This window comes from Carassius auratus, unplaced genomic scaffold, assembly GCF_003368295.1.
Source record: "Carassius auratus strain Wakin unplaced genomic scaffold, ASM336829v1 scaf_tig00009534, whole genome shotgun sequence".
Taxonomy (NCBI): domain Eukaryota; kingdom Metazoa; phylum Chordata; class Actinopteri; order Cypriniformes; family Cyprinidae; genus Carassius; species Carassius auratus.
In genome coordinates, this window is record NW_020524040.1 from 1 (window position 1) to 129,910 (window position 129,910).

The 129,910-nt window shown below is 36.4% G+C and overlaps 5 protein-coding genes and 2 pseudogenes across 9 annotated transcripts; 1 reads left to right on the plus strand and 6 right to left on the minus strand.

The window, feature by feature from the left end:
• Positions 1–153: 153 nt before the first annotated feature.
• LOC113072574 (BTB/POZ domain-containing protein 9-like) lies at positions 154–7,075 on the minus strand (annotated as a pseudogene).
• A 1,436-nt stretch (positions 7,076–8,511) lies between these two features.
• Positions 8,512–20,051, minus strand: LOC113072575 (lactoylglutathione lyase-like). 2 transcript variants are annotated; one of them, XM_026245560.1, is made up of 6 exons: positions 19,886–20,051; positions 19,012–19,094; positions 18,606–18,746; positions 17,249–17,316; positions 9,908–9,997; positions 8,512–8,871 (listed from the first exon to the last, which is right to left on the minus strand). In XM_026245560.1, the coding sequence occupies exons 1-6, from the start codon at positions 19,952–19,954 to the stop codon at positions 8,780–8,782; spliced, it is 543 nt and encodes a 180-aa protein (XP_026101345.1). In that variant the 5' UTR covers positions 19,955–20,051; the 3' UTR covers positions 8,512–8,779. The 2 variants fall into 2 exon arrangements, with proteins under 2 accessions (XP_026101345.1, XP_026101346.1); XM_026245561.1 differs by lacking the exon at positions 19,886–20,051 and adding an exon at positions 19,709–19,859.
• Positions 20,052–31,156: 11,105 nt separating this feature from the next.
• Positions 31,157–37,335, plus strand: LOC113072577 (protein archease). Of its 2 annotated transcripts, XM_026245565.1 has the most exons (7): positions 31,157–31,372; positions 31,902–31,926; positions 32,230–32,351; positions 33,469–33,551; positions 33,626–33,678; positions 35,450–35,486; positions 36,701–37,335. In XM_026245565.1, the coding sequence occupies exons 1-7, from the start codon at positions 31,291–31,293 to the stop codon at positions 36,785–36,787; spliced, it is 489 nt and encodes a 162-aa protein (XP_026101350.1). In that variant the 5' UTR covers positions 31,157–31,290; the 3' UTR covers positions 36,788–37,335. The 2 variants fall into 2 exon arrangements, with proteins under 2 accessions (XP_026101350.1, XP_026101351.1); XM_026245566.1 differs by lacking the exon at positions 31,902–31,926 and having other exon boundaries at positions 31,234–31,372.
• LOC113072576 (CD276 antigen-like) lies at positions 37,081–63,261 on the minus strand. Of its 2 annotated transcripts, none has more exons than XM_026245563.1 (4): positions 63,089–63,261; positions 53,714–54,061; positions 53,092–53,367; positions 37,081–37,988 (listed from the first exon to the last, which is right to left on the minus strand). In XM_026245563.1, the coding sequence occupies exons 1-4, from the start codon at positions 63,132–63,134 to the stop codon at positions 37,876–37,878; spliced, it is 783 nt and encodes a 260-aa protein (XP_026101348.1). In that variant the 5' UTR covers positions 63,135–63,261; the 3' UTR covers positions 37,081–37,875. The 2 variants fall into 2 exon arrangements, with proteins under 2 accessions (XP_026101348.1, XP_026101349.1); XM_026245564.1 differs by lacking the exon at positions 37,081–37,988 and adding an exon at positions 51,982–52,184.
• Positions 63,262–72,606: 9,345 nt separating this feature from the next.
• On the minus strand, positions 72,607–80,568 carry LOC113072578 (KH domain-containing, RNA-binding, signal transduction-associated protein 1-like). 2 transcript variants are annotated; one of them, XR_003280313.1, is made up of 11 exons: positions 80,288–80,568; positions 79,266–79,387; positions 79,064–79,180; positions 78,842–78,988; positions 78,531–78,661; positions 78,140–78,377; positions 77,076–77,149; positions 76,790–76,848; positions 75,776–75,944; positions 73,635–73,687; positions 72,607–72,766 (listed from the first exon to the last, which is right to left on the minus strand). XR_003280313.1 is itself a non-coding variant. In XM_026245567.1 (9 exons), the coding sequence occupies exons 1-9, from the start codon at positions 80,415–80,417 to the stop codon at positions 75,841–75,843; spliced, it is 1,122 nt and encodes a 373-aa protein (XP_026101352.1). In that variant the 5' UTR covers positions 80,418–80,568; the 3' UTR covers positions 75,049–75,840. The 2 variants fall into 2 exon arrangements, 1 of the variants encoding a protein (XP_026101352.1); XM_026245567.1 differs by lacking the exons at positions 72,607–72,766; positions 73,635–73,687 and having other exon boundaries at positions 75,049–75,944.
• Positions 80,569–85,661: 5,093 nt separating this feature from the next.
• On the minus strand, positions 85,662–97,538 carry LOC113072579 (calcineurin B homologous protein 1). Its single transcript, XM_026245568.1, has 7 exons — positions 97,217–97,538; positions 95,097–95,169; positions 92,308–92,388; positions 91,148–91,275; positions 90,292–90,353; positions 89,311–89,433; positions 85,662–88,572 (listed from the first exon to the last, which is right to left on the minus strand). The coding sequence occupies exons 1-7, from the start codon at positions 97,281–97,283 to the stop codon at positions 88,519–88,521; spliced, it is 588 nt and encodes a 195-aa protein (XP_026101353.1). The 5' UTR covers positions 97,284–97,538; the 3' UTR covers positions 85,662–88,518.
• Positions 97,539–115,379: 17,841 nt separating this feature from the next.
• On the minus strand, positions 115,380–128,764 carry LOC113072573 (runt-related transcription factor 3-like; annotated as a pseudogene).
• Positions 128,765–129,910: the final 1,146 nt, after the last annotated feature.

The window sequence follows — 129,910 nt, forward strand, 5'->3', positions numbered from 1 at the left end:
AGATGTCTAATAACTGAGAGTATTTAAAAAACACTAGGTCTGTAATACTTTTATTATAATGTTTTTTAAAGTTATCTGAACGTAATAAAATAAGTGCACGTGACAGTCATTCTTATATTCACCATCATCTTATAATCAGCTCAAGTTTTTCTCATTATAAATATAAAGAGTTCTTTTTTTAGCAGCACGTAACCTTGAGAACACAACTTTTCAAGATGAGTGTCTCAAGTGTGTCTTTTCATACTTCCATCCACAGTCTATATAGGCGGAGACATGGAGGGTTTTTGGGACATCAGGCTCTGTGAATTTGAGTTCTGGGAGCTGCATTCTGGTTTGAGCTGATCTGGTCCAGGTCTTCCTTCTTTAACAACCATGTCCACCTGTGCGGGGCACTCAAAGTGAACGCAGTGGAAGACCTAGCGGAGAAAGCATAGAGGAATATGTTCATCCGATTTTCCTTTTTGGGTGAAGTATTCCTTTGAAGTGAAGCTGGAAAGAGTCACAGAAAGTGTCCAGAGAGCACTCACCTCGTTAGCTGTGTTTTGAGTTCCCACAATACGAATAAAAGGATGCAGGCTGTCTGTCAAATGTTAGAGGTCTGCCACGACCTGTAGGAATTACATGCGAAAACAACCTTTACAATTATAACATAAACACTGGGAAGATATAACATAAAAATGATAAAACAGGGTGAATAATGAGATGATAAAAAAAGAATACACTGACCTACACGCCACCTTAGTGCAGTCTACCAACTCTCCACCCAATGCTGCTGGTCTGTGGACAGCTCCACGTAATAACTATAGCTCCTCTCATCACAGTCCCATAACAGCAACCTATAAACACACAGATTTCAAGACAGAGTCAAAACATCAGTTCTGAAAGGCATTCAAGGGTAAATATAACTTGAAGGAAGGAAAATTATTCCTTTGAACAAAAATGTGGATGTCTAGAAACTGTCCAAAGTAAAAATGTAATTACAAGCCAGACCACATTAAATACAGGTTAACCTGTAATGAGAAAAAAACTTGTTCATTCTCCCACCAATTATTCTTGTTTATAATCCCACCACAACATGTTAAGTCAATGAAAGTTCAAGAGAAGTTTAGAAACCACACCCAAAAGACCTAGCACACTTCTGCTGTTATGCATTTACAATGTCAGTTTTCCTATTACCGGTAAGTCTTGATGTTAATAATTTAGCATTACTCTGGGCCTCTACAATTCATGGTGATATTAATCAGGTTTTATTTTTATTTAAAGTTGAATCTGGGGTGATTTTAAAGAAGATTCTAATTTACTTTTGCTTACTCTTCCAGATGTTCTCCAAATCATAATTTTGTCAGTAGGATTGTCATTTTAGTCCTTGAGTCTGTTTAATGTTTTAGTCTTGCGGCTACGTTTTTGGCTACACTTACCTTTTTGATTTAGCATTTTAAAACTGAGAATTTTCTACTGTACTGTTTTTATAGTATTATTATGTATTGTCTTATTGAAATGTTTTATTGTTGTGTTTAATAGTGCTATGTAAATAAAATTGAAATTTTGAAACTGTGTGTATTGTATCATTTATTAAATTGCCTTGCTTTCTTTTTTTTCTATTTACTTCCACTGTAAGTGCTTTTGGTTCCACTGTAATTAGATTTGAGATCTGTGGCAGAGCAGGTTTTTTGACAAATAACGGATTCAATTTCTGTTTGTTCCATTCACTGTTCCATTACTTTTATGATACTTCTGTTTAATTTTATGAGCTGGACAGAGTCTGTGAATTTACTTTATTATCATCTAAGCATAATTTTTTATGTTCATGCCGCATTGACATGAGTGTGAATAAATCATGACAGAATTATAACCTTTAACTTCTACTGAACCCTGAACATAAGCTCTCGTACCGCATTGAGCTCAGCATGTAAGGCTGAGCGAGCTGGATAACGATGGCTCCAGAGCCCAGCTGGTGGCAGGTGTATCCCGAGTCCCAGTCATAGTGGCTTGTGTCCCCATTGAGCAGGGCGTTTCTGCTGCGACTCACACCCTCGATCACACTAGCACATCCCTGCACGGTCGCCACGTTCTCTCTGGGAACTGCAAGGAGACATGAGTTTCAGTAGCCAAGCTGATATGTAGGAGTAACTTCCTGAAAATAAAAAAAACTGCATTACCCAGAAGGCCTTTCTCCAAGGTAAAAGGTTGGTGTGTGTACATGCACTCCAGAGCCACTAAGTGAAACACTTTGTTGACAGTGTTATGTGTCCCTACAACACGAATAAACCTGAATAAAAAAGCAAACCAGAGATGTTAACGAACGCAGACAATAGTTAGCAATATAACATCTTAAAACACAGTAATTCTTTTATGTGTTATGCATGAGATTAATGCATTAAATTGAACAAAAGTAATAGTAAAGGTTTTTAAATTGTTATTTCAATGAAATGCTGCCGTTCTGAACTTGCTATTCATCAAAGAATCCATTACATTTATATTCTACATACAAATGTGCATACAAAAATCACACTTTGGGGATTTTTATATCACTGGGCAAGAAGTAAATCACCTGGAACAAAAATTTGATTTGTGAATGCAAAAGCTCTTTTTTGCCTTGCCTTCATTTCAATGTAATTGTCTTGATTTTTTCAAAAGAGGAAGTTGTACAACAATATAATGTTTTTCAAAGATGGTTTTGTGTAACATGTTGTACCTGCAGACTCGTGCTGGGAAATAAAGATGCTGCCAGGAGCGGCACAGGGACTTGGAGTGATCCACCACACGCACCCAGTCCAGCTCATCCATAGACACCTCGATATAGTACGAGTATGACCTGCAGATAAGAGAGAGAAATAATATGCCTGCATGGTACATATAACAAAAAGTATATTGCATATTTAAAATGAGCCAAGTTTAACAAGGATGATGATTAGTTATTGTGCCTTGTATCCAAAGCTATTATACAGGTGGAACTCATCAGCATCTATTCTCATTCCCTTTAAATTATATGAAAAAGAGAAGCATAAAAAATCTCTTTTGTGTTTAGAAAGACATAAAGGTAATTAATGTTGGAAGGATTTATTTCTTTAATATTGCATTACCTGCTGTCCTTGTCCCACAGCAGTAGACGTATGTGGTTGATGATGAAGGATTGACCCAAACGGACCTGGATGCCAGTGGCCCGTCCGTCTTCTTCTATGGGGTGTCTTGAGAAGCCATGGTCCAGATCATAGTTCTGCGTGTCTCCGTCCAGAAGAGTAGACTTCATCTCACCCTTCACCACCACAGCGCCGTGCTTCATAGTGGCAATGTTCTCCTCGGGGACTACAACACACAGCACAGCAGTGGAAACATTTGACATTTTTGATTAATGGCACAAATTTCCTTTTGGGGTGGAGTATCCCTTTAAAGAAAATAAAGTATTACCTCAAATTTAGCATAATAAATTGTTTATATTTTTCAGACTATAAGTCGCACTTCAGTATAAGTCGCATTTATTTAGAACCAAGCACCAAGAGAAAACATTACCATCTACAGCCGCGAGAGGGCGCTCTACGCTGCTCAGTGGTAGACTACAGGAGAAATGAGCAGCATAGAGCGCCCTCTGGCGGCTGGAGACAGTAATGAGACGGTTCAAGTCGCAGGACCAGCCAAACTATGAAAAAAAGTGTGATGTTATTACATTTTTACATAAATATGTCTATTATGGAACAACATTATTTCACCCATACTTTGACATTTTATTTTCATATATATAATTTGAAACATTAAAGCAGACACTCGATGTGTATAAAAATCATTTTTGTAATTGAATTTGATGCGGACGCCAAACTGTGACGTCTCCTTTTTGACCTATGTATCTACAGACTGATGAGCGGAGAGAAGTAAACGCACTGAGCATGCCGCGGTAGTTGAGGTCCATGTCTCTGCTCTCCGAGCGGGTCTGTATGGCATCTAGCAGGTCGTCCGGGCTGAGGAGGCCCGAGGGACGAACCACATTCAGCATTTCAGAGAGGGTCATCAGGGGCAGGCGCACTGCTGACATCACTTCCTTCGCTTCTGGGCCATTGCCGTTGTGGTGACACCAGCGACAGAGGGCCTGAAATATCTCCTTCTCACTTGCAGCGAAGGAATCTCTCCTCACAACAGTCAACAGGGCAGACTGCAGAGAGGAAGAAGAGGAAGAACAGCCATGTTATCAGTGTTTGGGAACTCTTTACTCTGAAAAGTAATGTATCACAATATTGCATTACTTCCTAAATAAAGTAACTAATTACTTAGTTACTTTCTATTGAAATTAATGCATTACGTTACTTTTGCGTTACTTTTTAAATCTGGGCTGTGCTTGCTTCTTTGCTTTTAATATAAAAAGTTATATTTTTGGCAAATGTAAAAGCCCTTTCCCACCAAAAGCCTCAGGATGAAGGAAATGTAAATTCCCATCTGTACAGTAGAGCACAGAAGAAGAAAGCTCAACTCTCTTCAGCAATTAAAAAAAGAAGAAATGTTAACTTAGATATTTTTTTGTAAATTAAAAAGTAATGTGTTACTTTACTAGTCACTTGAAAAAAGTAATCTGGTTACATAATTTGCGTTACTTGTAATGCGTTACCCCCAGCACTGCATATTATGTATTAATCATAACCGTTATGTTTTAAAATGATCTTATTTTCTATCACTCACCTTTGAAAGTGTGAGAAAGCCGTCTGACTTCAACACTTTGATGGCGTTACGATCCATGTAGGCCATGCAGGCCTCGGCCAAGCCGTTCAGACAGTACAGACTAGCCACGTCAAACACCAGACAGATGTTTTGTGTGCTCAATAAAGTGCGGAGAAACTCACATATGGAGCCCTCTAGTGGTTGGAGGCCATAGCGGTGCGCCAACCCCAGGAAATCTAACAGAGTCTCTTCCCTGGCTGCACTCAGGGTGGCTCGGCCCGTGTACAGGTACCGCAACAAGAGAGAAAAAGCCTCGGCACGTGTTTCCTCCAACCTAACCTCCGCCTGGTCCCGGGACTCTCTCAACCCTCCATACAGCAGAGCCCTGAGGAGTCAGAACGAAAGAGGTTGAAATGAAGGAAGAATTTCACCAAGGTTAGGTTACAAAGCCTGTTTTATTAACAAGAAATTAATATTCTACAAAAACTCTCTTTGCAACACTGACACTGTTATGTGGCTCAAAATGTGTCACTCATCAATATGTGTAACAAAATGATTCACAAAGAATAGCTGATGTTTTTATAATGTAAACAAAGCTCTTGTATTTTTATTTATTTATTTATTTATTTTTGATTTTATGATTTTGTGTAGAAAACAATTACATTTTTTTTAAATATAAGCATCAAATTCTCATTCTAAATCGATAATTCTATCCTGATGCATGTACAAATTTAGGGAATACTTTACAATAATTTGTAAACTTGTTAACTATATTAACGATTGAAAAACACATTTCTAAGCCATTTATTAATCTTAGTTCATTTAAAACACTTTCTCATACATTATTAATTTTAAAAGTTGTACATGTTGTGACCTGAAATAAGATGAACTAGCTATATTCATATTACTTAACATTAACAAGATTAATAAATACTGCAGACAAATTACTGTAATATTACTGTAAAGTGTTACCAAAATCTATTAATGTAGCTTCAGGTGACCCAATTCTATTTATAACAAATAACTGCATCACATTTGTCTCATTATTTCTCTCAATGTTAAAAATCACACAGAAATTTGAATTAAAAAATGGATAAAGCATGTGTTTTACAGAAGGACCCAGCTTCACTTTGGTACCATGTGGATTCTGTTCTTATCATAAGCAATTTTTTATTTCTCTCAAGAAATGTCTCAATAGACATGCAGCATCTCTCAAATGACCTGAAATACTGGCAGCGGGCCGCTAGAATGACTCTGTGTGCAGGAAAGCGCTTCTCCTCCACCACGAAGGTGACGTCGCTGTACTCTTCACCGGGAACTAAAGCGCCGAGCTGCTCTGAAAGGAGATGGAGGTGATCGATCTCAGACGCGGAGCTCAACGGACGAAGAGGATGACTGTCGCTCATGATCACTGTCGGAGAACAAATTTGACAATCTGACCATGGTACAATGAGAGATTCCTACTGGACAGGACATTTTTTTTGCTATTCATAGGTCTTAATATATCAGTTTCCCCCTTCATCGGTCACTTTCTATACTGTTGGTGTATTTATTTTAAAAATGGTTTAAGCTGGTTTGTTTTATTTTAAAACACTTAATCATAGTTAATACAATTTCACAAAAACGTAATTTATAGAGTTTGATAAATATTAGTTAACACTCTTAAAGCTTCAAATACGATATACATAAAAGAAGAAAAATGCATAAATGGTCTAATCACTATGATTAAACACCTCAGCACTAAAGATATTTGTCACTAAATCAACATACATCAGAACATCAATGAGATCATTCAATGTCAGTCACAAGATGAATGATATATTGCTCTGTTAGTTAGTTAAAAACTATTAAATAAAGCATGATTGCATTAGAAAAATGTGATGTTATCATAGTGTTATCATTACACACTTCTTATTATATTTCCTTGCATTTCTACATAACACACATGTACACACAAATATCATCTATTGTGTATTATATATATATATATATATATATATATATATATATATATATATATATATATATATATATATATATATATATATATTTCCTATTTACTTATTTAAATTTGTATTTGTTTTTATTATATGTGTCTTGTCACTGTCATTCTGTTGCACTCTGGAAGCTTCTGTCACCCAAACAAATTCTTCGTATAAGTAAACATAGCTAGAAATAAAGTTATTTCTGATTTCTGATTCTGAAAACTCAATCATAACGAGAATATGTCTGTAGGCCAACAACACTCACCCACACTAAGGCAGATTCAAACTGTCTCCGGCAGAATATACCTTGAAGAAACCTTTATTGATTCCAGTGAATATATGTCAAATATATACTTAAATTAAATATGTTAAATACACATTTATTTAGAGCTACGGCTCCATCTGTTCCACGGCATAAACACCTACCGGATGTTTTTAAGGTAGCCGGACGTTACGTGACGTGTTAATGACGCAGCGCCTCTAGTGGATGGAGGAGGAATAATGCTTTACATGCTCGTGAGAACCAGAAAGAAAAAAATAATAATTATATATATATAAAACTAATTTTAGCCAAACTTTGTATAAAGATGATTCTCCAGAATTCTTTTATGAAAGCTATAAAATAATGATTTGATAATACTATTTTTATGGAATATGTGCATAAAATGTCCATAAAAGGGTATTCCAATTCTATACAATGTATCTAATTTGAAAATTAATGCGTTAAAACCATAATGAAAAAAGAAATGTAATAATGGGAGTAATAACCTGGCAACATTTTCATGAGAATATCTCATATTTCATAGGAATATTTATCTATCATTTCTTTCCCAATTGAATTGTCTCCCCAACATGCCATTTGTCCTGGTTTCCTCTACGGAAGACATGGATGAAAATGATGCCCAGTTTCAAAACAAAAAAAAATAATATTCTGATTAGAAACCATCACATTTTCCTCATTGGTTTGTTTACCACAAACAATATGACAATTAGCCATATTTCAATGAGAATTAAAACATATTTTCATAAGATTGCTACAGCTGATCATTCTGTCGATATCAGTCATATTTGAAGACAAGGGAAAGGGAGTGTTTCCAATCAAACTTCTAAACATCTGATATCTCTGAACAGGACATCCAGACTTAAAACTGAGATTCACTAAAATACAATGTCCTCTACAGAGAACAGAAGTCAAGGCCTGTCCCAGGACGATATCTGTCATAATTACATGAATAAATATAATAGGACGAAGTTCTCTTACAATCACAAAGAAACTTGAATTTGCAGGAGTCTTTAAATAACTTAAAGTTAAAATATGCATTAAACAAAAACTTTTATAATTAAGATGTTATAAGCTATGAATCTCAGCTCAATGTTTCATTGTTCTTGCTGCATAAAATGTAGAAGGCTCAAAAAAAGGGGGCTTTACGACTAAAACCTGATCTGCTCTGGCAGACAGACATTAAACTAATTTTAATAGTTTTTTTGGAATAACTAAACTGATACCGCTTCTCAAGAGGAAGAATGCTTATGTTACCATCTGTCTTGTTTATCATGACACAAATTTAAGAACTGGTTGGATTGCTGTCCAGCAAGATTCCTAATTTTGCCAAACCCCATTTTGTAACCACACATGAGTGTTTCTCAGCTTTTCCTGACAGCCAACTCTGCTTGAATTTAACGTACATCAGCTGTTTGAGTACTGAATCTTCTTAAACCTGGTTCAGCGTAAACCACGTGTTCTGACATGTTTGCTGCTCCATTTCCTTTAAGATGAATTTTAAATGAGGTATACATACCTAGATTGTATCCTCCTGAAACAAACATACTACAGACTTCTTCAAATAGTCAACAACAACAACAACAAAAAAGAGACGGAAAATACTTGCTTTACTTTATTTTAACAAATAAAGACAGTTTTAAAGACTCTACGGAGGGGTCTGCATCACTTAAAAAAATATTGCATTTTAGTCATGTAAACATTTAGGGTTAGGGAATGTTTTTTTTTTTTTTTTTTTACAATGTAAATGTCAGATATCATCAGTCTTGATTGTGCAATGCTTTCCATGCTGTCCACAGAACAATCCCCCATCTGTCCTTGATTATCAAAACTAGTGTCTTCTGATCAGGTCACAGCCGGACAACAGTCTTTAAGAAGTGATGGACACCATGTTGTTGGGGCTGAGAATCTCAATCCAGTAACCATCAGGATCCTGAATAAAGGCCAGGCCCTTCATTTTACCTGGCAAGACAGACACAGTTAAACAAACATGAAATAAATAAAACAGCAAGTACTTCAGTAAGTTAACTGACACTGAATATCTGGAAATCAAACACGGTTATTTTGCATTTTTAATCCAAGTTTATTTATTAAACAAAATACTATTACATGTAGAAAATGTGCATACTGTGCACATTATATACAGTATATATATATATATATATATATATATATATATATATATATATATATATATATATATATATATATATATATATATATATATATATATAGATTCTTCAGTTCAGTTCTTCAGTTTTCCAGCATCTTTGCATATTTGAACCCTTTCCAGCAGTGACTTTATGATTTTGAACACAATGAAGATGGCCAAATTTGTCTTATTTTGTTGAAATATAATGTTTTTCCATTTAGTTCTGCCCTTCGTAAGCAACAGAAGATACTTGTATGTTTCCCGGTACACAAATTAAGTACAATTTACCTTGATCTTCAAATTCCAAAAGTTTTCACCCCCCAGCTCTTAATGCATCTTGTTTCCTTCTGGAGCATCAGTGAATGTTTGAATCTTTTTAAATAGTTGTGTTTGAGTCCCTCAAATGTCCTCAGTGTGATAAGGTGCATCTCAAAATCATAAATTCACTGCTGGAAAGGGTTTTTTTTGTCTTGTGGACTAAATGTTAATATCTTTTATGCACAATATCTTACTCAGGACAGTACTAAATAAAAAATAACATGCATTTAGTATGATCTCTCTTATTTTTTGAAAATTACTCATATTTTCACAGATTCTGCAAGGGGTGCCCAAACTTCCGATTCCCACTGTGTATATATATATATATATATATATATATATATATATATATATATATATATATATATATATATATATATTACATAATGCAGAAATAGTAAGAGTAGTATGTTAGTATGCTATTGAGAACACATGCAAATATAAAAATTCTAAATTAGCATCTGTGACACTAAAATAGTTTGTTGCAGTGTGATTCAAATAATCCCAGGATAATATAAAAGAAATTACCATCATCTGGCTTTTTTACAAAGGTCACTCCATTCTCTTCAAACAGCTTGCAGGCAGCATAGACATCCGGTACAGCAATTCCAATATGGCCTAAGACAAAAATTCATCTTTTTCATATTTTAGGTTTGATAATGTAATACAGAGATAATGCATTATACTTTTATCTAGGACTTTATTTTCACATATTTGCAATGATTTTGTTGGTGATATAAAATAATGCATGAAAAAATGTATAATGTAACATCATGAATGTCACAATGATTTCCAAATGACTTGGGTTTCACAATCCTTCCTTTGTTAGTATGGGGAGCGTTAACACGGATGATTTATTTGCATCTCTAATTTAAATTTCAGAAGCCAAAACTGAAGAGGAACTAAATGTGAATTTGAATAGTGTGCATTATTGATATTGAAATATTGAAAAGTCCACTGGAGTCCCGAGTGACATTTTTAGTGCAATAAAATGTTGTTGAAATATGTAAGTAAGTATTTAGCAGTTTAGCACTGTATACTGATATTGAAGTGAACTGAAATTTGGAAAACATGCCCTGAATATTATTTTAAGTAAGCTTTTGAATTTACTTACCTGCTGTTTAGCCAAAATTATGGTTTCTATAAATTAATAATAAGCATCCTTTTAGGCTGGTTCAGTGCACAAAGATCAAAATACATAAATATAAAGATATATCTTATTGGAATGTTATATACACTACCAGTCAAAAGTTTGGGATCAGTACATTTTTCCTTTTTGCAAAGAAATAAAAAATTGTATTCAGAAAAGGATGTGTAAAATTTATAAGCGGTGATAGCAAAGATTTATATTGTTAAAAATATATATATTTTAAATGAATGCTGCTCTTTTTAACTTTTTATTCATCAAAAATTCCTGAAAAAAATATTTAGCAGCACAACAGTTTCCAACACTGATAAGAAATCAGCATATTAGAATAATTTCTTAAGGATCAATTCCTTAAGGACACTTTATACTGGAGTAATGGCTGATGGAAATTCAGCTTTACATCACAGAAATAAATTATATTTGAAAGGATATTAAAATAGAAACTTTTATTTTATATTGTAATATACATTTTCCAAAATTACTTACTTTTTTCTGTATTTTTGATCAAATAAATGCAGCCTTGATGAGCATAAGAGACTTCTTTAAAAAACATTACAAGTCTTACTGATCTCAAACTTTCGAACAGTAGTGAAAGATTATTTGTTTTTAATTAACTTTGGTTGGATGTATTTGGAATCAACTGTAGGCAACTGTACTTTGTTCACAATAGTGTGAAACAACTGGCCCATATAATCAGCCTCTTAGGTCAACATCAAGTCATTGAATGGGCTCTCCATGGGAGAGATCCTTTCAAGTCACCAAAAGGTTACACTATCATTGTCTCTCCATGGGGTGTTATTGTATTGTTTATAGCACATTTGTTAACAGGTATAAAGGTCTGTTCTCACAGACAGTACTTTGGGTTAAGATTGTATGAAGGATGACATGCTAACATCACTGCTGAAGAACTGCTACACTGCTACCTTCAATAAATTCTTCTCCCCACAAGAACTTTGATCAAGCTTACTTATTTTATGTATTAGAGAAATCTAGTACATTGGCGAGCCACCCAAACTACTGCTCAGCCAAATACAGCAAAATCTAACAATTTGGCGGAGCCAGCCAGGAGAGACTGACAAGAAAAGAACTCACCAATTGCAACAAGAAGTGAACAAAAGAGTTTTGGAAATTCTACAGTTTTTGTGTTGAAGATCAACAGACCGCATCTGTGGACATAAGTTATTTGAATCAACTTGATCCTTTCTCAAAGATTCTAATTTGGTGAGTGAAACTATCAGCTCTCTAAAAGAACTTAAAAGAACACTTTTTCATAAGTAAGCAGATCATTTGATGTGTGTAGTGTAACCATAATAACCAGTGTAGCACTGTTTAAGAAATGTTTGGCTTAGGCCTTTCTCTTGAGTCTGTAGGAACCTTTTAAATGATTTAGTTAATTCTCCTGAGACTGTAGGAGCTATAGAAAAAGTGTTTATAGCTTGGTCCAGTCCTCTTGAGTCTATAAGAATCATTCAAGAAAGAGGTTTAGTCCGTTCTCGTGAGACTGTAGGAGCCATAGATGTGTAATTATAGGCTTAATCCTGTTCTCTGGAGTCTGTAGGAATTGTTTAAGAAACAATTTAGTCCGTTCATCAAGAGACTGTAGTAGCAGAGGCTTGGTCCTTTCTCTTTATGTCTGTAGGAATTGTTTAAGAAACAATTTAGTCCGTTCATAAAGAGATTGTAGAAGCAGAGGCTTGGTCCGTTCTCTTTTTGTCTGTAGGAATTGTGTGAAAGAAACAATTTAGACCAGTAATCAAGAGACTGTAGAAGCAAGGGCTTGGTACTTTCTGCTTGTATCTGTAGGAATTGTTTAAGAAACAGTTTAGTCCAGTAATCAAGAGATTGTAGAAGCAGAGGCTTAGTCCGTTCTCTTTTTGTTTGTAGGAATTGTGTAAAAAAACAATTTAGTCCATTTCTCCAGAGACTGTAGGAGTCATAGATAGAATTGGGACTGATGTTGCTGCAAGAATTGGGAATTCTTGACTGGGTGCTAATTCAGTAGACACTAATGTAGATTTAAATTAATGTTCAAACCGAATTAGAAAATGATGGCATAAAACCATGAAACTATAAGTTTGTTTGCCTTCCATAAAAATACAGAAAAAAAAAAAATATATAATGTAAATTGTCTAAGGGACAAATTTGAAAAAGGCATTCAGCCTTCTGAGCTAGAACTCAATTCAGACATTAAACAAGGAAAATTAGCCTGAATGTAAATGTTTCGTTTTAAATGGAAGATTGAAAACTAAGCTGAGCTTTTAAACTAATGATTTGTCTGTGTAACTGAAAATGGTCAGTCTAACAGACTGCTGTGAATTTAAATCTGAATAAGTACCTTTAACAGTTCTAACACCTTTTGTTCTGTTTTCACACCTCTGAGGGCACTTTTCCTGTATTCGCCATGGCTGAGTCTGCACAAAACAAAGGCAATAGTCATGCATTGAGGCCAACAACAGAAAGACATGGAACAGAACCTCCAAATGTTACCATTGATCAGATGTTGGAGAATCTGAATACATATCTGGACAAAAGGCTGGGACTGAGGAAGTGCCATGATGACATCTGCCAGAAGTACAGCATCAAGTACTCAGAGAGTGGACTATGGGCTTTGCCGGACATTAAAAGGGCTTATGGAAAGATGCAGCGCTTAAGGACATACACCAACAGAGATGGCTTGTCTGTAATTTTGCTCAAACAAATTCGACAGCATCTACAGAGATGTGAAACTGACAAATTACAACATGAGAAAAAAGCAGAGAAAGCAAAGGTTCGAGCACTGGCTGAACAATTACAGACTGTAAAGAAGGACAAAGAAAGACTGTTACATCAGAATGACAAGTTGTTAACTTTGCTCTCCAAACGACTGGAATCAAAAGCTTCAAGCAGCTCTGATAACAGTGATGCAGATATCAACACATATACTGAAATTACAAAGGACAAACTGAAGGTTAGACTTGCTCCTGTAATTATTAAGAACAGAAGAACTGAAACTGAAAATGAAGAGGAGTATGAGGAAGATGGTGAACGACGAACTCGCACAGTAAAAAAGGTAATAAAGAAATATGTTCCATACAGAACATACCAGCCAGCTACTCCAGAGCAAGTTGACAAATGGTCAAAAGAATTGCCAGATGTGTACAAGCAACCACGGAAAGTATGGCAATTTCTTCAACGCTTGCAGAAAATCTACAATTTACATCCACTGGACAGTGTGATGATTGTTAATGTGAACTTAAGAGACAATGACCAACAACGACTTACAGAACGTGTTGAAAGAAGGATTGGTGAATCTCAAGAAAACATTGAAGCTGGATGGGAAGCGGTTCAAACCTTCTTATTTGAACTGAAACCTGCAGAGGTTAATTGGGCTAAAATTACCTCTTGTGTGCAGAAGACAGGAGAAAGTGTTGCAGAATTTGAAGAACGCTTCAGACAAACTTGGATGGAACATGCTGGTTTGAACAACAACATTGAAGAACTCTGTGAAGACACTAGCATCCCTTTTAAAACCATATTTGTGAATGGACTGAAACCTGAGGTTTCTAAAACTCTTAAAATCAGGTATGATGACTGGGACAGCACTGGAACAACATTTATGCAGATTGTAGAATGGTCAGCAAAGATTGAAAGAACACAGGAAGTCGATCTCAGAGTTTTACAACCCAAAACCTTGTCATACAACAACAGGACAATGGGATACGAAAAAAGTGAATATCAGAGACACTCAAGAGAGAAAACTCAGGAAAGATTTAGACATTGCAACGAGGAAGGACACTGGATTCGTGATTGTAGGCTAAGTTTGAGACAAAGTGATGACGACCACCTGTTGAAGAGGTTTCAGCAGTTGACAGCCAAACAAAAACAGACTCTGCTAAATGCTGTGGAGCCACAGGGAAACTGAAGAACCTCTCTCTGCAGCACCAGCTAGTGACATCTTATCCAAAAGCTGATGGACTCCATGAAACCTCAACAACTGAAGCCACAGAGGATGTCCTAGTAGACAGTGCTGCTAAACAAGCCGTAAAGGAGAGAGGTAAACATGCAGCGGCATTAAGACAACTTCAGCAAAACTCACAAACTGTTCTACATAGTAAACAGATTCAAATTGAATTGGCCAGGAAACAATTATCATTGTTAATGGAAGATGTAAAAAAACATGATGACAACCGATGCCTTAAGGAAAACCACAAGGAAAATGGACTATGCCCTTTTGAACATGTCACAGGCCGGCCCATGTCCACTGAAAATTTAACATCTGACAGCCTTGTCCAAACTGATGAAAGACTCAGTCTGGCAGTACACAATGCCAAGAATCAAGTTTTGGCACCTCCAAAAGGGAGCCATGGTTTAGTGCCCAACAAATGGGTAAAGATTAAAAAAACTGATGTGTCGCAACAAGAATACAGATGGGAAAGACCAATTGAGGATCTTTTAGTAACTGACACAGCAGTTAAGGCACAGGGAAACAATGAGTGGATTGATGTGAATTTGCCTAGAGATGAGGGATAGATGGCAGTAGTGTTTTTCAGAGTCCAAATATGGTGGGACTAGAGTTTTTAGGCTCTAGCTTGTCGCCTGAGGACGAAGACATGAACATTTCACCACTGATAAACACTGTAGTGTCCTGCCAACATTAAATAGGGACAGTTATATTGGTAATTAGGCATATTTTGTTTAAACTATTTCTTTGGAAAGATTTGTTTCCCTTTTCTCTGGTGTGATTGTAGGTGTCCCAGCGTTTCAGAGGATGAGCAAAGATATCCAACGCTTGGACCAAACTGCACTGGCCACCTAGATAAACATGCCTTAACATCCACAGAACACAACAACATTCGTCACTTCCACAAGATCGCAACATTAAAATAAAAAAAAGAACTTAGGCATTAAAGATAATGCAAACCTCACCATGAACTCTTATTCTGTCATCTTAAGTAAGGGAGCCTGTATGCAGCATTCTGTATTCATGATTACTGAAAAGTATTGCAAGAAGGAACCTGTATACAGCATGTGTACATGACTACTAAAATTATAACTGTTTTGTATGTTCTTTCTATTATGTGTGATCAAAAATGATCAAAGGGGGGATTGAAAGATTATTTGTTTTTAATTAACTTTGGTTGGATGTATTTGGAATCAACTGTAGGCAACTGTACTTTGTTCACAATAGTGTGAAACAACTGGCCCATATAATCAGCCTCTTAGGTCAACATCAAGTCAATAGCCGTGTTTCCACTATCGAGCTAGGACCGGGCGTGCTAGTGCGTGCCAGGGCCAGTCGCGTTTCCACTGTCACTTCCGGGGCTTGATCGTGCCTCGCCGGGGCTTCCTCGGGGCCAACGGCCAGGTTTTTTCGGCCCGACGAAAACCTTGGGCCAAAGCGGGCCAGCTGCGGCTAGAGGAGGAGTTACGAACAAAGGCGGAGTTTCTCAGCGTCTGGAGAGCGTCAGCGCGGATCATTTCAGAAAGATAACAGCTTTAACACCAGCATTAAAGACGTTTTAAAATAAGTTGAGCTCAAAACTCTCTTTCAGTCAGCAGTGAGTGTTTGAAATAACTTGATCCAATGTGGATTATAATCACTAAACAAGGCAGAAATATTTATAAGTGATGAAAAAGATATGCACGCTAAACATGTTACCATAGTAAACATTTTAAAATATGACCGCTTGAAGAAATTAGACGTCAGCTTCTTATTCTCTATCACAATCGTGTATTTATTAAGTAACTTATATTATCTGTCACAAGCCTCGTCTCGTAAAAATAATATAAAAGAATATAGCCAAACAATGTTTTTTGTTCGGGAGCTTCATTCTAAATGTGACGGCTGTGGCTAATAAGCAGAAACAGACTCGACTGAATAAGCAGGCTATTTTCATGAGCGTTAAAAATAAATAAATAAAATAGAAATAAGTGTATTTATGTGTGAATTATTTTGAGTCCTGATAAATTAAAACAATATGATCAATGTATCACTTATTCTATAGTTAAAACATCATGCTTTTGAATTTGAATATATAACAAAGCATGCAAACAAACTGCCGCTTTTATCATCTTCGTTTTGTGATCGCGCATGTTCCAGTGACTTATTTCTTAGTTGTCTGATAACTTCTCTTTGTTGGTGAAATAATGAGGTTGCATGACGTTGTTCTGAGAGGCGTGTAAGGGCGTGTTTTAGTGACGTGCAGCGGTGCTTCAAGCTCCACTGTGGAAACCCTGCGCTATTCTGGCCTCGGTGCTACTGGCCCGGGGCTATGAGCCCCGCCCGGCCCGCTTTAAGCCCTGGCTCGCACTGGCCCGACAGTGGAAATGCGGCTATTGAATGGGCTCTCCATGGGAGAGATCCTTTCAAGTCACCAAAAGGTTACACTATCATTGTCTCTCCATGGGGTGTTATTGTATTGTTTATAGCACATTTGTTAACAGGTATAAAGGTCTGTTCTCACAGACAGTACTTTGGGTTAAGATTGTATGAAGGATGACATGCTAACATCACTGCTGAAGAACTGCTACACTGCTACCTTCAATAAATTCTTCTCCCCACAAGAACTTTGATCAAGCTTACTTATTTTATGTATTAGAGAAATCTAGTACATTGGCGAGCCACCCAAACTACTGCTCAGCCAAATACAGCAAAATCTAACAGTAGTGTATATATTACAGATATATAGTCCAGCGTGACTATAAAAAAAAGAGAGAAATGTTGTCATGCATGTTATCTTTACCAAAGCCTCTTGGGTCTGAGTTGCCGTTGTGGTAAGACTGGCTGTCATCTGTCTCCGCGCCCCAGTTACTGATGAAAGAAAACAGTCAAGTGAGAAATACAGAATGGCCCATAAATCAGCCTCGCACTTTAGACTTCTGTTAGAAGTTCAGTTTCACAGGATCTGCACCGACATCATTCAGCTCAACTTGTTCAGATGTTTACATGGCTGATGCTGATATCTAAAAACCAGGAAGGTTTTAATCTGTACCTTACAGCACACCAGTGTTGTAGTCGAGTCACCAACTGTCGAGTCCAAGTCAAGTCTCGAGTCTCAGTGTTCGAGTCCGAGTCCAAGTCCGAGTCACCAAAGAAGAGTCCGAGACGAGTCCAAGTCGAGTCACCATTACTAGAGATCGAGTCCGAGTCGAGTCTCGAGTCCCTTATTGGAAATTTTTTTTTTTTTTTTGAGGAAACAATAGCAACCAACTGAGTTGGTAGGCATTGAAGTCCATTATATGAAGAAAACATCATTAAATGTTTTCCTTAAAAAACTTAATTTAAGAAAAAACGGCATAGATATACTGGATGGCATTGGGAGGAGTAAATGATTAGGAAATTTTCATTTTTTGTGTGAACTAATCCTTTAACACTGTATTACAGAAATACACTAGGCGAAAAAAAGAAACGTGGATATTACAATGATTGTGTGTGTGTGTGTGTGTGTGAGAGAGAGAGAGAGAAAGAGAGAGCGCGTTTGTGTGTGAGTGATCACTCACACACAAACGCTCTCTCACGCTCATCGACGAGTGATTTAGCGTGAGTGCGTTTGTATGTGTTCAAGTGAATGTGTGTCTTTGTGTAACGCTCATGTTCGTTATTTCCAATGTAGGCGCGCGGTATGCGCGCTCATAATGGAAGCATCCAGGCGCGTTCGCAACGCGCAACGAGTTAAAAACATCTCAACTTTTCAGAATGCCACAAGCGCACCGCGGGTCATGTGACAAGAACTAACCAATCAGCTTCATCCTTTCCCGCAAGTGCCCGAGCGCTTTGGAAAAAAAGTAAAGTGAGTGACGTCAGTGAGTGTGTTGTCAAGCAAAGAGAGCGAGCAGTAGCAGTGTCTGATCCCGGCCGGTCTTGGGCACGAAACATTTTTTATAATATTTTTTGTCAAAAACAACGTGATGAATGCTCAAATCCGAGTCCGAGTCCAAGTACGAGTCATCAGTCCACGAGTCCAAGTCGAGTCACGAGTCCAGAGAATGGAGTCTCGAGTCGGACTCGAGTCCAAAGAATAGTGACTCGAGTCGGACTCGAGTCCGAGTCCAGGACTCGAGTACTCCATCACTGCAGCACACACACACACACACACTTACTGTGTGAGCTCTATAGTGGCTCGACGGGAGTACGTCCAGGCTGTCTTCTCCTTCACATCTGAAGGAATCTCTTTCTTATCCTCATAACCCAGAAAATACTGGGAGAATCGCATGGAGGGGAAGTCAAACTTCTGTAACAGCCTACAATCAAACATTCACATTACAAATACTTAAATGCAAGCTAGTGCATCCCATTTACATGCATTTTCAATGCTTTCTACTACAACATTTTACAATGTCTATTTTTTTGTGTGCATGATGAAAATAAGACTGAAATGTTTTGTCGAAACATTTTTACATGCACAGTACATACGGATATTACAAGTAAAACTTAAATCTAATAAAACCTCAAGCGAATCATATCAAGTCTGAATTCTAATTTTTAATAGGGAAAAAGCTCTCTTACGTCATTCCTAGTATGCGTGTGTAGAAATCAAGGGATTTGACCGGATCCTTGACCCGCAGCATCGTCTGCTGCATCATGAAGTCCTACAGCAGTGGAATGAATGACGTTCAGGAAGAACATAACGTAAAAGATGGATAAAGTGAGGAAAAGAAATGATAAACAGAGGCATCCGAAAGTCTGACAGTATAATGGGAGGAAAAGCATTTTGAAAATAATTTTTAATAATGGTCTCGACTTTTGAGAAACACTACATTATTAATAGAATTCCATTTATTCAAACAATGTCATTTTCTATTCTCTATGGATGTGATGTTACGAACTATGATTATAATTGACCTCTGATTTAGATGTACTTTCACAGCATCTCTTGGCTTAAAATTGCACAAATTTGGTTAAGATTACGACAAATGGAATGGAGAAAAACTGTTAAATATTCCTGATATTACTAAGTTTTCCATAATGAAAAATTTGTGGGTGTTCTTATTGGTAATATTTGTAAGTATGCACTGCTCTGTCTGTGACTGGACGAGCCACAGGTCAATATTTCATATGTGTGAAAAGTCAAAGGTCTTCCTTACTAACTAAATCAATCTGCAGTACAGACAGAATCAAGTCTATCTTGATTGTCACTTGCATATGACTCAGCAATACAGCACTTACAACATACAATCTTCACAAAATCAGCTGAGAAACTCACAGAGGCTGAGAGATGCGGGTAATCAGTGTAAAATAACTGATATCAGAGAGATGCTCTGAATCGCAGAGTTTGCCAGCAGTGGTCAGAGTTATAAAGTAGAACAGGGAAATGAGCGACGAGCTTCGTGTTTGATTGACAGGTCTCGCCCAAATTCTGGACTCAAGTTCAGCGTCTTACTTTAGTGATGGGGTTTCCTTCTTTACACGCAGCGGCAGCCGCTTCATTCGTCAGTCCGTGGTCGGTCATTTTCGGGTGCGTTTCGGCTTGATGGTCACTTGGCGGCTCACTGACACTTCGGCGGGCACAGGGGGCGTGGTCATTGCGTAAGGCGTCAGCGGTCTGACGTAACTGTGGGAGGGGCGGTAAAATAACTGAGCTGCTGTAATTTTACGTTCCTTCCTTTAGAGAGCGATAAAGTGTCTTATACAGTCAAACAAAAAAAATATAAAAAAAATATTCAGACACCAATTATCGATATTTTTTTTACTAGAGGGTGAAGGACACTGTAGTTCATATATTTAAGTGAGGATAGCAAAACAAAGTAAACTGTGACATATTATACCCAAAAATTCTTCATACAGTGGACTACCAGTAAAAGTGATCCAAATAAAATGTGGGACAACAATTTATTCAGACACTTTAACCTGACATGTTTTTGCTTAAGTGTTATTTGACATTATCTATGTTAATTTCTTCTAACACAGTTTAACGTCTTAATCTGTTCTTGTCATATGTTATACCACATTTTATAGGTTCTTGTATTTTATTTCCATTTTCTAAACTATAGTGAATAAATTGTGATAATGTGTGAAATGTTGAAGGTGTAATAATTAATAAATAAATAAATATCTAAATACATTTTGGTTTGAATTTACATACTAAAAAAAAAGAGCCAAAATGGTTAATGAACTAGGCCAAAAATATCATCCTTTAAGACATTCTATACAGATCCTTAAAACTAACACACGTGACCACATTGAAAATACAATATTGTGTGTGTGTAAACTGCTCAGGGTATGTGGAGAGTTAAGAATGAAGATAATAAAAAAGGAAAAAAAAGGAATTTGATTAAAAAAGATTATTTACAAGTCTGATAAAAATGTATTTGTATTGACGCAAGTGGAAGAACATGCAGGTAAATGTAAATATTGTGAAATGTATGTGTGTGCATCTATAAATATATTTTACAAATGTAATTTTGAAATAATTAAAATACAGAAACATTAAAAACTGCATCTTAACACAATAAACCTTAAATGGCAATAAATTAACTTAAATACTCAATAGGTGGCTTCTTTATTTTTTTTATTTTTGTTTTCCCTGACTCCCGTAGACTCCTTCAAGGCCTGTTAACCTTAAAAGCAGTTACTCTTGAAACATCACACATGGCTTGTATCATACGAGCACATTATTTCACTAATAAGTTCTCATGATGTCCTTGCTCTAACAGCAGCACGGAGGAGGATGAGAGTCAGAGGGTCAAAGTTCAAAGTAACTTAAATACAGCTAAGAGCTCTATTATCAAACTCTAAACAGCAATATTGGAGTTTGCTTAAATCCTCAGACTTTACTTGTTTGGGAACTCTAAAACTTTCTTAGCCATTAACTCTTCCATGTCTTGTAGGATCCAATCTTTCCTGTTGTAGGTCTGTATCTCATGCTTAGTAAGATGTCCTTCCTCTGTCACATACAAGGTTGCTGTTTTCTTCTAGCATTCTTCCTCTTCACATCTCCACTTGAGGTTGCAATACATTTACATTTACGCATTTATCAGACGCTTTTATCTGAAGCGACTTGTAGTGCATTCAGGCTGTACATTCTTTTACCAGTATGTGTGTTCCCTGGGAAATGAACCCACAAGCTTTGGCGCCACTAACACAATGCTCTACCACTGAGCCGCAGGAACTATACAGTCTAGCCACCCCACTTGTCAACCCTTTGTGGTTGATTACAAAGCATGACGCTCATCTAACTTCATAGACAGTAAAGCTTAAGAATACAAATGATTTAAAATGGAAATATACAATTATCAATTATAAAACGTTTGCAGCAGTATTTAAATGTAAACAGTACAAACAGAAAACAAGGTAATAAAACAATAAGAGTGAATTTAGTTTTCCATGTTCATTTGTACTGGGCTACTTTTTAGTTACAGCAGCTTTCACTGTGTTGCTGTGAAGTCAGTTGTGCAGACAATTTTGGAGGCAGAGACAGACTGTTGGGAAGAACTTAAACTGCTGGAATAAGGATTTTTAAAGGGTTTGTGAAGGAAAACTTGCAGGTCAAAGGGAATTAGTGTTTAAGTGCATGTATCGCCACAAGGATGCATATAATACTACCTGCCTGAAATCGGCAGGTGTTCTTCAGGTGTCAGAGTTGGGATGCTGGACAAGTTAAACCTACAAAACAAGCAACATTAATCAAACATGGTGGTGTCAATACTCAAGAAGTAACAACGCAAATCAGAAATAAAAACAAACAATTCCTTCAATAATTCTGAAATGTCAAACTTTTTCCACAATTGCTGAAAACACCTCAATGTGTAATATAAGGTTAAAAAATTCCGTCATGTCCAAATTTAACATGAAGAGGGGTGGTCCACTGAAATATATATATACATTTATATGGAAAACTTTTTTTTTTTTTTTTTGTTATTTGGCAGGTGCTGTTCCTGGCAACAACAGAGTTGGACTTGAGGAATGCAGTTCGGAAGCATTTAAACAAATAAATAAAACCAATAATGAATTTCCTTTAAGTTCACTGTTGGTTGTTTTATTTGTTGAAATAAATAAAACAATGTTATCATGTATCCATAATGTTTTAATGTTAAGTGTGATAAGATGCTCTTGATTTCTATTCGATTTTTTTCTTTAAAATATCTTAATATCTTTACAAAAATATTTACATATATATTTACATTTTTGTATTTTTATTATCTGAAACTGTTAAAAATTTCTGATTTTAATCATAATACTTATATTTAAGTGTATTGTATTTAATTGATTTTATTTTGTCATTAATTATTTTGTATTTGTATCAATATGTATTGTCTTACATTAGCCAAGTTGTTAAAATTATTATTTTTCTATATAAAAGCTGTATATTTCATTTGTTTGGATGGATTGCCATTTTGTTGAGGTATATATTTAGGCATTCATTAGCTGTATTTGATGACTGGTCTATTCATGGGCTATGGTTGGAAGTCTATTCAATTTTCACTGACAGCCCATATTCAGCCTTGTTTTAGCAGACATCTGGGCTGTGTTTAGACGGCTTATAGACAAATCATTTTGGAACGCATTTTGTAATCAGACTTTTAACAAGAGTTCAGGAAGTTGAATAATGTGTCATCATTAAAGTGATCAAAGCTGACCATGAAAACAGTCAAGATGCCAAATGCATGACAAAAACTTCACAAGGCTACAATTTCAGTGAATAACAGATAGCTTTGTGTAGGCTACTGCTGTAAACAGGAAGTCTATATTACTGCAGAGTACGAATTAGATTTTTCAATAAGCCCATCTACTATTTTTGCTATATATTTTTAAATGTGTCGATTGACAAAAATCAAATGCATAATACATATAAAAAAAAATTAAGACACTAGCCTACATGTTATTTGATATAAAAATTAATTGATAATAATTGTTTAAATTAATATAATAATTTATACTTTTGACTCATCCCTTTTATTAAAAATTGTTTAACACTAGAAATACCTAGAATGGCCATAACAGTCATTCTGTCCGTTCATACTAGACTGAACTGAATGCATTATATATATATGTATATATATATATATATATATATATATATATATATATATATATATATATATATATATATATATATACATACATATATATATATATATAAAATAGTTAAATTAGAAGCTTCTTTTGAGGTTTTACCTTATGGTACATTTTGGAATAAGAACTTGCATAATTAATTAGCATAACTGCACAAGTTCATAGTTAATAAAATCTTTAATTACAAATTACGTTAGTTATTCAATAGAAAGAAAATTCAGTAAAACAGTGTTAAAGGTGTATGGATTTGTATTCGTAATCTTGCTCCTTGGTATAAAGGATAAAATCTGTTGGTCCTCGTCACTATCAAAGTTGCTATTCCTTATATTATACAAGCAGAATGATTGCTATGAAAGGATCGAGGCAATAAGCGCTTGCAATCATTGTGTTCTTTTTAGCAATAGTTACCTCCAAAGAAAGAAGTGAAGCCATCTTCATTATTCAGGAATGGCAGCAGGTTGGTGTGTGAGAGCATCTGCACACACACTGAGGAGAAGACTTTTGGACAAATACCTGTTGTCAAGAAGGGCAGCAAAGAAGCCACTTCTCTCCAAGAAAAATAAAAACGTTAAACATTTACTGAATGTTGAACGTCAGAGGTTGTGGTGCCTTGAAAGTCCTCACATTAATCCATGTGACTACCCAGAGGAAGTGTGCTTTACGCAACAGATGCTAATAAGAGCGTGTCTGTGTCTCCTCTCCACCAGTTGCTTGTTATTTTGTCAGAGAGTTTGGGGAAATGAAATGTTTTTGTTTATCTTTGATGACAGAGATAACTTGATAAACAATGAAGCTGACAACTTTATTAATGGCTGTTTCTGAGAAATTCTTTGCAACGCATGTCAACAGGAAACATCAAAAAAAATTTCAGATCAAATCCACATTACATAACTCCTAATAACTGTATGTCCTCCAATGTATCAAGTAGCTATACTGGAATATCAAAGTGGAGCTGAACATTATTTAATATTACACAAAATTTAAACCCTCTGTCTGTATTGCAAGTGTACTATACTCTCATTTAGCTTGGAAGCAACTTAAAACAGGAAAATGACAGCTCAAGCGAATCAAATTCATGAATTAGATAGTGAAAGAGAAAGAAAGCAGGTTAGTAGACCAAAAGAGGAGTACAATGATTTATTTCTTAAAAATGGTAATGATTACATTAATTGCGGAATCGGCTCATGTGTTGAACCCAATTAAAATAACTAAAGCTCTTAAAAGAAGTGGTTGGCAAGACTGATAGTGCAAGTAAGATATGGCAGATTACTGTTGTTGTGTCATGATAAGAAGCAACAAAAAGCTGCAGTAGGACTGAAATCTCTGCTGGGAATAAAAGTATCATGTACAATGATGGAGGAAAGGAAACGGGTGAAAGGAGTGATAACAGGGATAAGATCTGAGGTTACATTTGAGTCTATCAAATAAAATCTTCTATCAGGGGCAGTAGTAGTAGATAAATTAAGTAGAAAAATTACCTGAGAAAGTGTATCTAGGATATTTGAGTACATTCCACGATCTATAAGATGCTTTAAGTGTCAGGAGTTTGGTCACGTAACTACAGTACAGTATGCAATGGAAAACAACGCTGTGCTAGATGTGGAGGAGAGCACGAGTCAGAAAGTGCATGCAGTGAACCCAAAATGTGTGATTGTGGAGAAAACCATAGTGTGGGTTATGGAGGATGTAAAGTTAGAAAGGATGCTGTGAAAGCACTAATTATATTAGTATCTGAAGGAGCATCATATGTGGAAGCTTTAAACCCGGGGTACTCAATAGGTGGACTCCGGTACGCATCCGGACCCAGGTGCGGTTAAATCTGGACCTATTTATCTTTGAGGCGTCTACTCGGTTTGGCTGCTTCATCTTTGTCCAATCACAGTAGCTGTAACAGCGTCGCTATAGCAACGTCGTCACTACGTCACTCGCTCGCTCACTCAAGGCAGCCAGAAGTATCAATCAATCAATCACCTTTATTTATATAGTGCTTTAAACAAAATACATTGCGCCAAAGCACTGAACAACATTCATTTGGAAAACAGTGTCTCAATAATGCAAAATGATAGTTAAAGGCAGTTCATCATTGAATTCAGTTATGTCATCTCTGTTCAGTTGAAATAGTGTCTGTTTTAATTTGCAATCAAGTCAATGATATCGCTGTAGATGAAGTGACCCCAACTAAGCAAGCCAGAGGCGACAGCAGCAAGGAACCGAAACTCCATCGGTGACAGAATGGAGAAAAAAAACCTTGGGAGAAACCAGGCTCAGTTGGGGGGCCAGTTCTCCTCTGACCAGACGAAACCAGTAGTTCAATTCCAGGCTGCAGCAAAGTCAGATTGTGCAGAAGAATCATCTGTTTCCTGTGGTCTTGTCCTGGTGCTCCTCTGAGACAAGGTCTTTACAGGGGATCTGTATCTGGGGCTCTAGTTGTCCTGGTCTCCGCTGTCTTTCAGGGCAGTAGAGGTCCTTTCTAGGTGCTGATCCACCATCTGGTCTGGATATGTACTGGATCCGGGTGACTGCAGTGACCCTCTGATCTGGACACAGACTGGATCTGGTGGCCACGGTGACCTCGGAACAAGAGAGAAACAGACAAATATTAGCGTAGATGCCATTCTTCTAATGATGTAGAAAGTACGGTGTTATGTGAAGTGTTCCGGTTCCAGTTTACCTAATTAATGCAGCCTAAAAATCCTTTAAAGGATTTGGATATTAAAAGCATATTAGTATGTTATGTGTATGCCAGGTTAAAGAGATGGGTCTTTAATCTAGATTTAAACTGTATCTACCGATCACATCATCTGGGCCAGGCGGGCAGGCATTCTCACCATTTGCTAGTAGTGCAAATATCGATAACCGACCCTTTTTTTTTTTTTTTTGCTGACTGAAAGTGAAAATGGCATGCTCAAAGTTGGCCGTTGATAAGAAAAGAAAAGTGGATTTTGAAAACCGCGAGTTTAAGAGTGAATGGACAGAAAAATATGCATTCGTGCTCCCCGCGGGAAGCAGAAAACCAATGTGTTTAATCTGCACCGAGACGGTAGCAATCATCGAAAGTGGTAACGTAAAACGCCATTATGAAACCAAGCATGCACATTTTGAACAAAATTACCCTCAGAACACAGAGGTAAGGACCATAAAAATAAACCAGCTGAAATCATCCTATGAAGCTACAAGCAGTGTATTAGTTAGATCAGCCACACAACAGGAGCGGGCAACGGAAGCCTCACTAAGAGTAGAATGGGTCCTAGGAAAACACAAGAAATCCTTCTTTGATGCTGAAATTTTCAAGGAGTGTATGAGTGAAGTGGTGACTGCTCTGTTTGAAGGCACTCAAAAGGAAGAAATAATCCAGAAAATGAGCTAAATACCCTGTTCTGATTCCACTGCTGCAAGACGAACTGAAATACTTGCTGATGACTTGCTTGAACAACTTAGCTTTGCTATTAAAAAAGCCAAATTCATTTGGCTGTGGATGAATCCACAGACAACACAGACAATGTACAACTCATGGTCTTTGTCAGATTTTTTGATGAAGAAAAGGGAGAATTTCATGAAGATGTTTTGGGTCTCACAAACCTCCAAGGACACACAAGGGGGGATGACATTTATGAAGCAGTGACACAGATGCTTAGAGATAGAGAGATAGACCTGAAGCATGTTGTTTCCATTGCTACTGATGGTGCACCATGTACAGTATTGTTCAAAATAATAGCAGTACAATGTGACTAACCAGAATAATCAAGGTTTTTAGTATATTTTTTATTGCTACATGGCAAACAAGTTACCAGTAGGTTCAGTAGATTGTCAGAAAACAAACAAGACCCAGCATTCATGATACGCACGCTCTTAAGGCTGTGCAATTGGGCAATTAGTTGAAAGGGGTGTGTTCAAAAAAATAGCAGTGTCTACCTTTGACTGTACAAACTCAAAACTATTTTGTACAAACATTTTTTTTTTCTGGGATTTAGCAATCCTGTGAATCACTAAACTAATATTTAGTTGTATGACCACAGTTTTTTTAAAACTGCTTGACATCTGTGTGGCATGGAGTCAACCAACTTGTGGCACCTCTCAGCTGTTATTCCACTCCATGATTCTTTAACAACATTCCACAATTCATTCACATTTCTTGGTTTTGCTTCAGAAACAGCATTTTTGATATCACCCCACAAGTTCTCAATTGGATTAAGGTCTGGAGATTGGGCTGGCCACTCCATAACATTAATTTTGTTGGTTTGGAACCAAGACTTTGCCCGTTTACTAGTGTGTTTTGGGTCATTGTCTTGTTGAAACAACCATTTCAAGGGCATGTCCTCTTCAGCATAGGGCAACATGACCTCTTCAAGTATTTTAACATATGCAAACTGATCCATGATCCCTGGTATGCGATAAATAGGCCCAACACCATAGTAGGAGAAACATGCCCATATCATGATGCTTGCACCTCCATGCTTCACTGTCTTCACTGTGTACTGTGGCTTGAATTCAGAGTTTGGGGGTCGTCTCACAAACTGCCTGTGGCCCTTGGACCCAAAAAGAACAATTTTACTCTCATCAATCCACAAAATGTTCCTCCATTTCTCTTTAGGCCAGTTGATGTGTTCTTTGGCAAATTGTAACCTCTTCTGCACATGCCTTTTTTTTAACAGAGGGACTGCGGGGGATTCTTGAAAATAGATTAGCTTCACACAGACGTCTTCTAACTGTCACAGTACTTACAGGTAACTCCAGACTGTCTTTGATCATCCTGGAGGTGATCATTGGCTGAGCCTTTGCCATTCTGGTTATTCTTCTATCCATTTTGATGGTTGTCTTCCGTTTTCTTCCACGTCTCTCTGGTTTTGCTCTCCATTTTAAGGCATTGGAGATCATTTTAGCTGAACAGCCTATCATTTTTTGCACCTCTTTATAGGTTTTCCCCTCTCTAATCAACTTTTTAATCAAAGTACACTGTTCTTCTGAACAATGTCTTGAACGACCCATTTTCCTCAGCTTTCAAATGCATGTTCAACAAGTGTTGGCTTCATCCTTAAATAGGGGCCACCTGATTCACACCTGTTTCTTCACAAAATTGATGACCTCAGTGATTGAATGCCACACTGCTATTTTTTTGAACACACCCCTTTCAACTAATTCAACTAATTGCCCAATTGCACAGCCTTAAGAGCGTGCATATCATGAATGCTGGGTCTCATTTGTTTTCTGAGAATCTACTGAACCTACTGGTAACTTGTTTGCCACGTAGCAATAAAAAAATATACGAAAAACCTTGATTATTCTGGTTAGTCACATTGTACTGCTATTATTTTGAACAATACTGTATGATTGGGAGAGAGAGGGGATTGGTGTCACGCTTGAGAGCTCACCACCCTGACCTCATGGCATACCACTGCATAATTCACCAGATGGTTTTGTGTGCCAGCCTTGGAGAAAAGTATTCAGAAGTAATGACAACTGTCATGAAACTTGTCAACTATCTAAGAGCATCTTCTGCCCTTCAACATCGTTTGTTGCGCTCATTTTTAATAGAGGTGAATGCAACATTTGATGATTTGCTCCTTCACAACAATGTCCGGTGGCTTAGTAAAGGCAAGGTACTGGAGCGATTTTGGGCACTGCGGAAAGAGCTGGAGACATTTCTATTGAATCAGAAGAGTGCAAAAGCCAAACCGTTTGTGGATTTCATGAAGAATGAAGAAGACATGGAAGTTGTTGCTTTTCTAACTGACATTACTTCCCATCTCAATGACCTTAATATAAAGCTCCAGGGCAAAAACACCACAGTGTGTGACCTCATGTCAGCTGTCCGTGCTTTCCAGAGGAAGCTGGAAGTCTTCAAATGTGTCTTACAGCAGGACCTGCTTCACTTTCCAAGACTTTTGGATCAGACTGCAGGAAAACATCACCATCACAAATATGCTGAATTCCTGGAAAAGCTGATTAAAAATTTCCAAACTCGCTCTGAAGATTTCCCTCCGGCAAAACACGTCTTGCTGTGCATTGAAAATCCATTTATTGTCAAAAATGTTGCAGAATTCTCAACTGAAGTCACAAAAGTCTTCCCATGGGCCAATGCTGCTTCTCTCCAAACAGAGCTAATTGAGCTCCAAGAAAACATAGCACTGCAGGAATCTCACTGTGACCCTGTCACCTTCTGGACGAAGATGGTTACCGCAGCAGGTGCTCCTCAGCTCCTCAGCTCCTCAGCTGTTGAAGACGGCCAGTTTTGGGGAATGCCTTTTTTGTTGTTGGAGTTCTGTGTTTGGAATTTGACGGTCACTTTTGTGGACCTCAGACTGAATGGAAAATTCGTAAGTGGACCTTTCAAATTTATATTTGAGTACCCCTGCTTTAAACAGTGTCCAAAAAAATCTGAAGAGGAGTGCAGGAAAAATAGAACTGGTGTAAAAATCCTCTACAGTGGATGAACAAGTAAGCAGTCGAAGAATAAATGACAATGCAGTGTTGATTGATAAGATGTCATTCAATACAGTTACGGCGGAAGTCGTCAGTTGCTCAGCACAAAAAGAAAGAATCAGAATAATCCTGAGGGGAGCTGGGAAATATTTGGATGTGGAAGGAGTAACGGTGGATCAAGTAAATGAGAAATTAAAGGTTCAGATCTCAAATACACAAACAGTATGTGGTGAATCATAATGATCTTATAAGTGATATCGATATTAGCACCACAGTGGCTCTGCCAGTATATAAACCTTGGCTTTTTTCTATGCCAACAGTTGATTTGCAAATATTTAATTTAATAAATGAAAACCAGAAATATGTTCCAAAAGAGACAATAGTGCAGCAGCATTTAGATTTAGTCATTACTTTCAGTTTTTACAAATGCATACAGATGGTTCTAAACACCCAGAAACTGCTGCCATGTATATTCCTCACTTTAAATATAAATCTGCTAACAAGAACTGCTAAAAATTGTATATGCAGAAAAGATGATCTCTATTCAGATAGCTTTACGGCAACTGAGAATTATAGCATAATTTTTTAATGGGTGCCTGCTCATGTTGGAGTGGAAGGAAATGAGGAGGTAGACAAGATAGTGAAACAGGCACACAAACACTACATGTACCCTTGAGTAAATCAGAAATGAAAGGTTTCATTAAAATAGCTGTCAGAAAGATATGGGAAGAGAGATGGGATAAAGCTAACAAATGGCGACATTTGTGTAATTATATATATATATATATATAATATATAAGTGATTTTAATACATATATATAAACAAGTAGGCCATGTAAGAACTGCTAATAGATATCTCGATTAAAAATTTTGGACATTCTGCACTTAATAAATCACTCCAGATGACAGAAAGACATGAATCTAGTTAATTTAATCATTGTGGGGACTTGTACTAGAAACTGTAGAGCATGTGCTGATAGGGCATATGAAAAGGCATTCATGATATTAAAAGACATTACAGAATGTGTTAAACAGTTGTCATAAAGGTTATAAAGCTCTTATTAATTTTTTAAAAAGAACAAATGTACAGTATATAATAAAATATTAGTAAAAGGATTAAATGCTTGATATGATCGCCTCCAAAAGCTGGTTTGCTAACCGCCATAAAACATAAAAAGAAGGGAAATTAGTAGTTTAACAACAAGGGAATGGGACTTTTACGATGAAAATGAAACCAGAAGCAAGTGCACTCTTATGTCTACAGTTTCTGCCTTCGCACTGCATGACTAGCATGTTATCACGGAAAGACCAGTTACAGAACATTAAAATCACTTACAGAAGAACCGCGGAACAATGAATGACCGCGAACTTGATCTCACAGAAGCGCAAAAAGCTACAAAGTCAAAGTATCCTCCCATCACCAGGAAATACGAGTGTAAGTGGATTCGAGTTCACTTTCTATTCCGCATGTCATGTAAATCGAGTAGAACACAAACAAAACCTTCTTAAACTAAATGTAAAAGCGCTGGAAATACAAACTTGTAACACATACTTGTCATACATAAGAATCATATGTAGGTTAAGTCATGAACGACACAGAAACGCACTTTAGTAGCAAAATGATTTGAAGGCTCATGAATATTAATTAGATCACGTGATACGACGGCGTATTTGACGTCAGCACACAAAATAGTATCATTGCAATTTATTTTTTATTATTTTAAAATAGTTTCATTACAACCATCAGATTAATAATGCGAAATGTGTATGACGTAGGAATGGAGATAACGAGGCTTTTCGAAAATGTTTGAGTCACTGAAACACGCCCACACATGTATCGTGATGTCGAAACATACAGTGTAGTAAAAAGTTTCATTCTGTGATTGTTCGGTGTTTTCACTTTCACGCTTATATTTATATGGGATAGCAGCATCATTAAATAAATATTCGGTTTTCTGTTCCAGATCTTGATCATACTGCAGATGTCCAGTAAGTATTTGCCTGTGACTAGTGCACTGTTACTTAAATCAAATGCAAAAATAACATGAAATGTCAGAAGATGCACTAATGGTAAACACAAAAACAAAGAGAGAGTCATTTTTAAGGATATGAGAGTCATTCCTGAATCACTTTTCCAGTGCCGCTAGAATCTTTTTCAATGCTTTCAACATGCCTTAACGCGTGACCAAAGTTTGGTCAATGTATTATGGTTGGTTACTCGGAATGAATGGAAGAATTAATGTGTGAGTGTTTGCAGCATACCTTTGAGGCATTCCCGGTTTTTTACTGTAGGATTCATTCATGGGGTGATTCTCTGGAAGAGGCGTTTGAACAGTGTGCAATGGGGATGTTTGGCTACATGACGGACACAGAAACTGTGGAACCCATTGACACTCTAGAAGTAGAATCAGAAGGTGAGTCAATTCTCAGTCATGTACACACAGAGTTCAGTCATTTATGGGAGTGATGACCATTTTTTTGCAAGAGATGTGTCTCTCTTCTCAGGAATATAAGCTTTCACTTACTTGTCAGAAAAAAAAGAAAAAAAAAATCACTAAACAGGCCAATTATAAAACTAAATAAATCCAAATGCTATAAATTGTCCAAAATATTGAATAATGCCAAAATACCTGCCCACATTAATAAAAACATAAACCTGATTTTTTTATAAACCTTTACCAATCAACAAGCCATAAGAACCTTCTAAGGCAAAGACATGGCAACACAAGAGCATGCTCTGAATCAGTCTTTTAAACAACAAACACAATGAGTCTTTTAACAGTGGTTTAGGTACCATTTAAAAAAAAAAAAAAAAAAACAACAAGTCTTAAATAGCTGAAAAAAAAAAAAAACATGATAGGCCAAGGTGTTAGTAATTGCAATTTTGGGAGTGAGTCATGTTTCATACACATGGAATTGTTTAGACCCGTATTTAAATTAATTGATCATTTCTACATCTTAAAAGCTTTGAGGTCTGACCTCATTTTAAAGGTTGCAAGTTGTCTACACAGTCTAGAAAAAATATAATTACATAAATGAAGTAGATTCTGTCATCAATTACGCATCTCCATGTTGTTGCAAAGTGGTATGACCTGCTTGGGAGTGGCAGACACTAAAATGAACATGTAAAGCTATAAACATGACTTCATATGACCAAAATATATTGCATGAATTATAAAAACCACATTTATAGAGCTTTATTACTCTGTTTGCCTTTTATTCAGCACGATATTGAAAAATGAAAGAACTGTTTTTGCTATTCAACAGTAAAATCATTTAAAATAGTTTTATTAACATAATTTAAATTTAAAAAGCAAAAAAAAAAAAAAATAGAATAGAATAGAATAGAAAAACCATAAAAGCTGACATCATATTTTTGAGTTTGTTATGCAAAGGAAGGGCTTGAGAACCACTTCTTGTCACAAGAATTAATAAATGTAATTTTGTTTTCATTATTTGACAAACCATTGTGCCAGTGCTGATACATTAATGACAGTAAAGGCGTGATGACCCTTTATCTTGTTGTTTCAGGCGAAGACATGGAGTCACTCCTTTTTCATTTCTTAGATGACTGGCTCTTTAAATTCAGCGCTGATATCTTCTTCATTCCCAGGGTATTGTGCACACATTGGCATTAGATTTCCATAGTCTTTTCCTTTTCCCAACAACCTGTTGTTTTGTATTGCAGGAAGTGAAGGTGTTGCACATTGACCGACTGCAGTACAGAATCCGCTCGATAGGGTGAGTCTTTCGTTGTACGACCACGGAGCTCCCACAGATGCTCAGCCAAACCACTGAACACTAGCCTTTTGTGTCTGAACACGAATGAACTTCTTGGATGTTGAGCAGGTGTTTTTTTTTCACAGCTTTCAGTCAGGCTTGGTATTCATAGCCAGACAGGAAACCTGGTAAAAAAAAAAAAAGATTAGCAAAAATATTGAACTGTAGCCTAGTGGAAATGGGCTGGATCTTGTTTTTTTTTTTTTTTTTTTTTTTTTTAATATATATAATGCCATTTATGTTTTTGTTAAAGGGATAGTTCACCCAAAAATACAATTTTGATATTTATCTGCTTACACCCAGGGCATCCAAGATGTATGTGACATTGTTTCTTCAGTAGAACACAAATGATGATTTTTAGCTTCAGTCTTTGCTTTCTCTCAGCTGTACAATGGAAGGCAAATGTTAACAGAATCTATGAGAGTGAAAAAAAACATACACAGACAAATCCAAATGAAACCCTGCGGCTCGTGATGATACACTGATGTGTAAGGACACAAAACGATCGCTCTCTGCAAGAAACTGAACCGTATTTATAAATGGGGTTTTAATTTTTTTTTTTTTTTAACCTCTGTTCGGTTCACGCAATGACCGAACTGTTAGAACTCTTGTGAATGCGCTTCACAGCAGCAAGTGCATGAGGCTTCTTCTTCTTCTTCTTGCATTATGGCAGATCGCAGACTTATAAGTGCATTGCTGTCACATCTCTCAAATGGATCTCTCATCAGTTTCAGTATATATATAAAAAAAAAAACAATTTCTAGATTTGCCATATAGTGTGTGTATTTCTTTACTTGAGTATACTAAACATAGGTTTGTTATATGCTCTTTTGCTATAGATTGGAGACCCTATTGGTTCAGATACTATGCAACATGTTATTATCAAGCTTTACGTATTCATGCATCTGAGAATGCAGCAAAAATAGAGACGTTGACTGAGAAATGGCAAAAATTAAATGACTGTCTTCACATTCATTGTTAACTTTTAGCTCTGTGCATATTGGGGGGAAAGCAGTGGGTGAGGAAAGAGCTTCATAGGAATTTCATTTTGACTGAATTTCCCGTTCATTTGACTCACATGGAAAAAAATCAGTAAACTTTCACTGCATGCTTTCCTCTTCTCAGAAGGAGGCCCCACATTCTCCACAAGGGTCTGACTTTTCCAGCTAACACCTTTTAGTAGTGTGTAAACAGTCTGGAATTTCAGTTCAGAGTCTGCCTTGCCTTCTGAGAACTACAAATATTAAATTATCTTTGCCTAAAATAAATGTTAAGGGGATAGTTCATCCAAAAGTGAAAAAAGATTATTTACTCCGCCTCTTGCCATTTCAAACCAGTATGAATTTCTTCTGGTAAATACTGAAAAATATATTTTGAAGAATGTGGTTAATCAAACAGTTTCTGGTACCCATTGACCTCCACAGTATTTTCTTTCCCTCATACATTTTTTTTTAGATTATTCAAATGTATGGTTCTTTTAAAAAAACGTTCTTTGGGGAACCAAAATGTTTTATTCTATAGCATCACTGTGAAAATCCCCCTTCTTTAAGAGTTACTTTGTAAGTCATTTTTGGGAACTGTACCTTTAAATAAATCTGCATTTAAATTCAACAGCAGCATTTTGAGAAATTCAGGATGGGGCCTTGATTCCCTCTTCAACTGATTCCGTATGTAGGATTCTTTCATGTTGTGTGACTGTTGCCAAGTTTAATTCATTTTTTTTTATTTATAGGTGGGGTGAAGAATTTAACCTGAGTAAGCATCCACAGGTATGTTCCCCATCGGTTTATGGCTGTCACTCTGTTAAATAAACCCATCTGTGCTTTATTTGCTTTACATTCAATTTCTGCTGAATCACATCTACTGTAGTTAAACAGTAGCACATTTATTTGCCAGCCACTTGGTAGTTCTAATCATAGGACAGTTAAGATTAGGAAATTGCTAATAAAGCACTGCTTACAAACTGCAAATCTGTGACCGTATCTGTCACAAGTCCAAGATGGACAAAAGGGAGCAATAAAAACCACATCCTGTAGTGTGATACAATTTAGTGGTGAATGACTTCAGCTGTTTTTATGCAAACTAGTCCTGAGCCAGATTCTCTATTAGAACTCTAGTATATCTGACCTGGGCAGGAAAGTTCACCCAAAAATTAAAATTTGATGAAAATGAACTCACCCTCAGACCATTCAAGATGTTATTGGAACAGATTTAGAGAAACCTTTTAAAGCTAATTTTATGATGCAGTTAATGCCAGATTTAATTCCATAAAGTCTTCACAGATTTCTGCCTTTCCCCATTCAAGTGGTTAAAAATAATCAGATTGGCTAGTGCATTATGTGACATAAATACTGTTATAAATTGTTTCCTTCAATTTATGATTCTGTGAATATTACCTTGAGCTATAGTAAAATACTTGTCTGGGGAACCCATTATCAGCAGATCCATTTAAATAGAGTAAGTAAACGAGTGATAGGATTCACAACCAATGTTTAGTCAAACAGTCATGCTCCAGATTCAAATAACTGGAATTTGGTTATGTTTAGCCTGGGCTTATTAAACCCAAAAATGGACTTCTACAGAACATTTACTTATCCCAGAGGGCATCCAAGATGTAGACGAGTTTATTTCTTCAGAACAGATCTGAAGAAATTTAACATTCCATCACTTTCTCACCAATGGATCTTCTGAAGTGAATGGGTGCCGTCACAATGAGTCCAAACGGCTGATTAAAAACATAATAATCCACAAAAAAATTGATCATTGTTATGGAGAAATGTAATCATATTTTAGCTGGAAACAACACTTTGATGTAAAAAAAAAACAACAACATTGATAATGGATTTATTATGGACTCGTGTAGCTGCACAAGATGTTAATTGATTCCATTTGGTGCATAAATTAAACATGCTTTTGTTTAAACCGACAACAGACTGGAAATATGTTAATGCTTTTATTTAGAATTGATTTTCCTGTTTTACAGGGAACAGAAGTGAAAGCAATCACCTACTCTGCAATGCAAGTACATGACATAGAGAAACCAGAGATCTTTGTCATCATCGATATTTAAACATCAAAAATATATTAAATACACTTTAATACCTCGTGTTAATTTACATGATTTTTAAAGATTGTACCTTCTAGTTGGAATGGACATGTGAGGTGAAGGTGTCATTTCTGTAAACTATCGAATGTTATGTGGATTGTGGATGGCTGAAATACCATTTTGTTTTTTGGTCCGATTTTCATTCTTAATAATAATATTAATGTTTGGAAATATGAAAAAACACGTAACCCAGAAACACTCATGATCTGAAAAATACTTGTTTAATTTGCTTTTGGTTTAAATTATTTTCTTTTTTTAAATCATATACAACACACTTGGTCAAGCTCATTGTTTATACTCAAGCTAAAAATGAAAAATATATATCTTGTTAATATTAATGCTACAATGAAAGTAAATTCGAGCAAGTCTGTGCATAGTGAAAATCTTCAAAACCAGCTGGCGTACAATGAGTGTTTTGTCTTGAATATTCTTTGTGATATGCATATTTCATAAACATTTGTATAGTCAATGTTTTAAAATATATCACTCTTCATTGAGCTGTCATTTTTAAAGCTGAAGTGTATAATTTCTTGAGTAAGAAAGATCGAGAGTCTTTTCTTAAATTCAAGCTAGGGGTGATTAGCGGGGTCACACTATTGTTTGATGTTGTCACTTTAGGTTTAGAATTACATTGTTTTCCATAAACTGACATTCAAAAGAAGCCATGAAAATATGATTTATGTAAACCATTCTAATTTCATTATAGTATAGCATTCTCACTCTTATTTTTAGGAATGCTCTAAATGGCCTGAAATTGACCTTTTTGTGTGTGTGTGGGGGGGGGGGGGGTTTCACTAAACAACTAAAGATACAGTCGCTATAGTGAATTTGAGGAATTTAGGACAGCAAAGTGAAACAAACAACGTAATGGCTACAAAAAAAAAAATCACTTCAACATTTTTTCTTGTGTTTCCATCCCAAATCTGTATTGCATAAAGTCTAGTAGAGCAGCAGTATTCATTTAAATACAAGGATAACAACTTATGTTGGAGGCACTATAGGAAGAGCAGTAGTAGTTACTTTTCAACAATCCTTCCTGTATGGATATGAGGTCATTTGTGCTTGTTATGACAGTATAACCATAAGAGCAGACCTGTCGTGCACAGGAGGACAAAACACAATGTAGACAGAACCACAACTGGGGTTCTGGAGCTCCAGTTCCCATCTAAAATAAAGACAGACAAGAGGAACATGTTAATGACAGGTGACTCCATATGTCTTCTGTAAGAACATTTTAAAAGGATATTCAATTGTGTTCAGATTTACATTTCTTTTCATTTTCATATGTTGACTTTGAATAGCATTTTATGTCTAATTTTATCCTTTCATACACCACTGTTCAAATGTATAACAAAACAGTAATATTGTGAAATATCATTACAACTCGAAATAAGTTTTATATTTGAATATATTTTAAAATCTAATTTATTCCTGTGATGCAAAGCTGAATTTTCAGCATCATTACTCCAGTCTTCAGTGTCACTTGATTCTTCATAAATCATTCTGATATGCTGATTTGTTGGCTTAAGAAACATTTCTGATTATCAGTGTTAAACAGCTGCTTAATATTTTAGTGGAATCTATTTTTCCAGGTTTCTTTGATGAATAATACGTTCAAAAGAACAAAGTTTTTAACAAACCTTTTTACAAAATGTTTTTACCGTCACTTTTGATAAAAATTTTATGCATCATTGCTGAACAAATATATACATCATATCCCAGCTTGATTTCTATTATGACCACAGATTATGCGTCTAGACTGAAATGTCTAAAAAAAATACCGTTCAGAAAGTTTTGCATCATAAAACACTTTCAATGGAAGAACTGAAGGAAGGAAATGATCTAAAATCTTATCAAAAAAATTTTTGCTGACAGATTCCTCAAACTTTATGCAATTTATAATTCTTGCAAAACACCCTGTAACTAAATCAGGAAAGAGAAATAATTAAAGCTGACATTGTCAAAGAGTCTGTACAACAGTGAATCCACTGCAATGCTCAAACTCCTGTTCCTCCTTTGTTCAAGACAGAAAAACAGGCTTTTGTGTTGTAGTCTTGCAGTGTCACCTTCCAAAAATGTTTGGCTTTTATTCTTTAAATGAATTCCAGTTTGGAAACACACGGTAGGATGATGCTTATTCAAAACTCTCAGAGGAAAAGAATGTACTGTCAAATATCTACGAATGTGGTAGCTTTCAGACAATGAAGGACTGACCCTGCACTCAAGAACTAACACAACAAACACAGAGATTCAATGCACTGGTCGTTTGAAGTTACAAATCAAATACACAACAAGTAAATTACAGACATTGTTCAAATGACAATATGACATTCTTATTTCAAGGAGCATCTCAGAACGTGCCAGAAAAATTACAGGAAGCATCAGGGCTGGTTGATCTCAGCTCAAGTCCTTCTCTCTAACGGAGATATTTTGAGACTCCTGTTAACTTTTCACCTCAGCTTTTGTTGCAGTTAAAAGAAAACAAACTAAAAACCAAAAAATTTTCTGAAATAGAAAAGGGAAGACGGCATAGTGCAAGAACAGAGGAGAAAAACAAGCAGCAAATAAATCAGCACTGTTGAAATGCCGCAGGACACCAGCAAAATCCCCCGGTTTCATCAAGCCTTGGCCCAAATCACTAAACTTTGTACACCATCACCATAACAACACAACTCAGGCCAACAAGACTCCCATCTGTGGGACTGATGCCGACAGAGCACTGAAGGATAATGGGATCTCCAGCCAGAGTCAATGTTTGCTATGTATCATTACAATCCAGACGTTAGTGTTACGGAGGTCTAATGCTATTCTGATTGACTGAAACTTTTAAAGAGTTAGATTCTGAATGGCCAGAGTTTCAAAACAGGAACCCTACAATAAGAACCCCCAGGGATCGTAACGTTATGGAAAAGTTTTGACCCTGTATGATATTTTAAAGAGTGGAATTCCTTATGTAGGCACATGTCCCAGAGGAGTTCATGCACATCAGAGCGAGAGATAGAGCAGCCCCTCGGCGTGCTCCCTTCGGGTCAAAGATGCAATTGTGAAGGATTCATCATTTTGTTTTTAGACCACAAAATCAACAGTCACCAAGGGAGTGTGGTTTCGGCTGAAAGATGAAGCCAGCATTATAAGGGAACAATGGATACAATGGATACATTGTTTCTTCCGGGGCAACAAATGTTTTATAAACTAATTAAAATTTAAGTCTCAGGTTTTTTTTTTTTTTTCGGTTTTATTCCTGTCGATGTCACACCACGGCACACATCCAGGAGCTCGGCTGTTTCCCTAGAGAAGCATAAAGCTGTAAAAAAAACATCAAGGGTTAAAAACTAAAGACTTTTAGGTGATATGAATGATGCAGTATCCCTCTAGGTACTCACGGTTAACATTAGATTGGTAGAAACGGTGTTATGCACCCTTTAAAGCACAATGGGACAAACAAAGCACTTCAGTTCAAAGTACTTTTGAATTTGAGTCATCTTCAAATTAGAAAACATGAATTTCATGTACGTTTTTTATTTATATTATTATCTGTAATGAAATTGAGATTTAGGTGTTAAAATGCTTTCTTCTACAGTACAACCCCATATCATGAGCTGACATCTTAATTCACTCAAATAAATGACATGTTTACCACTGGTCGACCCATCGAACTGCTTCATGAGATTAATAAAAAATGTTTCTGCTTGCAAGATTGATAAGATATTTACGTTTTTTTTTTTTTTCTGGATAAGAATAAGATCTTTATGTTTTTCTCTGTAGTGCCTTATAAGTTTGAACAGAGCTTTGAGTTTTATTGACATTGTTTGATAAGCTCGATGAGATCTTTACATTTTTTGTTTACTGCTTGATAAGATCTTCCCTTTATTGCGTATTCTCACTAAGATTGATAATATCTTACATTTTTTTTGTGTGATGCCTATGGACATTTTTAAAGTCAATAGGCACATTGAGTTCTTTTATGTAACTTGTGCACGCAACTGCTTTAGGTTGAAAAAATCATTTAAGGGCAAACTGTGTACCAGAGATGCGCAGTTTTGAGAGTAACTAGACATCTTCCATGTAATGTGTATGAGATATGCATGTGTTATGGGGTGATATGCATGTGTTATGGGGTGATGTGCACTGAGCAACATCATTGGCTCAAAGGTCCTAATCTGTCCTTCAATGTATCTTTTTACATTCTATAAATAGTGGGGTGTGAGTCTGTGTGTTATCTTTTCGCACACGGACTCAAGCTGTGTGTAAACCAAATCATTCTCTGCAGAGAATTAAAGCAATACAAAGACAAAACTCTGTTTGGTTTTTCATTCTCAGTCTTCACAGTTATGTTGTTATTACTTTATTAAGTTAGAATTTCTGCAACAAACTTTGCGACGAGTGACGGGATACCATTGATCGTCCAGGACCTGAGGGCGTTAGTTGGCTGATCACCGTAAACCCACAAACGGTTAAGCCCTAAACCCCAAAAGGATTCAGGGAAGGGGGGACTGAGGTCTGAGGGCTTGTGGAGTAAATTATTCTATGTTTAGCAGGTAAGTGAAAATAGGTCTGCGAGTAAGCAGGACCGTCTTGCAAGGATGCAAGATGAGGGCTGATAAGGCAAGACTTCGTGCGAGTAAGTGAGTTAAAGAGTGACGACAACGTGTGAGGTAAAGAGGACGCAAGGGGTGTTGGAATGTCAAATCTAAGATCTTGATGATTTGGACAGTCCAATTTACAATGACATGAAAAAGAAATATGGGAAAATATGAAAGTCATAACCTGGATTTAGAATCGAAAATGAAAAGGTACCTTTTAACTTAACAGTCCTGAACCATGTAAAAGAGAGCTTGGGAAAATGTGTGAAAAAATTAAGAGAATAAATAATTAAAGAGGAGAAAACAAAAACATAGAAATTTTTCTAATTTACTTTAAAACCACAGGTGTGAATCAGCAGAAAGCTGGAAAAAAAAAACATTTAAATGCCATTCAAAGTCTCTGGAGTAAGGTTTTCAAAAGATTTGGACGCGTTTTGTCAAGATTTCAGCCCCAACATGCAAACACTTAAACGTTTGGTTATGCTCAAATTGGGGGCAATAGACTGGCAGAAGATAAGACCACACTTCCCATTAAGGCAATCCTCAAAAGAAGAATGCAAACTGGAAACACGCTGACAATGAGGCATATCGTCCGGCAGTGAAAACACTGTGTCAACAGATCAAGACTGAGTTTCCAGTCAGAGTGAACACGACCAAAAACACACGGAAGAGGGAGAGTATAAAGACGGTCTCAGAATGATCCACATGTTTGCTTTTACTGAAGGGAGAGGGGACATAGGAAAATGTCACTGTCCACATTTGATTAACCAAACGGCGGCTGGACCAGAGAAAGCTGAGGCAGACTGACAACGGAGCCTTTCACAGCAGAAGCTGGGGAAGGAGGGGGGAGTCGGGAGCAAAATCCACAAAGGCCACACAGCACAAACACACAAGTCTGAAACACACTCACACATTTCCTCTAAAGCTCACTGCAATGAAGAAAGTATGCTTGCTCGTGTTTCTGCTCACTGCAACGAAGAAAAATGCTTGATTTAATACATGATGATCACATTGAAAGATTAGAAAAAGACAAATCTTCTCTCTACAAGAACATCTGAATGATTTATCTTAAAGAAAAGTGTTACGACACAAGCTACCTATGATAAACAAACCAAAAATATAATCGCTCTTACAGCCGGTTTAGTTTATCGGTCGTAACACCAATCAACTTTCCCTACATTATGCGAAATACCATGGGAGGCAGTGCTAACCCAGATGCAAGGATGTGTGTGTGTGTGTGTGTGTCAGCTAACAGCCACCCAGAGATTGGTCACACATCTGAATTTTGCCCCAGCCTCATTCTTGCCCCAGGTTCTCAGTCCAGCCCAAGCATGAATATGGTTTTTGTCCTTTTTCCTCTTTATATTAAATAACTAAAAAAAGCCACATATAAGATTATGTGTTAAAGGAGTTGAAAGGGCTGAAACTCAGTTATTAGAATTGATTAAATAGATCCAATTCCAAAATTAAGTGACATTTCTTTTGTCTACTTCTGCATCTGGTTATACTGTCAGAGAATATTTCACTGTACCATTGAAAGTGAAAAAAGTGAAAGTCATGACATTTGCCAAGTATTGTGACCCATACTCAGAATTGTTGTTCTGCATTTAACCCAGTCAAGTGAACACACACAGCAGTGAGAAGTGAACACCCGGAGCAGTGGGCAGCTATAGATCCAGCGCCCGGGGAGCAACTGAGGGTTCAGGGCCTTGCTCAACAGCTCTTCAGCCATGGGTATTGAGGATGGAAGAGAGCGCTGGTCATTAACTTCCTCCCACCTACAACTCCTGCCAGCACTGAGACTCAAACCGGCGACCTTCTGGTAACTTGTCCGGCTCTCCAACCATTAGGCCTGTCCCAATGATCGAGTCTCGAGATCCAAGTGCGAGGGCAAAAGTTTTTTATTTTGCATATCTCTGGAAAGCAGGCAATGAAAAACGTAGGAAGACGATGACATAACTCCAGATGAATACCTTCCAGGCCGCTCAAGCTGCAGTGACTCTAACCCAGCGCAGGAATCCCAGGTGGGCGAGGAATTAACGAACCAACAACACCAACAGGATTGCCAGCCAAACTTAAAGGCAGTTGCAGTTAACAGACGCACACAATCAGACAGAGATGCAAGATGAACGAACAGACCCATGAACCGTGAAGGCCACAGCTACATAGCTGCTTGAGACATGAAAATTATATCTGAAGATCTTTGCCCTGACCTGACGGTGAACTGAAGGCTTGCCTCTGGCAATTACGTTTTGGTTGCACCAGCAACTAAAGCAGAGTCTGAGGTGTTGGAAAGTTTTGACAATGTTTATAATGAGAATAACGAGCCAGTGTGTTATATTGCTGGACGCACCATCAGTGAGCGCAAGAACGTGCTGACGCCATCTACAGTGGATTCAATCATTTTCCTCCACAAAAACATGTAGGCCCAGCCTAATCTTGGGGAGTAATGGTTTTCAAATGATAACTATATATTAATTGAGTCTTAAATGCAAAATGCAGACGGAGTATATAGGCTTATTGGCATTATTCTTTTATTAAATTTCAGCTGCTAGTGGCAAAGTAAATTCAGCAGAGCCTTTATCTTAATTTCGTTTTGAAAAAATAACCATCTTAATTTAGAATTTATCTTAATTTAATTTAAGAAACACCTATTTTTTATTGATGTGTTGGCTATATGAGCCTATGCCTATTTAGAGTGCTGAGATGTTACAGAGGACTTATTTTATTTCTTTATTCCAACTTCCAAGTGGCCTATAGCCTACATTAGTCATGATTAAATTGTTAAAACGTATAAATGACTCATTCGTGACAAAAGGCAAAAGAGCTGTGTGCGTGCGAACATCTGAGTAATGTCAAGCGTAAACGGGTTCGGGCTTTTAAAAAGCTGTAAAATGTACTTGTCAGGCTTGGGCCGGAATCTGTCGGGCTCGGGTCCTGTCGGGCCTAACTTTTAAGGCCTGATTACATCTCGAGTGAGAATGGCATGAACTTTAAACATTGTTTTCTACTGTCAGAAAACTGCCTTCAAAATTTGTTAGAAAGAGATTTAATGTGCAAACTGGGAAGTGGTCCAGTGCCAAATTCACACTTTAGCCACAATCCAACAATCACAGTTACATATTTACCAGTGTAAACTGAAAGATGAATTATGTGAAATGCTGCAAAAAGAAATTATGCCATTCTCTGATTTACATTGCTCATCACATAAATTGTTTGGAAAGTATTACATCTTTGAACAAAAATGGTTTAATGTATAGACAGGATATACCTGAAAAGGTTCATCTAGACAGGATGTGCGGTTTCTGTTGATTTGAGAAATGTTTGAATTGATGTTGTTTGATTCTCTTACATGTTTCATTGAATTCATTTGAATTGGGTGGAGACAGCAGAAGAAAATGCTGAATACAATACATCACTGTCTGCATACCGAACGTGTTTGCATGGGCCTGCTGTTAAACTGTACGCACAGTCTGTGTGATTGTTGAAGCAGAGAAAGCATTTAAGAATGTATTACTGCTACAAACATCACCAACGCTGGGACTCCCAAACCCAGAGATCATTTTTTTACAAACTGTTGAGAGAATAGTTTCATGACTTCTGTTCCGTTACAGGATCATGGGGGAGACCTGTGGCCTATTTTTCAAGTAAGCTCCATCCGGTAGCAGCAGGCATGCCAAAATGTTAGAGAGCTGTTGCATCTGCAGAAAAAAGCTATTTTAGATCTTCTAAAGGGAAATTGTGGGGTACTCTGATGTGACTTTGCTCATGCCACGCATGGTCTCTGTGATCCTGTTAGAAAATAAAACATCCCATTTGTCAGCCGACAGATGGCTCAGGTACAATGCAATTCTGTTTGAAATGCCAAACATCTCAATTAAAAGATGCACAGTGTGAAGTCCTGCTACACTGCTCCCTACAAAGCAGGATGGGGAAGAACATGATTGTTATGCCTCATTTGAACAGGTCAGTGCACCAAGACCATATTTATGCTGACTTAATTTTATTCATTGATGGTTCAGCATCTAGAGACCCAAACAACTGGCAAAACAGAGCAAATTTAGCTGCAACCACTGCATATGCAACAATAACAACTGGAGCACTCCCCATACTTGCGGCTCCCCATCACAAGCGCCTGCATGACTAGCATTGACGGAAGCTTGCAAAATTGCTGAAGGACAAACAGTTACTATTTATTTAAATTCTCTTTGATCTTTTGGGGCTTGTCATGATTTTGGCTTGTCATGACTGTGTAAACACAGGAAATTGCTAAAGTCTGATAGTAACCCTGAGCTAAACCATGATAAAATAGCAGCATTGTTATAAGCAAGTTTCCTCCCAAAAGTCAGTTGCTATCTACAAATGTGTCACAAATTACAAAGTGATGATTTTGTGTTTTAGGTAACAAGCTGATACCACTGCGAACGATGCAGCTATGACAACAGAACCTTCTTTTACCTGTGTAACATTTAACAATAACTCATTCATACTCCCTTCTGAATCTCTGAACACTCATGCATGCTTTTGCCATAGCAGAGGAGAATAAACAATGGACGAAGGCCGAGAACAATCATTGGCAGAGTACACTGAAGACAAACCATGTCTGCCAAAACACTTTTTCCCACACAAAGCAAAACTTGTACATGGATTAGATCACTGGGGAATGTTCGATTCGCTAAATCAATATTTCACAATGGGATTCATTTCCTTTGGGGATAGGCATTGTCAATCATGTATGATCTGTGCCTCAAGCAAAGTGGACAGAGGGCAAATGATGCCTCAAGAAACACCTTTGCAAATGAAGCCATCAGTCAGGTGTGACATTAAAGAACAAATTAATGAAGTTTGGCAAAAGCACTCCGCATTGTGTTAATGTATGTGAGAATGAGAAAAAGAATAAAGTCTAACTTGAGTCCATTTGAAATTAGGTTTGAAAGGACAACTTCCAGTGGAGTAGGACCAGAACCACAACCACTGTCCTCTACAGCCTTGTGTGAAGATGACATGCTAAACTACTATCAATAGTAGTCTCTTGTTCCCTCTCAGATATCTCAGCAGTTCAAGGATCCTATGCCCAAGCCAGCAGAAGGAGTCTTGCATGATATCAGGTCTTGCTGATAACACATTGTGGTGAAAGCGGCAGAGAGAGCTACATGGGTGCACGCAAGTCACTGCAGGAAGGTTCCAGCGTCACCAGAGGACTACATACCAGTATAGTGATAGATCAGCTGCCCCGTGCCAAGGGGAATGTGTGGCTGACTTAGGTGAATAAACACACAGTGTTTTATGGGAGCTGTGTGAAACATGTGCATGAGCTGTCTGCTTAACATCACTTTCACACACAGAGGTCTAACACAATAGCTGCCAATGTGCCCGATAACGATGGTACCAGTGTGCTGGAAGACTGGTATTGGCTGTGTGGACACCTGACCACTTTTATAACAAAACCAAAAATCCTCTGAAAAGAGCCAAGAGAGAGATCGAAAAGAAAGTGTCCTCACTCAAAGATCGAGCAGACAAATCAAGTTGGGCAAGAAAATTCTGGCGCAGGGGGTTAGCCTTCTTCAAATTGAAGTCCAAATCACGAGTTATGAACTGAACACTACTAAGGTGAGGGAGGGCGTCAAGAAGGAAACACGAGTGCTGAGGCTCACTGGACTGCAAAACAGACTTATCCTGGACCAGCTCACCGCATCTCCTGGTTGGGGGGGGGGGGGGTATACTTGTTGGAACTGCATTTGCATGTATATTCCTGATAATGATGCTGATGGCCACGTGATAGATGTGGGTATTAAGAACATGACTAATGCAATTAACAGGCAGACAGCTAGTGAGGTTAATGCCGATGATGACTGGGGATGGAATTGGCTTAAGGGTTTTTGGCAGAAAGCAGAATACATTGGGTTAATTGCGATTTTAAGCCTGGCCATGATTTAATTTTTGCTGTGTATGTGGCCTTGTGTAGTGGGAATGATTAGAAGAGCTGTAAATTCAAACATTAAATCTTCAGTAGTTCATCAGAAGATAATGTACAATGTCTTGTGTGAAAGTAAGAATAATGTGAGTGCTTCTGATGAAAATGAAGATGACAATGAGATGCTAAAATCTGACACCTGCAGCAGCTCTACAGAAGAAGAGTAGTTAGCATCACATGCTGTAGAATAAATAGGGTCTAAAGCAGGTCATTGTCTGTATTATGAGATGATGCAACCGGAAGGAAAGTTAAGAAAGTTTCTTCGGTTTGAATATCACACTAAGATTTGTACATATAATCAAATATAAGAGTTATTGTTTTCTTTATTGCTTGCTTATATGTTAGGAATGACTATAATGTCTCTATTTGTTTCTCTGTTTTGACATGGGATTTACATCCCGTGGTAACTAGGATTTACACAAGCTTCAGTCTGGATCCAGAACACCTGAGAAGAGATGATACAAACCCCTTCAGAGGACCTCAGATGATGCCCTGAAACAACATACTGAACGACCAAATTTTGCTATACGTTTCATTGCATCATATAATAATTGTGAATAGTGTTCATCATCTGTTTGACTATGTCTTTAATTTATTTTTTGGTACATTTCTGCCATATATACATTTACTGACAGTCACCACTGATAAACTACTACTAAATATATTGTAGTACCGTAATTTTCTGTAAAGAGGCTTTGCAAAAATTTGTATCATAAAAAGCGCTATACAAATAAACCTGAACTAAACTGAATATAATAGTTTCCGACACCGCTGTATGCCGTAGATCAATCACAACAGACTAGGCATCTGACCAATCAGACCAGAGCAGGCTCACGGAAAGGAGGGGTTTAGAGAGACTGAATCTTGAAATGCTTCAAACAAATCGTTTGAGAATCACTGGAAAATGATTTGAGATTAAATGCATATTTTGAGAAAACGAAAGCATTTTTTGACCTTGCTTGCATGTAATCCTACTGTAAGAGACTTCCAAAACAATATTAGGAACCGTAAAAATGGCATAATAGGGCCACTTTAAATGTTTAGTCAAAGGGCAAATTTGACAGAAGTCTTTGAGAACCATAGGTTAGATGATATGGCATGACATGGCATATCTAGAAATTTATGCAACCCAAGATTTCAATTAGGGGTAAATAAAGGGTAAGTCACTTTCGCAGTATTTTGACATCATACAGAGATCAGGCTGCTTAAAGTCGAACACACAGCTGCTGCTGCCACCTTATGACAATAGGCAAGGTAAGGCGAAGGCAAGTTTATGTTAGGTTAGTTTTACTTGACTTGGGCTGGGTTTGTCAGTCTCTCAACAGTAGCAAAAAGAGTACGAATGTTGTTTAAGTTACTGTTTATAAGGTTTAAGAAGAAACTCTGTCTAGCTGTGGCTAGTTTCACATTAAAAGCATGAAGGCTGTCTTTATAGATGCTATAGTGAATTTCAAGTTTCGTCTTACACCACATCCGTTCTGCTTTTCTGCAATGTCTTCGCCAAACTGATTTCTGTCTGCTAATTTTCTTATAGACTATTACAGGAGCAACAAAAATCAATAACATTCTTAACTTTTGAGTTAAAAGAATCAAGGAGAATATCAACAGAGTCTGCATTAATGCTTGGTGTTAAAGATATAGCCTCCATAAACGGCACACTAGTGTTCTGGTTAATACAAGTTGACCTCTTCAACAAAGGCTGGAGAGGTTTTTGGAGGCCTGTAGATTATAATAAACCGAATGCATGGAGCACCTTTCAGCACCATCCCTAGATATTCAAAAGACAAGTATCGACCACATGCTTGCATTGATAAACATCTTTAAATAGAGCAGCTGCACCCCTCCTAACAGTCCTGCAAACACTCATGTAAGTAAAGTTAGGAGGGGCTGCTTCATTGAGGATTGTTGCACTGCAACGGTCTTCTAGCCTTGTTTCGTTTAGAAACATAAAATCCAGATTATTTGTGGTTAAGTCATTGATTAGAAATTATTTCTTTTTTAGTGAGTGAATGTTTAAAAATGCTAACTTGATAGCAGTGCTTTGTGTCTTTGTGGCAGCGTTCGGAGAGCTCTCACAGGAGCAGGGCCCACAGGCTTCGTCGGATGAGGGGCCCAGCATTTTTTAGTTGATATCTGGGGGCTTCCAGTGAATGAGTGGGAGAGTTTGGTCCCAGCATACACCAGTTCCTCCATTTTCTGTGAGAAGCACAGAAGTGGAGATGCTGGAGAGAGGGATAGTGTGTCTGGTGAGCGGGGCTGTGGCACTTGTGTTTCCAATGACTGTGATATGTTGTCCTGGCTTCCCTGGTTGTTTTCCAGAAAGTCGTCCTTGGGTGCTGAGTCTTGGAATGGTTTTGATACATCACAATCGGTCTGTGAGGAGCTCTGTTGGCAGGACTCAGGATAGTGACCATGAGCAGTGCTTGTTGTGGCTGCGCCTTTACGAAAGGAAAATATATTTACCAATATATTTCTTAAAATATATTGTGATATATTGTAATATATTATTTACCCTTTTTATTTTCTAATATTTTATATTTTTGAATACATTTAATAATATATTGATGATTCATATATTATATAATATATTGCAAAATATACAAATGATTGCCGCTTTCAATATATTGCAATATATCGGAAAAAAATAAATATATATAAGAATATATGCTAATATATTATATGATATTTTCCAATATACTGCAATATATTTTTGTTTCATAAGGGCGTGGTGTTTTCAGTGTCCTTGTGGGATGTGTCAACCACATGATGCCTCGGACCAGGTGTGTGTGTCCTGAATGAATTGACACTCTGCTGAAAGATGACAAAGGGAAAAGTAAATATTTTCCTTAAGCACTCATTCACCAATTTGTTTAAACCCTATCTGGTTTAAACAGTTGCCTATGGCCCCAGAAAAGATTAAAGTTATTGATGAAATTCACTTCTTTTATACTGCAAGTTCTTTGTAGCCAAGTGTTCAGCCCAAGCATCTGTAAAACATATTTGTTCCCCTTGCTGGGAGTGGTCCACTGATGAATGACTGAACTTTGAGTCTTCGAAGTGTTTCAAAGAGGTCACTGAAGCTCTGACTGCTCTTTTAGAATATCATTCTTTCCCACATGGATGAGGATTTGATTTGCAGTCTTGTGCTTCATCAGAATGTTCCGAAGTTGCTTGTTCACATCAGAGACCGTTGCTTGAGGAAGGCAGCATGTTGTTGTAGACCTGCTACTAATGTTTCTGATAATAGTCGAATCTGATTTTTCGTGTTCCTTTGGGTCTCAATCCCTGTTTGTGCCATTGATAAGTATGGCGATCAGTTTCAGATTCTTCCTCTACACTTGGTATAAACTGTTCAGTAGACAGATGAAACTCACCGGCTGTATGCTGAGAGGGTTCATGACTTTTGGGCTGCTGAGTGTTCCACCTGTTTTGGAAGTCCAGGATGTAACTTTGTTTCAAGAACCACAATTCTTTGTAGAAGTTTGCAGCAGTTCATGCAAAAAGTATATAAACAGGAGATATTTTCTCTCACTTCTGTTTGAATGTAGGCAGCTGTTTTCCCATCTCAGGAATGTAAGCTGCTGGCAGCGGAAGGCAAAGTCTTCTGTCTGTAGTATTATTTCAGTCCCATAGAGTTTTTAGTTTTAGTGTTTGTGCCAAAAAAAATCTCTTGTTTGAGCACTGTGCTAAATCTGCTAAAGTAAAAATATTAATAAGAAGCAAAGCACAGAGCAGTAAGCAAAAACATCTGAATGTTAGCGAAGCCGAAAGCCAGATAGATTTACATTTCGAATTAGGTAGTCTGTCATCGATGACAGTAGCTCTAATAATTTCTGCTGTCCGCCAGCTGCAATCACCAATAAAACTTAGTTTTTTCTATATAGTCATAGTATAGTATATATTAATTTAATGGCATGTCAGCATCAAAGGCTATTTTCAATGCAAAAACAATAATAAAAAATACAAGTATAACAGAAATATTAAAAACCAGCAATCAAACAAACACAAGTTATGTCACATATTTATATTATATCACATCTATGCGATAGAAAATCTAAAACTTTTACTAAACTCTTTAAGCGAGTTCACTTCATAAGAGTTTTCTCTGTACATGAAAAACTAGACAGTCCAATAAAATATGTTTAACAGAAAGGGGAACAGTACATTGTCTATATTGTCATAAATACCGTTATCGCAAATATTCTTGAAATATCTTGATATAATTTTGAGGCTATATTGCCCACCCCTATTTAAAAGTATTATGTATATGCTTACATTTTGTCACACCAGAGCTGTAGCTATCATTTAGAAGTGACAGAAATGTCAAATACAATAATTTTATGCATGCATGTATTTTTATCTCTTACACTATGAATTTGCTATGAGAAATCAAATACACTCCTGGACAATAATCAAACATTTGTAATCTAGCTGTTTTTTTTTCCAATTGCCAATTTTAGGATTGTTTTATATACTACAAACAATTATTTCAATTGTAAGCTGAGAATTAGGCAGAAAATATGCTTTATAATTTTTGTACTGTAATAAATGATGTCAATTAGCACTTAATCATTCATAAATTGTATATATTTATTGCGTTTATTGTCATTACGTTTCATCAGTTCATTCTGCTTTTTTCATCTTAGCTGCAGCGATAGATGGCTTTGTCCATATTAGGCATTTCCTGGCAAGTTCTTGGAGCATGAGATCACTTCTCTTTTAGTGATAAAATTTCTTCATCTCATTTTCATAAAATAAAACACTATAGAATTTAACTTTTGCTATCCATTGGCGAATGATGATCCTGAAAGAAAATGTGCATGATGTCAGTTTGCTATAGCAAAGAACGCTACTTACATGCATCTGATTATCAGATACACCTGGCACTCTTAGTTCAAGGTCATTGTTAATGATGTGGTTATTTTAACAGTTCCTTTCGTACATTCGGTTGAACGAAATTGTTAAAACACATTTATCATTCAATGGAACTATGCATATGCTTTAGACACTCACATTTTTGCTCCGTCAATGCAATAAATTAGCACCCTTGACTGCTCAGTTAACATCGTCGGTATGACCAAGAGCCATTAAAAAATGACAGAAAAGCAAAACTACTTAATTTAAGAATTACTGGCCACTAAAGAGAGATCCCATGTATTCATTTAGCTTGAACACTGTTCAAGGTCTCCATTAATTTGTGCTTGTAGTAATTTAATGTGCATATATTTTGAAAGCATTGAATCACTATAGAGATCACAATTTTTTATTCTCGGCTTTTTTAATCGATTACGGTCCGAAATTGATGATGCATAATTCAAAAATCCAAGATCGATGCATAGGCTTATGCATCGCCAGGGTTAGTAATCGATGCATTGAGAAAACGAGTGAATCATTACAGCCCTTAAATGTGATTCTTTTGAACTATCAATTCATCAAAGAACCCTGAAAAACTAATTTAATTGGCTTATACAAAAATATGAAGCATCTGAAATGTTTTCAACATTGAGGATAATTAGAAATGTTTCTTGAGGAGCAAACTATCTATTTTTACTTTTTACAATATTTTCAAATAGAAAACCATTCATTTAAATTATAATAATGTTTCACAACTAATCATTTAGCTATACAAAACTACTGAACACAATCAAATCAAAGTAAATCATTGATGAAATACAATCAAATACATTCTTATCCCAGAAAGAAATGCTTACCATAGCTGATGTTAACATGCCTCTGTAGCTTCTGATGCACAGCAGGGTTTTCAAGAGTAAATGTGACATTTAACACTGGACTCTGGGTTTTGTAGCTGCTTTTTAAGTAGAACACTCCTCCGTCTGATTCAGATGTAACCTCCACATCGCCAGTGAGGTTCTGACCTCCTGACCCCTGCCACATGACCTCTGGCCTCGGGTAAGCCTCCATCTCATACTGGACAGTCACATCGGGGGAATTGAGAACGATGCTTAACTTCGGCTCGGAATAGAAAGCTGAAGACCCAAAACACACACAATGATTTACCAGATCAGAATATGAATTCATATGACTTGGTATATGCATTTGTACAGAGTACAAGAAACTCATTTAATTGAATTTAAAAAGCAACCTTATTTCATTTAGTACTAGAATAACTAAAACTGACATAAAAATGATAAAACATACAGACCTTTAAACATAAAATGAAAACACAAACTACAATTAAAATGAAACAAATATACAAGAATATAAAATATAAATCTAAAATATAAGAAAGAAAAAAATATTTTAAAATAAAAGCTATTAATAAAAGCTACAATGGTATCTCAGTGATACTGTACTAAAATAACACTGGCGTACCTGCGTAGACCAAATGCACCACTCCTCTGTCAGTTCCCTTGGAGTTGCTCACTATGCACACATACTTCCCTGCATCCTTCAGTCCAAACCTGGCTATACTCAGGGATGCGTTTCCTTGAGGAATGTCCTGGTGATTTAACTTTGTCCGGTTTTGATAATCAAGGTTTTGTCTACCGAGCTGGTCTCTCCCGTAGTAGAAGCTGTGCACCACCTGTGCGTTTTCCTCCCGTTGCCATGTGATCACCAAATCAGAGAGGCCAGAGACTGGTTCATATGCACAGGGAAGATGTGCTGTGGCTCCACGCACCCCGAGAACAGGACTGGAGGGGACCGTGACGCTAAAGCAATCTGCAGAAAGCAAGATCAACTGAGAGGCTGTTTTGAGGAAGCACAAATTTGCATATTCAACAACATGTACAGAATCCCTTTTTCAGGACACTATACTCATTTTGAAATAATTTCGCAAATTCCAAATAAGCTTTACAGATCTTGAAGTGTTTTTCGTGCTTGTTCGATGAACTATAAACAATAAAAGCACATGCAACTGTGGAACAGTCTATAGGAAACGTACAGTTTACAATTGAGAAAAAATGAACATCACAGTTCCAATAATTTAGGACATTAAATAGAGCTTTCTACAGACTCTGAAAAACACCAGAAGAAAGATTAATAGCATTCCTGATCTGTGTGAACAAGTCCTGCTGCATGTGGACCGCAAATGTGAAATGTAAGCGACATAAACAGATTTACAGACAGACATCTCACAGCAAGACATGCATAATCTTTCTCAGTCCATTAAGATGAAATGCACTGCTGTAGGGATGAAATGATCACCAGGTTGATGATAAACCTTGATTAAAAATGTACGACAGTTAGTGTTAACATTTCATATTTGAATTATCAATAAAACTATAATAAAATTATCAGTATTTGACTATTTAGATTTCAAACACTTGTGGTAAATACTGCTCAGAGTCAAGCAAAGTTAGTAACAGTCTCACGTAAGGCACAGGTTTGGTTTTTTTCATGAAAGCATGAAGGAAGGCAGAATGCAGTGAGAAATTGCATGAAAGAATGTATGAATAAATAAACTTCTTTCCTGCTGTCAGACAGAGGATTCACATTTTGGCCTGTCTGCCATGTGTGTTTAAACCAATGTGAAAACTGGACGAAATGTTTGTTGTAAATCTTAATCGGTAAATGGAAAACAAAGCTAATGCGCTTTCTAAAAAAATCTCAACACTTTGAATAATAAGGTAGCCTATGTAGAACGGTTTATGAAGCAGATGAAATGCCTTTAAAGTTAACAGTTTGGCTCATCCTTTTCAAAAAAAAAAAAAATGATTTAAAGACTGAATTGTGAGGTTTATCATTTTAAAACTTCTCTTTTGTCAAAACTTTATTTGAACACATTAGTAGATAACATGTTAGAAGTCACTTAACCAATAGTTTTTTTGTTTAAAATTTGACAATTTTTTAATGTTATTATTTCATATGCAAACAAGTGCACAGGTCTGCTAATTTTAATTGTTGTTCGAATACGAGTACTTTTTGGACATTTCCAGCAAATTTTAACATCATTTTGATATACATGATCATTTTGTTCACTATAATTGTGAAATTTTCTTTTGATATTGACCCCCTCTTTGTTTAGGGAATCATTATTCCATTTCTGTTCATCAAAACCTTCCACAAAGGCAACACACATGCAGTTACAATAATCATTAAAATATTGACAGCTTCAAGGACAGCATGCAGCCCATAAGGCTCTCTGAAATTTTGAATGACTTTTGTATTGGTTGATGAATGCATATTGCATAGGGTTTCTTTTTTTTTTAGAATAGGCAAAAATATTTAATACAGTATCAAATATTTTCACCCATTAGAAATTCAAATCTTTTTCATTACCATGGGAATCCTGGCACTTTGAACAGCATGAAGGATGCAGCCAAATAGAACTACAGCGACGCCATTGTTTTAGTCACAAAGACTCTATAGTTTGAACTTGATCAGTCGCCTTGACTAAAAGCCACTTGCTATATTTTGAGATTTTAGTGTACTAAATTACATTTATGCATTAATTATAATCCATGTTTGCCCTGTTAGAGCACAGGCATACGTTTGGTCTCTTTTAATTGAAGACACTTGTTACATTTTTGTTTAAGTGAAAAACTTTTATGAAAAAAAAATACTTTAAATTTTCAATATATTTCAAACATATTTTACTCTTAAAACTGTGGTAAAATCAAAGCAATAAATATAAACAAGTTTTGTTCTAAATTTGATGTTGAGATCTAAAAAAAAATGCTTTCAGGAAGATTATGTTTAACAAACTATTCCACAAGGTGAAATTCAGAAGTAAATGCCTGGTGAGGGTCAAAAAATCTATCGGTCCAAAATTACTGTCTGAGATGTGATGACAATGTAAGTTTCATTGCATTATAATTTTCTTGTTAGCCAATCCAGATGCAGAGCTGCTGCAATGTTCTTCAAAAATATTGCGGAAAAAGAGAACATCAAAGTGGAGAAGATCTTGTTTACATCAAACTGAAACCAAGCTGTTCACACAGAACGCATATTTGGCATATTAAACTATGGCCATGTAATAAATGAGATGTACATCTAGCCGGTTGTTATTGCAAAATGAGACTAAACCACCCTGTTGAGGTTTATTCTGTGATAACAACTAGCTGGATATACTTCATCTCCTACATAACTTAGCAGCCAGAACTGTAATTGTACCTATTCTGGAGGATCTCTCAATCAGACCTTTGTCTATATCTGTCTGTTATAAAGATTTTTTTTGTGACAGAATAAAACTTAAGCTTTCAAAGCTTAGAAACAGCATATTTTAAAAGATTAATATCATCTGGAATTTATCCTCTTATGTAACCAACAGTGTTTTGATCATGACTCGGGGGCTCTGGCCAGTGGGAGTGGGCCTGTCTGTGGTATTTAACCATTAACAATCCAGTTTATATCATGCAACAAACTTCCGGTCAGCTGACTCCAAAAAGGAAGTCGGTCCCATAGACACCCAATGTTAAAATGCCCCAGTTGTTTACAGCCTCCTACAAAAAGTGGTTTTGATCTATATAACTAATTTTGCCCTTCATGACAAATGTAAGGGGGGTGAATTTTTGTATAACTCATCCATTTAAAATTATATTAAGCCATACATTTCTGCATAATTAAGAGCATGGCCACTTGAGTGACAGGTGGATTGCACTTCTGTCACCACCGTCAAGCTAGGTGGGTGTGGTTTCAGCAACCAGCTCCCGCCTCTTTGCTCATTTTCAATTATCGTGGTGATACACTGCCAAGATGGTGACGGCTGACTCCGTCCACTTTGAGCTTCAAAAACTCTCTTCAGAAACCTTAAAGTGACATCACAGACACTATATCCATGTTTTTATACAGTCTATGGTTTAAAGGGGGGGTGAAATGCTATTTCATGCATACTGAGTTTTTTACACTGTTAAAGAGTTGGATTCCCATGCTAAACATGGACAAAGTTTCAAAATTTAAGTTGTACGTTTGAATGAGTATTTTTGTTCCAAAAATACCTCTTCCGGTTTGTCACAAGTTTCGGAAAGTTTTTTTCGAGTATGGCTCTGTGTGACGTTAGATGGAGCGGAATTTCCTTATATGGGTCCTAAGGGCACTTCTCCCGGAAAAGCACGCGCTCCCGTATAGCAGAGCACTGAGAGCAGAGGCATTCACTGATCAGAGCGAGAGAGTGAAATGTCACAAAAGGAGTGTGTTTTTGGTTGCCAGGGCAAGACAACCCTGCACAGATTGCCAAAAAAAAAAACAGCCTTAAGGGACCAGTGGATGGAGTTTATTTTTACAGAGCATCAACGGAGTTGTGCAAGTGTTTTTGTTTGTTCCCTGCATTTCGAAGATGCTTGTTTTACAAACAAGGCCCAGTTTGACGCCGGATTTGCATATCGTTTATTTCTTAAGGATAATGCAGTCCCAACGAAAAAGGGTCACGATCGTGTGTTGGAACCGCAGGCGGTGAGTAAAACTGCTTCAAATATCTCTGTGTTGTTAACTTAGCTATCGGCGCGTAAGCACATCAAGTAAACAACATGCAATGTTGTCATCAAACTGCACTTTCCACATGCACACCTTAAAAAAAAAAAAAAAAAAAAAAAAAAAAAGACGACAAAGTGGAACTTAGTAATTTTCCAAAACCGCTAAGCAAATATATACAGTTTTAATACATACCACATAGAGACATCGTTGCTGCTGCTGCTGCTGCTCTTGTTAAATTTCAGCCTCTGGATCTGATTCTGGATCATAAATTTGCGGCTGAATCTAACTGTTAGCCATGGTTTGTTTTGGATGATGTTTTTTTCCTCACGTTAAATGTCACAACTTCCAAACGCTCTCAACGCAAAAGCCTACTCGCGCTCGTGATTCTTTAGCTCCGCCCACGCCTCCAGGCGCTAGTGTTTTTCGGGGAAAAAACGGTACAGACTATTGCCGAGTCCCAATTCGCATACTATCCGTCCTAAATAGTATGCGAAACTAGAATAAGTACGTCCCAAATCGTAGTATGTTGAAAAGAGTATTCGAAAGATACCCGGATGGTCTACTATTTCCGGTTAGAATTCGAAGTGCAGATCAATGCACACTCTAAGTGCTAATATTGCCCACAATCCATTGCGTGCGGGAGGGAGGAGCTTTGCGATGGCTTTGCGGTGATGTAAACATGGCAGCCGGATGCAGCAGCGGAGATGCGCCCTCATCTTTTAAGTGTAAGAATTCAAATGTTTAACCATAATTAAAGTTATATTTTATTGTCTCATAATATTATTGGGTTTATGTTGTGCTAAAAAAGTACCGTGTTTATCTTGTAGGGTCCGATGAAGATACGGAGCGCCTAATTAACTGGCGCATTGCCAATGATGCCCTTTTCACAGGAAAAAGAAACTCTTCCTCACAAAAAAAGTACATACTTTTAGGTCGTAGTATAAGTAGGCGAATTGGGACTCAGCGTATCTCTCTCTTATAAATATAATAAAATTAAAGACTTTTTGGAGTTATGAAGGATGCAGTATTACTCTATAGGTACTCAAGATTAACAGGATATTTAGTGAAAACGAGCATTTCACTCCCCCTTTAAACAAACTTCAGAAATGCACAATTGTTACCAGTCCAGGTGTTTGTCCAAAAAAAGAGAAAATTTTGAAAATAAAATAAAATAATAGATAATTAATAAATAAATGATAAAAAAGACAAAGATTTTGCTTTTGTCCAGGGCACATCAGGACACATTAAACATTTACATTTGCATTCCTCACCAGCTACAATAATTGGCTCTCCTGGGATGGATGTTATCTCCTCCAGTAAGTGCACCAGATCAAATCACAAAAATCCCATGTACATGTTTTTTATTAGTTGCTAGGCAGTTAGTTGAGGGATTTCTGACTGTACTTCAAAAACCTAACCTGAAATCACCAAGACGTTCTATTTTTACACTCTAGAGGTGTTTTCCAGGGATTCCATAGAAGGACCATTTTAGTTCTCCAAAGATCCATTCTCAAAAGAACTATTTTTTTTTAGTATGGAAAAAAATTCTTACAAAAAAATAAATACTATTTTAAGAATCGAAGGAACCTTTTTCCACTATAAAGAACCTTTTGTGCAATTAAGAAGGTTCCTTGGATGGTAAAGGTTCTTCGTGGAACCATCAACCCTTACGAAAGGAAAATATATTTACCAATATATTTCTTAAAATATATTGTGATATATTGTAATATATTATTTTCCCTTTTTATTTTCTAATATCTTATATATTTGAATACATTTAATAATATATTGACGATACATATATTATATATTGCAAAATATACAAATGATTGCCGCTTTCAATATATTGCAATATATTGGAAAAAATAAATATATATAAGAATATATGCCTAATATATTACATGATATTTTCCAATATACTGCAATATATTTTTGTTTCATAAGGGAATACAAACAACAACAAAATGTTTTGGCATGTAGATGCCCGAAGCCCCTCCAACAAAGTGTATGGGAGTTTTTTTAAGAATATTACCTTCAATAAGACACTAGACTGGTGTTATATTTCCTGTCTGTAGGGCATTCTGGAGTATCACTCTTTAGAAATGGCCTTGATCCAATCTATGTATTATTAGTATTTTCCAAAGATTGATACTGTACTTTAGAAATCCCCTCCAATACAATAGACAACGCCTGCACCGATACTCAAACCTGACATGGAAAGTATGAAATCACTGTTATCAAATGTCCGGCGGCCAGAGTTAAACACATGCAAACACTCTTTAAAGCTGCAGTAGGTAACTTTTGTAAAAATATATTTTTTACATATTTGTTAAACCTGTCATTATGTCCTGACAGTAGAATATGAGACAGATAATCTGTGAAAAAATCAAGCTCCTCTGGCTCCTCCCAGTGGTCCTATTGCCATTTGCAGAAATGCACCGCTCCCGGTAAGAAACAACCAATCAGAGCTGCGGTCTGTAACTTTGTTTGTGTTCAAAATGTAGAAAAATGTATATAATAAGCGAGTACACCATGAATCCATTTTCCAAACCGTGTTTTTAGCTTGTCCTGAATCACTAGGGTGTACCTATAATAAGTGTTTATATTCGGACTATTTTAGATTGCTTCGGGGGTACCGCGGCGGAGTAACCCAGTACCTTTGTGATTCTTCATAGACATAAACAGAGAGAAGTAGCTCCGGCTACAATGTTCTTCCGCAAGACGCAAGCAGTTCTGTTTATTAACCGCTAGAGCGTCAAAAGTTACCTACTGCAGCTTTAAATTCCTATCTATTGACAAACCTATCTACCTTTTCTACTCTACCAACTTGATGTTTGACGAACAACAAAATGGCAAAGAAAATCTAACAGGGATACACTAAAGGAGAATGTTCAGTTCAATACACATTCTAGAGAACTTAATATTACACAGGCCATGTAGACTTGAGCCAGTGAGTAACATCCTAAAAAAGCACAAAACACCCAACAACAGGCACAGCCTTCTAAGGCAATGAAAACACTCAAAACGCATTAGTAACTTAATATTTCAAAAATTCGGCCCTATTTGTAAGTACAAATTTATATGTGCATGTGTATATACATATATGATAAATGATTCAATGGAATAAGCATTTTTAAGAAGTTGTGACTGAAATTTAGTCCATTTCTGAACATTTACTCTTTCTGAAAAACTTGCTTACACACACACACACACACATTCGCCCTGCAGCTATAACTACTGATTTAGTTGCTTTCCCATAAACACAACGTCAAACTGTAATTCAAGGAAAACTATAATTTCGGAGAATCCTTGTTTACCTGTCTGCATCTTCAAGGCTTCCTTTATGTACGGTTGCCACACCTGCACAGCAAACCTACTTCATCATAAGCCCTATAACCAGAGATCTAATTACCACTCCTAGGACCAACTGGCTTTGGCATTAATTTAATTTAAGGTTTTGAATAAAGGCTCTCTGGAAAATCCTTGGTCCTTTCATAATGCTTCTGTGATATGTTTTAAAGGGATAATTTATCAAAAATAACAACTATGCCATCATTTACAGACACTCATGTTGTTCTATGACTTTTTTTCTTTTGCAGAACTCAAAAAAAAGTTATAGCGAAGTCAAACATATATTTATATTTACATATACTGGTATTTTTGAAAGTGAAATGCATATTTTAAGCAGATAATTACATATATTTATCATGACTATATTAAAAACTAGACAAAAACAGCATTTATAAAAGAGATTTCCTTTCCTTCTCTTAACTGGACTGGCATATGTGAAATGCCGTTCCCTCAGTAGACATTTTCCCATCTGCCTGTGACTACTGGATATAGATACATAATCAAAAAGTTTATCAAACCAAGTGCAAGTTATTAGAACAACATTAGAAAGCAGTATGGACTCATACTCACTCACTTGACCTTCTTTTGTTACCAGACATTTATTCAAAGATGAATGGAGAAAAACATGCTATGCATCTGAACTCTTGACTCAAATTCAACATTTAAAAAGTTGCACATCCATGCAATGTTTTTAGAATGGAATGAGATCATTACTTTAAATTGCAACATGAATGACTGCCTAAAGTTTAGCCTGGTGTGAAGTGTAGGGCAGGGAGGCAAGGAGACGATGAAAAAAAATTTCTAGCAGCTCCCTCTTCACAAAGAATGTTAACAGGCTACTGCAAAAAAAAAAAAAAAAAAAAACGTGTCCTTGAATAGAAAAAAGGTCAGTGCTCAATCAGTACTGAAACTGTATGTCTGCTCGTCCAACTTTTTTCCCCCTCAAATTTCAAACCATGATTTATGGATAGAAGTGTAGGGGGTTCTTGTCCTCTGAAATAATACATCCACTATCAATTCCACTTCCCAGACGGATTATGAAAGAGTTTGTTTAGAAGCCAAAGGTTATAGTTTTGTACTCACTCAACTAAATGTGAAAATGACAACAGAAATAGTTTTCCGTTTTATCATTTTGTGTATATGCGAAGACAGTGACCTTCTGTCGCATCTAAACACAAAGCAGGGTCTGTGCAGCCCACAACACAGAAAAAAGTGTGCGACATTGTGGTTAAGATAGAGTCTTCTGAATAATTAAGAATTTATCAAACAATATGGGTTTCATTAAATGGCTGCATAGCCAAGATTGTTTCTCCCAGTTAAGAGATAAGATTAAATGTTTCACATCTTTATCAAAAATAGCAACGTTCCAAAAATTATTTTGAAATCTCAGATGGTCTACAAATCCAGCTATTCAAAACGAAACACTTCAAACAGAATCATATATATAACCTGGAATATGTATAAATGTATTATTAAAATATACACATTACAACTATTAGCTACTACCATAAACATAAATAATGGAATTCCAAAAATGCAGCTCTTTTCTAAGTTGTAAAAGTTGTCTGGTTTAGTTTTGCCAGCAGATATTAATGAAAACACTGTAGTCAAGCGAATCGGACAGATTCCACCTGTTGTGAGCTCACAGTTCTCTGACCGTTTCGATCCATCCTGCGTGGTTCAGGAGCAGAACGAGAGAAATTGCGTGCCATACTACTCGAGTTCCCTGACAAAACTGTTCTTTAACTCACACAGGTTGCTTGATTAGACATATGCACACATGTTCACTTCGAGAAAGCGATGCGAAACGCATTTTCTACGAAGGAAATAGTTGCATAACCTAGAACGAGTCTAAGTTTAATAACCCTCATGGCAAAGCAAAGACTATTTCCAAATAATCAAATCATAGCATTAAGTGATCAAGTTTAGTGTTGCACACAGAAATACTAAGTTACAAAACGCCAATCAAATCTTTGTACCGACCTGCACAACGCAGTAAGATCCAGAACAGAAGAAAACGACACAGCATACTTTCAGATGAGGATTCTACACCTTGTGGAAGTTAAACCCGCTCTGGTTTAATTGTGATGCCACAAGTAGCTAGTATCGTATCATTGCATCACAGATGGGTTTAAACGGACGTCGGAGCCAGCTCCAAACTGGGTGGGACCTCCAGTCTGATTGGTTCGTTCACAATGGTGTTAATGCACGCTGCGTTTGATGTTTTAGTCTTGGCGTAGGCTAGTTAAATCATGATTACAAGCTCATTGCATTCAAAGTTTAAAAATCGGAGGAAATTCCTGTGCAGTTTTTACATTCAAAACTCATATTTACGATTAGTCCGAGAGCACGCGAAGGCAGCATTAGCAGCACAGAAAAATTACATCTTTATTGTGTCTTACCCTTTTGTGCTAAATATTTCTGTAATACATAGGTATGACATTGGTATTTTGACTAATGTTACGTAAAATATGTGTGCAGTATAACTGCACTTTAATTTAAACGATAAATTCAAACTTTTAATACACAGTAAGAATGAGACTTAGTTAAAACTCCTAACTGATTGTGCTTGACTGTAACAAAGCTGGTCATTGTTACAAAACCTGCTCTTATATTTTTAAAATGTTAACTATTTCTACGTGTAACGTTAATCCAAATAATGTAATGCAATTGAAACATTTGGTTTAATTACCATATTCATTTTCAATTTAATACTCATAACTAGGGTGACCATATTTTGATTACCAAAAACCAGGACACTGTGCCCAGCAATGAGATACTCAAATGATACTTGAAGATGCCTTATAATTTCAATACATTTATAGTATGCATCCTCTGTATGGAAAGAAAATTGTTATATTACAAAATATCTATAACCAAAGACACAATTTCAGATTGGCTTCTCAGAGGTTCAACATGTTTTATTATTTATTGTTATTAAGTTTTAAAAAAAAACGTATTAAATAATTATATAAAAATGTATCTTCTGGATTAGAAAAAGAAATAAATAATAAATAACAAAAAATAACAAAAATAGCTCTCACAAACTTACAAAAACTAAAATAAAAATGATATACATATATCTTTAGTTTTCTTCTTCATCTTCAATTTCCTCTTCATCCTGTTTTTCTTCCTCATCCTCCTTGTTTGCCCATCTTTATTTTGCTGTAGAGCTGATCTTTCCCAGCAGTTTTTTGTTGCTTAACAAAAAAGCATGAAAGTCTTTGCAAGAAGTGTCTTGAAGTTGTATAGCACAAACAGAATTCCTTTCAATGGCTCAACAGAGAGCTGGTTCCTCTCCTTTCCACTGGCTCTGCATCAGTGAGAAAACCCTCTCAACATCTGCATTGTGAGAGGGAAGTGCAAAGACAAACTGTGCAATCTTCAGTAGTTCTGAGAAGCAAGCTGCTTTTGGCCTTTTCTAAGTATTTGGTCCACTTCTGGTGCACCTGCAGGCCAACCTCATCACTGTTGCATCTTTCTATGAATTTCTTCAGATTGGCGACCAGGTCAAAACACTTGACATCATCAATTGGCACCCCCTGTTGCGCTTACATCCAAGAAGAATGTTGTGGATGCTGTTCAATATTTGTAAGTTGTTCTCTTTTTCCATTTGTTGAATGGAAAAGGGTGTGGAACACAGACACGAGTGAGTGCATGTGCCACACGTAGATCTCACTGAATTCATTTTCAAAAAACGTCTTGATCACTATGGGTGGCTTTTGATGTGTCGGAAAGAATGCCTTTAAAGCTGGAAACATCTGTAGCATGCTCTCAAAGCCTTGTAACAATGGGTGCTTCTCAATTCTTATTTGTGCATCCTTGTTTCCTTACCTGCTTCCTTTCCTTGTGTCTTTGCTCCACCTCCTCATGATGTGAGGGAAGGACACAAGGAAAAGACGCATGGATGGACTTGAATCAAGTGAAATTATTTATCCTCGCTCCCTTCAGCGTTACTTCAAAGTGTCATCAGCTGTGATTAAAGGGATCTGCCCTTATGTTGTTAAAGTTTGTTAATTATTCATAATAAATATTAATAAAGCAAGATACCCTGTTTTAAATATATGACATGCATGGTTTATTTGAAGTGAAAAGGTAAATTATCAATAAAAATTATTACAACAGATGTGAAGGGGGAGGAGAATTTATATGTCCGTCACGTTAAGTCGCATAGGATACACCTGTGTATCCACACTCATCGCTCCTCATGAAGCCTCCTCCCTCCTCGATCCTCGCCTCCTCGTGGTGCAATTAGAGAATTGAGATGTCCTTCAAGATGGCTATGCTCTATCGGTTTCTGGGTCATAGGATGGAGGAGTGAGGAGGGATATTGAGAAGCACCCAATCACAGCCACGTTGTCTTGCTGTGGGAAAGCATCCTCCTGTACTTCAATGTCAACAAAATCACAGTACTCCTTCAGATTCTCAGTGCGCACAGTGTAAATGTGGAAGTACTGGTAGATTATAATCATGATATTCTCAAGGTCAACATCTATTGTGTCTGCCCAATGATGAACACAATTATCCAATATGTGTGCTGGGCAACCCACACCACTCAGTCTTGTTCTGCAGAAAACCTCTTCAAATTTGCAAACACGTTGTTTCTCCCTTCATCATGTCAGATTCCACCAAAATTTTTGTTGCAATTGTCTCCAGTAAATGCAATGCATTTTTCAGACAAGTGTTTTAGTGAGATAATTTGCAATGGTTTCTGCTGTCTCATTAGGTGTGTCTTTCACCTCAATTAATTTTGTTTGCACACCGCCCTTCTTAGTTCTGGATTATGACTGGGAATATTTTTAGTGCTCTGTGGTTACTCCTGTCTGTACAAATACTGCACAATACTGGATTTTTTTCAGTTCTTCATGTGTGACTTCAAGAGAGTGGCGTGCTAAAACACCATTCACAATGGCTTCGGGCTTAGTGCGATCATCATTAAACAGATGATGCAAGACAAAGGTTGTCAAATAACTCTGGGAGATTTGTCTTTATGGCATGTAACATGTTACAAGTTAAATGATCAACATTTGTTATTTATTATTTGTTCAGAAATGCAGTAGAAACAGTCATATTGTAAATTGTAATAAATGTATAAATGTTGTATGAAATGTATAATTGTACTGCTGGAGTGAATGTCAATGTAGAATGTATGTTAAATTTTGTTGTAAACATAAATACTGTTATGCAAGAAAACTTTCAGACACAGTCTGACAATAAAGTATAAAGTAATGATTTTTTTACGACTCCTTTCTATTTGTATATTTAAATGTAATTTACTTTTGTAATGGCAAAGCTGAATGTTCAGCATTTAGTCTTCAGTGTCACATGATCCTTCAGAAATCATTCTAATATTCTGATTTGATGCTCAAGAAACATTTTCAAAAACAGTTGCTGCTTCATATTTACACATTATATATTTTCATATTTTGGTGGTAGATCAACGCTAGCTTATAGTCTAGTTGTGACATTCAAAAAGAATACATCATTAAAAAATGAAAAAGTATCATTTATTTTGCCTCATGCCATCTCTTGGGGTTTAAAGGTTCTAGTCACAATTCACTTACATGGCATGGATCTACAGAGCTGAGAAATTGTTCTTGAAACTAGTATCTGTTTAACATGAGAAATAAAGTCATATACACCTAGGATGGCATGAGGGATGTAAATGAAGAGATCATTTTAATTTTTGCGTCAGCTATTACTTTAATGGCAGAAGTACAGATGTACTTAATGTGCTTCTTGTGTATCTACCAGGTTATGCTGGGAAGGGCAGACAAGACGAGCTGCGTGGATCTATTTAGAAGCCTTCCATCCAGGATTTTGCTGTGTCTCATGCATGCAAGCCAAAAAAATGCATTAGTGGTTAAAATATACAAAGAGAACACATTGTACCATTCATCAGTATAGACTACAAATTTTTTTTTATTTTTCTCTGAGTGACTTGTAAATGATTTAATTATTGCGAGACAATTATTGTCAATAGTGGTGATGATGGCCCTCATCTCCAACAACAATTAGGTTGCCTACTTTGATGAGGTAGAGAGTCTGACAATATTGGTGCCAAACAAACTCTTTCTGAACGTCAGCAAAACTAGGGCTGTTAAGATCCTTAAAGACCTCACCCACCCTGGAAATCCACTGTTATCTGTTAGAATCAGGCAGAGGCTTCCGCAGTCAAAAACGGAGAGGGTCAGGAGGAGTTTCTTTCCTCATGTTATCAGACTATAAACATGGACATTAAACTGCACTTTATAGACTCTGTACTATGCAACTCATCCTCACTGCACATTGTTTCCATCTCTGGACATCATCTGTGCAGTAGTTAAATATATTGTGTAAATTTCATTATTTGTATTTAATCATCTACATATTTTTACTGCTTCATTGTTTGTATTTAATTTTCTCTTATTTTTTGCACAGTCTAAAAAGAGTATGCCAGACCTACATTTCACTAATTTTTGTATGTCTTATTACTTGTACATGACAAATAAAATCTTGAATCTTTAATTGTGTGGAGTGTTACCTGTGATTGTGTTGGTGATAAAAACATTAAAGACTAACAACATACAGTAAACATTTTATTGCTCTTAATGGCACATTCAATTTCTTGATACTGATATAATTATAAAATATAATTGAATATACTTGAGTGCTTACAGTTGTCACAGAATTATATTACAACCTCTTGGTAATAAAATTTCAACTACATTGAAGAACACTAAACCCCCCCCCCCCCTCTTTCATAGACATCCATGACGGAAAAAGTTGCGTAGTTGGCGGAGGACGGGTTATGTTATTTAAAAAGCTAAAAACGCTGAACAGTTTTACAAAGCCTTCATTATAATGCACAGAAAAAGACAAAAACATTAGCCTGTATATCCCTGAAATGATTGTTTTGATAAATTAAGCTGATCTATAGGCTAACAGATGAACAACCCACAACATTTAATAAATTAATTGGATTGGTTATCCACAGTGGGATGATCAGGCCTTTAAATAGAAGAATGAATTTTGAATTAAATAATTAATGTATTATTTCATATCATCAGAGTATGAAAAAGAAAATGGAAAAGACTGTACCAGTATTGTTTTAATTTATAGAACATGACGCGACAATTATTATTACATATAATCTTCTGTCATGGATTTGATAAATGACATTGTAATAGGCTAATGTGTCTGCTGTGCTCATTTAAATGTTTATGAAACTTTACATTTATTTACTGCAATGCAAAGCATAGATTTTTCCTCCCCTTTATTTCAGGAAAATAATCATTATTTTTAAAGTGAAGAAATAGAGAAACTTTTATTTCTACCGGCCAGTAATGATTCTGAAACATTGCCCTATTGTTCGAAGGAGTAACTTTTATTGCGCCTTACATGTCTTGGAGTCACTGTATGCTTCGATGTGTAAGATAAACTACATTGTTTGGCCCTCCAAAAAAAGACACAACTAGAAATTAGTGGTTAAGATGATTTACAACACTGTTCCAGAATGGTTCAACCCAAATATTCAGATGTGTGCTGCGTTTCCTGAACCAGTAGCCTACAATTTGTCTGCGGCCCAAAGGCTGTTTATATAAAGTTGGGCATTTCCAACTTTGCAAGGACATTTGGGCGCTTCTGACTCACAGCCCGTATGTTTTTTTATATTTAAAGAATTTGCCAATTATGATTCAAACGCAAGGCTTGTTGTTTGTTGTTTCTCCAATTGCAAATGCAGAAATGTTTTTATGTTTATGCAGTGCGTTGCTCAACACAACGTGTAAAAATACAATAGAAGTAATTATAATCAGTAATTATGTCCCCACTGGATGCAACAAATGCCTCATTTGTAATGGGTTTTATTGGGTTTGTCTTGGTGGGACACACAGCATCACAGTATGTTAAGGGGCGTAACATTTCCATCACATGCTTGAGGCATTCAGCCAATCACAACGCACTGGATAGCTGGCCAATCAGAGCACACCTCACTTTTTCAGAATGATTAGCTTTGTAAAAATGGACGTGTTTCAGAAAGGCGGGGCATAGAGGAATAATGTATATTATGTGGAAAATAATGTTTTTTTTAAACCTTAAACCACGTAAACACCTTGCATTACACCAAATAATGTCCTTTTTAACAATGTCATATGACCCCTTTAAAATAAACTTAAATACATTTTAAAGCAAAAGTAAAGCATAAGTTATGGATAGACCTTTGTATTTTGACATTTATTGAATTTCTCTACATGCCACAGCTTGTCCAGTTCAGAGCACATTCACAGCTTTTCAGAGATATCAAATATTTAGAGGTTTGATCAGAAACACTCCCTCTCCTTGGTCTTTAAATATGACTGATATTGACAAGACAGGTCAAATTTAGAACTCTTTGGGAATATGATAATATATTAGAAGGACTTAAGTGGGACTTTTTTGTGCATTTTTATATGTACAATTAAATGTTCATTATTGCTTCTAGGGTCTTAAGTGTACTACTAATGCCAAACAAGTAATGTTAACTAAAATATACTTTCGTGGGACTTAAGTATATCTTATATGTACTTTTGGATGTGAACTAAAGTATATTTCATTGTCATATATCTCTGTCAATGAAGTTGACATTTATTATTTCTTATTATTCTTATTATTACTATTTTTATAAATTTATTAAAAATGTTTAATTAAAAAATCTCTTAATCACCTAGTTAAAATCAACACAAACACAAAATGGAAAACCCTCAACATTTATTGAAAAAACAATTTTTAAAACAAATGCACAAAAACACTTTTTGATGATGCACAAGAAAAACCTAACACTATATACATTTTAACTCACTTATTACAGTATGGAGAACAAAGCAAAATCACTTACACACATACAAAAGTACCTATTCTCGCCATCATAGAAAACATCATTCTGTATGATGCATAAGCCTGTTTCCTCATTGGGGACCTAAAAATTTCCACAAGGATCAAATTTACTGTTATTACTATCCTTGTGGGATCATTTGGTCCATGACGTAAAGGGTTACTAACACACAAACACTTAATAAAAAAAAAAAAGAGACAAATGAGAAACAAATAAAACTTATCGTAAAATATTACCAAACTGTGTTGTTACTTGTACCCCTGATTTCACAGACAAGGCTGAAGCCTAGCACTGGACTAAAATGTAATTCTGATCTGTACATACTGATAAAAAAAATTGAAAGTTGGTTTGAATAAAAGCATCCGCTAAATGCATGCATATAAATGTTTCATCTGAAAGAAAATTGCACTGACTGAACTTTAAAAATATCAGTGCTTTTGTTTTGCCTCAAAATGCACACCAGTATTGTTTTTTAAGACGTTAATGAAAATTACTTAATTGTATACCAAATAATTTACTCGGAACACATGAAATGTATGTTTGCTTACTCCATTTACAGCAAAAATTGTAAGATTTAGCCTAACTAATCCACAGTAATCCTGGGGTAGTCATGGCCTAATGGATAGTTGGGACTTGTAACCCCAAAGTCAAGGGTTCGGATCCCTGCTCCAGCAGAGGTGTGTGTGCACTTGGATGGATTAAATGCAGAGCATAAATTCAGAGTATGGCACACCATACAGCACAGTATTTTCATGTTATTTATATTACAATGTGTAATTTAGCTTAGACTGGCGTGAGGTGAAACCAAAGCACAAAGCAAGTCTTGTTAACTATAGCTGCTACTTGCATTCAGTTGTAGGCCTATATTGTAAACAATATCAGTTAATTTTTGTTACATGTTAATGCTACTTTAATAAAAATAGTTAAGCAATGGTGATTAGTGGTTTTCTAAGCTCTCCATGAAGTACTCTGAGCACTGCACATTTTCTATGTCTCCCTGTATACCTGACGCAACCTCTTCAGGTCTTGAAGTCTTCACTAATGATCTGATGAGCTGAATCAGGTGTTGAGGGAGACATACAAGTACATAATGGCTGCATCTGAAAAAACTGAAAAATGCTGCCTTCAGAGGATGTATTCCAAGGTAGGAAGGCATTAGGGCACGTCCAAATTCAATGTTGGCTTCAGTTCCTGTCTCCTGAGATGCCTTCATCTGCCCTCTAAAAGCATCATAGATGTATATTGTCATTCCTTACCTACTTATTTGTATTTTTTATTCTTTTATTATGTGATTTTTGTTCTGTCGCTGTCATTCTGTTGCACCGCGGAGCTTCTAACACGAAAGCAAATTCCTCGTATGTGTAAACCTGGCAATAAAGGTCATTCTGACTCTGATGCATCCCTTTGATATCCCATAATCCTGTGCATTCCATTCAGTGACAGTTAAGACAAAAAATAAAGAGAAAGAGAAAGTAGGCCAAGACAAAAAGCCAAACAGGAAAGAAAATAAACGGTTGGAGCTGCTCTACAGGAAAGTGGATCCCATGAGCCAGATTCAAGGATCACTGATCTAGATGGAGAAAGAAAGACCGAAAAAGGATTGTTTGATCCAGGTGGCTAGAAATTTTAATTACAAAGAACAGAGAATAAAATATGAACCACCAATAATACACTAGCAATCACCCTGAACTCCCAAGAAACTGCAAACTGTATTAAATTTTGGCCTTAAAACCGTAGTACTTCAAAAACTAAACATAAAAATATATTTTTTAAAGATTGTTGTTAGAGCACATATTTCACTTCCTTCTATTGATACACCCATTACATTAATGTGTTCTGCTGTTTTTGACCAGTTTGAGGCGGTCTCGTTCTCTTTTGAGACATCTTGGCTAAAAATGCAACCAATTATCAAAAGTAATCTCTTTTTTGGTCTTTTAATGATTTTGAAAGCGTCATTCATGCTTTTAACTTGACCGGTCTTAACTATTGTAATAGCCTCTATAATGTAAGTATCAATCAGGCCTCTCTCAAACATTTACAGATGGTTCAAAATGCTGCTGCAACAAATTGCACCCATACTTGCACTTCAAACAAGGTTAAAAAGCAAGGAAGGACCTTTGCTGGCACAGGTCCAAAGCTTTGGAATAACTTCCCCCTTTATGTTAAACAGGCCCTTGATGCTTTTAAATCCAGTATTAAAAAAATTTTTTATACACACACAAACTGGCATTTAGCGGTTTTATGTATTCTGTTAACACCAGTTACTTTTTGCTCTGTGTAAAATTACTTCAAGTATGCTTGTACAGAACTTTAGTGAACAATTGTTTAATAAAAAAAAAAAAACACTTTAATTTGTGTTGATGCTTTCTCAAGCCAACTTCAAAGTTCATCTTGATGACGTTTAGTTGATTTTGATCAGCCTAATGTTGCAACAACAAAAACAGTTCACCACAACAACATTTGGTAAAACTTTTCCCAATAGCTTATTTCCCCCTACATGATCAGCACGAACATTTTTGTAACAAACTACTGACTTAGAAAATAAATAAAACTCTAAATTTAAGCTAAAACATACTCTGAATAAAACTGCAAGAGAGAATCTTCACTTATGCAATACCACCTCATTCTGAAACACAATCAGCAATACAACTTTGGTAAAACAGTATAAAATCATTTATTGGGATCCAAAAAATGCATGTATAAAAAACAAGTAACAAAAACATGACTTAAAAGACTAAAATCTTCACTAAAGTCACACGTATTAAAATGCGCTGTCATTTTCCTCTTCAGTACTCAATGACACCAAGAGCCTGCAACACAGAAAGAATGCATTAAAACGTTACTGTTTATTAGACAACATCCTTTTTAAATCTGACCTTGCACAGAAGCAGAACACCGTATCACAACCGACTGAGACCTTGAAAGGATTCAAAGACTTTGTCTTTCCCCGCTCAAAGACTAATGAGGTGTGAAAGCATGCATGACTATTAACTACATTTTTTCAGAGAAACCACCGACATGCCCACGGGATTTGGTACTACACAAGATAAAATAGACTTATAAACACAATGTTAAAACTGCAAAGTTGAAGGATATCCACTGTAAGCATTCCAGTACTCTTTGGTCCAATAAATGTAAACTTTCACATGACCCTTCCAGTAATGCAATAAGACCAGACATGAAGAGATGTTTGCAAGCTACAGTGTTCAGAGCCATTTTTGATCTGAGCTTATGCACATCCGTTTTGAGTTAACACAGCCGAAATTATCCCGCAAATGCTTCTCACACTCAAAAACTAGTGCACATAAGCTCAAATCAATGATGCCTCCGACTAATCAGTTCCAAAAAGAAATGCAAAACCTGTTCTAAATGAAAACATGCAGACAAAAAAAAACAACAACAACAACAACAACAACAAACACGAATCCAACATTTCTTGATAATTTTGCAGAGATTTAGAAACAATTTTATAAAGGCCAGCTATTTGACCATGAAAACTGAATTATGTAAAGGTAAAAATGAATTTAATCGCTCTTAGATTGAATTACTAAATTCACTATCACAGATTCTATTAAACCAAGATGCTACTTACAATTCTTACTCATGTACTTTAAACTAGTGTTTGTCTGTGGTCATTAAATGTACACGTACACACACACACACACACACACTTTTCACCTGTAGCAGCTGCTGGTAAAGCCAGTCTGGAAAGAACCTCTTGGCATCAGTCACTGAGCAACACAAAAGATGAGTTAGTACAAGACCTAAAAAAAAAAAATCAACTCCACAGAGAAGTCCAACTCTACACATATCTCATTACATACTTGTTAGATTTGAGGACATTTTTGTCTATTTTGTACAGCTACAAGAACACTTTTTAAGAACAATGTAATTTTGACTAAAAACTACAATCTATTTGGTTTTTAAAACAAGAGTTGCATATAACAAATACTATATAATACTAAGTTTTAGAAAATTAATGTTTAATGTGTTAGCCAAGTTTAGGAATATTGTCTTTTGAATTTGCAAACGGAATTTGAATTTGTAATGATTGTGTAGAAATGAGTAAATGAACATTTGTGCTAAGAGAGAAATTTAAGGTTGATATTACCTTTTTGAAGCTTGCGTTACACTTTACGCCTTCTTTCCCAATTTTGTGGTTTATTAAGCCAGCGAATGCAACATTTGAATCATCTTCACGGTCAAAACTCTCACCCTGGGCTACAAAAGTCTTTGTGTTGAGTGATCTGGTTGAATACATCATGGAGTTTCTTTTGCTTGTTTTTTTTTTTGTCACGCAAAATTACCAGATATTACCAGAGCACCAAATATCGAATTTGTTTTGTGCATGTATACTTTACCTTTTAAAAATGGGGATCTATTTGCACTTTTAGAGGTGACTCTGCAGGTCTTACCTCAAGATCCTTCTCAATAGAAGACAGATATGTAGAGTCTCTGTGACATCAGAGGGATTTAGTGACTCTGATGCAAAGTTGCAACAGGGTTATCGCTTTTAAAACAGGTATAAACACATGAAAAAGTTCCAGGATTTTCTTAGTATTGTGTATAAATCATTGTTAGTGTTGAATAGATTACTATTTTTTGTTAAACAGGTCATATCAAATAAAATCCACTTCTTTTTGCACCAAAACAGTTTAGTTTACACTAATAATTTTAGTTTTTAGTCTTAAATGTTATCACATGTTGTCACATTATGAACACTCAAAAGCTTAAAGAAAAGCTGATTTTAAAGATATGACCCCTTTAAAACGATTAAATTATATAATTGAGATAAGATTGTTAGGGGACCAAGGTAAAATTTTGGAAATGTTTGTATTTTGAGGTCAATTGTTTCTGTACAAGACATAAATATGCACATTTTTCACGATCTACTTAATACAAATAATTGCAGACTAATTTAATCAACGGTTTATACACAATATTTTTTGAACAGCATTAAGTGAGTAAAACAAGTTTTCCATCTAAATGTTGTGATGTTATAAATTGCATGCAGAATTTTGACAGTTTTACAGTTTGCAACAATTTTATATGGGATGAATATTAGCACTTTAATAAAAGTCAAATACAAAGGTTTTGAAGGCTGTAAAAGAAAACTAAGCTTTATTGACAAACTGATAGGGACACATTTTGGACATATTTAGTTCCCTAGTTAGGAAATGCACACAAGCTTGCTAATATTTCGGAAACTGCAAACTTCTAAACACCAAAAGAACAATTTTTTATTAGTTGAGTATTGTACGTACAAATATTTGAGAAGGTTGTACTTTTATCTGACTACAAGTAAATCTAAACTACAAACTTGGCGATATTTGTTTTGCTCATTTAACAAAACGAATCAGCAGATGCGAAGTTTGAATGTTTTCACGAAAATTTCAAACCGTAAATACTCAAACCAACTGGAATTTATTCTTTGAAGAATAATTAACATGTTTTTTTTTTACTAGAACTAATATTTTTGTGCATTCCTCAAAGATTTTTTTTTGTGCATTACAAAAGCGTGTTTGGAATAAATCTACGTGACATTAACAGGCAGTTTTTTTTACCCCCCTCCCCCAATTTTACACATAGCCATTAGCTTATCTAGCATTCAGGTATCTTTTTCCAGAGAAGAAACACTTATGCATTAAAGGAAATTAACAAAAACAAATTTATATAACAGAAAAGCGAATAAGCACAGTATGTAATCTCAAATTTAAAATGCCTCACGTCAAACTTATGGTCATTGTATTAAAGAGTAGATTCAGAATATTAAAAAGGAGTGTTAACCAAAACAATACAAAAAAAACAACTAAAATTACTTTAGGTGGTTACAAGAGGTTACGAGGGGAGGAAGTCGCCAGACAACCGTCGTGACGGACAGCTCTCAGTATCTGCCGTATGGATGTTCCCGATATGATTTGCCCGGCCGGGCAGCTGGAGCCTTTCCACCGGTGCCACCCCAAGCGCCGCCAGCCCATTCATCTCCAGCTAGAAACAAACACACACCCTTAACATGGAAAAACTGATTCAAGCAGAACTTGGAACATCTTAAACTGTGTTCCTGGAATGAGACATGTGTGTGTGCTATAGTTTAAAGGGTCATGAAACACTCATTCTCACCACAAAAAAAAAAAAGAGAAAAACATTCAGTGGGCGCGGTGCACTGCAGAGCACTCTGCATCCAAAACATTACAATTTATGCAACCGCATGTTCATGTTTATTCTGCAGCACTTAGAAAACTAATACAAGTTTTACAATACTTATACAAGCCTTTTGATGGGCCGTGTCATGGAGCTGTAAAAATGGTTACTCACTAAGAGATTGAATTGCGTTTTTGCCAAACTCTTATTACAAAGCAAAATAAAAAGCCTCTCCTCTGATCCATGAACGTTTCTCTCAGATAATGTCACTTTGAAGCGTCTGTCATAGCAAATCAACACATGCTGCTGTGAAGAATTAGGCCAAGCATCTTCTCACAGGATAAGAGCATGCAGTCTCAAATAATTTAATAGACACTGAAGTGTCATCGATGTACAATAGTACATTGTCGCGTCAATTTGAGAAGTTAACATAATGCAGATTTTAAAACTGGAGAGATTAAAAAAAAAACTTTAACCAATTTTTTCCAAAAATCTAAAATTACTTGATGCTAATATTGTCTTCTATGATGTGCAATACAAACGGCTCAACTAAAATGTCATAAGTAGTCTGGGGTTTCATGGCCCTTTAAGCATAAAAACATCTAACATTAATGTCTGTAGTATCGACTGGCTCTATTGTCTCAACGATGGGCCAAAAAAAGCCGATTTGTGGATAAATGAGTTTGTCTTACTGTAAGACTCGTAAGTTTCTTGTGCCTCTCCGTGACCGTAATCATAATACTCTGTGTCTCTGTGGAACAAAAAAAGTTTTAAAAGGAGTTTTGTAAAGTCAAAATTAAAAATCAATACAAGACTTTGGATGAGAAGGAAAAAGAAGCATGGCTCCTGAGGAACCATTAGCAAGAATGTTAAATTTAGAGGTTACAACTAAAATGTGTGAATAGGGATTCATAGAAATCAATTAGAGAAAGAAGTCTCTACTAATAAGAGAAAGATAAAGCAGAAACCAGCACTCACGGCTGTGGAGCAGGCTGACTGTAGTAGCCCTCATATCCTTCATAGGAAGGCTCTGCGTATGATTCTTCATATGCCTGTGAAAATACAGGAGACATGGAGATGCATCACAAGCTAAAAATATTTCTAAAGACTTGGTCTTTTCACTAAAAACGGGAAACTGTTGTTTCCACAAAGTGACAGCATAAGTCAAACAATGAAAGCACAGTTCTAATGCGGAGCAAAAAAAATTATAAAAAGTCATAGAGCTACTAGTGTGGTCTGATTTGCTGACAAATTAATATTAGGAGCAGATTCTATTGACTTTTGAATTTAACTGTTTTGTTGGTTACTTATGACCAAACAAGTACGTGTAGAATACGCATTCACAAACTAGTATTACAACATGGAAATTTTATTATAAATAAAAATGCCAGACAGTCTTGTAGTACATTACCATTCAACAGTTTGGGATTGTTCAATTATTATTTTTAAATACTCCTTTACTAAAGCCGAATATTTGACGTGAAAAAAAAACTGTAAAACAGGTACTTTGTGAAATATTACAAATCAAAATAATGTGTAATATATTTTTTCAAATGCAATATTACTGTTGAGTGCACAATATATATCACCGATGATTAATGCACATCTAATCAGCGGTAACTACTATCAGGTGTGTGATTTCACACAGAACAGCTGTTACTACACCGATCCGTTGTTAACTAACAAGCTGTGCAAATCCACGTTCATTATCACCATTGATTTGCAAGGCTTGTCCGTGAAAAATCACGCACCTGATAGTAGTTACCACTGATTACATAACCCGCTTTACTGACTAGATGCACATTTATCACGGGCCAATATATATTGTGCACCCGATTACCATGACAAGTTTTTCAAGAGTCTTCGATGAACAGAAAGGTCAAAAGAACATTTATTCGAAGTAGAGATATTTGTAACATTATAAAGGTCTCTGATCACTTTTGATCAATGTAAACTGGAAGACAGAAATCAGACTCCATACTTTTGAATGGCAGTGCAGACAAGAGTTGCATTTAACAGTGGGGTTCTGGATAATGATTTACATATTCGCCGTAGGTTTCCGGTTTGGACTGGTGCTGCTGGTGTGAGAGACCGGTTGCTGGTGTCATCCTCTGAGTTTGAGTTGGTGGTCTTGACCGAGTGGCGGCTCCTCCTCTGGCTGATGTTGGTGGTGGAGGACCACCTCTTCCTGCGGGGGCTCCCCTCGCTGAAGCTCCACGCCCTGGACCTCCTCTTGGTCCTCCTCCTCGTGGTCCTCCACGAGGCGGCATACCACGACCCCTTTGAGCACAATATGTATGGATTATTACTACATACTCAACACTTAAGATGGCTAAGCTTACATGAGACAGAATTATTCTAATCGACAGATGCATGTAGCTAACACAGAAGCTATATTTAGGGATAGAGGCTATATTTTTTATATCATCTCACCTAGGTCCCATTGGGGGTGGTCCACCGCGGCCTCGGCCGGGAGGCGGGCCTCTGCCAGACATATCCTGAGAACCATTCAGAAACCCTGGATCCATGAATGCATCTGGGTGCATTTCTTCAAGCCCTTCCACCTGACACACCAGAGAAAGGATTAATCAGGCTAACAATTATTAACACATTAGCACATTCACTGAAAACAGGGAAAATTAGGCATCTGCTTTATTAAAATGCAGATCAATTTAAATGAGTGATTGGGGAAAATGAAAAATAGTGACAGGTTAAAGCATCGGTTGTCTTGCATTGATACTTACAGGCATTAGGAACTTCTTGACCTCATCCATGGCATGAGCCATACGCAGGTAACAATCAGGAATTGGAGCGAAAACCTCGATGTGCACATGCAGCTCCATGGCCAAGTGTGCGTACTTCAGGTCTCCACCCTTCCTCAGCTCCTCTTCCTGCAGGTTTCACAATTTCATCTTTAGTAACCTGCTCCTTAAACAGAAAACTAACTGTGCAGCCTGGTTCATTACCTTGGTCTTATCTCTCATGGATCCTTTGCCCAGCACAGAGATCTTCGCCCCGGTGTCCTCCTGCAGACGTTTGATAGTGCTGCCCTGCGGCCCAAGAATCTTTCCCACAAAATTGAACTGCGGAGAAACATTGAGGCATCGGTTAATAAATGTCAAATAACAAATCCTTGCAACATATAGACCAAGTCAGACAACGACTTACCCTAGGGTACTGCTTCACGGGAATGAGCACTCGCTCTTTCACCCTCACGTTCTTGGCGGTGAACAAATCCAGATACGTCTCTGACTCTTTTTTAGGTTCACCTTTCTGGACCCTTTCAATCTCTGCAAGAGAAAACAAGATCAGCTCAGAGCGAATTTTAAATTTTGCTTCACCACAGCAATGTGAAAAAAATTGCAAACTGATTCCTAATGAAAAAATAAATGTGTAATCCAATAAATACTAAAGAATAAATTCCATCTTATAAAATCTACAAAACAACCTTTTTGGCTTCAAGAAACAGAAAAGGGCAGTGGGGAAATTAGCGTAAATTCAAAAAAATTACACTTTCTGCAATAAGAGTAATGCCCTAAACCATTATTACGTTATGCATAGTAAACGTATGTTTGTTAAGTTGGTTCTCGGTGCAAAATAAGCTAGATTTATAATGCACGCTTCTCTTGCATTGTCTGCAACCATCCGAGCAATGCATCATGGGATCGTCTTTCTCCACAAAAGAAATGCAAGCGATGCTGTCCTAAGGGAGTCACATACACACATCTTACGAAAAAAAAAATTCCTTAAATACGCAGTTCTCTGTAAATAGGCCTAAATGCACCATGAATATGCCACAAGCATATCATATTTCCCATTAAAACTGCATGCTCATTATTAAAAATTTTGCGCCTTCGGCCCAAGAATATATTTATTTTGATAATGATTTTCAACGTGGTTCCAATTTGATCTAATTGTATGCGAACCAAGCTTCCCACCATTATACAACACGAACATTTTTATATAACGGTTATAAAAATAAAATTTTAATTTAAAAAAAGTGCAACGCGGCCCAACGGCCAAATCCACGGCTTCTGGGCCTAACGTTACAGCACACGCTTCACCGACACACGTGAACATCTACCTATATAAATATGAAAGAAATTAACTTGAAAAGTGGTTCTCAAGTGACTAATTAATACCAGTTTAGTCTGTGTGAATTGTTGAGTAATGAATGAAGGCGCACTGACCTGCAGAGAGGAGTTTCATGGCGTGCGTGAACGAGGAGTCCAGGCTGTCTTTCTCCGCCAGTAACTCCGGCAGATATTTACCATCGCCGGTGCTGCTCTTCCTTTTAATGTTGCTGTTATTAGCGTCCATGTTGCTAGCGGTTGATGGGGCTTTTGCAGAGGATTCCAGCGGCTAGTGCAGCAGAATGGCGCAGAAAATGCGTGCCGAAGCTTTTCTACTCGTCTTAACAAAGGAAATGGCGGGCGGCTAATGGTACAGATGGAAATTACGTCACGTGGCGAAACCTATTTCCGTTTCAGCGCTTGGGGGAGGGGCGCCGACTGAGAACACGACTGTGATTGGACTATTCTTGATCAGCGCTGAGAAAAGTAACAGTTGTCAGGCGACAATGATGTAGAAATTACTTTAGGCCCCGTCGGCCTTTACTGAAAAAAGTGTTCTACTTCTATGATCAAAATTGTCAAAGTTATAACTCTAGACTGCCTATTCATAGTTGGTGAAAATGAAAATATTAATATAACTAGAACAAGTGGAAAACTGTGTTCAGTTTTTTTTTTTTTTAAATACAGTCAGGGGTGGTTCTAGGGTGAATGGAGATCTGGGGCTTAGCCCAGAAAAATCCATGTATGTGACTTTTTTATTTTAATAAATCAGAAAGATTTACCTTGTTTAAAATATACAAAAACAATAAAAACAAAAACAAATTTAAAACATTTTATTTAAAGTATTGAGGAAAATACATTTGCTTTATGCAAACAAAAATTAAGAATTGCAAAACAAATGAAACAGCGCGAAAGCAATGATTTTGCAATACATATTTTCCATGGTCATATCTATTAATTTATTTGCAACGCTGCTTTTATTTTGCGTGTCAGTCTAGTTAGAGCTTGCGAAGCCATTTTTCCTTTGCGCTTCACTTTTCTGCACGTCTCTCTTTGTGGCACTGTTTTGACGTGGGGGCGGAGTCAATGGACGGGGGCGTGTACAGCATGCCTCCATGGAAATGACGTCATCAGCCCTAGACGCAGCTCACTGATCCAGGTGCAGTCATGATGAGCAGAGATTTCGAGTGGATCGTTTATTTTTATTCAGTAGCATTAAAACATTCATGTACAAATGTATATGTATTAGCAGCGTTTGCTCAAGTTAAAGAAGTTGTTAACATGAACATCTGCTGTTTATTTCTCTCCATGGGCACACTTTTAATTATTGGGATCGCAAATCATTTGAGTCAGTTCGGGAGTTCGTAGCGGGTTCGCGAATCATTTGAGCCAGTTCGGGAGTTCGTAGCGGGATCGCGAATCATTTGAGTCAGTTCGGGAGTTCATAGCGGGTTCGCGAATCATTTGAGTCAGTTTGGGAGTTCGTAGCGGGATCACGAATCATTTGAGTCAGTTCGGGAGCTCGGAGCGGGATCGCGAATCAGTTCGGGAGTTCGTAGCGGGATCGCGAATCATTTGAGTCAGTTCGGGAGTTCGTAGCGGGATCGCGAATCATTTGAGTCAGTTCGGGAGTTCGTAGCGAGATCACGAATCACTTGAGTCAGTTTGGGGTCGCAAATCATTTGAAGCATTTCGGGAGTTCGCAGCGGGATCGCGAATCATTTGAGTCATCTGACTCCAGTTTGGGAGTTGGAGCGGGATCGCGAATCATTTGAGTCAGTTTGGGAATCGCAAATAATTTGAATCAGTTCGGGAGTTCGGAGCGGTGTGTGTGTCCTAAAGACTGTGCTCCGCAACCGTTAACTGTTAGATGTTCAATCAGACACAATTTAAAACCGAAAAAGAAATATAATAAGATTAAAAGTTACAGATACCTGAAGCTGTTGTATCTTGGCGTTCAAGTGTTTTGGCTGGGGGGGGGGGGGGTTACTTCCTTTTTCATCGATGGTTGGCCAGTTTACATGTCAGTCAGAAGCACTAGACTCAGTGGGCGGTTTTCGTCGGGTGTGAATGACAACGTGTAACTTACTTGGGTAAATTTACAGACACTGTGGACGTGAGAGTCGAGAGATATTTATTTATTTATTTAAATTCTAATATAAATTACTTTTTTGGGCATGAAAACTCATTGATGGCATGGTAGTAATAAAAACATTCGGGGCTCCAGCCCCATTAGCCCACCCCTAACGCCGCCCCTGAATACAGTTTTGATCTTCTATTTGCAGTGGTTAATATTAACTATCTTTATGATTTTTGGAAAATGGTAATAAAAACAGTTAGGGACAGTTTGATACAAAATACACAATTTACAATTCATAAAAATAGTAGGGAGAATTGCCCTGCATTTCAGATTTCTGTGACATAATGCGATGTGTAGCCAAAACATAAAATTCACACCTAATAAAAACCCCAGGATGTGTCCTAAATAAATCAAAAGAGAAAATGCAGGTACCACATTCATAAAAGGAATGATAGACATATTAATGCTTTTAATGCAAGTCGTCTGATAAAATCTGCAGCTTCCTAATGTGGGACAGATGTTTCCTTAATGTGGGACAGATGTGTTCCTAATGTGGCACACATGATAAAAGGTCAAAACCACCTTTCATGTAGAACAGTCAAATCTTATGTTATGTTATGTGATGTTATGAAGATATAAATTCCTGACTGTTCTTCTCTTATTCAACAAACACATTCAACCACAGCAGGCATAACCTTTAGGCCTATTTGAAGACAAAATATAAAACCACAGTTGACTTTAGTTTAATTTTAGTCCAGATCAACCTGGATAACGAATTCATGAACGTGCAGTGAACCGCTGTTTAAAAACATTTAAGACCAATTTGCCTAATACCTTCTCTTTTTACTAAAAAAAGCACATACAATCATAACAGTCTTTTTGAGAACTTTTAGTAGCTAGCTTGCACAAACCTTGAGAACTTTACCTGAATAAAAACAACCTACAACTCATTACATCTCTGAAAACAAGCAGTCCTTTCACAAGGCACCATCTTTATCATCTATAATCCCATCTGCAGTAACAGCATTCTATATTGCATAAAAACCCTGTAAATAATATTTTTTTGCCCCACAAACCATGCCCCTCCGTGCATTTTTGAACTTTTGAAGTACCGTCGCACTTTACAAAACCATATTTCCAAAAGTGGGACAGAAGGAAATTTGATTAAAATATAAAATAGTTTATAAATACAACATTATACTTTTTTTTTTTTGATGGACACACATGTAATAAGTTTAAGTTTAATAAGTTTATTCTCCTTAATATCAAGTTTGTCACTGACCTTTGGGCGGTCTTCACACAATGTGCTTCCAGTTTGATATTTCCTCCACCCTCATTTATGACTGTACATTTGAGAGGTGATGTGATTTTGATCACATGACACCACAGCTTTGGTAACCCAGAGTTTCACTGGAATTCATGTATTTATGGGGGAGCTACAAACACAAAACCTTAAGTGTCCCACATTAGGCAGTGCCCCACTTTACACAACGATAAAAAAACAAAAAAAAAAACATACTTCTGTTAAAAAACATTTGCGATCATCAATGTGTTTTAAAGAAGTCTCTTCTGTTAATCATGGCTGCATTTATTTGACCAAAGATAGAGAAAATAAAAACAGTAAAGTTGTAAAATATTATTACTATTTAAAATAATGGTTTTCTGTTTTCATATACTTTAATATATAATTTATTTCTGTGATGCAAAGCTGAATTTTCATTAGCCATTATGCTCCAGTCTTCAGTGTCACATGATCCTTCAGAAATCATTCTAATATGCTGATTTATTATCAATGTTGAAAACACTTGTGCTGCTTAATCATCATCATGTGACACTGCAGACTGGAGTAATGATACCGAAAATTTAGTTTTGCTTCACAGGAATAAATTAAAAGTATATTGATATAGAAAAACTTTATTTTAAAATGCAATATTTCACAATATTGTTTTTTCTCTATTTCTAATCAAATAAAGGCAGCCTTGAGGAGCAGAATAGATAGAATTATAAAACATCACAAATCGTATTGATTCCAAACTTTTAAACGGCGGTGTACGAAAGACATTTGATTTACAAAACAGATTAAATTAATTCATATTTAAATGAAGTGAGCCTGTAACAATCACCCTCATTCTTAAAATGCTTTTACAAACCTGTTTTATTTCTATGAAGTCAATCCACAAAAGACTAGGTGAAAGAAGTTATTTTTACACTTTTGTAACATTTGTAGCGATGAGTAGATGCAGAATAGAGGCTGATGTTGATGGGGTGGATTGGTTCTCACATGTAAATGTGGAAACTGGAGACAAAAGAATATTGATTAGGGGCTTATCAATGTGTTTCTCACAGGGCAAGAGTGTGAATGTAAGAAGAGGACGAAGACAAAAGAAGCATAAATGGGGCAGTTTACAATGTGTCTGGCACAGGACAATTGATGAATTGTGAACGCTGGTAGATCACCAGTCTGCTTTGTTTAGGTCTCCTCAATACTCTTAGGAAATGCTTCAAAAAAGCAGAAGAAAAATTCTACTGCAATGTCAGTTTTTGTAGACTAGAGAAATCACCGTAAATATGAAGTGGAAAGTGTTACATATTTGCTTGTTTTTTTAATCAGACAACCTTTGCTAAATGTTATTTGTAAGCATTTTAAAGGTTTCATTTGTGAAAAGCTTTACATTTATTCACAAAATGAAAATATTGAATACAAGCGTTAAAATATTTATGTATTCTCATATTTTTGGTCAGTGTTGTTACAGGCTTCTACGTTTGCTATTTGCAATAGGTACTATTTACTTATTATTATTATTTTTTTAAAGTTAATTTGACCTTCAAACATAATAATTGCTCATATTAATAGTAGTATATGGAACCCACAAAAATAAAAAAAATTTAAACATGAAAATGTTTTTCTCCAATGGATTGGATTTTGTTGTCTCATACTTTGCTATTTTACTGTTAATTATAGGAGCATTTAAAATAATGTAAAATAGCTATAATTACCCATTGTACACATAGAAATCACAGAAATAAATCAATTTAATAGAGTTATTAGAATTGGTATTGAAAGTATTGGTCTTGATACTTAGAACTGTGTTCAGATTTAAATAAGTGTCATCACCCATTACTCTTTCACTAGATACACCCGAGGAAACTACACAATCACGTCATCCATCTGAGAAATCTGTAACTAACACAAAATATTAGCTCAGACAACGTCATAGGTCAACTGAACATCGCATTTCCTAATGATGCAAGCGCTCGAAAGAACTTGTGCATCTAAAATACTGCTTTTACATCCAAGGAATGCTTGCTTTCATTTTGGGCATGGAACGGTTTTCACAATTTCTCCAAATTTGTTTTAGTCTGCAGACCACACCAGAGGGAGTTGCATCACAAAAGACCAGGGAATCATGGCACATTTGATTTGAATCAATTTATTTGAATCATGGCACTTTTTATTTGAATCAAAACCTTACATGACTTTATCACAGAGTCCACATCTCAAGTATATGTCATGATTATTACACTTAATGAGATCCTTTCATTTTTGCTCTCAGGAAAGCTTATTTTAAATCAGACTTATTTAAAGGGGACATAGGATTACATTTTCACTCCATTTTTTACGTTTTGCATTAATTTAGGTTTCTGGAGTGTCTGCAAGCTCAGAAAAGTTTGTTATGGGCTGTCCGAGTCTGAAACGATCATCCAGTGAGCGGTTTCAATTTTCAACCAGTTTCTACCAGGGATGTAACAATTCACTCAACTCACGATTCGATTTTCTAATTTTCTTTACAAAATGAGATTGAAGACATTATACAGTAAATTAAAAGGTATTGTTTTATTAGGCTGCACGTTTCTTTGCGAAGTTGAAATATAACAAAACGAAATTGAAATTTAAAAAGCAAGTTACACAAATAAAATAAATCTCTTAATATGTACAAACTAAGGCTTTGTGTCTGTGCTCTTTCCATTTTAAAATCCGAGGCAACCACTGGATTTTAATCACGATCCAAACAAGGATGCAGCATACATGTAGCATGAGTAGTTTTTAATCTAAGTTAGACTGTATAATTTCAAAATTTTAATCAAAAACAGAATGGTCTAGGTTTAGTTTTATGAAACTATACTACATAAAACGCATTTGAGCGTAACGGCAGATGAGAGATGCAGATACACTCTCTGCCAGCAGGTGGCGCTTATGAACTGCAATGATACAGCGTTTCCTGGGTTAACGCTGTAAACAAATGAAATTCAACTTATCAGCACTACTTTCATATGAATTGTTCAGAGGCTAGACGAAAAGAAAATACCAGGGAAACTTTTCTAAAGACAGAAAGTTCCCTTCAGAGATACATTCACATAAACTCCTACTCCAATTGTATCAACATTTATTTTGGCATCTCAACCAATTAGAATTGTGACATATTTGAATCGATTTTTGGTTAATCATTACATCCCTAGTTTCTATGTAGATATAAAGCTATTTGAGTGAGACCACCCCCCGAGCCTTATACATATACACTCTGGTGTCTTGTGAGGACACGTCCCACGGAAGAGAAGGGCGGGGTGAGAAGTAGCTCATTATCATTTAAAGAGACATGCACCAAAACGAGTCACTTTTGAACAGAGACCAGGAAAAAGGGTGTTGCTTTACACAACCACGGAAGAATTTTAACAAAGGCATGTTACAGACATTTCATGAAGACCCTCAAGAATTATACCAACTTGTTGAAAACGGGCATCCGAAGTCCCCTTTAAGAAATCTATACATAAAACAAGAATCTGCAAGAAGCTCAGCAGAAATTCAAGTACCCGTGAATGACACGCGGATTTAATTGTAGCATTGATCAAATAATCAGTGTTTATATCCAGCAAGGACACAGGCACAAAACTTTGATTTTGTTCTTATATAAAGCAAAGACAAAAAGCGCTAAAATTCAAGATTGTTGCTTCCACCCTGAATGACCTAAGTATGAATAACTGACAGAACAGCACAGTGATTTAGGAGGGATGTGATGCATGTCAACTCTGAGAACATGTGTCAGATAGAACAAATCACACCCACCCAACATTAAATCACTGGTTAGTTTTGAAATTGACTGGACTGAATGAACAACAGCTGAAACTGAAAAGTGAGTAATATCTGCACATTAAGAGAATGGCAAAGATTTTTTCTTTTTCTGAAGGAAGAGAGTGGTGTTTGGCTGTGCAGATTCTAAGGGTGAACCAGATGTTTTCTTTTCCAGTCTAAATTAAAAAAGTCCATGCAGCACAAGTTTCTAATATATTCTGGTCCCTCTATATCTCGAGGCCATCCTTAAAATGTTATCATCTGCCTGGCAAAAAAATAAGATACAGATGAAAGGTGCATAATTTCAATTCGCAAAAATGCTAGTGTGAAACACATCTTCTACTGTTTTAGGGTTAGTATTTCGTAGTCAGGTCAAATTGGGATGCTCAAACATATCTTAGTTTACACGCATCCCCCTAAATAATTTAATCTGAGACTTGACTATGCATACATGATTTAAAAGAGAAATGGGCGTGTAGAATAACTTAATTTAAAGACTTAACTGACCTGATTTTCTTCTGTTTATCTCTTCTAAACCATTCCACTCCCTCTTACATGTTGACTTACAATCATTATCACTTACAAGAAGAAAAAACACCCTAAAAAATGATTTGAGAGGTATTTTTGAGGGCGACATATCATTTTCTCAGGTGATAAGGAAAGTGTATCATGGAAATTCCTTAGAAACGAGATTGTGAATTACTGAAGTATCAGATTTGGCCTTTAAAAGGTCAGTTCAGCCAAAAATAAAAATTAAGCCATAAATTACTCACCATGGAGTCATCCAATTTTTGAATTTGTCTAAAAAGAAGAAAGTCATATACACCAAAGATGACTTCAGGGTGAGTAATTTATGGCTTAGTTTTCATTTTTGGCTGAACTAACCCTTTAAGAAGGTGACTAAATGGACATTACAAGAAGCACCCGTCAGTATCAATATCAATTACAGCCTCCCCATTGGGAAAGTTTTAATAAACTGATTTCACAGCTGGAATAAATATAATTTTAACATATGTGAGTACCCACTCTTCTGATGCAAAAGCAACTCAAGAGTGACAGGTGATTGGAACAAATGTAACCATGACAACACAATCATGTTTATAAAGGATGTATCCGCCCACAGAGAGAAGAGTCAGGGGGCGTGTCTTATCTCCATCGACACTGATGGGCTCCAATCAGAGTTCACAGCGCGTTTGGTTTTCAGTGAAGGAAGCGGATGCTCATCTTCTGTTCCACATCCACTTTTTCCAGTACCTGAGGTATGAAATAGGGTTTTTGAAAATCAATAAACTACTCCCAAACAAACTTTGGAATCATTTAATCACTTTCATGTCATTTTGACCCTGTTGCTTTCCTGAGTCAAAAGAGAAAAAAAAAATAGCATTCTATCACTGGCTGACCAATGGATCCTCTGCAGTGAATGGGTGCCGTCAGAATGAGAATCGAAACAACACAACAATCCACACAAATCCAGTTCAACAATTAACGTGCTGTGAAGCCCAAAGCTGTGTTTGTAAGAAACAAATCCATCATTATATCGTTTTAACTTCATACAATTACTTCCAGCTAAAAACAAGTCCTCTATCCATAATTTTGGTTTCTCCAGTGAAAAAAATTATCTAGTCCAAATCAGGAGAGAAATATAGACATATCAAGCACTGTTTACAAGTGAAACCCGTTCTGAACTAATATTTGGTGGATTTTGTTATGACAGGAGAACAGCAGCAGTTTTATATTAAAACATTTATGATGGATTTGTTGCTTACAAACAGGCAACTTCTCACTTCACAAGATGTTAATTAATGGACTGGAGTTTTGCAGATTACTTGTGGATGAATGTGATATTTTTAATCAGCAGTTTAGTCTCTCATTCTGATGGCACCCATTCACTGCAGAGCATCCACTGGTGAGCAAGTGATGGAATGCTACATTTCTCCAAATGTGTTCCCATGAAGAAACAAACTCATCTACATCTTGGATTCACTTCATTACCTTGGTGAACTCGCTGAAGGAGATACACATGTCTCCGTTAGTGTCAGCTTCCTGGATGGTTCTGTCTGCAATGCTTCCAAGTTGCTCGTCAGAAATATTCACGCCTACCATCATTCTCAGCACCTAGGAAACAAGCAAGTCTGAGTAAGTGTTGGAATTTCTTTTTTTTTTACATAATTATTTGATGCCATCCAGTGGCTCAACACTAGACTACAATTCTCTATGCATGCATTTTTACAAATGACTTGTTTCATGCCGAATCAAACTTTTTCTGATCTCCCGAGGTTCATATCTACTGAAACAAAGTTGCAACGTACACTGCATTATATAATGCTTGTAAAGTTTATTTTTTAACAATAGATCTATCTTTCAGATATTTTGAATCTATCAAAATTTATAGAAGCTTTGCAAAGAGGCTATAAAAAATAAAACAAATAAATAAATAAAAAAACCTTGGGACACTTAAACCCTATATTGAGGACAACAAACCTGTTTAGGTGGAGCAAAGTGAAAGTCTGAACTTCACAGGGTAAAAATATAGGGATGTTAAGTTAAATATTATGCCCCAAAGGAAATCAGCAGAAGGAAAAGCATTTTCACAGACTTGTGGAAAGATTACATACTGGAATGATAATTGCAAAATTGCAAACAGTCTCATAGGTTTGTTTTCTTTAAAAATCTAGTACTATGCAAAAGCATAGAGAAATCCAGGTTAAAATATAATTGTAGAAAAAAAAAGTTTAATTATTTCCATGTTTGAAAGTAAAGGAAAAAATAACATATTCCTGAAAGCCCCTGAATCTGATCTACTGAAATCCAGCTGCGATGGGGTTTCCGAGTCTAACAGAGGCACTTTTGTGAACATAAACAGCTGGTTTCAGATGGCAAGGTCAGCCGAGTCAGTGCTTCATTGTTCAGAGGGTACAGAACATTCCTTTGTCTCTCATATCAGAGCGCTTCAGTCATCTATGATTCTCTTACCTGCAGCAGCTCGTCTCTGGAGATCTTGTCGTCTCTGTCAAGGTCATACAACTGGAAAGCGACTGCAAAGAAAGAAGAGAGAATCACAATATTATTAAAAGCTTTTAAGTTGCAACACTTTATGCTAGATGCATAGATACATCGCAAGGCCTGGCAGCAGAGAACAGGGTTCTGAAGCGGAGATTAAGAGCAGCTAAAGCATGTTTGACAACATCATTACCAGGATCAGTTCAAGTTCCCTTAGCGGAAATGACGTTTCTCCTGCTTTTTAATGTTTTGAAGTTACTATGATGATGGATTGTACCATTAATAATATCTGGTTGGTCAATATTTCTTACATTTGTATTTTCTATTGTATTTGACCATTATGTTTCGCTAAACGCGTTTTGAAATCATTCCTTGTCTTGAGACTTTTTAAATTTAGTGGCATTTGAGATAGTAAGTTCAATTCATTCCTGTGAATCACTTTGCAGAAATATACCATATGTACACTATGCTACAAAAGTCTGGAATCGGCAAGATTTTTTGTTTTTCAAAGAAATCTTGGTAAAGGCTCACCAAGGCTGCATTTATTTTACTTAAAATGCAGTAAACATTATATTTTTGTAATATTTTAAAATACCTTTTTTTCTATTTGAATATATATTGTAAATTTATTTCTGTGATCAAAGCTGAATTTTCAGCAACATTACTCCAGTCTTCAGTGTCCTTCAGAAATCATTCTGACATGCTGATTTGCTGCTCACGAAACATTGGTCTTGTCATTATTAATATTGACAACGGTTGTGCTGCACAATATTTTTGTGGAAACGATCAAAACCTTGAAATTAATATGAGGTGTTTGAGTTGAACTCACAGTGGAGTTTGTTGGTCCTGCTGTTGAGCGGCTCGCCAGATATCATGTCTTTGTTTTTCTCATTATCCTCCACAGGACGGAAATGAGCCAATGTCCTCATGAAGCCCCTAAAGTTCACCTGATCCTCACTGAGATGCATGAGAATGAGAGAGAGAGAGAGAGAGAGAGAGGGAGAGACTTTAAATCTGGTGTCCAGACCAGCTCCCTGATACCTAAATATGGAAACTGCTGTCCTACTTTAGACTCCTACTTTAGAATGATGTTTTTCACTGACATGACCGCAATGGTTTCTTTCACACTTTAGGGAATTTGAGCTCATGGTAACATTCAAACACTTGAACCCAAATTAAACCATGAAGACACCAATAACTCATGCAACAGGCTCTGTGTTTTTACAGAGTTATGATAGAGTTTGCAGAAGTTATTGAACGTTATATAATACAGTAATGTTATTACAGCCAAAAATTCACAAAAACAATGAAACTACACCCTCTGAGAAATCCAGATGAATCTTATGAAAGCGATCAAGAATTTTCTCCCAAAAGTAAAAAAAACAAAACAATTAAATACAATTATTTTGCATAAAAAAAGAAAGATACTTTGATATTTTTAAACCATAATGCATTGTGACATTATTTCCATCACTCTTAACCATTTTCATCATTTTTAATGACCATTTTCATGTAATGTTATTAAAAAATAAATAAAAAATAATAAAATAAAATGGTTGAGGTTTTTGAAAGAAATTAATATTTGTATTGAGCTAGGAAACATTAAATTGATCAGAATTGACAGGAAAGACATTTTTAATGTCTTGGTAAGCACAAAAGACTGTAGTGTGTAAATATACATTTATAAATAAAACTTATTTGTCATGAAAACAATGTCACAATGCAAAAAATAAATAAAAAATGAGTGATAAATTTTTTGCTTTTAGTGTGCTATACAGACACATATTTCTTCTTTTAATATTACCAATTTTGTCTCTCTTTTCCATTGACTTTTATTTCATCCTTTTCATTAATTTATGCAAATTGTTGTTCACTTGTTGTTTGTCGTATAAGCTGAAAAGAAGTATTCAATCAAATCTGTGTGTATACAGTACTGGTGCAATAAAAGATCAGTCTGATGTTTCAAAAGTCTTATGAGATGTTCCTCACCCCTCTGGGAAGAAGGCATTTATTATCCGATCACCAAGAGGATTTATGGCCAACTCAGGAATCCTCTGGAAGTCTTCTCGGCTGAGGTGGAGGAAAAGAGAGAAAGGGAGGGGTTATTATACGACTTGACATTGGATCATTTAATGTGTAATAAAGCAGGAATGCCTATCCCTAATTCTGTGAAAATGGGATATGTTAAAAGGATGCTTTGTCATCTACCCTTTTACAAGGCTGATATGAGCAATACTGAATATGATTACTGTGCAGACAGCTCTATTAGAACTCTAATCACATTACAATAATCAAAAGGCAGTTGAGTACCGGATTATTTCGGGGAGTAACCTTCAGAGGAACAAGGAAGGTCATGGACACACCACATTCAGAGGACACACATCTCACCCTGAGACTGTTTACTGTTCAAACACAAGAGCTTGAGTCTCTTTCTCAGTCTGACGGATGTTTAGGGTCACAACACGTACAGCTGGTCAACAACACTGTTGAAGTTTTTATATGAAGCGTTTCGCTGAGGGTGTTTGTTGACCTAACCATCATCTGAGGATGTTGCCATTTAAAACTAACAATTATAACAAGAACACAAACTGTGACCTCAGCATATTTGGTAAACCGAATGAGTTCAGTGTCATAAGACATGCCACAAAAATGCTTTACAAAAGTGTCAGTTTCCAAGAACAAAGTTAATTATACACTACTATACAAAAGTTTGGGGGGTTGTTTTTGAAAGAAGTCTATAATTCTCAACAAGGCTGCATTTTTGATAAAAAATACAGTAAAATAATCTGGAATAATCAGAAATATTTTTACAATTTAGAATAACTGTTTTCTATTTGAATTTGTTGTAAAATGTAATTTAATTCAGTGGGGCAAAACTGTATTTTCAGCATCATTACTCCAGTCTTCAGAGTCACATGATCCTTCAGAAATCATTCTAATATGTCGATTTGCAGTTCAAAAACATTTCGTATTATCATCAATGTTGAAAAGAACTATGCTGCATCATATTTTTTTTCAGGATTCTTTGCTGAATAAAACAAAACAAAAGAACAGCATTTATTTGAAATATAAATATTTTGTAACATTACTGGCACTTTTAATAAATGTAATGATCCTTGCTGAATAATAGTATTTATAAATAAAAAATCCAATAATAATAATAATTTATTAATTTTTGAATGATGGTATAGGTTTGAAAATTTCTCTAGATTCACTAATTTACAGCTCAGACAAACTACTTGTGGTTTGCCTTGGTGTTTTTTTTTTTTTAAATACAAGGCTCGACAATCACTAGCTTGACATCCCGGGGCTATCGTCCTTGACTCACATTGTTCACTCATGTGTCGGTGTGAAATGGATCGTAGTTGATCATTTGCACGTGTTTCTAAGTCTATCTGATTTAAACACTCAAGCACTTATTCAAAGAATTCAATTTTGTACAATTTGGTTCTGTGTTGGTGCAAACACAAAATTGATTCCTCTTTCACGTCTCCTTGTGTGTGAATGGACAAATAAATACAAAATTATCATCTTGACAATCATCTCCTGTTGTTCCATAAGCGCCACCTGCTGTCAGAGAGTGATATTCATGTCTCATTCAGCCCGTCTGCTGTTTTTGTTTCATGCAGATATGTTTTAGGTAGTAAAGTTTCACAAAGATAAAGTCAGATCATTCTTATTTTGCTTCAAACTTTCGAAACTGTACAATCTAATTACAATCGAAGCGACATGTATTGAGCATCTTTGTTTGGATTGTAATTAAAGAAGGAGTGGTTGGCTCTGATTTTAAATGGAAAGAGCACAGACAAAGCCTTTGTTTATATGAAAATGACATTTCATTTATATTATTTATTTATTGATTTGACTTGGTATTCGTTTTAAAATTGTTAGTTTTATTATTTGACAAAGAAACGTGCAGCATTTTGTTTATAAATAATAAAAAGAAAAGTTTACATTTATAATTTGTCATCTTATTTTGCTAAAAAAATTGTGAGAAAATTGTATGGTGAAAACCGTATCATGAATCGTATCGTATTGTGAGTTGAGTGAATCGTCACATCCCTATAGTTTTTGTGTCATCGAAGTAAAGTTTTCTTTAAATAATAAAGAACAAATTATTTTGGCTCACCCGAATATTATTTTTTGGCTCACCCGAATATTATTTTCATTTTTTTTATTTTTTGAAATGCACAAAAATAAAACATATTGCAATAATTGTGGATTTGTGGGATAAATGTGCTATAAATGCACTACTGATGCTGCATTTACCACTGAGTTTTAATCATCACTACTGTGCCTCTGCTTTCTCATCATCCTTGTAACAACCTTCGATCGATCACACTCATAGTGTGTACAGAGGTCACTCTGGTTATGAGGACACACACAGAGGACATTACGCAAATAATTTGGCACAAGGAAATACATGCTTCATAATTGTCCTTGAGTTTCCTCTTTTACAAGGAATATTTACAATAAAAGTCGTATTTTTAGCAGTGTAATAAGAAACAAGACTTTCCTGGTAGTCAAAACTCAAACACTGATCTAGTCATTCCTTAACATATTAACTTGCAAAGCCTGAGGCTGGCGTGAACTGTGAATGTTTACCAGAGTGCCCAATTACAATCAAACTCAGGATGTTCATTAAAAGCAAGCGTGCAGACATAACCCAGCTGCTTGAGTAATATTTTGCTTCCTCATGGGCCAAAGGTATTTCAACATCTCACTGTTAAAGTTCAGTATTACCCAACAACTCATCTAACACAGAGTGCATGTGGTACCTGAGCGCTCCGTTCTCTCCTTTATCGAGACTGTGAAAGCGGCTGTAGAGGCGAGTGATCTGACTGTGGGAGACTGGAACACACAAACACAGCAAGGTCTGGTTAAGGACACGAAACATTCAAGTCACAGATGTGATCAGAAGACTGACAGTACTGGCTGAAAGCTTATCAGCATGACCTAACACACAAGACAAGAGATAGCGAGCATCGTATATCACAGGAAGAGTTATTATCAACTTGAGATCAGTGTAGACAGGATTTACAAAACTATTTAGACACACAATCTGTCAAGCTTAAACGTTGAAACAAACTATTTGATGGTGACGGTTTGTGGACCGCGGTCTTAAAGTCATTCCACAGATTTTCATGGGGTTTAAGTCTGGGCTCTGACTAGGAGATGCAAGGACATCTCCTTCAACCACTGTGTGCTCAGTTTTGCTGTGTGTTTTGGGTCATTGTCATGTCAGAAGGTAAACCTTCTTCCCATTGACAACCTTCTGGCAGATTTTCCTCGAGATTTAGATTTTACCCCATCCATTTTTTCTTCTATTCTGATTCCTGACAAGTGCTCCAGTCCCTGCTGAAGAGAAACACCCCCATAACAGGATAATACCCCCTCCATACTTTACTGGAGGACTGCGGTTATTTGGATGGTGAGCTGTACGATCGTGGCTTTTTGCTTTTTCTGCTTTGGGAGCTGCTTTGGCAAGAGAATGTATTCTTGGAAAGTGGTATAAATAACCCATTGTTAGCCCATTTTACCGCATTACAGCCAGTTACTGACTACATCAGTGGAATATCTTCCACAACACATCAGACTTTGATCAGCAGTGCTTAGAGTAAATGAAGTGAATGAATGCAGAACCATCCCACATGATGAAGGAAATCACGCAGTGACGTTCTGCCAAGAGTTAAAACCCAACCACAAAAAGAGTGACATCCTGGGTTCTGCCCTGTATGTTTTCACACCGGCAGACAAGAGTGAAAAAATAAATAATTTTTTTTTTTTTTAACAAGAGGCAGAGCACTTAATGTGGCTTTAAAGGAATGTAGTAAATCTGGGCTGCCAAGAACAAAAAAGGGAACATGTAAACACATGCGTACAAGTCTTGGTATTTGAAATGTTGAAATATTAACAGCTGTTCAAAATAATCTAACAGACCGCTTAAGGACCTTTTGAGCTTGTTTTATGTGGTCTGCAAAATAAAGACTAACATATAACCCATACAGCCCCAATAATGTATAAACCATATCCCCAGTCTATTTCTAGATATTGTGGAGGTGGACGTTTTTCTCCATGTGGTTCATCAGTACAGAAAGCCGAAGCACTGAGAGACTGGAAAATACTGCTTTTCTTGACCCTCTTACCAATTATTCAAGATTTTGTAAACCTCTAATCCAGCGGCAGGTGTAAATGGTAAAATCTAATTATTTTCATCAACGCAATCAGTGATGTTATAGAAGAACAATTTTGGGTTACCCTAATAACATTTCAGCTAACAGTTTTCAATAGAACCATTTTTCTATTAGTGTGAGGAACATTTTAATAGTCTGAAGAACCTGTTGTGCAATGGGAAGATTCCATAGATGCTAAAGGTAAAAAAAAAAAGTTTGACAGATGCAAAATATAAAAAGAATATAAATGTAATTGTAAATGTCTGAGTAATGACAAACAAATAATCTAATCATATATATATATATATATATATATATATATATATATATATATATATATATATATATACACACACACACACACACACACACACACACACATAAAGATAGATAGATTTAATTAATCTATAAGGAAGGGAATCTTAGATACTGTAACTACTGTTTTCCCTTTTCTCAAGTAATAAGCGAGCATACAAACTGCAAGCACAATAATCCATAAACAAGAACGAACAAATGCGGTTTAAAAGATGGAGTGTAGTCATATGTCACAAAACAGGACATAAAACACTTCCCTAAAACTACTTCATGACAAGTAACGTTACCCAATGTGACAGCTTTGTTACATTAACGCATGTGTCATCATCATAATCCATAACTCTCTAGCGATGTAAATGGTATCGATATAACCCAAACCCTTTATTAATCCACCCCAAAACGCCACTTACATCCAGTTTCTTTCTTGATTTCGTCGATGTCCTCTTCTCTGAGTAAAGATGAAGCTCTGGAGCCCATGACTGCTGTTTCTCCTGTAACGTTAGATCAGCTCGAGCTAACGCATTAAATCCACTCGTTATCACTTAACACAGAGCTCTATAAACCTGTCGGATGATAAGTCAGCCTACACAACTGTCTGTCCGGCGTTACTAACCTCCAGCTTCTTAATTACAACCGGAACAGGCAAGATCCCAAACAGATCTACGTTAAATAAAGGAAGAGTTTGAAAGGCTAAGCTAAAGGTAGATCGCAGTAGATCCACATGACGTCTGCAAATGCGCGGTGCATACGCCTACAGAATAACGCGCTATGATTGGTCGGTGCGGCTGTCTGTTAAGTGAGCGGGATTTAAAGGGCCAGGCGTGTTTTCTGCTGAGGGTGGAACACAAAATTGTCCCTACGTTGAATAAAGCAGGTAAGAGTGACAGTGAAATGAAGATGCCATATCATTTAAATGAAACATATAAAAAATGTTTTAATAGTTTTAGCTTAACCCTGGTTCAGACATTTTAACTTTAATTGTAGCTCGTGACAAGAACACAATGGAAACAAAAAAACAAGAAAGTGCTGTGGTCAGATGAGAACAAAATTGAGCTCTTTGGCATTAACTCGATTTGCTGTTTTTCTGCTAAGGGTACAGGATGACTTCACCACATTGAGGGGCAAATGGACAAGACCATATACTGTAAAATCATGTCCCTACTAATATGCAGTGTCAATTAAATTGTCCCTATAGCAATCATTTTGATCAAACAATTAGATATATGTGTATAACCACTGTTGTTGTCAACAGGTCATAGCACTGACATGAGAAGTTACAGTAAATATGCTAGAAAACTACATGCTTTCAAGGACTTATAATGGGTGTGTGGAATCAACTGAAGATTCACTTAAATGGTATGAGATGACTGGATGGTTTCAACTGATTTCCTATTGAACTGTCACAAACAGAACTGCAGTGCTAAAACTACTGGTATTTAAAATAAGCTACAAACTCGATCACAATGCACAATGTTTCCATCTAACATGCATTCTGAGGTGCAGCTTGTCATGTTAATTGTGTTTTCACTGGTCAGCAGTATGTGGAGACCAGGCAGTGACATGGGTTAGTTGAAACACTTCCAAGTTACAAATCATCTGATTTACTTCACTCATGCTTAGTTTAGTCCTCATTCCATATGTTATGAAGAAGTTCCCTACTAGGGCAGACACAGCAGATTTTAGAGGGTAAACCTATCATACTGCCCCGAATATACATTTACAATGAATCATTTAGTAGACGCTTTTATCCAAAGTGAATTATAATTGAGAACAATAGAAGCAATCAAAATCAACAACAGTGGTGGACGAAGTACACAAATCAAGTACTTGAGTAAAAGTACAGATACGTATAATAAAATATTACTCCAGTAAAAATAAAAGTACTCCTTTTTCAATTTTACTCAAGTGAAAGTACAAAAGTACTAAATTTTTTATGTACTTAAGTAAAAAAGTACTGAAAGATAGATGTTTGCAATTTTATATAGGCTCATTTTATTTTATATCAGCACATGTTTTTTTTTTTTGTTTTTTTTATAATCCTGCTGCTCAAAATACCTGGGATTTTTTCCAAAATAACCACTATATGGAGTCAAGATATATTTTTGTTGTTGATATGGACTACACTGATGAGAGTAATGTTAACTGTGAAGCTTCCACTGTGATGTACCTGAGAGAAAACAGAGATGACCATCTGATTTTCACCAGTAAGAACAAAGTATTTTAAAGTTTGTTGTTTTACAGAACATCACAGTTATATATGACATGATAATAAGGCCTGAAGATTTTAAGGAAAATATAATTATATTTTCATACTGATTTTTTCCTTCTCAAACCTTGTCTGGGGTGTAAAAACACCACGGGCCAAACGGGGTGCATCTCTTCCCCTATTTGATAATTACTGTAGTTACCATGTTCTGAACATCACATCCTTTCTTTTCTCCCCAGATGTAATCTATATATATATAGAGCTCTACTGATGATTAAGTCTAGAGTGTGTCCACCTTTGTGTGTGGGTCCATGTACATGCTGAATCAATTTTTTTAAAAAAAGCCTCAAGTCCAAATATTCATTTATCACCAATTAACTGTTTGACAAACACTTCCTGCTTCGATGTCCAGATCTGAATTTAAAAAAATCTCAAACATGCTCCGATGTCCCGATCTGAATCAACAGAGTCGCGAACAGGTTCCCGAAGTGTCGATCTGAATCAACCGAGTCGCGAACAGGCTCCGAAGTGCCGATCGGAATCAACCGAGTCGCGAACATGCTCCGAAGTGCCGATCTGAATCAACCGAGTCGCGAACAGGTTCCGAAGTCCCGATCTGAATCAACCGAGTCGCGAACAGGCTCCGAAGTGCCGTTCTGAATCAACCGAGTCGCGAACAGGCTCCGAAGTGCCGTTCTGAATCAACCGAGTCGCGAACAGGCTCCGAAGTGCCGATCTGAATCAACGGAGTCGCGAACAGGCTCCGAAGTGCCGATCTGAATCAATAGAGTCGCGAACAGGCTCCGAATTGCCGATCTGAAAACTTCGACCAAAGAATGTAAAAAAAAAAAAACTCAATTTCTCTAACTCTATACTCTAATAACTCTACAAATCTATGAAAGACTCAGATCACGTGTCTAAAAATAAATCGCTATAGGCTAGTAAAAGAGAAATAATAAGAGGAGTGAAGTTTCCTACCGTTCTGCTGTGTTTGGTCCTCACGCGCGTCTGACGCTCCGCGGCGCGTCTCCGCCCCTCACACGCGCGTTTACAGCGCTAAATTAATCCTCTTTGCTAATTACTATACATTTACTTCATTGTCAGCTCCAGGTACTTCATTTATTATTGTTCATTGAACTGTTTGAAACAAAAAAAGGTTGTATTTCAGTAATAATTCTAAATTATCAAAATAAAATATATAAAATAATGGTTTCTATTTTAATATCCTTTAAAATATAATCTATTTCTGTGATGTGCAGCTGTATTTTCAGCATCATTCCTCCAGTCTTCAGTGTCACATGATCTTTAGAAATCATGAAAATATGATGATTTATTATTAGAACTATTAATAGTTGTGCTACCAAATATTATTTTGGAATCTGTGATCTGTGAAAGTGTTTTAAAGTTTGTGGTTTTACAGAACATCACAGTTATAGATGACATTATAATAAGGCCTGAAGTTAGGAAGAACATTTTAAGGAAAATATAATTATATTTTCATAATGATTTTTTCCTTCTCAAACCTTGTCTGTGGTGTAAAAACACCCCTGGCCAAACGGGGTGCATCTCTTCCCCTCTTTGATAATTACTAGTTACCATGTTCTGAACATCACATCCTTTCTTTTGTCCCTAGATGTAATCTATATACATATATATATATATAGGTGGTTGAATAAAAATATTTGGACATTATTTATAAAATTTACCTCAAGTTAGCACCAGCAAGCTTGTTAGATAGACATTTAGCATCAGCTACAATATTTACTTATTTTCAGTACTGTTATGAATAAACATTCATGTCTGTCTAACGTTACTCGTCTAGTTAATCCAAACAATATACATATTGAGTCGCGAACAGGCTCCGAAGTGCCGATCTGAATCAACCGAGTCGCGAACTGGCTCCGAAGTGCCGATCTGAATCAACCGAGTCGCGAACATGCTCCGAAGTCCCGATCTGAATCAACCGAGTCGCGAACAGGCTGCGAAGTGCCGTTCTGAATAAACCGAGTCGCGAACAGGCTCCGAAGTGCCGATCTGAATCAACCGAGTCGCGAACAGGCTCCGAAGTGCCGATCTGAATCAACCGAGTCGCGAACAGGCTCCGAAGTGCCGATCTGAATCAACCGAGTCGCGAACAGGCTCCGAAGTGCCGATCTGAATCAACCGAGTCGCGAACAGGCTCCGAAGTGCCGATCTGAATCAACCGAGTCGCGAACAGGCTCCGAAGTGCCGATCTGAATCAACCGAGTCGCGAACATGCTCCGAAGTGCCGATCTGAATCAACCGAGTCGCGAACAGGTTCCGAAGTCCCGATCTGAAAAAACCGAGTCGCGAACAGGCTGCGAAGTGCCGTTCTGAATCAACCGAGTCGCGAACAGGCTCCGAAGTGCCGATCTGAAAACTTCGACCAAAGAATGTAAAAAAAAAATTCTCTAACTCTATACTCTAATAACTCTACAAATCTATGAAAGACTCAGATCACGTGTCTAAAAATAAATCGCTATAGTAAAAGAGAAATAATAAGAGGAGTGAAGTTTCCTACCGTTCTGCTGTATTTGGTCCTCACGCGCGTCTGACGCTCCGCGGCGCGTCTCCGCCCCTCACACGCGCGTTTACAGCGCTAAATTAATCATCTTTGCTAATTATTATACATTTACTTCATTGTCAGCTCCAGGTACTTCATTTATTATTGTTCATTGAACTGTTTGAAACAAAAAAAGGTTGTATTTCAGTAATAATTCTAAATTATCAAAATATATAAAATAATGGTTTGTATTTTAATATCTTTTAAAATATAATCTATTTCTGTGATGTGCAGCTGTATTTTCAGCATCATTCCTCCAGTCTTCAGTGTCACATGATCTTTAGAAATCATGAAAATATGATGATTTATTATTAGAACTATTAATAGTTGTGCTACCAAATATTATTTTGGAATCTGTGATCTGTGAAAGTGTTTTAAAGTTTGTGGTTTTACAGAACATCACAGTTATAGATGACATTATAATAAGGCCTGAAGTTAGGAAGAACATTTTAAGGAAAATATAATTATATTTTCATAATGATTTTTTCCTTCTCAAACCTTGTCTGTGGTGTAAAAACACCCCTGGCCAAACGGGGTGCATCTCTTCCCCTCTTTGATAATTACTAGTTACTATGTTCTGAACATCACATCCTTTCTTTTGTCCCTAGATGTATACATACATATATATATGTATAGGTGGTTTAATAAAAAAATTTGGACATTATTTTTAAAAATTACCTTAGCACCAGCAAGCTTGTTAGCTAGACATTTAGCATCAGCTACAATATTTACTTATTTTCAGTACTGTTATGAATAAACATTCATGTCTGTCTAACGTTACTCGTCTGGTTAATCCAAACAATATTCATATGTATAACGTTACTGTTAATACACAATATAAAAACAGATGTCATGGTAGCATTTTAATAAAACTGTTAATATAACGGTAGCCGGGAATTTGGACATGCATGAGTTATTTTATTTAATCTGTGTTAGTTTAAGGTTATTTAATTTAATTTTTTAACCTAAAACACAGAGACGCTGATTGATGTGTCTGCGTTTGCACTGGAGCATTTCAGTGGGCTTAAACAGATCACTCTTTACAGCGGATTTAGTTCCCAAACAACTGACAATTTTGACCTAAATATGATTTTCAGTTACAATAATTAATCCTAAATTTCGACATTAATAACTTACTTTTAGCAACATCACACGCACGCACGCTCACAAGATCTGCCGGTTCTTACTTCTGTAGACTCGCACTTAACGGTTCATTTGAATCAGTGAGTGGTCCACTCCAGAACAGCTGCAATCGGATCATTCTAATTCGTAAGCGAATGGTTTGGTGCGATTCGCGATCCGATTAAAGTTTATTTTGAAAAGACTCAGTTCGTTCATGATGAATCAGACACCGCTTCTGCGTGTCGGAGCACGTGATATATTATAGGGAGTAACGATATGTTTTATGAAATGTAGTGAAGTTAAAAGTACGATCTTATGCTTTGGAATGTAGTGAAGTAAAAGTAAAAGTTACTAAAAATAAAACTACTCCAGTAAAGTACAGATACTTGAAAAATTTACTTAAGTACAGTAACGAAGTAAAGCTACTCCGTTACTGTCCACCACTGATCAACAAGAGAACAACAACAGTGTACAAGTGTCATGACAAGTCTCAGATAGTGTAGTAGAGAACACATAGCCAGGTTTTTTTTTTCAAGAATATGATAGACAAGAAAAAAAGAAAAGAAAAGGTAAGTGCTAGTATAAGTTGGTTAAGTGCTGGCGATTGAGAGTGTAAACAAAAGAAAAAGCAAAACTTACAGCAGCATGAATCGTGATGTCATTAGCCTGACTGGAACCAACTTCCTCTGTAAATGATTTGAAAACCTAAGACAGTACTCAGATTTGAAGATTTGTTTTGGTAGGCTACTATGAGATGGATAGACTGAATGTTATAGGCCTATAATTCAGATGGGCTACCTGTTATTTTTATGGTATATCTAAAATGTTAAATTTTTGAACGTCATTGGTACATTTACAGTATTTACCAAACCTTCAAAACAAAAATTAAAATAGGAAAAATATGCAATATGAAAATAATTTAAGAAAAAAATATGTATTTTTTTTGAAAAAAGTAAAACACAAGATTTGTTACATCTGGAAAAAGGGGGGTTGTCTAATAATCAGGGTCGTCTTATATTCGGGTCAATACGGTAATTTTGATGAAAGACAGTAACTTCTTTTTAGTTCATTTATTTTTGCAATGCCATTGCCTGCTTTCTAGTTTAACTCATAATCTCCAGAATGGCGCTACAGTGATGTGGAGAGACACAGAGATGAGATGAATTGTTGAATAAAGTCATTCTTTTTGTTTTCTTTCTCATCACTTCATAACGTTATGGTGGAACCACTGATGGCACATGGAGTATTCTGATGATGCTTTTCATACTTTTCTGGACTTTGAGAGGGTATTTTACTCGGCAGTCTATGGGACAGTCACAACTCACAAGCCTCCCAGTTTTCATCCAAAAAATTGAATCACGATCAAAGCTTTTACAGGTTTGGAACAACATGGGGTAAATGTTTAATGACAACATTATCTTGGGGTGTGGTATCCCTTTAAGGTGGTTGCATTCACCTTTCCGCATGCCACCTTCTGCTACGCCCTGCAGCTATCCCTGTCTCGTTTGCACGGAAATACTGCATGAAGAGAGAAGTGTTAGAAAATTACTCTGTCCAGCAATAAAAATGTCAAAAAGTTTTAGATACAAGTATGCTCATTATTTAAAAACCTCAAAAACTATTTAAATAACAGTCCACAAAGATAGCCTATAAGTGTCTAAGTGACACGAACCAGAACATTTAAACCAGAAATGCTAAGCTGGAAGAAGAAGAAGAAGAAGAACACTAAACCTACTTAATAAAACTTTCAAATATAGTAATAGTGCTGGCAGATTAGTGGTAGTATGCGATTTGAGGACACATGTGAAACAAAATAACATATAGCACAAAATAGTTATTATTATTACTTAATATTTGAGAATAAATGGGCAGAGATCCTGAGTTCAGGGGTTCATGTGTCTGAGTTACATGCTTCATGCAGCTGGGTAAATATTGACACTGGATCCTGCCTACAGCTGCTCTCAGCTCATTTAAGAGAGAGAAAGACTCCCAGGATGCTGCAGACTGAAAACATTTAAAAGCTGTTGTCATATATACGTTTCTAAAAGTTTTATACATATTAGTATAAAATATACTTTTGAAACAAATGTTAGCAAATATGCCATTTTGCATATTTGGAAATATATGTAATATGTAGAGGCCTATTTGATTGTTTTAGTTATTTATTGTAATTTCTTTCTTTTTTTATTATTATTTTTTTTTGTGTGTTGTTCATAGTTTGTCCTAACCAATGCATTAATTAATATGAACAAATAAGACCTCATAAAAAGGACATATTGTAAAGTGTTGTTAATAAACAGCACGGGGCTTTAAACTAGTGTAGATGATTCCAGGTAAAGAGCTCACAGTATTGAAACAGGTGACTTTCCATTCCTGAAAACAAATTGACCATAGGGCTCCTCAGGCTCAATAAAAGAGCAGATGTCTCATCCTGCCAAGAAATATCTCCAGTTGAGTGGTTGCATGACTTGTAATACCAAGCTTACCGTTTTAAACCCTGGGCCGAGGCCTGCTTTAACCCGGCAGACGCACCTAATCACGCGTGGCAGGGGAACTACAGGTAGTGAAATTTTCAATGAAATACCAGAGAAAAATCATGCGAGCAGTGGATGGTTCGATTTCAAAAAGTCCCTAAAAACCCCAAAAGTAGTCCATAGAAGTCATGCGCTATATTCCTAATGTTCACTGAGTTTATCTTGTTTAAGTTTTCGAATCTCATTTATAGTCATGTTCAATCACATAATCAATGTCCAATAGACAGAAGAAACCTAGAGGCTCAATTTGGAACTGAACTTATTTTCTTTTCATTTATTATGCAATTGTATATGTATGTGTGTGTGTATGTGTAAATACCTCTAACTAGCTTGCTCTATTCTTTTATTTTTTATTCTATCTGTTTACTTTTCATTTATTATATTAGTTAAAATCCCATGCTACGTGTACTGTGTTAACCTACTGTAACTGAGACTTGTTATAGCACTTATATATCATTGCTCTTTTTGTTGTTTTTGATTGCTTCCACTGTCCTCATCTGTAAGTCGCTTTGGATAAAAGCATCTGCTAAATGAATAAATGTAATGTAATGTAAACTCAAGCATGAATGACATCTGAGACTTCTATTATGTTCATTTGCAGCTTAGCAGAACAAACTCCACTTTCTATAGAAAAGAACAGCATTAAATGTTAATGTACAAATACTGACGTTATCACATACACATTGCAGTGCAAGCTTTGTGAAGTGAAAATCACATATAAGTCAGTCTGTTGGACTTTAAAGTGTGCTGTGTGAACTATGAGGAATCATTTTCAATGTTACAATGTTAGGCCTCATTATTAATTTGCATTTAATCATTAATCAGATGCTTTTATCCATAGCTATTTAAAAGTTTGGAATATCACAAGTAATTAATAGTCAACAAAATTACAATTTTCAACAATGTTGCTCATCTATTAATTTACAGGCTCTCTCTATCTTATTTTTCTGTTTTCACTACATTGGCTTGTGAAAATACTCAAAACGGCGCTCATTTAAACAAAGATATATCAAACTGTTTAATAATACATTGCTGTATAACAAGAGAAACAGTTCAGGTCATGAATAGTTGGTAATAGATCCTTCAAATTACATGCTAAGATTAACAGTACATAAGGCTGATCACTAGGGGTCGCCAATATCACAGTAATCATATGCATTAACACTAAACTGTGTGTGGCCATAAGACAAGTATTACTAAAACATCAGAATGTGTTATAAAAAAAGAAATTCTAATGCAATTTTTGCAGGTATTGTGCATTATTCATCTGATTAAAATAATATGAATACTATAAAATTATAATGTTTTCATAGATTTGAGGAAAATAATGTAGGTTGTAAACCTGATGCTTTAATGAAGTTAGTCAAATTTGGGGATCTATTAATGCAAAAAGAAAAGCCAGACTAGACCTTGATCTTCCCTCAGCATCTCTGTCTGTGTCTCTCTGTGGAGTTTAAGGGTTTTAGTCTAATAGCTCCATTAGCTCCAGCTTGTGGCATTAAGTAACAGCACTGACTGCTTTAACCATCAATAACACACACTTTACTCACAGCGCTTCCTTTCTTTCTTTCTTTCTTTCTTTTCTTTCTTTCTTTCTTTCTTTCTTTCTTTCTTTCTTAGTGTAGTTTGGTGCAAAAACAGCTTCCACTAACATTAAATGTGGACCCAACAATAAAATTCCAAGATATACATTTGCTCGCCCTCAAAAAGTAAAGCTACTCACTGATACACATGCTTTCGGCTCAGTAAAAGATCCATGTGTGGTGACAACAGTAACATGCCATTTAACAACTCACACTTTGTTTGCTTCTTCTGTCAAACCTTCCCTTCTGAAAATGAAAGAAGCTGTGAGTGTTATCCATTTTCTGTTTCTGTAGCACAAGACACTGGAGATTCATGTGAGATTCGCGTTTCACTAGGATACTTTAAAGTAGTTACAAAGATATTCATTATCAACATTTGTCTAATTTTGGTAGCCATCTTGGATGCATTTTGAGGCACAGTGTATTATGAGATATACTTAAAGTATATATGTGATCCTGGACCACAAGACAAAATACAGATTTCTATATCATCTGAAAGCTGAATAAATATGCCTTCCTTTGATGTATGGTTTATTAGGATCAGACACAACTAGAGATACAACTATTTGGAAACCTAAAAATTCTAAATATTGAGAAAATCGCCTTCGTCCAAATGAAGTTTTTTGCAATGCATATTAATAATCAAAAATTAAGCTTTGATATATTTAAGATAGGACATTTACAAAATATCTTCATGGAACATAATCTTTACTTAATATCCTAATAATTTTTGGCATAAAAGAAAAATCTATAATTTTGACCCATACAATGTATTTTTGGCTATTGCTACAAATATACCCCAGAGACTTCAGACTGGTTTTGTTCTCCAGGGTCACATATGTGATGCTGCCTTAAAATCAGACAGCAAAAGTCTGGTACTTATGATGCCTTAAAATCCTGCCTAATGTAGGCAGCTTGCTAGATTCTAGTTTCTAGTGAACTGTAAACTTCATAAAAAGCGTCTTTTTTTATAATGCAGAAAACACATAAAACATATGTAAGCAGTTCAGAGAGACTTAGCTTTTATTCAGAGACACTGGTATTTTCAAAATGCTGGCGCTTTTCATTCGTGACCAGTGCCTGTGATTTAGAGCGTCTCATTCATGTCCAAAATTTCACTTAGTTTTTCAAAAGCAGTTTGGCTAATGAGGCCTGATATGAAACAACAGACTACGTTATGGCCCATTACAGCATGCACACACACACACACACACACACTGCAAATGAGACGGGATGCCAGGAAGACTTTCCTGTAGGAGATTCTCGGATGAAAGCAAAGTTCTGGGGAGGATCTTCAGCAGAGACAATCAAAGAATAGACACACACCCACCCACGTGCGGTGGGTTTGGTGAGGTAACTGGAGCATTAACACATTTGAAACGTTTCCTGTGATCCACCTCCGCTCTGTCATCATTGAGGAAAACCCCCTCATCAACATGACTCTTTCTTTCCAGGCCTAAAAAACAGAGGGTGAGCTGTTTCTCCTCTCATTCCCCATGTTTTATCTCAGTAATTATGTCTAAATGTGAATTCCTCCAGACGGATGGAGATATTGAGGAGAGATGGCTCTGTTCTATCTATTATTCTTTCATTGCGATTTTTAGATATATTTGTCTAAATTTGCTGCTTTTAGAAGGAAACAGATGTAATGTCAGGCCATTTCCCAGCTCTTGATGATGAGGGCTGTTCCCGTGGACTGTGTCTGCTGGGAGATGGGCTGATGGGGGGATGAGGGGGTGTGAGAGGGTATAACCCCCCACCCCCATCTCTGATTCTCCCAAAATCAGCTAATGAGCCAAGAGCCCTTATAAGATGCAGTCTCAAGCCTCCTCCTGCAGGAAACAATATCTATTCTTGTTGGAGTTTGATCACATGTCATTTCTATGTGAGAAAACCAGCCTGCTGCATCAGTTCTCATGATGCATTATGGGAACAGGGTGTTTTTTTTTTTTTTTTTAGCCTTGAAGGTGGACATTAATTTGTATGATTGTCACACAAGCAGAGTAATGTATGATCTGATAAGGATTCATTTGCCAGGTTGGCTCCCCCAAAGAACACTGTTATTTTTCTAAAACAAAAATATCAAGGTACATTATTTTATCTTTATATTTGATCAAATTTGTATGTTTTATATTTTTATATCTTTATGTTTTTAAAACAAAATAAACAATATCTATTTCATAATAAATAAATAATATAAGAAATCATTCATTATTAAAAAAAATAGTTGACAAACATTATTAATTTAGAGCTATAAAATGAATGGCAATAGCAGCTAAGATCATTTAGTTTAGGAAGAATTGATGATTTTGAGATCAAAGATGTGAAATCTGAGTACAGTTTTTATAAGATTTATGAGATCACCAGGAGAAAGTCTCTATTTGGTTGCATGGTGTCTGTGCCACTGAGATTTGATGAGATGTTAATGAGGTGATTGTAACTCATTCTCTTCTGTCTTTTCCCCCATTACATCTTAAATCCAGAAGATTCATCTTTGGTCTCTGTGTCCTCATGAGAGGGAATGTGAGAATAATCATCAGTTTTTGGTCCCTGTGGTCTCTGTTTCAGGGTCTCTTTGTGGGAATTGTGATTTTGGACACAGTTTCTCTTTCCCAGTCCGTTTTTCTCGGGGTCCAGTTAAAAAATAGTCCCGCGCTTAGAGCCTCCCGAAGCAAACCGGTTCCATCCCGCTTGTTCCCTCGTCTCACGGAGGCTGGGAAGAGAGAGGTCAGTCCAGCTCTAATGGGTTTCGTATGGATGCAGGTACCAGAGGGCTCCCCCATGACCCAAGAAGTGTTTCCATGAGAAACCAAAGCCATTTTACACAGTCCCCTATTTTCCCAAATATATCAGCTCTTGTTTGTCTTTGTCCGACTTTTTCTTTAATGTGTTTTAAACCAAGTGAAGCTGCCTTCCCACAGCCACAGTTCATAGAATGTAAAAATATACTAAAATTAGATTTGTTTTGTTTTTGAAAGAAGTCTAATGCTCACTTAAACTGAATGTATTTTATAAAAAATACAGTAAAATGGTAACATTGTCAAGTATTACAATTCAAAATAATAGTTTTCTTTTTGAATATATTTTTACAAGTAATTTATTCCTGTGATGCAAAGCTGCATTTTCAGCATCATTACTCCAGTCTTCAGTGTCACATGATCTCCAGAAATCATTCTGATATGCTGATTTGAAACATTTCTTCTTATTAATAATGCTTTACACAATTCATATTTCTGTGGAAACTGTGATTTATATTTTTAAGGATTGTTTAATGGACTGGAACATGAGGTTCAACAGGAAAATGGTTCTCATTGTGTTTATTTGAAACCAAAATATACGAATTCAAAAACAAGAATGACTGGAAACACCAACAGCTCGTTGATGTTACATTCATGATGGACAGGACAGACCAGAGATAAATGGATGGATTGATGGAGGTATAGATAGATAGATAAAATTAAACAAAGTCAAGTTTGTGCAATAACAGCATGTTCCCCTTACAATGCCAAAAACACAACAGTAGAGTCCTTGTGTTGAAATGCAGCACACAGCTGTCAACCCCGTCATATTCACTTAACACTCCTCGTCAGGTGAATTCACCGTCTATATTTACATCCCGCTGAGTGTGATGCAAGTGACCACATCCAATTCAGTCTTTTCCAGTAATGACCTGTTCTGACAGTAATGCCTGCTGACTGCATGACAGGTTTGGAAGAGCAGCCAAGTTTACTCTAAACACGGTCTGAGCAGCAGAGCTCTGTGTTTCTGCAGATGGCACAGTTAAATCTGATGAACCGTGTGAATCTTCCAACATCTTTCACATTATGTGAGGGTATCGAGCAGCTGCTGTTCGTCCGGTTGAAGGCGTGAAAACTGAGCTCAGCTATGATTGTGAAGTGAGAACTTGTGAGTGTGAACTTCAAGTTAAGTGACAGAAAGCACGTCCACACATGAACATAATGACATTTATTTAGACAAGGAAGGTTTGTCAAGACAAACTTTGAATGTTGGCTTGACTGTTTGAAAAAACAAACCTTCACATTTGAGGGTTATGAGCAAGGGATGTGAAGTTTGACAGTTTAATTTGAGACCGTTTATTTCTTTAGCTACATTTAGTCATGATGCAGATTTAGCAGAGTAAAATAGCTCTGATTTGTTTGGAGTAAAAGCTTTTTCTAGGCCACTTACACTACTGTTCAAGTGGAGCCTGCGAGATTTATTTGTTTAGTTTTTCAATTTGTACTTTTAATCAGCAGGGACACATTCAATTATCAAAAAGATTTATATTTGCAATAAATGTTGAACTAATGAACTTCCCATTCATCAAAGAATCATGCAAAAATATATCACAGTTTCCACAAAACATAATAATAAGAAATAATCAGCATATTAGAATAATTTCTGTAGGAACATGTGAGTTGCTGAAAATTTAGTTTGATGATTTTGTTTTATTATAACATATTAAAATTGAAAATCATATTTAGTAATATTAATATAGTAATAAAGTAATAATAATATAGCAATATTAAATATTTTACTGTATTTTGCTTAAAGGGGGGGTGAAATGCTATTTCATGTATACTGAGTTTTTTACACTGTTAAAGAGTTGGATTCCCATGCTAAACATGGACAAAGTTTCAAAAATTAAGTTGTACGTTTGAAGGAGTATTTCTGTTCCAAAAATACTCCTTCCGGTTTGTCACAAGTTTCGGAAAGTTTTTTTCGAGTATGGCTCTGTGTGACGTTAGATGGAGCGGAATTTCCTTATATGGGTCCTAAGGGCACTTCTGCCGGAAGAGCGCGCGCTCCCATATAGCAGAGCACTGAGAGCACAACAGACCTTCACTGATCAGAGCGAGAGCGTCGCCAAATGTCACAAAAGAAGTGTGTTTTTGGTTGCCAGGGCAACACAACCCTGCACAGATTACCAAAAGAGAAACAGCATTAAGGGACCAGTGGATGGAGTTTATTTTTACAGAGCATCAACGGAGTTGTGCAAGTGTTTGTGTTTGTTCCCCTGCATTTCGAAGATGCTTGTTTTACAAACAAGGCCCAGTTTGATGCCGGATTTGCGTATCGTTTATTTCTTAAGGATAATGCAATCCCAACGAAAACGAGTCACGATTGTGTGTTGGAACCACAGGCGGTGAGTAAAACTGCTTCAAATATCTCTGTGTTGTTAACTTAGCTATCAGCGTGTAAGCACATCAAGTAAACAACATGCGATGTTGTCATCAAACTGCACTTTCCACATGTACAGCTTAAAAAAAATTAAAAAAAAAAAGACGACAAAGTGGAACTTAGTCATTTTCCAAAACCGCTAAGCAAATATATACAGTTTCAGTTCATACCACATAGAGAAGCCTTTGCTGATGCTGCTCTTGTTAAATTTCAGCCTCTGGATCTGTGTCACAGCTTCCAAACGCTCTCAACACAAAATTCTACTGGCGCTCGTGATTCTTTAGCTCCGCCCACACGTCACGCCTCTAGGCACTCGTGTTTTTCCGGGAAAAATCGGTACAGACTATCTTTCTCTTATGAATATAATAAAACTAAAGACTTTTTGGAGTTATGAAGGATGCAGTACTACTCTATAGGTACTCAAGATTAACAGGATATTGAGTGAAAAGGAGCATTTCACCCCCCCTTTAAACAAATGCAGCCTTGATGAGCATAAGAGACTTATTTCAAAAACATAAAAAAAATCTTACACCAACCTCAAATCTAATAGAGTCTTAAACATTTTTTATGTATTACATTTTAATTAGTAATGTGAATATTTTGTGTAGACATGTTTGTAGACTAAAAGTTAGAAGTAGTTTAATTTCTGTCTGTAAAACTATTTAAGTGACAAAAATGATGTTAAACCATCTCAAACAAATGACTCCATTGGATTTTGGAAATATTAGGGAAATAACATTTCTATAACTTTTCCTGGCATTTTAAAATCAATGGCTAAATAAAAAAAGTAAATAAAATTCAAAACCACAAGCAAATCCTGATCTTTTTATTATTATTATTTTTTTATTATTAAAATGCATTAAAAAAAAATACATCATTAGCACACAATGAAGGAACAAAAGAGCATATTTCAGAACCAAAATTACAAACATACAATGACTGAAAAAGAACATTTGTTCTACAGGAGTGTGTTGTGCTTTTTTAGCTTTTTCAGCATGATTAGAATCTGTGCATTTTACAAAACTTCAGTGATATTCACTTCACTGGCAACTTTTTGGGTTATGTTCCAAAACCTATTGAGCTTTATTGATGCCTACATAAGCATCTGCCTTCAAACAAGTGACTGATTCAGAACATTTCACACAGTGACAAACACACAGGCCTATTTATGCCGCTTCATTTTTGGTACAGATTCTGTGCTGCCTATGTAGGGAGCGCAGTACACTCTTAAAAATAAAGGTTCTACAAGGGCTTTCTCTCAGCAAAGAACCTTTCAGTGAACAGTTCATAAAAGAACAATTTTTTTCCCTAATTGTGAAGATCCTATTCCACTATTACAAAGGATCAATGGATGCTTTTTAATCGAACCATAAATGGCAATAAAGAACCTTTATTTTTAAGAGTTAGTTTTTGGAACATAACCTTTTAGTGAACAGACTGTTCCAAGGAAACACACAATAACGATCAGTACTGATAGTGTGGAAATAGATAGGTTTTTGGTCTTGTTTTGGGCCAGCAAATCTTAATTTAGTTTGATTTCAATCTCGATCATAATCAATGATCACAACAAACTCGGGTGAAAATACGACGATTTTATAGCCACAGACATTAAGAGTTCCAGACCGAGGCACTGAGAGAGAATCATCATACGACATGAAAGAACTGCAGAAGCAAACAGTTTACCCAGGGTTTCTATTACCCAGAAGTCCTTGCAGGAGAGAATCGACTCCTGCTTGTAACTAGACCGGCTCACATCTTTCCTGTAGCCTGCAGCTTTAGGCGATAATTAAACAGAGGCACAATGGGAAGGAAAATAACCGCCCACATAACGGCATCAAAGCGGCCGTGAATCAAGCTGAACACAGGTACTTCTGCTTGGATAACAAGGCCTGAAGGATGACCAGTGACTGAGAAAGGAGATACATCTCTCTTCATCCATCTTTCGACCTGTTTCCTTTGCTCTTTTGGGGCTCTCGGTCCTCAGGTGATGGCAGCAGGTGTGAGCATGGGAAAAACCTCCGGGTTATGGGCTGAAATATTCACTTACAGTACACCTGTTACGTGTGTGTGTGTGTGTGTGTGTACTTGTTTTTCTATTCGGGTGGGGACTTAAACCTGAATACACACAGACTCATGGGGACTCGTGTCACGGTGGGGACCTAAATTGAGGTCCCCACGGGTAAACAAGCTAATAAATTACACAGAATTAAGTTTCTTGAAAATCTAAAAATGCGGAAAGTTTCCTGTGAGGGTTAGGTTTAGGGTTAGGGTTGGTGTAGGGCGATAGAAAATACGGTCTGTACAGTATAAAAACCATTACACCTATGGAGAGTCCTCACAAGGATAGCTGACCAGACGTGTGTGTGTGTGTGTGTGTGTGTGTGTGTGTGTCATGGCCACTTTACTCTCTGTGTATGAGCTTGTGCATGGTTTTGTTATTCAAATAAGCTATGCCGATCTCCTTTCAAACGTGCCCAATTATTGTCTCCGATTTCAGTCATTCCAAGAACAAGGAAAAAAAAAGTAGACACATAATGTAGGTGCTTAGAGCAACATATTTTTCACACTTTAGAGACGTGGAATGACAACAGGTGATTGTTGGACTCTTTGGTTTGTGATGGTTGAGGCCTTTCAGGCACATGACTGAATATCATGTGGAACTCAATCCGGTAAGAATGTCTCCAGTATGTGGTTTAACAAGGACATCGAACCTCTTAAATAAATGTTTTAGTGCATAAAGCTGCATAGGAAAAACATAGACATTACATTAAAATTTTTGTATAATTTAGAAAGAATATATTACAGTAGCACAACTTCCAATTTTGTATTAAAACAAAGAAGAAGAACAAAAATAGAAAAAAAATGTTTGTGACCCGGAAACACATCCTCTTTGGCTCAAATAAATAAAAAAAAAAAAAAATACACAAACCATAAAACTGAGCTCAAACAAATCAATAGTCAGAAGAAAAAGCGATCAACACTGAGAAAAAAAAGACCTAAAAACTATTCCAAAAACAATGAGTCTCCACAAGTTCAAAAGCAAATGAATTGTCATGAAGCAAGAAAAAAAAAATTGCTGGTCTATCTTTGGGTTATAGACACTGTTTCTACAAATGGAGAACCTGCAGCTAAAGGGTGCATCTCACCAAAACATGTCCAGATCACATTTCACCCTAAAATCAAAGCAAAAAAATATTTTTGCATGACGAACATGATGCCTATATTTATGTAAATTTAAATGATTTGCAAATGAAATAATTTAAATTTAAGCATCATTTTCTTCATGCAAAATATAATTTCTCATTTCTTATTAAACATGACCTGAATATGTTCCTGACAGGTTTTGTGATATTCACCCTGAAATCCGTTTAAATGAACAAACCCATTGGCATAACATCTCACAAAGCTGACACTGCCCCACACTTGCATTATATGATCATTTCAAGACTGTCTCAGCAAGTTTGGAAAGTACCTGAAACTCGTGGCTAGCATTTTTGTTCATCATCATATTTACACACTGAAAGTCCCACAGTCCGCAGCTCTGTGAAGCTCTTTCATATTGTTTACAGGAACTTCCTTGTGATTGCAAAGCACTCTGGGAATTACAGCTTTCAGGCAGAATGGTTTGTAAGGCTGGATGAATTGGCTTTTTTCCGTGACAGGCTCATCAGAATATGTCCATGAAGCACCTGACATTTTTTCTTTGGTTTTTCAGCTTTTTTAGTAAGAAAAGTTGCTGATATATTACTATGGGATGCCTTTTCTTATTATTTTTCAATTATAATCTTTCTATATACACCTAATTTTCCTGTTAGACTTGTGTCCTCCTTTAGTTTTGATCAACGGAGGTCCATTTCTGTCCCGTATGGCGCGTTCAGAGCAAAAGCTCTTTCATTTCTGGTCTGGATCACTTTGGTTGTCTTAGAAGCGATTGTCATGTCATAGAAACGAAGAAACAAAACGATCAAACATGCAAGACTTTTCACCTTAAATTCGACCTCTTTTTTCTTCACTATTTCTCAGTAAGGCCTCCAGACGGACTCGTCTATGCGTGTGGATGCACTCATCGCTGTGGGCGAGTTGCTGTGGCTACCGTCTGCATCCACACCATCGCTCTGGTTGCCGAGGCTGGCGTTGAGCAGGCTGTTGTTTCCAGCGCCAGTGCCTCCGGCTCCGCCCGTCCCGGTGCAGGACGTCAGCATGCGAGAGGGCGACCTGTCGCCTCCCGATCCGGTGCCACCGGTTGGAACCATGGAGAACTGGTAGGAGCCGGATCCAGTGCCGTAGTACAGGTGATACGGTGAGGAGTTGGTCTGGAAGTGGGAGTTCTGGTTCTGGTTGCCGGGGTATGGAGGCGGAAGGTAGGTGTGGTAGCGGCTGGAGGTGGGCATCCCGGTCACGCTGAGACCACCGATTCCAGTGCTGGACGGGTTGGCAGAGTAAGTGAAGGGACCCGGATAATGCATGTGTGAATCAGAGAAGCGAGGAGCCGTTAATGGAGAGAGAGACGGGAAAGATGACCTCTGAGGGAACAGATCTGTACCTGGACGACAAAAATAAAGAAAGTGTCACTTTAACATTTAAACAACAAAAAGAGTAACAGAATGCAAGTCATGTCAATATGATTCCATGCTTTTCCATGATACCTAAAAACATTTACATTTTGAATAATTTGTAAAAAACAACTACTGCCTCTGAACTGCCTAGTGTCACGAGTGAACTCCACATGAACGATTGAGAAACTATTAAAGTAAAAACAGTTCGTGCAAGCCTATTATGAGTATGCTCTGATGTCTGGAGTTTCATTTAGCGTTCAAGTCCTGTGCGTCAGAATTTACGAACAGGTGTAAGAGAAACGTCTGTGCACCTGCACACAAGCACAAAATGCTGCCTGTTTCTGGCTTTATTTTTCTGCTTATTGGCCACATGTGAGCAGGGGCTGCTGGGATACTGGAGCAGACTTTGGCATGCCAGTGCCTGAGGGAGGAGAATGGCGTCTGTGCGTGCCACCGACTCATTTAAAACATTCTCCCCCCATTCATCTGGGCCACTGGGTCCATTTGCAAACAGAAACAGAGAAAGAGAGAGAAAAACATACAGTTTCATTTTGATTTCCTCAAACCATGCTCTCCCTCTCTCTTTCCCTCAGAGGGGTTTTGACTTTCTCTTTTACCCGTTTGGGGGGCCAGAATCTGATTTGAACTAAGGAGAATTCAAGGTTTCAGCTGCCGTAGATTGAACTGAAATGGCAAGAAATTCCTGCCAGTCTACACAGTTTTACTCATGCATACACACACACACACACACACACACACACAAACACACACACTCGTTTGTTTTTGTGAAAAGTGGGGACATCCCATAGGCGTAATGGTTTTTATACTGTACAAACTGTATATTCTATGGCCCTACACCAACCCTAACCCTAACCCTCACAGGAAACTTTGTGAATTTTTACTTTCTCAAAAAAACTCAATTCTGTATGATTTATAAGCGTTTTGAAAAATGGGGACATGGGTTATGTCCTCATAAGTCACCCTCTCCTTGTAATAAAAGTGTGTCATTCCCATGTCATTATACAGAGTTGTGTCCTGATATGTCACAAAAACAAGAGCACACACTCATACACACACACACACACGCACCATACGAGATTAATTACTCGAAGCGGAAATCTGACAAACGATTTGAGAAACAGCTGCAGACCAGATATAACACCCAAACTGTAGAGGCTGTTCACCCTCATTACCCTCACAGACACACGTTCACTCAGACTCAGTGTCTCCCTCTAGTGCCTGACAGGATACTTACAACATGAAAGTTTCCAGAACAGAGGTTATCAAACTTTTCAAGCCCCTTGGTGGCTTAACCACAAAATATTTATTTATTTATTTTAATAGAAGTAAATTTCTTACACTCAGTATTATTTTTTACACTCACATTGACCTTCTCATGTTTTATATTAATATCAATATTACCATTAATATCAATGTTAATATTATTAAAGTCTATTATTGGGAAAATAACTATTACAATTGATACTAATCAACATTCTTAATAAGTAAATATTCATAAAAATACACTTTTTTATTTTATAATAATATAAAATAAAAGTAATGGATTTAATGTTGAACACACTTTTATCCTCACAAGATGTTTAGGTTTCTCTTACAAATTTGCAGTGACGTTAAATATAAATATTAATAAAATTGTTATGGGGAATATAACAGACATTTCTAAAGAAAAATATGAAATATTAATAAATTAATATAAAAACGGTTTTGGGAAAAAAGTTCAGCATAAACAATATTAATAGTAATTATTGTTGTTTGGAAAATAACAGACATGTTTAAAGAAAAATATTAAATATTAATACATTTTATAAATCAATTAATATTAATAAAAAATAGTTAATGGGACAAGTTCTACAGAAACAATATTATTATTCATTCTAATGCAAATATTTGAATGCTAATATTAATAAAATATTTCAAGGGACGTTTGGTCTTGGCACAACTAAGCCATGACTAACTGAGGGGGAAAAAATCCTTCTGTGCAGTCAATGGCAGTTACGGCCATAAGGTGGGAAAAAGCACTGTTTTAAAGTTCAGCATTAATTTTTCTAAATGAAAATAAATGGAAAAAATGTACATTCGGCTGTGAACGGCCCCTATCAAATGCTGTTATCCTTCCCCCATTGTGATTTGGCCCATCACAGCGATCAGTTCAGTTCCACTAGCCCACAGTCAAGCGTGTAACCCGGATCCCTAAAGAGGTCTGCTTCATTTGACTGCTGTAGAAACTGATTTTGTTTGTTAACAGAAGAGCAAGCAGTAGCTAGGCGGCAGGAATTGTGCATGTTTTGTCTGGGATCAGGATTCTGGTGAGGATGCAAATCTCGACCCTCACCTGGAAAATGGCAATGCAAAAACCGACGGATTACACCTGGACCAGGCAAATCATGTGGCCAGGAGAAAGAAAGACACGGAGACATAAAGACTGAAATATATACTCCAAACTCTTTCTAATCTAATCCAGTCATGTATATTTGCTTCAGAATATAGGATATCAAAAATACCACATGTCCAACAATCATACAATGATGTGGATCCCAGACTTGTGTTCTAGTTCATGGTTTGAGTTTCTACTATGTGGTTTTATGCTCAACTGGTGACACAAACCCACAGGAACCAACCAAACAATCACTAGATGTAGCTTCTAACTATTATTTTTAACCAAATGGTGTTGCACAGTGAGTATTAACATGTACCACTAGCGTTTGGTCATTTGTCTGAACATCTACAATTTAAATAGTTTTTTATACCAGGTACATTCTTTTTGTAAAATATCTTGCTTGTAAAGCATGTTTGTGCTTTATATATAGACTGAGCTTCGAGACACTGATTTTTATTGATTTTTATGAAGCTAATATATGTGTGTGTGTTTATTTATTATATATAAATGACATTATTATAGATAAAAGATAACACAAACACACTTTATAAGCAAGATATTTCACAAAAAGAATGTTGAGAACAATACATATGCTAGTACAAATGTAGATGTTTGGAAAAATCATGGTGGCAATCTCATTTATTTGTACAAATGACAAACGGATGGTTTCCAAGCAGGTAGAAAACTGGAGCAGGGCTGAAATGGCTAAATGTTTGCACGGGATGTTGATGAATGATAACTGAAGGTAATGGCATATCGCTCCAACAGGCAGAGAACATGAGACTCAGGCAAACATGGAGATCTTGTGTGTTTATGTTAGAGCTGTAGTCCATAAGACAACACGGCACGTCGCATGCAAACTAGCTCATCTCGGACATGTCTCATACATCAGGACGGCTCAGGTTACCATTCACAAACATCTGATACTGTACTGGAGATTTACAAATCAGGTCGTTGATTCAGGACCTGGATCACAATGAAATGCATTTGTGAAAAAATCAGGAATGCCCTTTTTTTTCTCCAGTGAGGAATTTTGAACGTATTGACTCTAAAATCCATTTGTTGAAACGACTGCATTATTATTGATCCAAAAATCACAATTATTAAGCAGCTTTAGCTGTTGTAGGACATTAAAAGGAATCAATATTCTTTCAGAAGCAATTACTATGAAATATAAGAACTGTTGGATCTTGTTATTTCTGTAGGCGTTTCTGATCATTGCCATTAAGAGCGGTGAGTCAACATAACACTCACGCAAGTCTGCAGCACAGAACCCACAGCACAAGTTAGATCTATTTAATATTCCAATTGTTCCTCATGGACAGCAATGGAGAGCAAAATAAAACTCCTCTACTACTCAGATGTTTCTCCTAAGAAAAAAACCTCAATAATCTCCTCCACACAAATGCAAAAATTTGTTCAAGTTCTTCTAAACCCAAATGATCTGAGATTTTAACACTGACACAATAAACTTATATTTTAAGGACTTTTAAGAGAAACATCTGAGACAAAATAAGTACTTAAAGGGATAGTAATACAAAAAAGACCAAAAACGTTTATTGTTTCCTCACCCTCATGTTATTCAGAACCAGAATACATTTATTTCTCATGTGACACACAAAAGAAGAGGTATGCGAACAGTTCTGGGTCCCACTGACTTCCAAAGTAAAAGAAAAAATATATATAAAAATTATAATCTTCTTTTGTGTTCCACAGAAGAAAGTCTTGGGGGAGGGGGGAGGGGGGGGGTGAATAACGACATAATTTACATTTCTCTTTGAATCAAACATTTAAAAACTTCATTAAATCTTATGATTTTAAAATGATTTTTTAGGGGAAATTTTACATTAGTGTATACTAATCAGATTTAATATTGACCTGAGGTATGCTGCGAAAAGTTCAAATCCATATTTGGCAGTTCTACAACAAATCTGGGAATTGTGCAACAAAATCTTGCCTTCCAAACATGTTTCTGTGTGTGTGTCAATCTCTCTTTGGCCTCGTGCACACTGTAGAGTATCAAGAGAGACACCCACAGTTAAATGTTGGAGTGAATACTCTTAATTACCCTGTGATGGTTGACAGTGAAAGACTGTGAAAAAGAGACATGTATTTTGAAGAATGTTCATGTTCACATAAATTGACTTCCATTTTATTTTTGTCTATTAGGGATGTACGACAACTTATAATTTGCGATATACCAGTTATAATTCTCCTCATGATAAGAATTAGTCTTCCCGTGATCAGAACGATAAAATCTAGTTGTTACAGTATTTCTGTATGCCACCGTGCAGAGCAAAACGGTGTAAGGTGGACGTGAAACAGAGGGGGTTTATGGGTAAATAATGAGCTACCTCTACAATCTGGAACTGATTTGGTCAGGGCTGTAACGTGCAACAAAAAAAATCAATCTGTGCGATAAATGTACTACACTAGCACATATGCGATACAGTTTTGCATGTGACTTTTTACAAACCTCTTGTCCAACAAAGAGATTTATTGACATACTTTTACTCCAAATTCACTTCATACCATTAGTGGCATGAAGTATTTGAAATAACTTCTTTTTGTAACCCGATGAGGTTTCATATCACAGAATGAGGCAGAAATCATACTATTTTATAGTTTATAAAACAGTTTAAACCGTGATAAAGTCTATGTTGATTAGCATTGCATTCTAAATATACTTTATTCTTAAATACCTAAGATGGTTTAAGAAAACAAATAAACATATTGTCACACTTGTGTGTTTAATGCCTTCATGTTTGATTAGTTTAAGCATTTTTATCTTCTTTTTACTCGGCTACAGCAATAGCTATGTCTTTGTCCATATTAGGGATTTCCTGGAATGTCATGAGTTCTCTTACTTCTGTGATGCATTTGTGGAATTTCTGTGTGAGTGCGCCCTCTAGCGTCCAGTATGAATGAAAGAGACTGCATTACGTTTGTGCTCACAATACTCTATTTTGGGTAAAAACAGGAAAGATAATAATTCTCTCTAAAGAAACAGAATTTTTTTTGTCTCTCAGTGGATGCATATTAGTTATCATAATTTATATCATTATCGCAATAATTACCAGAAAATATTGTGATATAGTCCATATCTCCCATCCCTATTGTCCATACTACGGAAGACAATGGGAGCCAAAACCGTGAGGTCACCAATATTCTTCAAAATATCTTATTTTGCATTCCACAGATAAAAGTAAAGCATACAGGATTGGAATGACATTAGAGTGAATAAATGATGACAGAATTAGAATCTTTGGCTGGACTATGCCTTTAAACATATTTGTAAACTTTTGATTCCAAAATGATTTTCTTTACAACAACATAAAGGAATCTAATCTAATATTGACTGACCTGAAGTATGCTCAGAATTTGTATAGAAGTTTGTGTACCGAACTAAATTAAACACACAGTAGAGGAGTGACAATATTTTTAGCTGCAGTGTGGCTTTTAATAAATGTCAATTATTTCTTCACCTTGCAGAGCATGAATTCTGATGAAACTGCCATTTGGTGTTTTGAAATATGTCACCTGATACACAGCGAGTCTATTAGAAATTATAAATCAATCAAAGTGCAATTAAAGAAAGCTATAACTTAAATGTCACAGGGGCTGGTGTGACAAAGAGAATCTTGTGTGTGTTGGAGATAAAAATGACTCAGCTGGTTTGGATGTTTGGGGTTTGCTGGAACAGGAAGGGCAGGAATTCTGCATCGCCGTGGGGAAGGAAAACCGTGCCAGAACCAGGTACGTGGCTGTGTGTCCATGGCAGCCAGAGTTTGTGTGAATGTTTTCAAGTAAGAGTGTTTATATGTGTGTGTGTGTGCCGAATCAAGAGGGTGTGTGTGTGTGTATTTCATACACTAAGAATGTTTATAGATGTTTCTGGGTCCATGCATGTGGATGCGTGTGTGAGCAAAAGCAGATCATTTTTTATTATCTGTTTGTTTCAGCCCCTCCACAAAATGCTTTGTTCTGATTAGATTATTAATTTTATGATTCACCTATTATGAGGGAAAAACACCCCCACACACATCATCTGAGGGGCAGTGGTGTGTGTGTGTGTGTGTGGTTTTTGATGATCTGTTTGTTACAGTGATTCATACTTTCTTTTAACTACCAACAACATATAAGAGCACCACTGAACGATCATGGAAAATAAAAGTATATTTCTGAAACAGTATGGCTAAGAAATAGATCAAGACGAAATGGAAATAAAGAAAGTCAAAGTAAGACTGTTTCTTACTTGACCAGCGTAAGTCGTCTTCCACTTTGCAAGTCTTCAGTGCAGGAGGGTCAATCTGATCTGGCCATAATGCTACAAAAAAAAAAAAAAAAAAAATGTAATCACTCGTCATTTCCTTTTTTTTACACTCACTCTCTCTTTCACACACACACACACACTAATATATATATATATGTTAATTTATCAAACCAAAATATGCATTAACAGTTTATAATTGAGGCACAATGTGATATAAAAAAAATCACAAAATTATTTATCAATTATTTAGTATATTTTAGATATTTATATATTCCCTTTTAAAAGTTGCAGTAAATGTAAATCTAAATAAAAAAAAATATATAAAATAAACATAATAAAAATATTTTTCATTTATATACAGCAAAAAATAATCCAGAATATTAAACAAATGCATCAAACCAAAATGTTAATTAATGCAATAAATTATAAAGTGCTGTGTGATATCATTAAAAGAAAACTTAATGTTTTATATCCTTTTGATAATATTTAAGATTTATATGATGACATTGTATTTGCTATTTAAATTGCTGTAAATTAACACAAATATTAATAATAAAATAAACATTTTTGTTTACAAGCTGCAATATTCTGAGATATTTTAATGAACAGAGATTTACCAAACCAAAATATGCATAAATGGAATAAATTTATGTGTGTGTATTTGTAGGATTGTGACACAATTAATTTGTCCACACACGTTCAATGTGATAGAGATGCTAGTTTTTATCAAATGAGCCGAGAAAAACAAACATGAAATCTTATGCTGGTGTCACATCACACACACACACAAACACACACACATAGAACCCCATCTGTCAAAAAGTGTGGTTGAGTAGATAAAGATAAAGAAAACTTTATATTGCTGACGAGCCAAGAAAAGTATCAGTGTGTCAAGAGGAATGAAGGTGTGTGTGATCAGATATCTTATCTCTAGCGTGTGGTGCCTGTATGTGTGTGCATGATCTGAATGCTTTAAAACACAGCAGTCTCTCTCTTTAACAGTCACTGCACGAGTCTAAAATAAGATACTTTGGGATTTATAGAGCATGTTTGTGTGTGTGTGTGTGTGTGTCAGTGCACTGAACTGCCAATTTGACATGCAAATAAATCCTGTTTACTCTTAAACCGAGATCAGATAGTTGTTACAAGCTAATTGCTGTGACAAACACACATACACGTTTGAGATACGAGACGTATGTGAGTCGATTTTTACATTTTCGGAGATGTGAATGGTGCTTGTCCATGCAAAACCTAGATTTTGTTTTCTAGGGTGGTTGATTACTAGTCCAGGACAAAAGCTTGCGTCCCTTCAATGCAAATCTATGGGAGTTTGTTTTTAACTTGAAGTATCGTTCATGTCTGTAACTCCAAAGTTTAATACTTCATGTTAGGAGTTTGAATAAATCTTGAGCAATAGTAGTAGTGATGCACTAACAACATGGAGTTCTCAGACTCCCTCTCTGGTTTTCACCGCACAATGATACATTTTTCAGTATAAATGCTCTTGTTCAGGCCACAGCTGGTGCTTCTGCTGAAAATAAACATCTCCCTCAAATATTTTGATTGGCTGATACACAGCGTCAATAACAGACAGACTTCTACCACTATTAAAGCAGCATGTCACAGAAACAGTCTGTGAGCAGTACAATATGTGAGCTTTGTGCATCTCTGAGAGGACTAATGCCACTAAAAGTAGCAATGTAACTTAATAGTAATATGACTTTAAAAATATAAAATATAATTTGCAAATCTGCTCTAAAATATATATTATTTTAAGTGTATATAATACAATATGCATTTAAAGCAATAAACAATATAGTATTATTGTGCAGAGAAGAGAATGGAGAGTAAGAGAACTGGCTTTCCTCAGAATTGGCAAAATATAAAAATATGATAAATTAAACAATTATTATAATTATTTTTTTTTTATAGGCAATGCCTTCATGCAGTTTCAGGGAGAGAGTGACAGACAAATTTTAACAATGCCAAAAAAAATAAAAAATAAATAATACTAATAACAAATGGTCCATAATGTAGACTTTCTTGTCATTATGCAAAATAATGACTCTTTTGCACAGACATATTTCATGTGCATGTCTGTTCTGCAGTGTGTGGGATATGCATGAGTGCATGAATACACGCTGCCAAAATAAACACACCGCTCTGCTCGCACCTCTGTGTGCTTGTTATTTTTTATCTTCATTAAACTCCCTCTGCATTTTCTTTTATTCTTCATTCGTATTTATTTCTGTCTGAAACATGTTGCTGCATGATAACGAAAGCTGAATTTAATTCGCCTCCCTGCTCCACCGGCATGACAACAGGTGTGTGTACGTGTGTGTTCGTGGGACGGTGTTGTGTGCTTTGATAAATCTGTTTAAGTATGAACCATGTCTGTGTTTGTGCTGTGAATTTTGTAACTTAATATCTGTTTACAGTCATCAACAATCTGCTAACCTCAAGACTCCAGGATGATGCAGTCAACAATCACACACACACACACACACACACACACACACACACACACACACACACACACACACACACACAGAGTTTGCATCATTCAGGTGGAATGAGAAACCATCTAATTACCCTGCGATGAGTGTGGTAAATCTGATTAAACATGCCTATTTTACACATGTCTGTCCGCAAACTTCATACCACACAGAGCTGTCTGACAGAATCTCTTGAGACTTAGGCATAAAGATGAAGTTGGGACGACGAGAGAGACAGACAGCCAGCCAGAGAGACAGTGCCCTGAGGTGAGAGATAACTATGCTAATATCAAACAATGAGGTTTTGATGTATCACACACACTCACACAGCACTGTTAGACAAGCAGTCTCCTGACAGCTAAAGCTCTGTTAATGTGTTATGTCTGCTTCAGAAGTGTGTGTGTGTGTCGGCAGTCTTGGTCTCTTGACAGCACCACGAAGACATAATTCCTCTTCTAATCCACCAGCAGATATGGATACTAGATGTGCTTCACTAGCTCAAGCACACTCCTGATGCGGTAAGCGTAAATCTCCCATTCTTCTCGCGCTGAGCTCTGGATGAGTCACAGCTTTGGTTTTGCAGGAATGCTTGTGTAAGCGTCCACCCTTCAGAAATCAGGTCAGTCTGATGGAGGAATTTACCAAAAACCCCAAACAAAAACACCAGCGATACATTCACTGGCTCACTGTGGATACACTGCTCATCAATAATGAAGGTTATGAAACGTAACCACATTTTTATGGGGTCCGGTTGACCATTACATTATGTCCTAAGCAGACACAAGTTACAAAACAAAATTATATATCTGTTGTTTTAAATTTATATATAAATGTTTACATTTATTCAGCAAGGATGCATTCAACTGATTAAAAGTGTGATTAAAGGCATGCTAAAAATATATATGTGACCCTGGAGAACAAAACCAGTCTCATGTCTCTGGGGTATATTTGTAGCAATAGCCAAAATTATAGATTTTTATTTTATGCCTAAAATCATTAGGATATTAAGTAAAGATCATGTTCCATGAATATATTTTGTAAATTTCCTACCGTAAATATATTAAAACGTAATTTTTTATTAGTAATATGCATTACTAAGAATTCATTTGGACAACTTCAAAGGTAATTTTCTCAATATTTAGATTTTTTTGCACCCTCAGATTCCACATTTTCAAATGTGTATCTCGAACAAATATTGTCCGGTCCTATTAAACCATACATCAAAGGAAGGCATATTTATTCAGCTTTCAGAGGATGTATAGATCTCAATTTCAAAAAATTGACAATTAAGACTTAAGGTTTTGGGTCACATATAAAAAAATTATTTTTATTAAATAAATGCTGTTCTTTTGGTCAAAACATCTATCTAGTATCTATTCATCAAACAATATGAGGAAAAATGCAAAAATATGAATCAGCACCCAAATCATCATATTATTGAGCAATATACCGGCATATTAGAATGATTTCTAAAGAATCATGTTACTTTGAAAACTAATTGCTGCTGAAAAAATCAGCTTTGTCATCAGAGAAATAAATTACACTTTAAAGTAAAAATTTTAACCTATACAAATATTTATAAAAATATTAGTTTTTACTGTATTATTGGATAAATAAATGCAGCCTTGGGGAGCAGTACAGACTTATTTAAATTTTTGTTTAAAAAATCACTTTTTGTTATAACAAATATATTTTTTTTTAGAAAAGACACCTCTTGAAGTTGTTTTTCACAATTGTTAGTCACACATAAATCACTACATAATTCTCATACGGTGTTTACTTAAAAACCAATAATAAGAATGGAACCAATGAGATTTGAATGTGGGTGGAGCTACCTAACCTGACCTGATAGAAATAGAAGCTAAGTGACTGACAAAATCAATGTTGTACACCCATCTGGTTTTAACATTCTATCAGAACTTACAAGCTTACTGTAAGGCATAAATGAATAGGATTTGGTTCGCTTTTTTGGATTTGCGAATGGTCAAAAAGAATGAAAAAAAGATAAAAGAACTGCAGCGGGACATGATTTGACCTTTGGGAACATTTGGTCTTTCTCGCTTTTTGATTGATCGCAGAGAGAGATGTGTGTCACGACTGCTTAGATAATCGTAAACACACGACAACTCTGTTTGAGTTTTTAAGAAAATATGAGCGATTCTGCCTACACTACAGATGCAGTGAGCAAACAAAGATAAATAAAAAAGGCGTAATGTTTTATAAAAAATGACAAAATCAAAGAAGTTTGATATATAAGATTTCATTGTGTATCCAGCTTACAAACAGCATCCAACTTAGAAACCGAGAGAAGTAAGGAATAAATCCATAGGTTTAGGACCCGAATGATTGAAAGAACTAAATAAGACTCATTTGAAGCTCTTGATCTTAGATGAGAGTTGGAGTGAGATGTGAGTCAGACGGCTGTAAACACACACCAGTCTGAGTTCTTTTGAAATGTGATTCAGTCTACTCTGCAGAAACAGTGAGCAAACAGAAATGAATAAAAGAAGCACATTTCAGCAACACACACACATTACCGAAACGGGTGCGGTGGTGAAATCTGCCTGGGTGTGTATGTCTATTTTGAAATAGAAAGATAGACTGCGAGCGAAGTGCATACGTGCTTTTGAGAGTGTGAGAGTTTTGCTGGTTTGCTAGCAGACATCATGCTCAAAAGGTCTTTATATGCATCTGAGAACGAATCCTCAGCCACAATCGCACACGCTGACGTGGGAGCACAGCTTGAGAGGGCTTGCTAGATTCCAGACATCGAGGTGCGAGTCGTTGTGATGAGTCTGAACGTCTGACTCACGCAAACACATACACTGGATCTGTAGGGCATCTAGTGACAAAACACGCACCTGGTATCGGTGTGGAGTTGGAGGGGTTGTAATGGGTCTGGTGGGAGCGGGTGGTCCGTTGCCAGGGTTCATCCTCATGCTGGCCCTCTGGAAACGCTCGATGTCACTCAGGCGATCGGTGAACTGCTTATGAGGGTCGTCCGGCTTCACTCGGTGACCTGCAGAGAGATGGAGAGAAAAAGCAATGGGTTATTAGGATAGCAATATCCCAGGTACGATAAAAGTTAAGCATAATAAATCAGAATGATGCTGGCACAATGAACCAGAACATAAAATTTTGTTCTCAAGCCTAAGTTTCTGAAATGTGAAAACCTTAATGACTAATTTCTGAAAAAATAAATCAATCAATCAACGTGTCACGTAACACATCTGGTCATTTTGTTTATGCACATGGAATTTCTGGTTATTTATTACTCGGGTTGATTTCTGTGAGTGGAGTTTCTTCATGTAAACATTCCCTTTTTAGTATCATGCACATATTATGTGGATGTTATAAGGGTTTATTGGCTTTACAGGCCATTAATAAATACTTAAAGATTGCATATCAAAAGGCTGTAATAAATTCCATCACACAAGTCTCAGAACAACTTATTACCTACCATTCAAAATAATTCTTAAAAACAAATCATATAATTTGTGATGTAAAGTAGAATTTTCTGAATCATAACTCTAGTCTTCACAGTCACATGTTCCTTCAGAAATCATTCGCTTTAAGAAACATGTATTATTATTATCAATGATGAAAACAGCTGTTTAATATTTTTGTGAAAACTCTGATACAAGTTCAAAAGATCAGCATTTATCTGAAATAGAAATTTTATGTAACAGTGTATTTACCGAATTATTATTATTATTATTATTTATTTTTTCAATAAAATCTTACTGACTTAAATATTTTGAATGGTAGGGTATAATGCAAAAGCATAATTTTTTATTTTATTTTTTTTTTTATGTTTTATAATGAAAAATAAGTAACTGAAGTAACTGAAATAACTGACATGCAGTAAATAGAGTGCAAACAATTTAACAGATTTCAAATAACATCTAAAAATAAACACTAAAATACACAGGCAAGACATCATCCACTAACTAATGGAACCTGTTTTGGAATGTTTCACATAGACAGCAGCTCAGACAGGAGCAGACACACTCACAAATGATCGCACATCAGCGTTCTAGTAAGCATAATAATACAAATATTGTGCAAAAAGGATCTGAAAAAGAGCTTATTGCTTTAAGACAGAGCTGTGTCCTCAGTCTGATCATGTAATGCTTGATGATCACAGAGGAAATCACCAAGAAAAACATTGC

What these genes read in the sequence shown, in the direction of transcription:
- LOC113072575 (XM_026245560.1), bottom strand. Translation starts at nt 19,954, where the DNA reads ATGACCGACCACGGACTGACGAATGAAGCGGCTGCCGCTGCGTGTAAA. An exon ending in AAGGAAACCCCATCACTAAA is followed by an intron (nt 19,095 to 19,885) that starts GTAAGACGCTGA and finishes CCACTGCTGTAG; the next exon opens with GACTTCATGATGCAGCAGAC. An exon ending in CTCAGACCCAAGAGGCTTTG is followed by an intron (nt 9,998 to 17,248) that starts GTAAAGATAACA and finishes TTTTTGTCTTAG; the next exon opens with GCCATATTGGAATTGCTGTA.
- LOC113072577 (XM_026245565.1), top strand. Translation starts at nt 31,291, where the DNA reads ATGAATGACCGCGAACTTGATCTCACAGAAGCGCAAAAAGCTACAAAG. An exon ending in GATCATACTGCAGATGTCCA is followed by an intron (nt 31,927 to 32,229) that starts GTAAGTATTTGC and finishes TTTTTACTGTAG; the next exon opens with GATTCATTCATGGGGTGATT. An exon ending in ACCTGAGTAAGCATCCACAG is followed by an intron (nt 35,487 to 36,700) that starts GTATGTTCCCCA and finishes CCTGTTTTACAG; the next exon opens with GGAACAGAAGTGAAAGCAAT.
- LOC113072576 (XM_026245563.1), bottom strand. Translation starts at nt 63,134, where the DNA reads ATGCTGTGTCGTTTTCTTCTGTTCTGGATCTTACTGCGTTGTGCAG. An exon ending in GATCTTACTGCGTTGTGCAG is followed by an intron (nt 54,062 to 63,088) that starts GTCGGTACAAAG and finishes TGCTTTCTGCAG; the next exon opens with ATTGCTTTAGCGTCACGGTC. An exon ending in GGTGCATTTGGTCTACGCAG is followed by an intron (nt 53,368 to 53,713) that starts GTACGCCAGTGT and finishes TTGGGTCTTCAG; the next exon opens with CTTTCTATTCCGAGCCGAAG.
- LOC113072578 (XM_026245567.1), bottom strand. Translation starts at nt 80,417, where the DNA reads ATGGACGCTAATAACAGCAACATTAAAAGGAAGAGCAGCACCGGCGAT. An exon ending in CCACCCCCAATGGGACCTAG is followed by an intron (nt 78,378 to 78,530) that starts GTGAGATGATAT and finishes TTGTGCTCAAAG; the next exon opens with GGGTCGTGGTATGCCGCCTC. An exon ending in CGGAAACCTACGGCGAATAT is followed by an intron (nt 77,150 to 78,139) that starts GTAAATCATTAT and finishes GTATTTTCACAG; the next exon opens with GCATATGAAGAATCATACGC.
- LOC113072579 (XM_026245568.1), bottom strand. Translation starts at nt 97,283, where the DNA reads ATGGGCTCCAGAGCTTCATCTTTACTCAGAGAAGAGGACATCGACGAA. An exon ending in GGAGAGAACGGAGCGCTCAG is followed by an intron (nt 92,389 to 95,096) that starts GTACCACATGCA and finishes CCTCCACCTCAG; the next exon opens with CCGAGAAGACTTCCAGAGGA. An exon ending in CCTTCAGCGAGTTCACCAAG is followed by an intron (nt 88,573 to 89,310) that starts GTAATGAAGTGA and finishes TTCATACCTCAG; the next exon opens with GTACTGGAAAAAGTGGATGT.